The sequence below is a fragment of the Peromyscus californicus genome, unplaced genomic scaffold (genome assembly GCF_007827085.1).
Source record: "Peromyscus californicus insignis strain IS unplaced genomic scaffold, ASM782708v3 Scaffold_18__1_contigs__length_77618521, whole genome shotgun sequence".
Taxonomy (NCBI): domain Eukaryota; kingdom Metazoa; phylum Chordata; class Mammalia; order Rodentia; family Cricetidae; genus Peromyscus; species Peromyscus californicus.
In genome coordinates this window covers 48,183,000-48,327,178 of record NW_026294480.1, presented here as the reverse complement: position 1 = coordinate 48,327,178, position 144,179 = coordinate 48,183,000, and the positions used below count along the sequence as shown (strand labels likewise).

General features: G+C 36.9%; 1 protein-coding gene and 1 long non-coding RNA gene across 2 annotated transcripts; one reads left to right on the top strand and one right to left on the bottom strand.

Moving 5' to 3' along the window:
• Nucleotides 1–35,423: 35,423 nt before the first annotated feature.
• On the bottom strand, nt 35,424–111,551 carry Fgf10 (fibroblast growth factor 10). The gene is made up of 3 exons (XM_052742831.1): nt 110,369–111,551; nt 42,805–42,908; nt 35,424–36,081 (listed from the first exon to the last, which is right to left on the bottom strand). Exons 1-3 carry the CDS (start codon nt 110,712–110,714, stop codon nt 35,884–35,886), a joined length of 648 nt encoding a protein of 215 aa, XP_052598791.1. The 5' UTR covers nt 110,715–111,551; the 3' UTR covers nt 35,424–35,883.
• Nucleotides 111,552–117,384: 5,833 nt separating this feature from the next.
• On the top strand, nt 117,385–123,391 carry LOC128113256 (uncharacterized). The gene is made up of 4 exons (XR_008219398.1): nt 117,385–117,487; nt 118,066–118,255; nt 119,255–119,338; nt 119,410–123,391. It is a non-coding gene; the product is annotated as an uncharacterized LOC128113256 (long non-coding RNA).
• Nucleotides 123,392–144,179: the final 20,788 nt, after the last annotated feature.

Below are 144,179 nucleotides of genomic sequence, written 5' to 3'. Positions count from 1 at the left end.
TAAGCAATGAATCCAGTATTGGAGGAAATGCTATAGATTTCATTTTTGTAATGGAGCAGCATTCTTACCATTGTTTCTACACTGACCATAGATGAAAAAAATAAAGTAATTTTAGATCTTTTATTTGAATTAAACTATTTGGCTTAAGAACAAAGTAGTTCTATCTACAACAGACATATTTTAAAAAATTTTACTTTGCTTTTGGCTTCAACCATCTCTATCATGTTCCCTAACCCCACCCACAATATCAATCATTTTAGGAACTGTCACTCCCTTTTTATTTATGATATTATAAAAGGTAAAATAAATTTGGGACAAATTATGTTTTATTATTACGGAAGTAGTCTAACAGTTCCCTTGGGTACCATAGAGAGACTCTGAAAGTATGTTCGGGAAGGTTTATCTCATCCTTTGTGTTGTAAATTGGAATTCTTAAATTATTGTTGTGATTTAAAAACTGTATTCAAAAGTACTCTGTGGTCCTCAACTTTAATGTGCACACTTTTTCTCCCATCTCTACATCCTTACCCCAGAGCTAACCCTGAGTTCAAGTGGAGGGATGCACTTTGCCTTTGCTGTTTCTGCCAGTTTGCCTCTCATCACATGGTAAGCCTGGCTTTGCAACTGTTCACAACACTGTAGCTGCTACCTTTACCTGGAGATGTTAGTGAAGTGATCTCATGCAACTTAGACTCAGGAAAGGCCCCAGCATTAGCCACTCCTCTGTCAGGATTTCTCTTAAATATAGCAAAACTTACTGACAGGGGAAAAAAAAAACATGGACATGGAGACTTTGATTTCTCCTAAATATTTATTGCAACATTGTAGACATATAGCTCATCCACATTCAGTGAAGACACTTTCAAGATTTATTTCACCTTCTTTTTTATAGTGCTTTTGGAATTGTGTCTCATGTAGTTCAGGGTCCTTTCCTTAAGCCCTCTATGAAGCTGAGAATGACTTTGGATTTATGTTCTTCTTAATTCCACCTCCTGAGGGCTGGGATCATAGGTGAACACCTCCATATCAATTTTTATGGGGTACTATGGATCAAATTCATATATATTCATATATATCAAATTCATATATATATATATATATATATGGTAATTAGGAAAGCAGAATATAAAGAGATTTGTTTTTTTTCCTCAAAAGAGACTTTAGATTATTTGCCAAATTATTTCTAGAAGGATATTATACTATTAATAGTCAAATTCAGTGACAAATCTCAAAACTGATAGAAGGCATTAATTTATGCTGATTCCAACATATAAATTCTTAGTTATTTGACTAGGACTCTGACTACATGCTGATTTGTCTAGTCTTTTGAAAATGTGCTTTCTTGTTTGGCGTTTGTGTATAAGAACATTGGTATTAAACAGAAAACTAGTGAACAGTAACTTCAACTGGTCCGAGTCCTATGCTCTGTTTTCCACAGACATATAAAATTAGCTACCAATAGCCAATATTCTAGCCTGCAGTGAGGTCTGGGTTTGTTTCCTCAGCCTCCATTACTACATTCCGTCTGCAAACCAGGTGTACACAAAGTTGCAAGGAAGTAAAGTCTAGTTACCAATAATTAATGGGGTTGTTTAGTGAATGAAAGCCAAAGCAGTGGCAATATATTCTCCTGGAGAGTGTGAGCCAAAGTTTCCTGAAGCTAAAACAAGGACTTGCAAAGGAAAGCTTATAATTCCTTGTGAACAAGGATATTTTTTACACTCATTAAACCTCAGCATCTAACCATCAACCCCTTCTTAAAGAAAGGAGGAGGAAAACAATTTTTACAGAGTGGATAAAATGTTCCTAATAAAGAAAACAAGGTCAAGCTAGCCATGCTGATGAGCTGTGAAAATAACGGCCCACTAAACATCTTCCCCAGCTTAAGTGCTAAAACTAAGGCCACATCACATCCTTACTCACTGAATATATGTCCTATGAATAAATTCAGCTTATGTATGATTGGTGGTAGAATTTATGTTTTCTGCTCTAAAGTATTTGAAATAACTTTGTCTACATTCAACTATGATTGAATCACATTTAATGATGAATATGTGAGCACTTATTTGGCAAAAAAATGGACAGAAGCTCTTGAACCAGTGCTTATCAATTACTTGATACATAAGTTGAATTACTAGGATTAAGTCATTTTACTGTCATAAATGGGCATATATTAAAGACCAGTCAGTTTTTAAAAGACTGTATACTTGTATATAAGTCTCTGTTAAAATGAATGTTGAAGGATAGTATCAATTTAATCAGTTTATTCTAGTTAGATCTGAACTCACCTAATTTTTATTGAAAATAGATGCTTTTCATACAGCATATTCTTATAAACAACTCAATTGAGTAAGAAATTAAATAAAAATAAAACATCAGCCTTTCCCAGATTTAGACCTTGTACACTACAATATGGACTTGCCAAATAAGATGTGTCTGTGATACATATGTTATGGTTGTGACTGGATCTGAGGTCTACTACACAGTAGGGAGTTCATGCCCTTTGATCACAGACTTGGTCAAAAGCCTGTGATTCGGGGAGGTCATAGACAATAGAAATGAACCTACTGCTCTGTTCTGCTAAATGGACACATTATCAATCTGCTTTCTAAATATTTTTGTTGAATACCCACAAACTAGTGCTGCTCTTAGCCTTGATGAAAGAAGTGTCTCTCCGCAGAAAATGATGATGAGTAAGGTAGAGACTCACGACTGGTCAGTGGGACAAGAAAAAGTGAATGTTGAAGTTTCAGCCTTAAACTGGACACATATCTCATACCCTCCAAGGCTCAGAGAACATTGCAGAAGAGGAGACAGAAATAACAAAAACCAATGGATGGTGGAGAGAAGATTCACAATATATTGTCTATGCACATGACAAGCCCACAACACTCATGAACTCATGGAAGATGCAATTCTTCACATGGAGTCTTCACAGTATTGAGTCCCTAAACATCCAGTCATAGATCTGGGAATAACTCAAGGGGCCACAACCCACCCAAGGGAATTAATGGCAACTGAAAATTACTAATGAGTTACCCACGTCCCAGTGGATAGCGCTACACCCAAGTCCACTTGAATGATACTGGTTTAGACCAATGGATCACAAAGTTAAGACAATCGCAAAGCACAAACACATGAAAGTGCCTTGCAGTGGGAAGATCGGAGCTGATGAGTATGAGAAGGGGATTTAAAGAGGGTAAGAGGTGAGTGTTAACTAGACTGTATTATAGAGATATATGGAACTCTTAAAGAACTTTTAAAAAAGAATTCCATCACCTATTGAAAACTGTCGCCTTTATATGTGCATTGATTTTGAAGTGAAATTTCTAGGTAGTTTAGACAAGAAAAATACAATCAATTCACAAGTGACTATCAACACCTGTGGGGCATTTAATATTGACTTCTTTTCAACTTTTCAGCTTTATTAATGAGTTTAATTTAGCCCCATGTTATCTTATTTTTTAAATACATTATTTTTTGTTTTTTGGACAGGGTTTCTCTATGTAACAGCCCTGGCTGTCCTGAAACTCACAGAGATCTGCCTGCATTTGGGTTTAAAGGTGTGTGCTACCACACCCTGCTTAAATACATTTTTAATCAAAAGAGAATGACATCACTTTATCCCTTCCCTTTCCTCCCTACAGCTCTTCCCATGTCCTTTCCCATGTCCCTGTACTCTCGAATTAATAAACTTTTTATTATTATCTTTACACATGCACACACAAACACACACACATATTTAAATACAAGATTTTTAAGAGAATCATCTGGGAAACATGTAAGTGAAGACAGCTGGGCTAGAATTCTAGAACTTGCTGCAAAAAGAGTTTCAGGGTTTTGTTCTGGAGGGAGTTATCACCTATGCGAAATACCCAAGTCTTTCCTCAGTGTGGGGAGTGAGATGGGCAATCTTCCTAAAGAGTTTATAAAATTATAAAGATTGAAAGCAGTAACTGATGACAAATTTTCTTCTGACTACAGATGCTACTTGTTAAATCATAAACTAACTATTAACATTCAGTCAAACAAGACATGTCACAGGCCTTTCTTATGCTAGCTTATACTGAATGTTTTCTTTCTGGTAGCTCCCTTATTAATCTTATCAAATCTTTTTCAATAATGCATATTAAAATGATTGTATTGTACATCTAAAAAGAAAAGCAATCAGTCCATAATAAGTGAGGTCACATATACAATATATAATACAAATTGTATAATACTGCTTTTAATTATATTTTGGTGAAAATGGAGTTTGAGGAGGAATAAAATGAATGTTAAGGAGGAATAGATTTCTACTCACTGATGGGTGATAAATCACATGACTAAAGGGTTTGTTTAAAGAAAGGCATTGTTAGTTGAGCTCATCACTGTGGGGATGTCATTGAGTGTACATACACATTTAGATTCAGAGGATCAACCACTCCACATGATCTTGTTGTGAACCATAGATGAGATAACATGAGATATATGATATGCATATTTTCGCACAGTTAACATTTTACTATAACTAGGAAGAATGCAGTACAAAATAAAAATTGAATGTGTATTATCAGGGCTAGAGAGATGGATTACTAATTAAAATCACCCAATGAGGACCCGAGTTTGATTTCTAGTACCCATGTTGGTCAGCTCATAAACATCTGTAATTCTAGCTCTAAGGGATCCAACAACCTCTTCTGACATTCTCAGGCACTCACACATGTGTGCACACACACTCAGGAAGAAACATATACCTAGATAGTAAAAGTATATCTGTAAAATTTTTATTATGTATAGATGCTTTCAGGACTGGCACTAGATAACCAATTAGAGGGCTTTTCCCTGGGGAAGACTATTTTTTCCTACTCTCAGCTTTCCTTAGTTGTTTGTAGTTTTTGTGTAGGGTTGAAGCCTTGGAGCTCTCTGTCACCCATGCTCCTAGTCATCTTTGTTCTGGTCATGCTTAGGCAGCTATAGACTGAGTAGGTTCTATTTATATATTTACTAATATTTATATACATATATAATATGCATTTAGGAGTATATATAATATGTAATATTATATATATACACATATATAACAATGAAAGAAAAACAGGTCATAAATTTGAAAGTGAGCAGAGAAGGTACATGGAAGAGTTTGGAGGAAGGAAATCATGTCATGATGTCATAATCTCATAAAAATATTATTTAAAATGTATGTGATATACTCTACATAATAGTGTGTTTTATATAATGTCGGACTAGTAAGGCTATTCATACTAACCTTATCTCAAACTCATTGTGTTATGATACTATGATAATTACAATATCACCGTGTGATAGAAAAATTTTAGCTTTGCCATACACAGACGTTTCCAACTCTATCTGTGGTTCATTGTTGACTGGAACATCCCTATATAGTAGATGGCTCTGTGAATGAACTCTCATTTTTTATCTCTAAAACATGAGAAATCATATAGTTGGTATAAGGCAAAGGAAATGTACACAAAACCTGTATGTGATATAGCAAAATAACGAAATGACTTCACTTAAACCAAATTCACCCTGGGCCCATCTCTTCTTCTCTTGCCCACCCCTCATGCCTTATTCTCCCCATAACCAATGGACTACATGGTGTATATCATTACTTTGTTATAAAAATAGTTTCTATTACATGTGAATCATTAAGTAATTGAAAAATATTTCAGTTTCACTGTTTTGCAATTATGAAGTAATAGATGCTTTGAATATTCTTGTATTTTTGATGTACCTATTCTGGTAAAACATGTGAAAATATTCTCTGTGGGTCTAATTGATCAGTTTATATAATGTAATATCTATTGCTTTCCAAAATGGACATATGGATTTACTTTCTCACAGCACTGTATAATTGCCACATTAAAATCTAATATTTGATAACATCAGGCTTAATTTTTGTCAATGTACTTAAATACATGCACTTGCAAAATGGCTCAGCCCTTAAGAACATTGGCTGTTCTTTCAAGAAGAGCAAGGATTGATGTCCAGCACTCACGTCGTGGCTCACAGTCATCTGTAACTCTATTATCTGGTCTCCACAGGAACTACACACATGTGGTGCATAGATCCACATACAGGCAAACTCATGTACACATAAAAATATTTTTAAAACATACACTTATTAAGAATATGGAAGTAGAGTGGGTATTTCTTGATTTTTTTATTCAAATCAGCATTATCCTTTTAATGAAACTAGAGACAGGACAAGAAAATAAACTATACATATTTTATGAACATAGAGGAATATAGATGCAAAAACCGTTAGTAAATCATTGTTAAAATAAATTCAGCAGTGTTTAACGTGTTATGGCAACAATCAGCAAAATCTGACATGAGAAAGGCTGGTTCATTGTTCACAAATCAGTATAATTTAAGAAGCCAATAAAGGAGAAAAACTGTATTCTATCACTTATAGAGTTACACGTTTATTTGACAGAATTTGATATTGATTCATGAATGAAAATAACTATTTAAAAAAATAACTCTTGACAAACAGGAAACAAGAAGAAACTTTTAGATGCAGAAAACTAGAAAAAACAACACAAACACAAAAGCAGCTAGCATTTTAAAGTAATTAGCATATGCCTAATTGTGAAAAATCTGAATTATCTACTCCTAAAGGTAGGAAAGGTAACTTTTGTTTGTTTGTTTTTTGAGACAGGGTTTCTCTGTGTAGTTTTGGTGCCTGTCCTGGATCTCACTCTGTAGACCAGGTTGGCCTCAAACTCACAGAGATCTGCCTGGCTCTGCCTCATGAATGCTGGGATTAAAGGCGTTTGCCACCACCACCCATCTAGAAGGGTCACTCTTACTACCACCTTTAACATTAAACTACGGGCCCTATTCAGAGCAACACCAAATAAAGAAGTAGTGACTTATTAATTTACACAGATTTGAGAGAAAGGAGTCAGTAGTCTCTAAAGATAAGTGTAATTCCTAATTGATTATGAAGAGTCTACAAAGAAAGATATTAGACTTGGAATTTAATTTAGCAAAATCACAGAAATTATATAAAATAGCAAAGCAGTTACATCTTAAAAGCCTAAAAAGGAATGTAAGTATAGAGTACTTACTCATTAAATTCAATTAAGTTAGTTTTTGTTGTATGGGATATGATTAAGAAACTTGCTGAGAGCCTCACTTAGATTTTCAATGATGCTGGGCAGTGGTGGCACACACCTTTAATCCCAGCACTCGCGAGGCAGAGCCAGGCAGATCTCTGTGAGTTCGAGGCCAGCCTGGTCTACAGAAGGAGATCCAAAACTACACGAAGAAACCTTGTCTTGAAAAATAAAAAAAAAAAGATTTTCAATGATATTTAAAGAGAATAGTTTATCTGTAGAGTAGGATTTTTATTGAACTAGTTTATTCTCTTTCAATCTCAATTAGAAGACCACAATGTAGTCAGAGTTCATTAGCTACTGTATGTTACACAAGTTGATGAGGATTCTTACTTTCAACAATGGGATGAAATAGCTTTGTTGGACTTAAAATAATTTATGGACAGAGAAGACATCTGATTTGCATCATAGCATCTCATCACTCAATAGCACATAGCTAATGCATTATAGGGAAGACAAAGAAAATTAAAGATGTTCATAACAGTACTGTTAAGTGTGACAGTTAAAAAGACCTTCAGATCTTTTAGTACCTAACTTGTCAACATTGATTTGACAAAAAATACTTGTCTTTCTAGATTATTCATGAGGTACACTTATGAACAGATAATAAGCCAAGTATTCAGTGGTCTGGGTGTGAGTCAACTTTTTTTTTTTTAGTTTTAACTAAAATATATTTTTAAAATTGTCAACTTGAAACATAGTAAAGTGTGTCTTTTTGATATATATGTATACTAACATAACATGATACTTATAATTCTTTATGAATTCAAGCTATATTTTGCAATTGTGTACTATACAATTTGGTATGACCACATTCATAAACTGACAAGTGTTTTCCACAAGATGCCTTCATGATAAATGTATCGCTACATATCTTCTATCTATCTATCTATCTATCTATCTATCTATCTATCTATTATCATTGTTAGAGCTATAAAACATTGAAATTATTTCTAGGTACATACAAGTACTCAAGTTTCTCAAAACAAGGAAGTAATTTTTCAAATCAACATAATGAGCTAAGTAAAAACATCCTCTACTTCTATACTTACTACTATAGGAGAAAACTAGTCACATTACAGACTATCTAGTTGCTGTTAAAATGGTCATTTTATAGGACCATTATATATTAACAATGATATATCTTGATTTTTTTTTAATAAATTTCCCTAAATATTATGTTACTAATCTTCTTAAATCATGATGATTTTGTATATTTCAAGCAATGAACCAAGATAAATAAATAATGAGGAAGGAAAATACTTGAAAATTGCATAGAAATCTCTTCTAAGAAGTAGTCAATGTAGAAGAAACAAAAGACTCAAAGCCATAGGTGGTGAAGTACTTAGAATTTTCAAATTCACTTCTTGAATCTCCAATGAAAGTTACCTCATCTTTTTGCTATCTGCTGGAGATACAGTGGAGAGCCAGTTGCCACATGGACTAAGACTATTGCAGCTCTAATCTAGGGCTTTGAATGTCATGCCCAATTTTATTTCTTCTTGATTTCAGAGAAAAATGATAGATCAAATTAATAAAATATTTGCAATATAAAATGATACTAAGTCAGTAAAAGGAGCTGCACCCTCCTATTGGTTCTCAAAAGAGCTTGAAAATGTAGCTAAGGAGGAAGAGTTTGACCTTGTATATTTCATGAGTCTATTGGTCTGTTCCCTAGAGAAGTTCCAGCTCAGAAACAAGGAGAAAGGGGATTCAGTAGGCAAAATCTAAGCAGTTGTCGGCAATGGTTGGTATTCATGTCCTGGAATTCTGTTTACCCAAAGGAAATACAAGGTCAAATAACCCAGAAACATTTCTTGGGCAGCTTGTGTAGTTCAAAACCAGTTTATTTGCTCTGGTGGCTAACTCTTTTTAAGTAAAATCTCATGTTTTTCCAGCCACAGTAGCCACACCATTGTTCAGGATAGTAGGATACTCTCGGTTTTCTTATATTAATAAATAAGAGTGAATAGTTACCACAAATGTGGAAAAGAGAAAAAAGAAACAAAACAAACACATTTCTTTTATATGAATGATGCCATTGGAAAAAGAATTTTATAAAATTAGGGACAGGACAGTACACATAAATGGCATGTATTAGGTTTTACAAGGTTGTTTTGAACTCACAGTTTAAATCTTGGGATCTAGTTAGCAGAGGACATTGTTGAAGGCCTGCTATCCAATCCAGTGATCTCAGCTCACATAAAGCCAATAGAAATACATGTGAATCATTAATAGAATTTTAGAGTTGAATTTATATATTTAAACTGTCCTGGTATATGTGAAGAATAAAAGACCTTTTTGATGTTGTTACTCAATAGCAAAGGCTCTTATGTGACCAATAGAGATGTATTTAAACTCCAAGAAGTCTTTCATATCCAGTCAAAAGACTGCTTGAATTAGCTTCAATTGTGTCCTAAACCTTTTACAATGCAACAGGCATTTTTTATTTGTTAAAACACATGAGGTCACAATATCAAATTTTAGATATGGTTGACTATAAGAAGAAATTTTAAGGATATTAGAAAAATAAAAACATTCATATTGAAGTTTAGGGGTTTATGTGTTTCTGATTCCCAGAGCTTAGAGGCAGAGGGAAAGAAAATTTGGGACTGACAGACTAGGTAGCATCGTGTGCCACAGAAAGACTAATGGAGTTAGAGTTACAGAATTCCATATTGTAATATACAGTAATCAGACAATGAAGTGTGGATTACACCAGTGCAAGTTCTTGCTTTAAGAAGATTAAACTGCCTCTGTAAATATAGAATGCTTAGGTTTAAAATGCTAATAGAACCTACTTTGGGAGCTATAGAGAGCACTACCATAAGATTGATCCTCAACTTGGGCTGCAGTGGGTCCTAGATATGGTTTGTGTACTGAAGGGTGGCCTCCAAAGTCTAAAGCATTGAAAAGTTAGTTGTTTGGTTTCTCAGCTTTGCTGGAGAATGGTCAATAGCAGGGGAGCAGGGGAGGTTGGTCCGTCTTTGGAAGTCCGGTATTTTTGTCCCCTTGCCACCCTCTCTGTCTCTGTTCTTCTCTCTCTGCCCTCTCTATAGCTCTGTCTCTCTCTCTCCTCATTTCCTTTCCATTACGAGTAGAATTTCCATTGATACTGCCTTCTTCAACCATGGTGTTCTTCCTAAGTACCTTTGCCCAAAAACCTACGGAATGAATCCTCTGAAAATGTGCTCCAAGATAAACTCTTCTAAGTTTTCTATGTCAGTCACGTGTTCACAGTGATAAAAAGCAAGCAACAACTCCCACAAAAGCGTGCCCCTTTACCTGTTGCTCACCATGCAATTATAGTGCAAGCATAGTGAACTGTGCCGTCATTGACATGTGAACTATGACTCATTTGTGTTTATATTTTCAGCTCTCATCACATGACGCATGATATTGGAGCTCAAATTAGTAAATAAGAGTGCCAGTATTGTTGGTGTATAGGGAGATTATGAGAAATATTTCATATCAATAAATATGTTGAACACTATTTGAACATTAGTGGCTATTACTATGGTAATGCTACTTGAGAAAGAATCAGAATTTAAGATGAAATGAGATTTGAGAGCCAGTAGTACTGTTGGAAAGAATTGTGTACGGATAAAAACAAATTCATTAGCTTCAGAAGCCCTGAAAGAATCAAAATTATGCTGCATGTTTGAGTCTTGCTTGTTCCTGGAAGTCCTCTTGATCTCTTGAGGTCAAATGAGTGGTCCTCTTCTAATTTGCTGTCATCTATACAATACATCTAATTATTGTGGTAAATGAATGTCCAGTAGAAACAGATATTGTTGCTATAAAGTTTGAACCTCTCTCTTATGCCAGGGGGACAGAGGAGAATAGGAAAAACTAGGTCTCAGTTTCTGTGGAGCTTAGATTGTAATTGGCTTTCTAATTCTACTCTGAGGTCTGGTTGATACCTAGTTCTGTACTTCTTGTGTATAACTCCTGTCTTCGTGATTTCTCTTCACATTAAGACAAATGGTTACACTGAAAAAAAGGAAGTTAGGTTTTCTCAGTGGGAAAAGGCACTTGCAGTGAAAATAGGAAAACCTGAGCTAAAATCTTCAGCATCCATGTAAAAGCTGGGCATGGCCATATGTGCCCATATCTCCATCATTGGGGAGAGTGGTGAAGACAGGTGGGTCCTCGGCAGCTCTCTTGCCTTCCAACCTAACCAAACAGCTGAGCTTCATGTTCCGTGAGGGACTCTATATCAAAAAATATAAGATAGAGAGAGTGACAGGACTCCTGATGTGTTCAAGAACCACACCCACACCCACACACGCCACAAAGAGAGAGACACAGACAGAGACAGAGACAAAGACATACAGAGAAAATTATGTATTTCTTCCATGCACTTATCCCTTGCTAATATTAAAAAAAGTATGAAGACAAAGTTAAAAAAGAAACTGGTGCCTTGGATAAAAATGTAGATTTTTCAATTTATTATTTCAGCCTTAACACATTACTGTTGGCTTACTCACACTGATTTCAGTAGAAGTAGATCAGATAGACATATTCATCAAAAGGAGTGGTTGGGGAAACTCTCAAGGGAGAAGTTGGCTAATAATAAGAATAAAATACAGTATCAAGTACCCATGGTTTATTTCACTTTCATACCCACCAAAATAGTGGGCTCACTTAATTTTGGGTCATATTTGTTTCCACATACCATAATGTGAGAAAAATGACACCATTGAACTGTAACTTGCCATTGGGATGGGTCCAGTGAAATTTGAACGCCTCAAGTGTCCCTCATTATATATCTAGCTAGTGAGATAAAGCTGAATTCTTCACCCCCAGATCTACTTGTTAACATTATGACTAGTTGATTTATAGTTGAGAGATTTCAGAACTACTTACCAGCTATCAGTGCACAATAAATGATCCAAAATATATTTGCTAATTGGAAAAGTTAGTTATAAAATTCCTTAACAATATAACAAAAATAAAAATAAAATATGACAAACCAATAAAACTGCAAGAAATAATTAAAACCCTTTATGAGTAAAACTTACTAAAAAAGAAATCATATTGCTTAACATGAAGATTAGACTTTTTTCTAAACAGTATTGATGAACAGTGATTTATATATTTAAAGATCAAATAATAACAAAACATATTTTCTAGTATCTTGTACTAATATAAATAGGATAAAACAATAAAGAATGCATTTTTAAATAATTTTATCTGTTTTTTAAAAAATAGCATCAAATCAGTCAATAATTAAGTATCCACTATCAATTAGTAGTTTATGTAATTATGTAATGGTAGGCAAAACACTAAATTTTAGAAATTGTAAAAAGTACCTTCTAATGAAGAATGCTAAAATTAGATTGAAACTATTGCTTCACTAAAATAAACCTGAAGACAATTTCTGAGTAGCATTTTTTCCCTGAAACTAGGAGCATGGTTACCTTACAGAATCTATGATTTTACCCCAGATTGAAGAGTTGTGTTTCTACTGAGTTTTATGGAGAGGAAGAGCTCATTTCCCAAGAAGATTTCTTTGGCCTCAGAAGGGACGATTCATTTGTTTGTAAAGACTGATGTGGTCATACTTGGACTAGTAAAAATACTTAATTTGGTGCCGTATAATTGTATTGACTTTATTTTTAAGTTCCTTTTTGGAAGTTACTGTTTGCTTATATTACCTGCATTGGAACAGTGTGGTGAAACCTATTCTCCTCTTAGATATAAAACAAATATATTAAGTATTATATAAAATTTCATGAAATTAGACTTCCTTTAAAATATAAAAGTTGCACTGGTAAGAATATAATTCTTTCCAAATGTTAAAGGTGTCAAGAACAAACAAAAGATTTGGATGACTCTGCTATTGACATGATTTTAATATGTCTTTAATTAGAAAACTATCCACTGATGTCCTAGACTCTGTGATTATGTTAAAATATGAAGATCATGCTTAAAATCTTAGTTGCAAAATGTAGGGTTTTTTTTTAATAAATTTTGTCTACTCAAAGAATAATTAGGATTAGATGACAAAATAAAATATGATTTTGGGGAAAAGGGAAGGGGAAATAATTGTAATAGTCTACCTCAATTGTTTAATATTTATATTGAAGTTTTGATGTGTAGAGTCCACAAAAATCACACATCCAAACTAATCATAAGTCAGGAAATTTGCACATTTAAAGAATTTCAGACAAAACAAAGACACATTCAGGAACCTGGAATAAATAAAATATGGTTGAATGCAGATTTGACTTAATAAAATATTCATCATGCTTCTAGAATGGATATAGAGTAGGTAATTACAATGTACATGCTGTCATTGTAAATATTCATGTGAATATATATTCATACCTCTTAATGATCAGTAAATTTAATGCTAGTTTGCTTACTGAATAGTTTTTAAAAATTTAAAAGCAAGTCAATAATATTTATTCTAACTGAAAGAAAATATTTTTATAAATTCAGTTCAATTGATAAGAGAAAGATAGGTTAAAAATAACATGCAAGTAGTTTGTTTTAACTAAACCAATTGCCACGAAATGTATTTTTTCTTATCATCATCTTTTTCCTTCTAATAGAAGTTGTATACTATGGTAATTTTATGAGAAATGGTCATCATAGTGTCATGTGTTTGAACATCTAGTCTCCAGTTGATGCTGTTTGGAGAGATTGTAGAATCTTTATGAGCTAGAACCTTGCTAGAGGAAATATCTCAGTAGGGGCAGGTTTTGAGGTTTTATGGATTAGCTCCTCTTCATGTCCCCTGTCTCTACCTCCTGTATGTGTATGAAAAAGGGATTGTTTCCATGCCTCCCCATTATCACTTATTTTATCTTTCTAGAACCATAAGACAAAAAGAACTCTTTCCTCTCTAAGTTGGTTTTAGTCAGGTTATTTTATAACAACAAAAAGTAAACTAGAAGATAAATTGGTACCACAAGTGAGGTACTCATGTGATAAGGTGACCACGTGTCTTTTATGTCCTTGGAGTATTTGGTGGAATAATTTGGAAGTGTGAGTGGAAAAGACACTGAATGCTGGAAACAGATTAATGGGCCTCTCTAATGGGAACTGGGAAGATAAGAATGCCGAGAGAAAAGCAAACAGTAGAGTCCCAGCTCATGAAGTGTCAGAGCGGAGTAAGAACTCTATCTGCAACTAGTCTAGAGGCTACTCATGAACTATTTTGGTAAAGAATTTGGCTGTGTTCTGTCATTGTCCTGAGAATTTAAATGAGGCTAAATTTAAAAGTAACGAATAATTCATCTGATGGAGAAAATTTCAAGACAGCAAAATACTGAATTTATGGAATAGTTATTATTGATTACTGTTATGCAGATATACATTGATAATAGCCCCAAATGGGACAGATTGAAAATTTAAAATGTGAAGTTTGAAGAGGAAAAGAGCATTTAAAAACCTTAAGTCATATACTGAAAAGAGTTTGTAGTTGCTAAAGATAATAAAATCATTAAAAAGAAGCTTCTAGTGGCACTGGAACAATAGGAAATGTGTTCTGAGAGCAAAGGCTTACACTCCTGAATCTCCAATTCAAAAAAGGTCTAAGAGGTATTCTGCTCCTAGAGAACGGGGAATATTTTCACCAGTATCAGTATATAGAAGCTGCTGTAACTATGGTTCCTGAAGACAAACTTCATCCCAAGCTGGCAGTTAAATTGTGTGGTGTTTATCCACATAATACTGGATTTAGAGACAGGAAATATGTAAGACTGAGGGGTCATGATTTCATTCTCTATGTTTTCAGAGAACCCTCAAGGCCAAGAAATATGTGACGGGGTTAAGTTCCTTTCAAGGAGGACCTGAGAGGCCCTTGTGGGAAGCTATGATGGTAAATCTTGGAATGTTTGGGAACCACATGATATTGGATGTGAAACATCTGCCAATGAGCTCTGCATAAACTGAGTAGAATCAACCTAAAATATAGCTGTATGTTGTAGGCAGCAATGATGGCAGTATTGAGCCATTTTAGCCCCTTGAAACTGAATCCCTAGGCAATGGACATCAATTTACAGGATTTGGTGGTTGCCTACTGGGCTTTGGTCCAATATTTCTTTACTATAACTTCAAGTCTTCCTTTCTGAATAAGAAGGTATATCCATGTCATTGTATGATAGAGAAATGTGATTTGTTTATTGATTTCATATGACATCATAGTCAAGAAATTGCCTTGAGTTTTCAAATGATGGATTGTTGAACAATTTTTTTTTTTTTGGTTTTTCGAGACAGGGTTTCTCTGTGTAGCTTTGCGCCTCTCCTGGAACTCACTTGGTAGCCCAGACTGGCCTCGAACTCACAGAGATCCGCCTGGCTCTGCCTCCCGAGTGCTGGGATTAAAGGCGTGCGCCACCACCGCCCGGCCATGGATTGTTGAACAATTTTAAGACTAATTAATACTATGGTGACTTTTAAAGTTTACTAAATGTATTTTTTAATCATGAGATGGTCAAGAGCCTATGATGTGAATATACTAGTTTGAATGAGAAGTATCTCCCAAAGTCCATGTAATAGTACCATTTTACTCTTTTGTAAATAATAAAAAAATTCATTTGAATGGGCATCCACGGAAAGATAATTGAGGGTCCAGAACTTATCACAACAGGATTTTTCCACATAGGATAACCCTTTTCTATAATTTCTTCATTTAACTCCGTGTCTCCTCCTTCCACCTCTTAAAGCATCAAATAATTTTTTAGAATCCACAGATTTCAGCTGTCTTCATACACATGGATGAATTGTATGACCAGAGACAAGAATTAGAAATTGTTTTGATAGACTTTTGAGACAATCAGCAAACCATAACTAGTATATCAAACTAGATTTGAGTTTAGATCAGGCTATCTGTTGTATTGTTCCTAAAGTAAGTCTTTTGAGCTAGTTGACCTCTGGGACCCCTTCCAACTTGACCATCCTATAATAAATATGTTTCTGAAGATTTTTAGGGGACAAATCAATTTTTCATTAAAAATAGAATTATTTTTACAACCTTTCAGATATATATTCTAAGTACAACTTGCTTTGCACTTATTAGGCATTTTCTATGTCTACAATTGTGATGGGAACCTTATACACAATGTTTCAAAGGTTTACAGAATCCTTTAAGAACAAATAATAATTATAATCATAGTATTTAACATGTCAACTGAACTTCAATTTAGTTATGAAATGACTAAGTCAGATTTGAATAAAGAATGACTCCAATGTCCTTTATTTTCACAATGACATGGCTTCTAATAGGCCTGCAATATAAATTATGGAAATGTACTGTGTAACTTTAAGTAGGATACAGGACACTTATTTTAAAAGGTAAAAGATGCTTGTGATTTTTGTTGATTCATCAGACTCCTGGCCAAGGCCATGAGACAAGTAACATGTAAAACATTTCCTATAAGTCTTTGATTTTTTTGCTTTTTTGGGTGTTTAAAATCCTCTGTGTGTGTACACGCCATCATGCATATTTACTCTCAAATCTGTCATTCTATCTAGGTGGCAATAAACCTGTTACATATTTCATGCTCAATTAAAAAGAAATCTTACAAGATTCCCATGTATTATGGAAAGATCGCCATCTGTCCCACTCTATAATTAGGACCATCCTGATTATGTTAAATGTGTCCTGGCTCCCGTTAAAATTCTCTAAATACACACGAAGGAGAAATTGTTAAAAATGAGTTGTCAGCAAGAAACAGGAGAGATTTAAACAAAGAAAGAAACCCCCAAAGAAAGTAAAACAAAGAGAAATACCTCAAACCTTGGGGCTTAGATTGAATTGAATAATAACCCTTCCCCTTCGCCTCTCATGACTAATCCATACCAAGACTCAAATGCAACTTGAAACGAATCATTCTGGAAGCTTCGGGAGTTTGGTTAATTTTTTCTTCCTGTTCCTTTTTTTTGCTTGAAACACCTTTAGGCCTTGGGATCTGATTGGAGCCAGGAGAGGGAAATGCCGGAATCCTATAGGGAAAGCTTACTCTTAGGGTAATTTAGACCTGATTTGGGGGGAACAAAATGTTTCTGTATGTTTTGCGTTACAAGATTTCTGCTTGTGAAATTTCGGCTGGGTTGAAAAGATAGAAGAATCTCAGATAACAAAGCACACTCGAGATAGCAATGGAGAAGAAGGCCACTGTGGAATCCTTTGTCGTCAAAGGACTGAGTCGGCCTAGGTTCTCACCTTTATCTTGCTCTCAGCTATGTGAGTATTTTGAAATGTTCCAGCCTTTTCTGTGTTAAAACATATCACAGCAAGGTCTAGCTGTCTCTGATCACTAGAGAAACGAAAACATTCCTTTTTTTTTTTTTAATGTACTTACTCATCCACTCAACAAATACTTGCTTGACAATAACTGTGCCAGGATGAACTCTGACCACATAACAGTCAGCAGAACTACCTGCCTTTATGGACCTTACATTTCAGACGTAAACACAGACTGTGTTAGATTTTAAGTAATGTGTGGAAAAATGAACCCATGTGAGAATTTTTTTAAAACAGTAAATTTATGACTGGCTTACCTAAAATTAGCATTTAGGATATCCAGGGGGAAAGTAGCCCAAGGCAGGACCAGAAACTCCTGAAATGCTTTCTGCTAGGAGGTGAGAAAAGCCATGGAAATTGTATGGCTGCAGGGGAATCGACATGGAGATGGCTTAACACACAAGCACAGGAGATGAGCAGGGGGCAAACACAGTCTCAAGTATAAATACATGTTCATATGTGAATAAAAAAGTAAGAGCATGTTCCCCCAAACAGCTGCTTTCTACCATGATTGAAGAATACAACCGAAAAGAAAGACATTGCCACCTGAGTTTGCAATTTATCTTTCACCTAATTCGTCAAGGCAATGGGTAGATAAAACTTTAGGAACATAAAATCCATGACTACAAGGAACAGTTTAAAAAGCTTATTTAAATGAGAGGAGTTAGTTTGAAAAAATTAACTCTTTTAATCAATCTGTGCATTTCAAACGAATCCATTAAAATCTCAAAATGAGGATTCCTATGCCTTGTTTCCACTTTCCTCATCCTGCCTTCATGTCCCCCTCTTTTTTCTTTTTTCCCTTCTTTTTAACCCCCTTTCCTTCCTTTCTTCGCCTCTGTCCTTTCCTCCCTACAGGTTACATGCCATGTCACTTCATTTGCGTAGTATTCTTGAAATGACAAGACTATACAAATAGATAAGAAATTAGTGGTTTCCCGGTATAATGGGGGTGAGTTGGGCATGGGCTGAGGTGGCTATGGCAGTATAAGGAATTCTTGTGACTATGAAGACATTTTATATCATGGTGATTATTTTTATGTTCTTGGATGCCATACAATTGCTTCTTAGGGTGACGCCATTGGGGAAAATCAGTTGGAGGTACACAAGATCTCTCTATATTACTTTTTACAATAGTATATGAGTTTTAAAGTACATTAAAATGAAGGTTTGTTTTAAAATAGTAAGTCATCTTTGAGGACACAATTAAGAATCTGATCCCTTCCCTTACAACATATTTTACCTGTCATCTTTCATTGATTAGGCTATTTTTGATACCAAAAAAATTCTCTGCTGTGTTTATTCCTGGTGTAATAAAGCAATATTAACAATAATTATTGTTTTTCTTAAACAAGCAAACTGCGATATTGTGATGAATGACCTTTGTGTATTGAAACTGATGAGTGTGGCCAGTTGACAGCGAAGATCCTGGTGAACGGAAACAGTTTTCAGAGAAAGAAGGTAAGTTCTGAGCTCAGAACAGGTACATGGTAATGTCTGGAGGGAAGAAAGGGAAGGAAGAAAGTTATATAGTTCTATTTTAATTAAAATGTATTAAATTTGCCTTACAGAAGCCTCTCAGTTTCAAGAGGTCCCATTTATTAATTGTTGCTCTCAGTGTCTGTGCTACTGGTGTTATATTTAGGAAGTAATCTCGTGTGCCAGTGTGTTCAAGACTACTTCCTACTTTCTTTTCCATCAAGTTCAGTGTAACTGATTTTATATAGAGGTCTTTGATCCACTTGGACTTGAGTTTTGTGCATGGTGATAGATATGGATCTATTTGCAATCTTCTACATGTTGACATCCAGTTATGCCAGCACCATTTGTTGAAGATGCTTTCTTTTCTCCATTGTACAGTTGCTGTGGGATGGTCTGTATGTTAAATGCTCTGATTGATCAATAAATAAAACACTGATTGGCCAGAGGCCAGGCAGGAAGTATAGGCGGGACAAGGAGAGAGGAGAATTCTGGGAAGTGGAAGACTGAGGCAGGGAGACACTGTCAGCTGCCACCATGACAAGCAGCATGTAAAGACGCTGGTAAGCCACGAGTCACGTGGCAAGGTATAGATTTATGGAAATGGATTAATTTAAGATGTAAGAATTAGATAGCTAGAAGCCTGAGCCATTAGGCCAAACAGTTTAAATAATATAAGCATCTGTGTGTTTATTTTATAAGTGGGTTGTCGGATGACTGGGGCCAGGCAGGACTGGAGGAAAACTCTAGCTACATACAGTTTTGGCTTCTTTGTCAAAAATTAGGTGTTCATAGGTTTGTGGGTTAATGTCAGGATCTTCAATTCAATTCCATTGGTACACATGTCAGTTTTTATGCCAACACCAATCTGTTTTTATTACTATAGCTCTATAGTAGAGCTTGACATCAGGGATGGTGATGCTTCCAGAGGTGGCTTTATTGTACAGAGTTGTTTTAGCTATGCTGTTTTTTTTTTTTTTTTGTTTTTCCATATAAAGTTGCATACCAGGCCAAGCTAGTGGGAACTCATGAAATTTAGACCAACACCTGTGAAGTCTCCACAGGACTGGACGAGGCCCTCTGCATAAGCAAGGCAGTTGTGTGGCTTGATCTGCTTGGGGGACCCCCTGGGCAGTGGGATCAGGATCCATCTCTGGTGCATGAGCAGGCTTTTTGGAGCCCACTACCTATGCTGGGACACCTTGCACAGCCTTGAGGCAGGGGAAGGGACTTGGACCTGCCTCTATTGAGTGTACCATGCTCTGCTGACTCCCCATGTGAAGCCTTACCTTCTTGTAGGAAGAAATTGGGGGTTGTGGGGGGAAGGCTGGAGTGGTGGGGGAAGGGAAGAGGTGGATCTGTGATTGGTATATAAAATGAAAAAAAATTCATAATAAAAAATGTATTTAAAATAAAAGGCTTATATAAACATGGTCATTTAGAATGGTTTTTGGGTGATGAAGAAGTGAAATTGACAGTGATTATTAGTATAGACTGTCAGCTTGATTGGAATCTGTTATCAACAATGGTACATGCCTCTGAGCAGGACTGGGAAGGTATTTCCTGGAAGGATTAACTAAAGAAGATCTATCGTTCTCCACAGGGGTTGGTGCCTTCTGGTCAGCCAGATATGAGGATATCTGAAAGGAAAGAAGTGAGGCTTGCCATCTGTCTGCTTTACTTTTTTTTTTTTTTTTCGGGACAGGGTTTCTCTGTGTAGTTTTGGTGTCTGTCCTGGATCTCCCTCTGTAGACCAGGCTGGCCTCGAACTCACAGAGATCTGCTTGGCTCTGCTTCCCGAGTGCTGGGATTAAAGGCGTGTGCCACCGCTGTCCGGCTGTCCGCCTTACTCTTGCTTTCAAGTGCATCTGTTATGTCGTTGTTGTTGCTGCTGCTGTTGCTACTGTCCTTCACTGACATTGCAAACCAGAGTCTTTGGCCTTCTTCCATGGACCCATGGCTCTCCAGGAATCCTTCTAGTCTTTCATCATCATATTGGGACTGCTGAGGCTTGGGGCCTCATGTACCAAATAGTTACCATATTCTCTGCCTCTCTAGTGTAAGACAGCCATGGTGGGACTACACAGACCAAATTGTGCAAGCCCATCTATTAAAAACACTTTGTAAAGTATGTTTATTCTGTTGGTTTTGTTCCTCTAGAGAACCCTAAGACTCTTATTGATCTTTGTGCTCCAGACACGAGATTTTCCATTTCACCAAGTTTTCCAGTACTTAGTATTATAATTTCTAAACTTTTCACACCTGATAGATATGCAACAGTTTGTCCTAACTTTTCTTATTTTCTGGTAATTTATAGGCTTTAGAATATCTGGTAAAGCATTTGTTCTCAAGAATATGTACTGAAAATATAATTTCTCAGTGTAAGAATTTAATGAGTTTCTATTATATATGGCTTGTTTTAATTAAAATGTGTTTAAATCCCTGGCATTTTCTAGCCTTTCATCAATAATCTTGTATGCACAGCAGTAGAAGCACATAGAAGATTTAATGGAAGAGACAAGAGCAGCAAAACACAGTTTTGAATGCATATAGACCATGATTTAAGAAAAACAACTTGGTCCTCATTTCCTGGGACTAGTCCTATTGTTCAAACACAATTATTAACTACGTGCCCATTCAACATAAAAGGATTTGAAAAAATTCACGTTATTTTTTTCTTTTTATTATTAAGAAATTTTCTATTCGTTTTACATACCAACCACAGATCCCCCTCTTCTCCCTTCTCCCACCCCCCAGTCTTCCCTCCCAACCCACCCCCCATGCCCACCTCCTCCAAGGCAAGGTCTCCCAAAGGGAGTCAGCAGAGCCTGGTGCATTCAGCTGAGGCAGGTCCAAGCCCCTCCCCACTGCACTAAGGCTATGCAAGGTGTCTTACCATAGGCACTGGGCTCCAAAAAGCCTGCTCATGCACCAGCGATGAATCCTGATCCCACTGCCTGGGGACCCGCTAACCAGTTCAACCTAAACAACTGTCTCCCCTATCCAGAGGGCATAGTTCAGTCCCATGGGGCTCCACAGCTATTGGTCCACAGTTCATGCATTTTCACTAGTTTGGCTGGCCGTCTCTGTACATTTTCCCATCATGATCTTGATGTGCCTTGCTCATGGAATCCCTCTTCTCTCTCACCGATTGGATTCCTGGGGAGCTCAGCCTGGCACCTGGCCGTGGATCTCTACATCTGCTTCCATCATTCACTGAATAAAGGCTCTATGCTGACAGGTAGGGTATTCACTAATCTGATTACTGGAGTAAGCCAGTTCAGGCACCCTCTTGACTATTGCTAGTAGTCTAAGGTGGGGTCATCCTTGTAGATTCCTGGGAACTTCCCTAGCACCATGTTACATGTTATTTTATACATGGATGAAACTGAAAGTAGAAACATACAGGAATTCCATCTTCTATCTATACTCAAAGGAATAAATATCAGTCCTATACTCTGCACCACGAAAAAGGAAGTAAATTCCTAATGAGTAGAAAACTGTGGGAGCCCATTTGGGTTTCCTAGTGGCTTTACCCAGTCGGTCTGCATAGAAAGGATGATTGGACCACAGGCCTGAGTGTAGGTGTCTGAGATGGTCTGCGCTTGGCTGTGCTGGGGAGAGGTATTTTGCTCCGCCCCTTGGCATTCCTTTCTATACCCTAGGGCAGAGACAGTCAGGCCCGATGGATTAGGATCCAGGCCCTCTCAAGGCTACCCTGTATTTTCTATCTGTTTCTCTCACCTCTATCCTTCTAACTAACATTTCCTGCTGCTCCTACTCAAGAGCACTCTGGGGGAAATGTGGGGGTGGTGCGTAGCCCCTCCACAAAACTCTAAATATGAAAATTATTTTTTAAATCTTTCAGGAGTAATTATAAAAGAAAAATCTTACAATAATAAGATGCAATTTTTAAAACTTGTATTGGTTCTTTGAGGATTTCACATCATGCATCCTGATCCCACTTAAGATGCGAAATTGTTATAATGACGTGAAAAAAGAAAGCATGTTAAAAATTAACATTTCTATTCTGGATGTGCTTTGAAAATAAGTTTAGGGGTATATAGAAGATATTTTAAAAAGTTAAAATTCTAAAATTTTTCTTTAGTTGAACACTTAATAGAGCTTTTGATTTTGCTCAACCTGGTGCTTATATAAGCTATTACCTACCTTAGCATTCATAAAAACTTAGAAAAGGCCTTTCTATGTATCAGTTTGAGGGAGAAGAAGTAAATCTCTGTAACATTTACATAAAGTGTAATGTAATTTAATAATTAATTAAATGGACCTTAAATAAAGTTTACACAAATCATAGGAAGGCAGATCTTTGCTGTTTTCTCTCCAATGTGACTGGGTGGTCTATTCCCTATGTTTTGCATGCCAAGGGTGCTGAAGGCATATTCACATTTAATAAAAAAAAAATAAGCTGGAAAGTGAAGAGAGAAGCATAGATATTTTTATATTTTAAGATGTCTCACCAAATTCAGAATTAAAAATATATTCTGTGCTATGGCTTGAATCTGAAATGCCCCATGTAGGCTCAGGTGTTTAAACACCTGGTCCACAGCTGGCTGAACTGTTTGGGAATATTGTATAATCCTTAAGAGATGCAGCCTTATGGGTTGAGGAAGGCTTGAATGGAGGCTGGCTTTGACAGCTTGAACCTAGCCTTCTCTCTGTTTCTGTTCTTAGCTTCCCAGTGGCTGTCATGATGTGGCAGCTGCTTCATGCTCTCCCTCTATGTCTTTCTTGGTGGAAATCCCCTAAAACTGTCACCCAAAATATGTACTTTAACATAAGTTGCTTCTACCGGTTATTTTATAACAGTAAGAAAAGTATCTAATCCATCCCTCCAAGAGGTTAGATATTGTCATGTCTTGAGCACTGCGTGTGGTCAGGGAAGAAAAACTCAGACACATTTGAGAACTTAAAACACTTAAAGTTGTCATCTTGTTCTATATTAAACCTATACATGCTACTTCAAAAATTTACACGTTCCCAAGGAGCTTTAAAACTCCCAGAAAAGAGAGATTACACCTGTAAGGGGAATTAAATATATTATTTTTAGTTTGTTTGGGTCAAACTATTATGTACAGTCCACAGCCAACTCTCTCTAACACTTGTTTTAATCTAAATTTTCTTTTATTTCCAATGCATTTTTGCATCCTTGCTTCTATTTACAGATTTTGGTTGCTGAAATGTTTTCTTTGACTCACTCACTCAACTATCTTCGTTTCAATGAAACTAAGGCATCTCCATTGAGCTTAATAAACATTTCTGCTTTCAACTTTTGTTTCATTCTGGACCATGACTTTCCCATAGTGTTAAAGTGGATATTAAAAATGAAAGATGGATGCCTATCCTCTAATTCATTATTGACTCTCTCCAATTGGCCATGTGATTTTTTTTATGCTGAGGAATCCAGTCATGAACTGAGACTTAGATCTATGTCATAAATAGACTCAGTAGGTTGTATATTCATGTATGTATGTATTGTCACATGTATATACATGTTATAATAATTTTAAAAGAGACCATAGATTTAGGAGGGGAGACAAAAGAGTTCAAGTGTGGAGAAACCACTGGGAAAGATATAGATGCAGTGTTCATGTATGAAGTTCTCAAACTAAAATTAAATTAAAAAACCCACAAAAATAAAACAAAGCATAGTAACCATAGTTCAAGAACGGTTGCATTTTGGGGTATCTTGCTATATTTTAGTGGCAGAATATTCTCCTAGCTTGTCCAAGATTCTGGGTTCAACCTCCAGACTGTAGAAACTATTATCTTTCAAAGAAGCAATGGTATTTAACAATTTATTCTTGGTTTCTCCAGAGGCATCCAGGCTGTGTTCGTTAGAACAAAAACTGGCAAACATTAACACACAAAATAACAACATGGAGTGTCACTTGAGTCGTGAGATGTGTGGCACTTCATTTGTTTGACTGGGTTTTGCTGTGTGGTGATTGTTAGGGAGGCATCTGGTTAATGTCACATACTTTAGTATCCGATCTCATTGCATGACATTTTGTTCTGTGACATTTAGTTCCCACTTGGGACTTAGAGTTGGAAACCTAAAACTAAGTTCCATTCCCAGCTTAATAATAGAGGATTGTCTTCAATAATGATGCTTGGGGTTCTTGGTAAGACATTTCAACATAGCACATTGGAAAACAATAGTAGGAAATGGTTATCAGTGACTTTCTTTACAGAAATGTGGGTACATGGACAAGTCTCAGCAACTATGTTGGGGGATAGAAGGAGACTTGTCAGTTTGGGTAATGCTACTCTTTGTGTTTTGTTTCTCTCATATTGAGGTTCATGTACCTCCTCCACACCTCTCATTTTCCTTTTATAGGACATACATGTTTTGTAAGGCTATGCTGGAGAATGTGGTTTTCAAGAACGTCCAAACATACATTTGGAAACTTGAGGTTTCTGCAACTCAACTGTGCTTCTGACAGATCCTCTCTGACAGTTCCTCAATAAAATAAAGAAGAAAGGAACTTGGAGGACCCTTATTTTTCCTTTTTCTAATGTCAGCCCATGTGCTTAAAACACCCATATGTCTCCAGTTCATTCCTGAAGCTAGGCTGGCAAATCCTTTTAATCTTTATTCTTATGTTCCTATTTATTTCCAAGTTAATCCTAAAAACTATACTCCTTATCATTTGGCTCCAAGAAAGTGTTGAATATCCCCAGTAGACTTATTAAACTCACAGGCTATGCAAGTGATAATGGAGACTATGATTCAGATGAGAAGGTAACTAGTTCTTTGCTACAGTTTTCTCTAATAGTCTCTGGTGTAGTTTGAAACTGTCCATCTAAAATTCATGTGTCAGAAACTTAATCCCCATTGCAACAGGACTGTGAGGTCAGGCTGAGCAGAAGCCATTTGTGCCTCGAAGGGTCTGCTTTCATGAAAAACAATTCAAATTATAATCAGTCTTGAGGTTGCGAGTTAAAACTCTTGCTATCTGATAGTCTCCCTTCTGCCTTCCATCACGGAATGACAGAATAAGAAGGCTCTCATCTGGTACATGCCCTTGACCTTGACTTTTCTACTTTCCTGAGCAACACAAATTATTTCCTTTTCTTTATAAACTACCTAGCTTTACGTACGTTCTTGTAACTGCATGAAACAGGCTCGCTCTCCACCTTAAAAACAAACTTTTCTTACAGGATGTCTTAGGGCTATTTCCACAGGAAACCAACTGTGATGAAGAGGCACATGTAGGAGCTTTGTGGGAAGTGCCCTTAAGAACATGTGTGACTCAGTAAAGGAAGCAATGTTGACAAGCAGGAAAAGTTGGTCTGATACCAAGTGTCAGTAACTGTCTCAGCTGATCCCAAAGGTGATAACCCTGTTGAGGTGTTCTCAGTTTTGCACACTTCACATGGAGCCTTCATTGGATTTGACTGCCAAAGTGATTTTACAAGGTGTTGGCAGATTTGGATCAATGGTCAGCAATTCTGGCAAGAGAATGCATGTGTCTTTTCTAGAACCCTTTGCACTTTCCCTGTATAACCTTCTCTTAAGGAAAACTTTGAGGGAGGATTACTCATTATTTTACCACATCAGGACAATTTCCATAAATGTTCTTATTTTGGATAAGATGATATCACAATCATCAGGAACCTTGGCTTAAAGGAACCTAGAATATGGGGAACTGTGGCATGTATTGGCCATTTACTGCCATGCAGCTTTATACAAAACTCTTAACAAATATTTTATTTAATCCTATCACTGATCCAAGTCTTAGTAATTATTACAACATTTATAGTTATTCACGTTTACCTTATGTGGAGTGCCTTTCCCAATGTACTACTAGAAACAGTCAGAATAAAAATACTTGTTTCTTTAATTAAAAAACACATGACATTCCCAGCAAAACAGTGTCAAGAAAGAGGTATGTTATTAAAATGGAATAGCTTGATTGTCTTTAAAATTGTATTTCTGAAACATGGAAAGCAGGACATAGTGCTAACTTTTTCTATTAGAGAATACATATATGAGGATCAGAGAGAGGTTTTGGAGTAAGGAGATCTTCTTCATTACATAACAGTGTTTGAATGATAGTAATGTCCCACTAACTGTGACAGCCAAAAATGCCTATAATAAAAAATTATGCCCAATGACCCTAAACAGGGTTTCAGAATTTAGTGTTCATCAAAGAGAATGGTGAACTAAAAAAAATCTGTGAAACACCGAGTTATAATTTTAAAACTGCGGTGTGGCCTTTATACTTAAGTTTCTGCTAAATTTTCAGGAACATAGAAGAAAAATTTCAAGATGGTCTCTGAACTCATAATTCTCCTACCTCATCCTCTATAGAATATTTTATTGGCATGTTGGCCAATGAGGTCACATAGAGTCGAGGAATTATAGGCTATTACCAACATTCATGTCTATCCTTAAGAAGTAGATGGCAAAACCATTTGCTGAATATATTGTATACTTGAGTTGTAAAACGTGGAGAAATTAAACTGGTGTTACCTGGAAGCTTTATCCCTACCACCTAGATTTCATGGTGGTGGAAGATGCTATGTACACTGTAGGGGAGAAAGGTAACTCTCAAGCCCACTTGGTTGTGAACCCTGCAACAACTGGCCTTAAAGGATATGATGCAATTGTGGCAAAATGATATGGAAGTAAACAACCACTCTACAAGTGTATCTTAGGCCCACTTTGTGATATGGAATCCATATATGACACTGTTAAAGAGGCTGAGAACCTGTGGCTGGCTAGGTCGTGGGCCCTAAGGGATAGGTTCTGCTAAATGAACCTAACATTAAAAGGACACCTAATGGCTTATTGCTATATCTATAGATCAGAACATCTCTTAGCTGTCATGAGAGAAGCTTTTTCTTGCAGTAGATGGCAACTAACACAAAGACTTCCAACTGGGTAGTGTGTATAGAATAAAAGATGTTGGAGTTCTGAGTCCTAAATGGGACATACATATCATACTCCTTCCTACAGGTCTAAGGAATCTTCAAGAAAGAGAGAAAAAATTGTAAGAGCTAAAGGTTGGTTGATAACATCAAGGACACAATATTTTCCATACACAATAGGACATTTGTACATATGAATTCATATCAATTGTGATAACATGCAAATGACCTGCACATGATCCAGTCAAAAAATACCCAACGTAGGGAGAGTATGGTGGGTCCAAAGTTCTACCCCTAGCTGAGGAGCGGTTATCAATTGATGTCTGCTAAGGGAAGGAGAGTTAGTTTTATTTAATGAGTGATCCCTGTTAGGCTAACTGCATACAAGGGTGGGCCCCACTCCCAAGATAAGTTGGGAAACTCAACTTATGGACACAATGGGGAAAAGGCAAAAAAAAAGGGGAAAAATCTTAAAGTTTGATGGAAAGGGATGAGAGAGTATAGAGGGATGTTATACGAGGAGTTTGGGGAGGGTGTGAATATGTTCATTATATAAAACTTTATAATTATATGTAATTCTCAAAGAATTAGTAAAAAATATTGATGAATAAATTAGGAAAGATGCTAGGTAGATTTTTTTTTCTTTTTTTTTTTTTAATTTATTTTGCAATACAATTCAGTTCTACATATCAGCCACGGATTCCCTTGTTCTCCCCCCTCCCGTCCCCCTCACCTTCCCCCCAACCCCCCCCCCCCCATTCCCATCTCCTCCAGGGCAAAGCCTTCCCAACAGACTGAGTGTTGTTTGTTTGTTTGTGTTTTTTGGAAAAGATCCTCTTGTTTGGAGGACACTACCACAAGTATTTTTTTTTTATACATTGTTGTCTCAAGACAGATTCACAAAACTTTAGAAAATGAAGCATTATTATTAATTCATAAGTCTAAAAGAGGAAGAAATTAATTAGAAGATGATGAATTATCTAAAACCAAGGTGCTTATCCCTAGTTCAAATAGCTGTGCATAGGATGTGAAGTCTCCTTTGAGGAGGGAAAATTTGATAGCATGTGTTATATAATTGCTTCCTTCAAACAGAAACATTCCCTCTCTAAGGAAGTAGTGGGGTTCATGGGACTCAGGAAAGTGATGTGTACAAGGCTCAGGAAGCACCTGAAATTTACAGGTTTTAAAAGGCCAGTCCCTAAGGTTACATAAGTATTGAGCGTTTGCTGAGAGACAGGAAACTCTCTGGCGGAACTGCTCACAGGTTGGATAGGTGCTCTGGGGTTCAGCTTTCGTGCTGAGGTAGGCTTTTCAGTAACACTGCAGCCTCTGAGACATTAGATCGTTTATAGACAACTCTAAAAAAACTCAGTGGTTCATCAAAATAGACTTGAGTAGAATGGCTTTTTTGGCTTTGTCATTGGTTTCCTATCTGGGATGAATAGATGTTTCTTCACATCTCCCCAAGCAGTCACCCAACAGCATCTAATTCCTGTGATGAAGTCTATTAACATAAGTACAATTTTCTGATGTTGTATTTGAAATGGGCAATATTCACTAGAATACATAAATTGTATTAGGCAACTCTATTTTATAATCATGTTCTTTTGAATATGTACTTTAAAATATGATTATTAAAAGATGTATTCTGTTCATTTGTCTATAGAATCTACACAGGTTGTGATGTTTTGTTACAGCAGCCTGAAGATACTAAGGTGGTTTCGGGGTGTGTATGTCTGGGTCTAAATTTCTCCTATTCATACCCACGAAATGACCTTGTTTCTAAATATGAACGCATTCTAGGAACTGTGGTCGGGAGGCAGAGCCAGGCGGATCTCTGTGAGTTCGAGGCCAGTCTGGGCTACCAAGTGAGTTCCAGGAAAAGGTGCAAAGCTACGCAGAGAAACGCTGTCTCGAAAAACCAAAAAAAAAAAAAAAAAAAAAAAAAAAAAAAAAGAATTTAACCAATAGTGTAGTCCTTGTGTTTAAAATCTGTTTTGTTGCTGGGCAGTGGTGGTGCATGCCTTTAGTCCCAGCACTCGGGAAGCAGAGCCAGGTGGATCTCTGTGAATTCAAGGCCAGTCTGGTCTACAGAGCGAGATCCAGGACAGGCTCAGAAGCTACACAGAGAAACCCTGTCTCAAAAAAAAAAAAAAAAAATGATTTGTTTTCCCATTAGTACTGAATTATGTAAATGTTTGAAAAACCATTACTTTAATAAGGTAAATAATCCAAAAATAAGGAAAAATAGAAGAAGAATAATTCAGGTTCCTTGTGCTAATTGCCCTTAACAATCTCTACTAGCAACAGTGTAGAGTTACTATTCATTGGAAGGAAGTGGAGTAGATTATTGGCTCCAATCAAAACCATCATTTTCTTGTGAGTCTAATAAGGAAACACATGGTGGAAAGCTATTTAATATCATGTTGCTTTAAAACAGAGGAGAAGTAGAAAGATAAATGCAGCGTTCCTGTGGAAAGGGGCTGGCTTGACTATCTCCTCGGGGAAGTAGAAGGTGGAATACACAACATTTCTGCATGAGATGAGGAGGAACGGCTGCAGACATCAATTTGAAGCTACAGTTTAGTTTCATTTGATTTCTACATGAGCATCAGCTTGAAATGAAAAATGCATTTTGCATCCAGAACTCAAATTATCTGGAAAAGTCCATAAGGTAGCAGCATTACTCACAACCAGGGCCATCATCCTTCAGTATTTCTCATTTGGAGAACTCTATAGTAATACATCCAGTTCTCATACAACTTGTATAGATGTTGGCTTAAATACCATTGATGTCTGAACATATTGATTTGTGTCAAAGAAAAACAGGTCTGTTAAGGATTCTGGCTTAAATACCATATATTAAAATATTTTAATGTTGAATTGAATTAATAATTGACCCCTAACCCTGAAGCTTCCCATAACCATAAAACACAGTCCTTTCAAAATGTATAATACCTCACAGAAAACTGGTTTTAATTTACTTCTCCTTGAAAGACCTCTTTGAGGGTATTTGCATTGTCAGCAGCTTAAATTGACCACAGAAATGATAACTAAATAATTTAGAAAATTGTAAGATGATTTAGGCATTTAAGATGTGTATAAGGTAATTAAAACCAAACCTTAGGCGGGTTAAGGCCACACTGCAGTTGGTTATTCTGCAGCTGGGGTCACTGCCTACGTTGTACAAAGGCATATGTTCAATTTACAGATGTAATGAGGAACATGGGGTGTTTTGATTCTTCATTTGCCATGCTCATCTCTAGAGGATGCAATTGCCTGCGTTAAAAAAAAAATGTATAGAGGCTCTTTTGTGGAGGGTAATAAATTGAGTCAAATAATACATGTCACATGCATGTACAGTTGGCATATGGCTTTTTTCAGAGTTTGGAATTGTTGCCTTTAGCTGCTATCATGATGGAGACTCATGGAAATGTTCGTTATTATCCACTTAGAAATAAGACCAGCTCCTTTGATCCTGCTAGTTTGATCATGATTATTCCATTTTAACTAATGCATGGTGTTTATAAATGTGTTTCAGTAGATTGTTTACTTACAAGGGAAATTTCTGATGTTTTCCCCTAATCCACAAAAGGGAAGAGGAATGCAGGTTGTAAAGTTTTCTTTTGTCTCTTGTTGAATGTATACATGATACATTAAAAGATGTAACGTAAGTTTTTTTCCATTTTATTCTACAATTAAAACAATAAATGATATTGTGTATTCAACTTTTTTGTACACTGACTTCTCAAAAACCCTAGCACATCTTCATGGGAGAAGTTTAAAGTAGTATTTACAGCATCAATATGATACAATTTGATATTTATTATAAGGACCCGGCTTCTTTTCATTGCAAATTTGTAATCCATTCCACTGATTCTTCTCTAAGGTGTGTAAAATGACAGAGTGCCTGGCTATATTCAGGACCCTATTCTTGGCTTAAAACAGAACAACATATTACTTTCATTTAAAAACTGCACAAAAGAGAAAGATCTTTACATCTTTGTCATTTGGAAAAATAAATGGCAGATGATTGGAATTAATTAAAAATATATGGGAACAAGATATAGTTTATTTTAAGCACATTTAACTAGAAATTATCCAGTTTCTGTACCTACCTACCTCTGAATTTTATTTTCCTTTTTTATTATTCTCCTTCCTCTCTTCCTCCTCAGTTTAGCAGCTAGTTCTTCATTCCTGTGTGTGAACATCTAAAAACTGTACCCTGTCTCTTTATGGTCACATGAATAAAGACTGGCACTTCACAATGCCTAAATCCCTTGACATGCTAGTAGAGTGCTCCTGAAGTTAATTGATAACTTATTCAAAATAGAGCAGTAAGATTCATACATATGATGCTTCAGTTTTCCATCTTGAGAAGAGAAAATTTGAGGTTTTGGAGTTGGAAAGAAACAACTTGGAAGCAAGCAGTCCTCGACTATCTCCAGTCAATCAGCTGAGAGGAATGAGGGAGAAGAATAAGTGCTTAGAGCTTTGTTTTCCAATTCTGGAAGGGTTCTGAAGTTTTTCCCTCAGCACCCTTCCAAGATAAATCATTTTTATACCTTAGTTTAAATTGCAAAGGTCTCATCTGTCAAGTAGACAGACCTCTTATCGCAGGATTTGTTCGCATCCATACGTGCTGTTCTGAAGTGCAGGTCATTATCTCTTAAATATTTCCAACTTCCTATATATATCTTTATTTAAACAAACAAAGGGCTAGCAACTTCCTGATGTGAAAAATGTTGTTTACGTTATTGAATACTCAAACAAATAATTAACAGCATTCTAATTATTAGAACTGTGTTACACAAAACTCATCTACTGGAAATATGTCCACAAACTTGCTTGGGCCCTGGAATCAACTTGCATCATTATTATTTTTTTTTCTGCCTACTTCTCAAATCAAATTCATTGGTCTGTTCCATCCCCTGGAAGTCTGATTTTGCAGCTCCTGGCTTGCCTCCAAAAGCCTTTCATTGTTGCACAAGCCATGCTTGTTTTCAATTCATTCTTCTTTATCCACTGTGTAAACTAGGTGGACCTGAATAGTTAGGAAAACCGAAAGCATTTGGTTGTTATTAGGGTAAGGATAGCCGACTCACACATGTAAAACATTAAAGAAACCTTACAAATGTTTGAGTAATTTTTTTTTCTGTTGTTGTTGTTTGGGGCTGTGGGGCATTTAACCACATCCTGCCATGCACACAACCCCAGAGATTCTCTCATTACCAGGTAGAGTTTTAGGCTAATAAAATAAAAGAGAGAGAGAGAGAGAGAGAGAGAGAGAGAGAGAGAGAAAACAAAGACAATATTTTTATTTTCTTTCCCCAGCATTTTATTGCCTTTATTTAAATGTAACATAATATACACTGTTCAGCCTCTTAGGGGGTAGGAGGAGGGAGTGATTCTATATCTTTCAGGAGTCTCAGTGCCAGCCAGCGCTCACACGGCCTGGTATCTGTGGCTGGCACACTTTAGCATGGTGGGGCCAGCATCCACACTTCCCAGAGGCAGAGCTCCCCATTTTTTTTTAAACACACAACATTTAGGACTGGACTCCTTTTCTTTCAGTAGTAGTAAAAGGGGCTATCAATATCAAACAAAGATGCAATTTTTTTAATGCAGTAAAATCCTCACTATCAAAAGGTTTCTGTATTTATCTCTGTTAGGATGTATACAGGGAAAGATGTAGAGTGGGGGAGGGGGAAAGATGTTTTCTATTTTTGGACTCTGCAAGCTTTGATATATTTTGCTAGAAGCTGTTTAATGTCTTGAGTACTATAATGATGACTGTTTACACGTAGTCTCTTTAGTAATCTAAATGGCAATGTGAAATAAGAATCCAGCGTCTGCCCTATTTGCTGTTACTCTGGTCATTGAATACCATAGTTTGTCTCCCCAAACATTTAATTTTGGTTGTGGGTGGTCTGTGTTCATGTGTCAGGTATAATTATTATTTTAAAATAAAAGAAAAAAAAGAGATACCTAGTTTTTCTAGAGATGCATCACATTAGAGGTCTTAGACTCAGTTACCAATTCAATTTCAACGTACAGAATCCAACCACAAAAGTATACATGTTTAAAATCCCATTTGTCACAAAACAAGTTGAAAGAAAAATACCATGAAATGCAACTATACCCATAAACCAAAGCACTGTGCCTCTGTGCATTTCTCTTGAAATAATAGGTTTTCAAAGAATCATAAAATATGATCTTTGTTGGATTACCCTGTGGAAACATTCTCAAAAAGCTGATTTTTAAATAACTGATTAACCTTTAACTTAATATTTTAAATAATTGATTTGCACTGGCTAAGCATCAGCACAAATAAGTTAGAAGAGGTCCACAAATCACCAGTCTTTGTAGAGGTTAAATTTTTAGTAAAAAGAACGTTTGGTGAGTCTTTTGTTTGTACCAAAATACTGTATCCAAACAATAAAAATAAAAAAGACTTTTCCAAACAAGAAATAAAAAGATAAACTGCAGCATCAATATAGTCTTAGAATTATCCCTTAAAATATTTAGAACAAATAATATTTTTTTTACATTTTTAAATCACTACAGACACTGCAAATAAGGCTTATGTGTTTATTTAGTGAAATACACATGACAGTGAGTGGTACACTTATGTTCTGCTTTCTATACCTGCTCTAAGAAAATGAATTTTGATGTGCTTATATTATGGAACCTTCTAGAAGACTTTAAATGTACAGAAAACAAGCTTTATTTGGTTTTGTAAAGACTAGATCATACAGCTTGAATGGATTTCAGTATGTGGTTACACATATACCAGGATATATTTACTCAGTTTTAGCCCCTGGGAGAGTTGCACTTCATATGAAATTCCTATTTTGGTTCCTTTTCGGGGGGGGGGGGGGGGGGGGGGGGGGGGAGGGAAGCATTCTGTGGGACTTACAAAGGGATCTTGTATATGCAGATAACCTTTCCATCATTTGCCACTGTGAGCTATAGAGAGCCATCATCAGTCAAAAACAAAAACAAACAAACAAACAAACAAACAAAAAATGAACAAAACAAAAACAAAACAAGGTTAGGCTAAAATCTAACAATTCATTTTCCTTCTTTTTGTATATTCATGGAGATGAAATAAGGCAATGGAAGAGACTTTGGCCTTATATGTTTTTAGGTAAGGAAGCCTCAGGACTGATGTGTGTGTGTGTTGGCAAATGATGACAGATATCTGTTCCTTAAGCTATAGCAGAACCCCGCCATAGACATCACTGACAGTTCTTCTTGCAGAAGTGCACATTGAATCAACTGATAGCACATGGGGCACTTGTACTGCTCCCTGGATCTCATCTCTTATTTCTGAAGTGTTCGCCAAGTTTTTAAAACACTTTGTCATGAACATGCATAGGGTGCCAAAAAAAAAAAAAAAATGAGAAGGCAAATCAGAGGGCAGCGCTGAGGATACTCTTTAAAACCCCAAAAGATATTTAACATCCTATTAAATAAATAACTTAGAAAGAAATAGTAAAGGATGAAGGCAGAATGCACAAGCATACCATACTATTTGTATTGTTAGAACAGTTTCACACTAATATGTTTATATTTGTAAATCTGATCCAATTCTTCCATGGTGCCACACCCAAATCTCCTTTGGTTGTGCATATGATATGACCCAAGTGCTTTCCAGTAAATGCTTGCGTGTCTTACTGCTCATTGAATCATCAGGCTTGAATGAGCAATGAAAGTCTTTGATATGTGTTCATATTCCATAAATAACTTTCCCAAAGATCATTCAACAGATTGTTCCATGTCCTTTAAGTTCTATCTCAGAAGTTCAAAAACAAAAACTTAAACAAACAAACAAACAAACACACACAAAAAAACCCAGCCACAACATTGTTCACTTGGGGATAACTTCCATCCCACTTGATTTGCCTCTGTCTTGGGTATAAGGCATGACACAGAGCTAATGAAAAGAACTTCATATGTCAGGAGTGAGTACAAAAGCCTCCAAAGCCTTCCTTCCTTTAAGCAAGCTGAGCTCTGTGATAGGTCTTTGCCTTTCACACTACAGTCTTCTGTGAGGATACCAACTCCAACTCTTCCTGGCCAAAGAGTCTTTGGTTGTACTGTGTCCACCAACAGTGCCTTCTTCTATGAGTGGACCACCATCGGGAGGAAGTGAGCAGAGGTATTTTTCCTCCGTGTTTTTTGTCCTCTCCGGGGAGCTCCTTTTCCATTCAATGCCACATACATTTGCCTGCCATTGTGTTGCCAGTTAAAGGATGCATAGGTGTTGTATCCATTTTCCTCTATCCTCTCTTTCAGCTTACAGTCATTGTTAAATTCTTTCTGCAAAGGAAAAACATAGTTATTTATTTGTATGGTGATGATACTGGATTCCATATGATATAAACCATCTAATGAGCTACAGTCCATTGTCTTGTTTATAGCTGCCATTTTTACATAAATTGCTCACTTCATATGCAATGCCAACAACAGAAGAGTCGAAATTCCTAACCACAAAACAGATTCTGTGTTTGAAAACACATGACTCATCTTTGATTAATCACCACAGCATCGTTTTTCTGGCCCTTTCAAAAGTTGACAGACTTTGACTATAACATGGTTTAAGTGCCTAGAGTGATTGTCAGGAAGTAGATATCATAATAACAATATTTACAATGGACCAGCTATAGGGGACAGGGTTATAATCGTGTCTTTCATAGTGTGCAATATAGATTCTATAGGAAAAATAGAATCACCAGAAGTGTGGGCTCATCACATTTATAAACATTATCTACCTAAAGATCAACTCAAGGAATGTTTTAAAGTTAAGATAAAGAAAATGCCTTTTTTGGAGATTGGGAATGTGGTTCACTTGGTAAAGTTCTTACATATAATGTATGAGACCATGGGTTCTATGGCTAGTACTCCATATACTAGGCATGGTGGCTATACGTATAATCTTGTAGAGGCAATTGGATCAGAAGTAAAGCTACATGGTGAGTTCCAAGTCAGACTTTGCTATGTGAGACTTTCAAGGAAAAAAAATATTTTGTCTATCATCATGTCAAAGTAATTATGAACCTAGTAATTGAAAATGCATTCAGATTCTCTCACAGGGATAGCCATCTATACCTTACAGCATTTTGACATTGTCTCAAGTGGCCAAATGGTTTTAAGTAGTTTTGATGAGTCAAGAATTTTCTCTCATCTGCTTCCCAAATTTAGTATCTTATTCTGAACTTAATAACACACACACACACACACACACACACACACACACACACACACACACACACACACAAACCCTAAAGAAATGTCCCTCAGCTTTTGATGCAAACTAGAGCAGCCCAGGAACTAGGGACCCAAGGCTTCTGGGGTTCTACTCTCTCCATCTACCAGAAAGGCACCGTGGGAATATTTTGATGGAGGCTTCAATGGGCAATTTCTTTCACCTCAGGAATCTTTGTATTTTTTTTTTTACTTTCAATTTTCAAAGGTTTTGTTTTCTTTTGAAATCTATGTATAGATATGCGAATTGGCATGATTTTGAGTGTACTGCATTCCAGCAGGAACCCACTAAGGTCAGAAGAGGGCATCTGGTCCTCTAAAACTTGAGTTACAGGCTGTTGAGAACCACCATGTGGCTGCTGGTAACTGAACCTGCATTCTCTAGAAAGCCGGAAGTACTCTTAATCATTGAGCCATTGATCTAGGCCCCAAAGTTCAATTCTGGATTATAAATTTTCAGGTTTCCATGGTATAGATAATAATTCAGAGCATAATAATGAATCATTACATATTTACAGTGACATTATCAGTTTATTTTTCCAGCCCTGAAATTGAGTAGTACTGTGTGTTTCTCATCTGTAAAGTACTATCTATTAAATGCAACATTTGCGGGGTGATATGATTGAAATTAAGAAGAAAAGATAAATTATCTAAGATAATTCTTATAATAAAATGAAAGATTCTGTATTGGAAAAAAATCTTTCATGAACTTACTTAATTTTTATTCTTATTCCTCTGTCTGTCTAAAACTATATGGATTTTAAACAATATAGTTGTTTTTCACACTTATTAAAAGGGTATGTAGTTTAAAGAGTAAAGGAAGAGGCCAGTAAGAGAGTTCTTTGGTTAAGAAACTTGCCTTAAAGACTAAATGACCTGGGTTCCATCCCCAGGAACCATAGGTGGAAAGAGAGAACCAACTCTTTCAAGTTGTCCTTTGACCTATACATTGTGTTGTGGTATGTGACTGTCCTCTCATGTACACATATGCATAGAGACTAAACAAATATAACAATTCTGTTAAAAAGGAAGATTGGGACTATTTCAGGAAATTTTATATTGGAGATTCCACACTGGATGCTTATTTTTCCTCTCCAAAATTAATTTAAAAAATAGTATTTTTTTTTTTTAAAGAAGAGTGCCTGAGTCAGCTTTCTCTCATCAGGTGTTTGGACACTTGGGATGTAACTAAGATGTGCCATAGCTACAATCTCTGGAGGATGGCCTAGACATTCATGAGATGCAGGCAAAATGTAAGTACTAATGTTTAAGAAATCTGGGTTGTACTAACTGGGGGCATTTCTCCATGCTGGCTAGCTTTCATACTGAAAGGTGCTATGCAGGCTGCTGGGGAAATCCATCAATAGTCTTACTGGCCTGTGAACCCTGTGAATTGCAATAATGATTGGTATGGCAAGAAATGCCCATGGGTGAAATAGTGATACAAATATGGGAGCAACCATCACTTTCTGATTAGATATAAGGCCCATTCTGCAGGAGGAAACACATGCCTGGTGCTATAAATCTAGCCAAGAATTCATGGTTGGGGAGCTCACAGGCCCTGGGAGCTAACCTACTGCTATTATTTTTATAAATAAAGAATATCAAACTTCCCTCTAAATCTCTGTCTCTTTACTGGTAGATTAGCACACCTTTTAGAACTCGTCAGAGAAGTTTCTTTTTGTAGTGGAGGGTGATTAGTGCAGAAACTCACAACTGGTCAAAGTGTGGAGAACAAATGTCTGTAGACTATAATTTACACCCATCTCCCTAAGGTTTAGGGATGATTATGTAAGAGTGGGGGAGAAAGATCATAAGACCCGGAGGTAAGAGAGCTGGAGGAAACAGTGACTGCAGGACACGACAGGACCACCATGGCACCCAAGAAGCCACAGCAACTGTGGCTGTCTGTAGAACTGCACAAGGTCAAGACAGCCAACATTCTAGCACAAGGTAGGGAAGAGTCGTGGGCCCCGCCTCTGAGGCACTACGGGAGGCGATGGCTTCAAGGAAAAGTGCCAGTTTTCTTTAAGGGGATAGGTCCCAGTCAATCTACCATGTCCCATTGGATGACTCCACATCTAGGAATGTGTAAACAGCACAAATTTGACTCCATGGTTATTTTCAAAACAGATGGCAGCAAATTGGAGGGAGAAGGTAAGGAGGTGGAGGTGTGTCTTGAAGGAGACAGGGTAAGAATCTGGTCTTGAATATGATAAAAATCCATTGTATGAAATTCTTAAAGAGTTAATAAAAATATCTTAAAAACAAATATCTAAACAGGATTCCAAAGTGAATTGGGGGGATTAAAGAAAGTTTTAGGTTTTCCATGCTTACCTGGGACATTTGATTTTTAAGTCGTGGTGTTTGAGGACCATACTAATTGATCTTCAAGACTTGCTCAGTTCTATCATTTGAGAGGGAACTTGGAATATAGGATGCTCGAAGAATGGCTACTGAAATTGAGCTTATACTAGGTATCGAATCAGGATCTCTAACAGCATACTTTTTAGATACTTAGCTGCTGCTGAACGGGCAAGAAGCAGGGAGCATGTTTTCTAATGGGGAGCTGTGGAAACTGAGCGGATCTAGATGCTATGTGTAGAGTAGGAGAGATGGCTCACATCACCTTCCTGAAGGTCACGACCTGTTCGTAGAAGGCTCGCTGGCAACCAACACTTCGATGATAAAAATATCAGATGAAGGTCATTTCAGATAGTGAGCTTAAGGTAATATGGCAGAGGTACACCGGCAGTGAGTCCAGACAGAGTGAATGAAGAAGACTCACAGAGGAGATACTCGAGAGGAGGCATCTGCACAGCACACGAGGTGTGTCAGCACAGAAGGGAATGGGGGAGAGGATAAGACAATATCGCACATTTTAATGTCACAGTTCATTTGGGAGTGGGCTGTTACTCTCTTCATACCCCATTTTAAAATGAGCACGTTTTATCAATAAAATTGGTTTAATCTTCCCTCACAATTTGAATTGCATGCATTTAGTCTTAAGCTAAATTACATTAGCTGGCTCTACCTCTGAATTATATTGACTTTGCCTATGTGTATATTCAAGTACCTCTTCAAAGAATATGTAAATACACACAAGTCTCTTATGTACTGACTCTGAAACAGTGGATCAAAAAGGAACCTGGACAAGTTTAGTTGATATTTTTAAAAGACCAAGATATTTTGCTTTGTTGGTCAAAATAGCTTTGAGCTCGTGGGGTGTGGGCTCAAGTTTTTTTCCTCTCTGTCTTCAGTAGCTGGGAATGAATATTCAGGCCACTGCCTGGATTCAGACATATTTTTGATTTTTTTAAACTTTAAAACAAGATTTGTCTTATGTGTATGGATGTTTTGTCTGTGCGTTTTTCTGTATAGTTCCTCCATGTCTAGCGGAGTATTATATCCCCTGGGACAGTTGTGAGCCATCATATGGGTGCTGGGAACTGAACTTGGGTCCTCTGCAAGAGCAGCAAGTTCTCTTAACCACTGAGCCCCCACCTCTCTATGCCTATGACATTTTTAAAAGAAAAATTATAAGCAGATTTTTTTGTTTGTTGTTGTTGGTGGTGGTGGTGATGGTTTTGGGTTTTTTTTTGTTTGTTTGTTTCTTTGGGGATTTTTTTCTTTTTCCTTTCTCTCTCTCTCTCTCTCTCTCTCTCTCTCTCTCTCTCTCTCTCTCTCTCTTTTAAATGTGTGTGTGTGTGTGTGTGTGTGTGTGTGTGTGTATGTGTGTGTGCGCGCATGTGTGTACTGGGGCATGCATGCAGAAACCAGAGAATAACTTGTGGGAGTCATCTCTCTCTCCTACCATTTGAGTTCCAGAGAGTGAACACAAGCTGGCAGATAGAGGGGCATGAACGTTAACTTGCTGAGCTGTCCAGCAGGCCCTCAAACATGTTTAATGAAAACAAAAGAAAAAACAGTATTTTCAAAAAAGTGGTAAGAATTTAAAGCCCTAAGTGGAGCTATTTTTAAAAATGTTCTATTGCTTTTTTAGGCTCCTTGGTGGAATAATATGCAATGAAGAAATTGAATTAAGATTCCTGTGGACCTCATACTTCAAGTATTTATCCTGGTCTGACTAGCTTGTCACTTAACAGCAGACCTGATATGAATAAAAGACAAAAGGAGGCCATTGCTAGACTGCCGGTTCCCAGTTCTCAGCAGCTGAACCAGCAGCATGGACAGCACTTGAAACCATGCTAAATGTGTAAATTCTTGCACCCTAACTTAGACTCTGAATCAGACAAGCTGAGCCTACCTGGGTCCCATCGTTATGTCTTTGAACAATGCCTCTCATTGATGTTGCGGCTTACTCAGCTTTAAGAACTACCGATCACCCATACGCTAGCCAAGAAAGTAAATTTATTTACATGTTTAAAGTCAAATTATTTTTGATGCTATGAAAAATGTAAAAGTGCACCATTCTAGATTGGAATTCAGAAAAATTTAAATTTATGTAGTAGTTCTTTGGTACAGTTTTTGGATTAAAACTATGAAACAATTGAGCAGCTTGTATTAGCCTTCAAATGGCAATTAAGTGATTGAAGTAGACTGCTAATGTCATCACAAGGCTATTATACTATTAATAATCTTCTTTTATAGTAATTAATTGTTCTATAGCTATTTCATATTTGTTGACATTTTCCTTATATATTATAAAATGCTTGAAGTCAAAGCTCTGTCTATCTATCTATCTATCTATCTATCTATCTATCTATCTATCTATCTATCTATCTATCTACATGCTTGTGTATTTAGAAGTTGGTTTGCTTTGTTTGGGGACAGGTTCTCCTACACATTTTAGGCTAGTATGGACCTTGTGATCCTTCTACCTCAGCCTTTCAAGTGCTGTGATCATAGTTGTGCAGCACCATGTGTGACTCTATCCTTCTTCCTTGCGCATCTTTGTGAGGTAGGACAAACAGTATCTGGCACGTAGCAGACAACCATATGTTTAACTAACATGTCTTCTAAAAATCTAAATAACATAATTGATATACTGCATATAATTCTGTTTCAGTTATGATTGTGGTTTTAATTATAAATAACTTATTTTATGTGAGACTTTAGTCTAAGAGATGGTCTAAATGAATTCAACTTGAGTTTGAATAGGTGATATTCAAAGTACTTAACACTTGTAGGTATTGGTCTATCCAAGGTCTCATGAGGACCATACTGAAAGAGTGTCCTATTCTTGTTACCTATACTTTTGTAGATAGTATACCCTACTGTGAAGATACTCCTTTGTCTTTACATAATGTCTATAATGTTCATGCATAACTATAATTAATGACTATTACCTAGGTAAGTACAATTCTAGGGTTCATTGAATAACCTGGAAAAACATCAATCTCTTGATGTTTCTCTGTTTATGATTTTCACAAAAACATGCAATATCTGAGCCCTAGTTTTCTCTTCACCTATGAAAGATACCCATAATATATGAGGTTCCATTCCATCCAAGTTTTTGTTTTGATTAATTCTCCAGGTTGTCACCAGTTCCCACGCTACGTCATCTAGATGCTTTGGTGAAAGTCTGATTGGCTGTGTAGTAGACTCATGGGCAAACAGCTCAGTAGATTATAGAGTTGATCAAGCTGCTTTGCTGGCCCTGGAGATGCTGGTGACTAGACCCCCCTCCCCACTGTGAATCCTCTTAGTAGTGACCAAATGACAACAAAGCCACTCAGTGTCTGCTCTAAGAAACCATCCAAGTCTCTGGGACTATCTTAGTGCCAAGTGTTTTGAAAACAAAAGCTGGCTACTTACTGAGCCATAGAGTTTCCCCTTCTTGTTCATGGCTAAGTAATAGTTGCTGTTAATGGCTTTGACGGCAACAACTCCGATTTCCACTGATGTTATCTCTAGGATACCTAAAACACAAAATTACAAAGAAAGTTGTAAATAGTCATCTGTGCTTAGCTGGGAGAAGGTAAAAATCAAAAGAAATAATAAAGTACATTTTGTAATATCTTTAAAGCAAAAAGCAAATAATGGGGTAGCCAGACTAAGTCAAAATTGTGTGAGTATGTTGAAAATCCTAGTGAGTATAGCAAACCAGTAGTAAGGCTTTGGGAGGTTTCACTCCATTTTTACTCTGCTCATATCCAGGCAAATGTTGTTTTAATTAAAATGCTTCCTTTGCAACCTCTGCATTTTCAACCCCATAAATATTGAAACTACTCTACTCATCTTAGCCTAGATTTCACAAAAACTTATCAGAGTGCACATCTGTACTGTGGTATTAAATTAAATCCACAGCATATGTCAATGATATGTCAGATTTACCTCAATCTGTAAAAACAATGGTAAACTATTTTTTCTTTGTAGCACATTTAGATAAACTAAATCCTTCGGCTGCATTTAACTGATAAATTCATTTTTGACCAATGTGTTGACATGCTGAGGCATAGAGAGACTTGTCTAGCATCCACACTGCCTTACAACAGCAGATACAATACTCCACATTAAGGGATTTTCTTTTTCTCGAAAGAAAGGGAAGTGGAGGGGAGTAGTGACTGTTAAACAAGACTATTTTCTCCAGTAAAGGGTGTTTAGTTTGACATATATAAAGATATTTTCAGAAAAGTTCATAAGCAGCTATGGGAAAGGCATCTGGTATAGAATGCAAAAAGCCCACCCATTTCCACCAAAGACTACCAGAAACTAAACTTATTTCACTATTTTTAATAGAGCTTTCTTGGGCTGGATGAACAACATGGTGAGGAGAACGTGGCATTGGGAGCTGGGGTATATGTATTTGACTCCCGGCTCTGCATTTATTGGGAAATGACCACAGACGTTGTCAAGCTGCTCCATGTCCCAGTGCCGTTTGAAAAGTGGGCAACATAACAATATTTCTCTCAGTATCTTGCTGTGAAGACAAGCAAGACTATAGACACAAAATGATTAGAATTTGCCTAGAGGTCAAGACTTCAGTTATTATTAGAGGCAATTTTTTTCTCTGAATTTTGAAACTTCTTCAAGAGGCTGTGGAAGTTTTCCATAGATCAGACCAACCTCCATTGTCTTAGCCAGCTGATTTGGAAGGAAATCCTAAGTGACCACATATTGTGTGTCACCTAAGATGACAAGCACCATCTTCAATGTGGTATATAAGGTGCGTTCTCAGATTTTTTTCATTCTCTAAGGGAAAAGTGGCTTATATTCAGGATATAAATCATTTTTCTCCTTTTCTTTCCCAGGTTAGTTTACTGAAAGTTGGTAGAAATGCTAGACTTTTCTGACAGAGAAGTTGACATAAAGAGAGACTTGTGCTAGATAACATGAAACAAAACCTCTATCCATATGTCAAGGAAGTGTTTGACTTCACACAGCACAATCCTCATTAACACAGCATCTCATTGTGTTTGCAAACCCAAACCAAGGACAGATTGGGAGGTGTATTTGGGACAATGTTTAGGTCATCAGTATCTCTCACTCTATGCTGACTGTTGTCCTTGGGATACAACACACACACACACACACACACACACACACACACACACACACACACACAAAGTAATTTGCATATTTAAAAAGTACTCTCTTGCAGTTTGTTACTTTAATTTATAACTGTTCCTTAAGGAGGCATTATTATTCTCATTGTCAGTTATAGATTAGAAAATGGAAGATAAAGTTATATAGGTCGCATACAAGGTGATTGTTAGGTCAATCATGGCTGTATACACCCAGTCCTGGGGCTTTCACACTTCCTTTCCCCCCCTCTGAATATTTTCATTTTTCCCTCTTTCTTTTTCCTACAGGGGGATTCTGTAGGAACCATTTAGCAATATGATTCACTAAAGCTCTTATTAAATGACAACATGCTATTCTCCCAAGGATGTTGGTGTGCCACATGGGAAGACATCTGAGTTTCAGAGGGTGAAAAAGCAAATCTAATAACCTTTGTGACAAGGAGAAAATACCAACTAGACAGGAAGTAGTATTCCTATGTAATGTAAAAATATTGAAGCTGCTTTGCCTGCAGAAGAGGGGGTGCACAGTTTTAGTAAACTATGAGATAGTCCACACGCATTCTACTGAGACAGGAAACTGATAGAAAAGAGAGACAGGAAGAATGATTTTATTATTACTGTTATTATTCTTCACAAATAGTAAAACAGAGATTCTGATGGAGAAGCGATAGGGGAGAGCTATAGTAATAAGACTACACTGAACAAAGTAAACAACATGATATTTATATCACCAAATCCTTCGCTGGTTGTTTTGGAGACTTTATGGCACACAACAGGTTCACTAAAATACACTTAAATTCTTTGTGCTTTACCTCAAATGGGAACTCAGTATGTAAATGGCTAATCAAACATCCTTTTTACTTTACATCTAGCTTGGATAAGCATGTAAAATATTTACTTTTAATCATTTTTAAGTTGAGATATTAAAATGTATATATTTAAAGGTCATCACATGATGCTCTACCGTATCTGTGTATTGCTTTATGTTCGTATCAGAATAAGTTTGCCTATCTCTTTAAAAGAGGTTTACTATATTTTCAAAATAGAAAAAGGAAAGCCTTAGGTCACAGTAATGACTGCATTTATTGCAAGCATCTGTGATTATGGATGCTTCTTTGCGAAGAACCAAGCCTGTAGGCATCTCTGCTTTTTCATATGTAATTTCTATAGTTTCCTGTTTTGGTTAAAATTATTATTATCAAGTTTGCCTTATTCCAATTATTTTTGTAAAGAAAGTCCAGAATTTTTTGAGATTCATTAGATCAACAGCTATTAAATTTGTATGTGTCCACTTTGACATAAAATGCAATGCCAGTTGAAAGACCTCCTGACAAAGAGTGAGTAAAGGGTATATGGGACCTCTCTGCATTTCTTGCAACTTATATGATGCTACAATTAACTCAAAAATTAAAAGCTGCCAAAATCTTTTGAGAGCCAAAGAGATGGCTCAAAAAGACATCTACTGCCAAATCTGAGGGCAATTATAATACAAGGTGCTTTGATAGTCTTAATCAATACATTGGAATATATCATATTTAGCATAATGGTATTAAAATTTTAACCTTTTAAAGTTAAATCTCTCCCTCTTTCTCATGAGTTGTAGAGTCCCAATCTGATCTACTATATGCTAACATGGAAAGACAACTTGGGTAGCCATCACTTTTAAACTATCTACATCAGGGCTTAGGTAGACCCACTCAGCAGTGTGAGACACTCTGCATGGCTATGCATTTCATCTCCTAAGAATTCCCACTTTGGGTCTCATCTCTTTCATAATTCATCTTCATTAAAGAATCATAATAACCACAGTGATGCTCATTCTGTATACTTGATACATGGTCTTTAAATGACACAAAAGAATCAATGACTGTGCAAGGCAAAATGGGACATTTCTGAAATAAAATTTTGTTCGGTTTTGATAGTAGTTATACTTGTGAAATAATAAATTAGTAAGTTCATATTTAAATATAATGAAAATAAAATTAAAAGAAAACATCAAAATGAATTCAAAGGAAATGTTAGTGAATTATAAGATGTGTTTGGTATCAGGTATAGATAAATTATTGTAAATGTGAAAAATTTTAAAGCTTTTAAATAATCTTCAACTATTGGTTAATATAAGTAGAAGAATTTTGAAATGATATTGAAAGTTATTTTTGGTGTAGATTCCTTGATTTAAGCAATATTGATTTTTGGTCAACAGAAGACAACAAAATAATATATTTGTATTCAATCATTGAACCATCTCTCCAGCTCCCTTAAATTCATTAAAAAACAGTGTAGCACAGATAAGACTGTTATAAAGGACCCTCTTATGTCATACACTTTTATATATGACTAAAATTCCCAATTAACTTAACAAAATATAGCAGAGTTAAACATTATGCCTTTTACATACAAAAATAGCTTTGGAGAAATTACTAATTATAAATTAGTGAACATATATTGTTTTGAATATGGTTGATTTGATGTTTGGACCCAAAGCCTCTTCTCTTTCTACACTGTTTGGCTTTACTGAATAGAACTTCTATTGGTAATACACCAAAGCTTTAGATAGAGTCATGAGGCTGAGGTATTCATGGCTAAATAAGCAAAGAGGCCTGAGCTTAGTCATGTAAAACTGTCTGTCGTGTTGATGCCACAAGGAGGCTTTACCCGATGTCCACATCTTGATCATGAGCGTTCTCTCTTCTGGAATGGTGAGTCAGATAACCCTGTACTCCTTATATGGTATGCAGTTGCATTTGTCTTAGAGCTGAGCTCAGTTTCTATCATGCTTCTCTCCTTAGGGTGACTAACAGAACATCTGAAGTCAGGATCTAGTGTTGTTTTCTTTCTACCTGTTGTGTTTATTTTCTCTTTGATAATCACATGATACTAAAAGATCAGAGACTATAGAGTAAAAAACCGTTACCCAAAACACGGGTGTTACAGGTCACCAAAATACTCCATAAATGTTTGATAGAAAAGAAAATGAGATCAAAAGGATTATTGTAGTCTACTTAAGGAGGGGAGCTAGGTATATTAGTGTCTGTTAGTGTACAACCAGTTTAAACCTGTCTGGGTTTTAATGGTAACAAAATGTCATTTATCTTGGAGTCATATCTGTAATACTAGAGTGCGGGCCCTCTAAAATTTATCTCCCATCAACAACAATGAGAACACATTTTTGACCTGTCTGAGATAGTACATTTGGTTAATTCTACAGTTTAGCTTGGCTTCTTTTGAAAGAATGTCTATCTAAGTAATCGCTACATTAAGTATAACTAGAATAATATAATATGTGTGATATTAATTAATTAATTAATTAATTTTTTGTTAGCTTCTCCTTCCCTTAATTCACTTTTCCACTCACCCCTTGTTTTAAAGAGAATTGCAAGGTCCCATTTTCGGTCATGTAGTTTGGAAGAATGCTTAGGGTAAAGGAGTGAATTAGCAGTAGCTGTGAAAGCGCAAAAGAGCTCAGCTTTCCATCTCGGATACTGGATAGCTAAGTGATTCAGGTAAGTCTTGGGTTTTTTGGTTTTTTTTGTTTTTTTTTTTAAATTTGGGACAAACTGCTCCTAGTTCACGAGGTTCTATGGTGTTTTAGGGAGAGGGGGACATTAAATCTGTGTCCTGTCAGCTCAGTTGTAGTGGCACCACGCTAACTAACCTACCCTAGTGGTTCCCAAACCCAAACCTACCTAGCAACCATCTGGAAGATGTGTTGAAACACAGGTTGGTTAGATTTTTTTACTCTGTAGGTCTAGGCTGGGACCCCGGAATTAGATTTTCCAGCATGTTGATTTTCAGTCGGTGTTGGCTCTGCTAGCTCAAGGACCACCCACTGCTCTATACATTACAACTTGGAGGCGGGGAACAGCTTTGATGCAGGAAAGCCATAGCAGAAACATGTGTAGGGAAGCTGAACCACAACAGGAAGAGATGCAAATAAGAGAAGCAGTTAACATCCCCTGCAAAAGCTTTTGATAGATGTGGATAGAAGAGGATTTTCTTCTGCATAACAGGTGTGGGATTCTTGACATCCACATAACTGTCAAAACATGAATTGGGGATGGATGTGCTACATATGTATTATTTCCTTTCTCAGCTTTTTAAAGATTTGAAATAGTATTATTATCAGAGGGGGTTGAGAACAGTTCAGTGGTTAAAAGCATGGACTGCTCTTGCAGAGGGCCAGAGGGTTCAAATTCCTTCTTCTAGTCTCCATGGGCACCACACATATGCATAGTGTGCCTATATTCATGCATAAGAAACATACATACACATAAAATAAAAATAAATATTTTATTAAAGATATTATTGCTAGATTTTTTTTTACTTCTAACTATGCCTGTAGAAATGTAAAAAGGGAATTTAGGAGACTATAACATCTTTTATAACATTCTGAAGTGATTATTTATATCGACAGTCTAAGGATGAAAGGCCTGTATGTTGCCCTTAAAGCTTTGCTCATGGCTATAAAGCTGACTCATTGCAATGGGGATTCATTTTATCACTAGCCTTTCAACCCAGGGTTGAAGGAATATGCTTTTCCTAGAGTGATCTTGTCTTTCAAAGAAGGACAGAACAGGCCTAATGATTAGTCTAATTCAGGGCTATCTGACACAGTTATAGACGGGCCTCTTGTTCAGCAAATGCAGGACAGCTATTTAGTTTATTGGCTACAGTCCCTTCAGAGATCCTTGAAATTCACTTAGAATTACAGATAGAAATTAATCTCAAATGAGAAAATCATTACCAGTGTTCCATCAGGAGACATGTATTTCTTAATTTGGTAAAGACCAAATGACCTTTCACATTCTCACTTAGTAATTCAAGACATAGGATAAACTCAGCAATCAGCTTGGTCTTACTGGTGAGAATGAAGACCAATCTTAGAACAATTATTACTTTAAGAGTGCATTTAGTAACTGGTAATTTAAAGAAAAAGTGAAGTATTTGGTCTGGGGATATAGTTCAGTGGTAGACAGTTTACCTAGTATGCACAAGGCCAGGTTTGTTCCATACCCAGCATCAAATACACACACATAACTTTAAATAGTTAACCCATTGGTACCAACCTAATATTTTCAAATATCAGAAATTTACAGTGGAATCCAAGCACAATTTTTAAAAATTTTACTGAGCTCTTGAATACTGTTTAAGACATTTCTTACTGCGTTTTATTACAAACCAAATGTGACTCCAGGTCTTTGACACCTATCAGTAGTCAACAAATACTTGGAGTTAGTGGTCTAATGTGTCTTTTCAATATCAGCTTGATACTTTTTAGCTGTTTTCTCTCACTAGTTGTTCTAATTTCCTTTCTGTGGCCGTGATAAATACACTGATAGAGAGCAACTTGTGATTCCGAGTCATAGGCTATGGTTTCGGGGACGTCAAGGCAGGAACTCATGCAGATAGTCATATCACACACATCCACAGTCAAGAGCAAAGAAAGTAAATAAATGCATCCTTGCTTGCCTTCTCTCATCTCACCCTTTCTTCTCTTTTACCGTTCAGGATGCTTCGTCTAGGGAATGATAACGTTCACAAGAGCATAATAGTTGAGTCTTCCTACATCAATTAATCTCCCATATACTTGTCCATAAGACAGTATGATCTAGGTAATTATTAATTAAGTCTCTCTCCCTAGTAAAGATAGAAACAAAACAAAAACTAACTTTATCTGAATATGCTAGGAAACACAGTTTATCAACTTTGCAAGTGTTACATTTTTAAACATTACCTTCTGTTAGCATATATTCCCAGAAAGACATAAATGGTATGTTTCAGGACCAAAGATTTTCTGAGGGCTCTTCATAATCATCCAAGTAAGTTCTGATACCAATTTGCCTCACAAACTAGAAGACGACTTGATGGCTAGCTAGAGTAAAGAACGTACCTAGACGTGCTTGTGTATGATTGACAGCTGGTCCCAGTTTGAAATGGGATCACATGGGGTAGGGGGTGGGGGTTGGGCTGGTATTCAAAACACAGGTGTTTAGAGCTGCAGGTACTTCCAGAGGGGCCCATTCAAACGGTGTCAGTCAAAGCTATGAACAAGGAAGTGAGTAATATTTTTCCTAGATAAGTTTTACCAGAAGTCGTATTTGTATAAAGTTAAATAAATCCATTAATCCTCTCATTGTATTAGACAAATATCTGTTCAAATAATTCTACAAAGTCAGAAATCTTGATTCTTTGTTTTTTCAAACCAGAGTATCCTAGACACATCTCACAAGTGACTATACCTCCTATTATTGTATTTCACATTGTGGGAAAAAAGCCTGAGTGAGTTCATATGTACTGCAGGTCTGTACTGAACATTGAAGGAAGAAAAAGTCTGCTCTTCCGGGGAGGAAGTGCTTTCCCCACCAGCAATCACCATAACATTATTGCTTCCAGAGAAATCAATAAGTGACTTATGATCTTATAGCCGTGTTATACATTAGTAGAAGCCAAAGGACTCCTTAAATTAGATCTACTGCAGTAAGGAGGTGTTGGCAAACATTAATTTTCATGTATTTTTATGTCCTAAAATTAAGTTATAAATTATTTCAGAAGTCTGTATGCAATCAAAGCCTGTGATCAGTCTAATTTAAGGCATGAACTTCACAGTGCCAAAATGAGTAAAACACCACTAAATAAAAAAAAGACTATATTTTTATTTTTTAAAGTGAAAAAAACTGAGAGTATTTAAACCTTAAGGAAGGCTATGGTTTAACACATTGTAAATTCAGAGAAGAGCTTGAAGAAATGTAGAGAATGTCTGCTTCATATCTCTTCTCTTCCACAAGAGATGACACCAGGGGATCCAGAGAGATTGGAGAGCTTAGCCAAGCACCTGTAGAAAGGTCACTGAGGACAAGAAGTAAATCCTGAGTCTATATCCTTCCTGAGCTCCTGTAAACATTTAGAAACAGTTTGCAGCCAGGCAAAGACTTTATATCGACTTTATGTTTTATAGACTAATTCATCTTGTGCATTACACAGAAACAATTCAGTCTATTTGACTCGGACCATTGCTTTTTATTTATAAATAGAGAAAAAAATTAAAGTTAACACAAAGGGTTAGATGAATTACTACATGGACTATTCCAATAAATTATTGTTATGTTGTTATAGATATTTTGTCTTAAAGATAGTCCAATAAAATATCTACCATATTTAGTAATTTTTAAAGTAAATTTTTCCTATGTACCTAAACACAATGTAATATTTTTCTTCTTCTCGACTTAAAAGACAAATGAGTCACTGGAGCACATGTTGATGTTATTGTTTTCCACAAGAAAGTCTTACTTGATTTGTCAAAGAGTTCATAAGCCAGGTAAAGCATGGATGGCTCTAAGTAGTAAAATACTTAACATGGAACAAATTTTAAGGGTTCAAGCACATGGCTCAAACACATATTCTCACAATGATAGAAATTAGCATTCAACTTTTCCCCTTACCTACTTAGAAATCTGAATTTTGACTTGACTGTGAAATTTACTAACATAAAATTTTCAAATTATAGCTAGAATTTGACAAACTATATTTAATTGTCCTTATAATTAAATACTATATTTTGGTAATTCATGGCAACTGGCCATGAGAAATTATATTCCTAATACTTAGGAAGTTCATGTCTTGCTAGTAGAGACGGGCAGGAGTGGGTTAGCTCGAGAGTAGAAGTGATGTTCCCAAAGCCCACGAAAATGCTCTGTATTAGCACAACGGGCACATCCAAGAAAACAGGGCTTTCTGGACCGAACCAAGGATTCATTTCTGATCACTACCAGAGTGTAGCCAGTAAATTTGGCTAGAGCCTTGGGTACTTTCATATAAATTAATGTAAAGTGCTTCCTTGGTGTGATAGTTTGAAACTGTATAAAGACAAAAGCTAAAGCACTGTGAGTCAGATGTTCTAGTCTGGACAGAGCAGGAGAGTGGCACTGAGCTGGGAAAAGTTCGAGGAATAAGCGCTCTTCCCTTAACCACCCAGGAGGAGGGAGGGAGGGAGGACTGCTCCTTCAAGTAGAAGACTGGGGAACAATGCAAACTTACGGTCCAGTCCTGTAACTATATATGGGGTAGAGAGTGGTCAGTAACAGTGTTAAAGTTCTAATTGAACATACTTTTGTGTCATTAAAGCTTGGGTTAACAGTCTGTAAAGGAATTCCTGGAAAGAATGAATCCTACCTGACACACTATGAGCTCCTCATGTGGACAAAGAAAATAAATTATGTCAGTATCGCAATTTATCAGAAAACCAATGCTGACATTGATTGAAAACTTTATGTTCTCAGTAAAAAGAGTTGCTTTTTCAGAAAAATCCAAGATTTCAAATAAAAACTAGTGAATGAATAAGAGGAAGGGTTTATGACATGTTGGTTACAAATGATCAGTAGGAGTGCTTAGGAAGGATTTCAAAATGCAAAGAGGTTAAATCATATCTGTACATTGGCTGTGCTTACACACACTAAGATCCACAATACTACAGCTTAAAGAAATGTTGTATACATACACACATTCAAGAATGTTAAAACTTAAAACCAATTCTCAGCTGTGTGTGTTTAATAACCTACAGCACTGGCTTGAGCTGTAGCTCCATGCTTGAGCACCCATCTAGCATGTGCAAGGTTCTGGGTTCAATTATTAGTATGTATGTGCTTAAAGACATACATGGAAAAAACTACAATACTAGATCATGAAAAAAGGTTTCAATTTACATTTAGTTGTACAGTTCCTAATGCCTTTATCTGAGAAAACTTATTAATATTACATACTGATCATAGTACACTGCAATGAGGGATTTGGGTTGATTTACTCAGTCTCGACTGGCTGAAGTATTGCCAGGCAGTTACAAATTCAACAAGAAGCATCAGTCTATTGTGATATGTGTGATTAACAGTTCCATCACTAGCTGAGAAGACCAAAAATGTTTGAAAAGTCTCACCAAATTTTAATAAAATGCCAACACACATTTCTGGGTAAAATGCCTGCCTTTTGAGGCTAGGTTACAAATTATTGAAAATATCTATAAAGAAGAATGAGTTGTTCAGAGTGTCAAACAACCACCCTGGAAACATATATACAAGTACCATTATATAGACTGAACAGGTTAGATTTAGGAACATATGTGTATTTACATATGCATGCAATAACAATTTTTTTAAGAGGTCATGAATTAGAAGGAAAATGAGGAGGGATACATGGAATGATTTAGAGGAAGAAAAGGGAAGGAAGAAATATTATAATTATATTATCATCTTGAAAGTACAGAAAAAGAGAGAAAGAATTAGCAGACACCAACAGTCCCATAATGCTTGATTTCTGTTTCAATTGTTTCCACTTCTTTTGTTAATTCCAGATCAGTTTAAACACTGGTGAGCAGCTACTCAATCTAGTACAAATACTGAGGTATCTCAGTAGGGATTGTTCTTGGATAAGAGTCAAAGTAATTATGTTTTCACACAAGTAGCTAACAAATGATATTTACATGGATGAGAAGTGAGGGTCCTAATCTACATTTTAGAAGGAGATACATCTGCAGTTTTCATATTTTATTAAAATAGGCTAAAAATTAGGACCAGCAGCATGGCATTATTTGCAAAGTTGCTGTGATTATTCAATGGATGGATAGGTAGGTTGATGAATAGATACACACACATCTGTCTTACACAAAAGAACAACTAGAAAGCAACTTCAAATTAAAATTAAAAATGACTTAACCAAAACAGAATTAGTTAAAAATAGAGCTGCCCTCTAAAAAGTTAAAAATTTAAAGCATGGCTGATAATAAATATAGAAAGAACAATCAATTAAGGAATTTTTACCATGGGTAGTTTACAGCTATTTTGTAACTAAACATCTTTCTTTTAGGATTATACTATCATGGAGAAATGTTTAGCACGTAAGTTTCAAACTATTTTCAATTCTCGGATCTCTGACCACAGAGCAGAGGCCAGAGCTAATACAGAAAGAAAATAGAATTAGACTAAGGGGTAGAATGAGATCTACCTTGCTTTTGAAAGAACAGCCCTGTATGTCTCCCTCTGGGCCTCATCTGTCACCCTTACTTTACGCTGGAATAGCAGGGCAGGCTCATGGTGGATGCTCAGATACAGCCATGGTAGAAATTCATTATATGAAAAATGTTCATGGGAAATGCATCTGTTTGTGAAACTCATTTTCCTTTAGGAAGAAGAAAGGAGAGAAGTAGGAGCTCTTGGTGTCTGCCCTCCATTTTTCAGCTCTGAAGTTCCATGGTGACACTATGTCAAAGGGAAGCTAGATTTTCCTTCTTTAAATTTCTGCAACTCTATCTAAGCTTGGTGCTCAAGGAGGCTGAAATCAGAAGACCCGTGTCTGTTTTCTACACTCACCACAGTCTCTGGCCTGTGGATCAAATCCTCACATGCCTTTACGTATGTGTATTTTATTCAAAAGCAGCAAGCTGCTACCCTGAAGAACTGATGGCCCAGTGCAACTCTAAGAAAACCATGTTGACGATCTTTGATGGTTAGTGCTTAAGACCCTTGCAGGGAACAAAAGAGTTACTGTGGACTTCATGCTCTAGGAAAATAAAAGATAAAAAAGAACTCCAAACCTAAATGAGAGGTATTGTACTTAGGTTTCTCTTACTTAATCCACTTGTTTCACTCACAGGAGCCAAGGACCACTTCGCTCTTTTTTTTTGTGGCATAGTGTGTCGTCATGGGAACCTTTATAAAAAGGAATTCTTAAAGAAGTCGCCTAAGCACAAAAGGTCAGTATCCCAGCCCTAGCCCTGGCTGTTCTTTGTCTAAGCAGCCAAGGATGTGAAGGTAAGGAGGTCTGGTGCAAATATCCAAATATAAACAACTGTTTGTTGACTCTAAAACCCTGATGAGTGTTTTCATCTAGAGTGCTTAACAGCTTTCTGACATGGTGGCAGATCCTATCTTTCTTCCTTTAGTGAACAAACAGCCTCCCCATCCCTCTCTGCCTTCACAGTCATTCAACACTTTAACTCTGAAGAGGATGACAAAGTCTTTCCTTTAGATAGACTTAAAAGACACGAGGAAAAAATAGAGCCATTTAAAACCCTCACTTCTTTCATTATCACTATCTCCTCTTTTTATTGTTTCTTCAACTTGCCAGTCCACAAAGACAGCCGCTAATGATTACATTTGTGGTCCTGGGCTCTGTGATCTAATTGTGCCGGCTTCTGAAGCCACATGTCTTGGCCAGTTACACAAACTTGATTTGTAGAAAGAGGGTTTGAGAGACATTTTCCTTAGAGTCTTCCTACTCAGTCTTCGAGGGTTGTGTATGCTATACTGTTAGATTTGTTCTCACCTTCAGCTAACCTCCTCCAAGAATCCTGGCCTACACATGGAATGAGGAGGGTCCTGCTTGTGGAATCTGTTAGTTTTTCCTTTTCATTTGTCTTTGCCAGCTGAATACTACATAAGACAATCGCACTGGAAAGTCAGAGATATACTGACACCAAAACTCATGCTAGCAAATTCTGCTAGCAAATTTATAGGAGTAAAAATATAATCAGTTATTTTCTAATAACGTAACTCTCTCAGACAAATTTTATGTATTTCCCTTAGCACTTACCATATTCCCATCTGTGAGAAACTAACCCTTACTGACAACCTCACCTATAAAATACTTACAAATTGAAGAAGAGGATGCCAAAAAGGAGTATTATTCAAGTAGATTCTTCTGTAAAATAACTGGTTGACATATTTGAAGATTTATGGATGCAGACTCTGGTCTATTAGCAAAAAGATGCAAGTCATTGATTCCTTTTGGCTTTTTCCACTCTAGTTTTTATTATATCTGTCAAAGTAGATTTATCTCTAATTTGGTTGACATGTTTGATGCTAGCTTTTAAAGTTTACACCATTGTTTTATACCTCAACCAGAACCCATATTTACATGATAATCTGAATGAAAATATCAACAAATGAATATGCTTCTAGTACCAAAAACATTTGGTTTAAAATGTATGGATTAGACTTAAGTGCTTCAGTAAAATTTACCAGTCTCCAATATAAAACAGCTGTTTTCAGTGGCACAACAAGTGCCCAAGTCTAAAGAACTGATAGACAGAAGATCCTTGTTCCAGTTCCTCTTTAGCTCTACTGAACCTAGGAGTTTGCACAGTCTCTCTTCCTACAATAGACAGCTTGCTTCCCCCTTGAGACATAGAGTTTTCAGAACCATCCCCCGCCCAGAGTATGCTGCTCTGCAAAGCTTGTTGGTAGTAGTTTCCTTTTGTGATTCCTAAACTGGCCTTTTCTATGTATGAACTTACCCATGAGTTAAACAGTTTAAACATAATTTCGCTGCTTCACTCTTCATCTGGTAGTTGTTTCAGAACTACTCATTGTTTAATATGTCAGTAAATAACCATTCACAATCTCTAACAGTGTTGCATTCTCAAAAGCAGGTTAGTTAGAGGAGTAATATAAACAAGGTTGTTAGGAGACACTGGCAGGCCATGCTCTCCTTTCTCAGCAGCAGGCTTATGTTACAGTTAAGAAAGCCTCTTCCTTTTGTCTCTGTGGCTTCAGCTGCTCATAGGTTCTACTGTCTAATTAATCCTTACTTAAAATTCATCTAAGTAAGTTTAGCATGGGTAGGAAGTTGGTTTCTGTTAGCTGTTCCACCTTTAACCCTACTGCACATCTGGGAAATATTCAGTTTTAGAACAGGTCCAAGCCTTTTGGCATTAACTACCTTAAAACATTAAAATATCACCAGGAATTTGCCTCTGTTTCAGAAAATGAAAAGCATATTTGAAGTATAAACACTAGTGTGCCACTAACATTACTGGTAGTGATTGTAAGACACATTCCTTTATTATAAGAGGGTCAGAGTAAAGAAACAATTAGATGAAACTTGTAGAATCAGCCTTAATTGTTTGTTCTCCTAAAATATCTTTGTATGTCTGTGAATTCTGCAAGCAACACACTGTGAATGCTACTATTTTACTTCAAGGTTATTGTACTTTTAAGAGAATAATGCATGCCTTCTGTAATGGTATAAAAATCCCATCTAACTCTTGAGAAATATCTAAGTTATAATTTAAACTGCTAAAATTTTATAATCTGTTAAAATTAAAAATAGGAATTATTAACTTGATCAGTTTTAATTCTTTGTGAGTTTTTTTTTCTTTAAATTTTTAAAATCCTTATTTGGGTGTTTTCTTCAGTCTCCAATCAACCATAGTAATTAGATTTTACATTCTTGTTGTTGACAATTAAAAGTGAACTTGAGGAAAAACACATTGTATAATCACTTCTTGGTCAAATTATGAGAGTTGTAACTTCATTCATACGCTAGAATCAATGGTAGAAGGAGAAATGGACAAATGGTGTTTGTAATGTCTGTTTGTTTAATTTGAAGAAAAAAACTTAAAGATTTATCTGGGAACTGAATTTGTGTCTTTGGACAGACCGCTTCCCTTCATAAGGATAGAAACTCGGGTAGACCAGATAGCCCTTCAGATTTTCAGGCACTTCATTGAAGAGTTTATTTGTTGCTGGGATCACTCTGTACTTTTCTCTACTGTAGTTTTCATGTTGGATCCTTACTCAAAAATCTAGATATTCAAAAACTGTTTGTAAAATTCCTACTAACATCCAAGTGACTATGCTCAAACATATTACACAATTTAAACATCTTTTGAAAAAAAAAACAAGAGGAAAAGGGCATTAAAATGTGTTTCTATGTGCTTTTAATCCAGTTATTGTTTTTTTTTCTCAAGCAATTTCCATTTTTGCTTCATTTATTTATTTTTTCTAAAAAGCACTGACATTTAAAAAACATTCTTTTAAAAGGTCACTTTGAAGACACATACGTTGTACTGGGAGTGTTATATGTGCAATTAGGGCTCTTTTCTTTGTGAAACCTTGCCAGTTTCTCAGATGAATGAACATCTACTAGCCCAGTTTTCAACACCTTTTGTATCTGTGGGTCTGACACAGTGTTATTGATCCCATCTTGCTTGCAAAAACCATGTGGAATGCAGGATGAGAGGTGGTTACTAGCCAAGATACACAGAACCAAGGACCACCAATAACCACAGTCACGGATGTATCATGTTGAAAGGAATGTAAAAGAGTGCCATATTATGGTTACCCAATACTTAGTGATTGGTTGATATTTACATGTAGACACACTTGATCTGGAGACATCCAAGCTGTGTTCTGAATGTAGTGCAGATGAAAATAAATAACTCAAGAAAGAAAAAAAAGAAAGAAAAAATTACAAATTCCTCTGCAGCTTCACACTCCTCAAGAACAGCTACTGGAATTATGCCCATGACAGATGTCCATCCTAGGTGTGAACCACATTTTACCAATGGAATAAAACAAAGAGCAGTTTAACATATTTTAGTCTTTCTTTTTCTTTTAATTGGAACTCAATTGACAATAGTTTCAGCTTTGTCTTAGCAAACTGTAAACTGTAGTTTTGGAAAAGCCAGCTAACTTCTCATGACCCTCCTTCTCATCTGTAAAAGAAGGAGGTTGCTCCAGAGGTGAGTATCAAAGCTTTTTCCATCTTTACAGTTCTGTGATCTATGGACATGTGCTGAAGTTACAATTTAGGATTTGGCATCTGATTTTATACTGCTAGTGCCATGGTATTGCTTATTTCATTAACTTCACATGTTGTATTTCCCCTTGTCAGCCTAGTTTGACTTCATTGTTTTTATTTTCAAGTAACTATACTTAAACCCCATTGGCAACAATAGGTGATTTTTACAAGAATTTTTAACCCTACTTTGGAAATAAAGCCAGTACTAGGTGGTACCTGTGTCCTATGGCCCTCTAGTGGGTGAAACCATGTATTGCTTAGATTATCCATGAGCTTGATTGGGTAGTTCCTCTCAAATTTTTTCAGATTATCTGAAATAAAGCCTCAATTTCTGCAATTCACAGTCCCAGATGTTTTAAAAATCATTCTCAGGCCGGGCGGTGGTGGCGCACGCCTTTAATCCCAGCACTCGGGAGGCAGAGCCAGGCGGATCTTTGTGAGTTCGAGGCCAGCCTGGTCTCCAAAGCGAGTTCCAGGAAAGGCGCAAAGCTACACAGAGAAACCCTGTCTCGAAAAACCAAAAAAAAAAAAAAAAAAAATCATTCTCCATGAGTCATTCAGGTGTTCAGACATCTTATCTTAATGATACAAAGCAAGAGCTACTCCCATTTCCCTAAAAGTCCACATAGACTGGAAAAGCCCTTTAGATTTTTCTGTCAGGTTAAGATACAATTTTAATTGTGTTTCCAGTCCTATTCATAGCCAGTGTCCTATTTAGCACTAATCTGAGAATTACATCCTAAAAAACCCCTCATTTTAATAAGGATAGTTTATAAAGAGAAAAGAAAATTCAACTTTAAGTCTTCCTGGGAATTGTATGATCACCAAACTCCATGTCAAATATAATTATAATTATGTCATCCTAAAATAGTCATTGATTTATGACTGGAACATTGTTCATGAAGATGAAAATTTCCATCTATTTAGGTTATCATTTTGTTATTATTTTTCTTCTTCTCTTTTTTTTTTTTACTGCAATAAGCTGATCATGAAAAGCTAGTCATCCCACACTAACGTAATTTATAGTATATGTGTTTGCTGGTCTGGATTTAATTTACTGGGTTTTCCCCATCAACAGCATATTATATATTTGTGAAAGAAACTATTCTGTAACTAACTTGGTAGACTATGGTATTTAATATAAGTACAGTCATCTTATTAACCTTATAATTATTCAAACTCTTGAATATGGGAAAATCAAAATGTAATTGTGACTGCTAATTATGAAAATGACTTTATCAGAGACTGGAAAAACAAGAACTCTTCTATGACTTCATATCCTACAGACTAGAAAATGCAAACAAGATGGTAAAATGTGCATCATTTCTCTGGATATTCGATAAAATTGTAGAAAACTTATCTTTTCATCTTACTGTACCCATATGCTTTCCAACATTTTTAAAAGCAATTGTCTTCAGTATTTATTTCATTAATGTTTTTGCAAAGCTGTGATCTCATTGCTCCCGATTATTATGTCTTGTGATTATGAATTGAGTTCCTTATACCTTTCATTTATTATTTGTAGTTCAATTAACAATTTAACCCTCTCTTTATATATGTATACATTTATAATATATGTGCACATATACATATATAATATATGTGTATATACATATGTATGTGTACATGTATAGGTATATTAGGTATATTAACCCATACTCATACCTAGTATTTTAGTATTCCTCATATACATTTTTCGAAGATTATTTTATATACTGTTCTTAGTATGCCTATGCTTTGACAGAATTCTGTCACTTGAAATCAGGTATGTGGTGATATATTGTGTCCCCCAATATATTGTGCCCCCTAATAAAGCTTATCTAAGGATCAGAGGAAAAAGCCAGCCACTATATTAAGCATAGAAGTCAGGCAATGGTAGCACATGCCTTTAATCCTAGCATTTGGGAGTAAAAGATCCATCTGGATCACTGTGAGTTCAAGGCCACACTGGGAAACAGAGCTAGGCATGATGACACACACCTTTAATCCTAGCACTAACCACAAAGATCTGGAGGTCTGTACAGACAAACAGGAAGTGATGTAGGTGGGCAGAAAGAGGAAGTGAGATGCAGAACAGAAAGGCATATAGGCATGGGTATACAGGAAGTAGGTCTCTTTGGCTGAGGATTTCCAAGTGATAAGAATGTGGCTGGCTTCTTTCTGCTTTTCTGATCTCTCAGTTTTTACCCCAATATCTGGCTCCAGGTTTTGTTTTTGTTTTTTTCTTTTAATAATAAGACTGTTTAGCAATTTGTGTTACACAAGTATGAAATTTTCTACTTCTAGTATTGTGTTAGTATCTAAGAGTCCATATTTTACAGCACTTTATGTTTCTGGTCTTCACATTAGGCATACTCAACTTATATGTCTTTTATTTACTTTGATTCAATAATATTGAAAAACAATTAGTATAAAATACTTAACAAGATAAAAATAACACAGAGTACTAGATTCTTTCATTTGTTGTGAACCATATCACTTCACCTCCTGAGGTTATCTCCCTCTAAAGAAAGGTGGCAGAGGACTTCCTCCTGAGTTATGGAATTGAGGAAGACTCTATGGAGCAATGCTTACGAGTCTTGGCTTTAAAAGTTTCTAATTAGTTGGATTAAATCCTGCTTTCACCATGGACTGTCCCTGTGACTTTGTGTGGATTGTGTAATCTTGATAAACCTGGGTCATTCCACTGTTATCTGAGATAATAATAGGATTTAGAACTCTGCCGGAAATTAAATGCCATGATACCTTCAAAGCATTTGGAATGATGATAATACTCATGTGGCAAAAATGTTGTTAATTAATCTATTTTACTTATCCCAGGAGACAAAGTTTTCATTTGAGTTATGTTCCATCTAACCTGAAGCCCAGAGAGAAAAAGTATTATAAGGGAAAAACAAGGAAACACAAAACAAAAGCAAAAATGACAAAAACAAGTGCTTACCAACCTGTTTGTTAGGAAGAGGGCAAAGCAGGTTGGAACATTTGGGGAATAATCATGGTGACCCCCAGATTTTCTCCCCTACTGTGTTCCTCAGCACTTAACTCAAACAAGAAACATGACTGTCACAGACAAACTGTAGACACATCCTTAAGACCACACCACTGCAAAAAAGTTTTTTTTGAATCTCTACCAATGATAGAATTGTCTGGTGATTTTGTTCATAAATGTTATTGAAGTTTCTAAAACTGATAAATCTATGCTCTATCAGTGATCTCAACTAATTTTAAAATATCACACAGCTGTTATACTGAAATATAATAAAGATAATACTCAAGGAACAATATTGTCAAGCCCTAAATAAAAGGGTAATCAATTGAACGGAACAGAATTGTGGAGGATAATCACAATAAGAAATAAGGTTTAGGCTAAAAAATTACAATAGAGTTTACAATTAGATAAGCCATGTCAACTGACACATATAGTTTTTAACATTAAGCAAAAGTTCAGGCCTGCGCAATGCAATAGCAAAGAAAATTGTGGAGTGTCAGGGCTAAGGAGAGGAAGCAACACAACCATTAGCATGAGGTGACAGGACAACTCAACTAAAACACAGAGTGACCTACCTACTTTAATCATTAAGAGTTCTTAAGTTTTGTTCAGTACAAGTTATTTTAAACCAGGAGTTTTATTATGGGTGCCAAACACTATTGGGAAATAAAATGGTAGGTGATTAAAAACAATAGAATTATTTATTAAGTAATGTTGAAATCATTGTAAATGGTGATACAAACTGAGAAAATCTAAGTGTCCAACTAAGGACATATGTTGGATTAATTGTTAATCCAATGTATGGTCAGTGCATTTTGACTGGTGGTCACAATAATGGTAAAAAGGATGGTAAATGGCATTAATGATTGCTCATAATGTAAACTTTAAATACACTGCTAGATATCAATAATTCTATAAAAGATACAATCTAATTTATGTGATACATGTAGTTTTGACATACTAGAGAGGAGGAAGATGATCCAAAATAATAGTGACTCCTGTGAGGGATGACATTATTTCTGTTTTATTTTGTGTGTGTGTGTGTGTGTGTGTGTTCTTCAGTGTTTTCTAGAGCTAGTATTCATAACTACTTGATTCTGAGAAAAGAGGACTTGATAATCAAAGTTGACAAACACCAAAACAAAGATGTAGACCTTCTGGTTTTGAGTCCCTGTAGTGAGCAAAGCTCCTTTCTACTATTCATAAGAGATAAATGGTTTTCTACACTGAAAGATGCCTCCCAGCTCCCATTCATGGTGATAAAAGCATCACTCTAGCTTGGGTTTTGATGTGTTTTAAAGATCATCAGAGCTTTCCCTTGCTCTTTCCTCTCTGCACACAAAATCAAAGAGACTTTTATTATGAAGGGGTACAACTGTAACAAAAGCCTCTTCCTTGCTTTTATTTTACAATGTAAAGTTTCTCCATAACTCTATTGGAAATTCACCAATTATTGACGTACTCTGTCAATTTTCATTGGCTGTTGTTATTAATGGCTTCTGCTTCTAGTATCAGAGACAGGAGAACAGAGACATCGTTATTTGGTGAAAGGATTAGTGTAGAAAATCAAGTAATATCCACATGAAGATTATTCAACCAGGTACTTACTAATGAATTTGAAGCATGTTAAAAATGTCAGTCAGAATGTGGATAGATGTTCCTGCAAAGCCAAAACAATGAATCTAATTTCCTGTTTATTTAGAATGAACTCTGTTTAATTTAAAAAAAGAAACCCTTTCCTCTTATTATTTTTCTTACTAAAAATGATCTAAGCACATAATGAATACGATTTAAAGAAAATAAGCTACGAAAATATTCAAAGCATCTAATCTTTCCAGAGAACATTTTTGAATGAGTTTAATGATTTTTATTTGTATATCTTAGCTCCCCGGTGTTATAAAATGACCAGAATGAATTATTTTAGAATGTGTAACATTACTTTTAAGTAATATTAATGTTTAATCTATTGACACAAGATTAATCTACCACCCAAAGATATTACTCATATTATAACTTAATTTATTTTAACTGTTAAGTGGACACTGGTGGGCTTTTTTTTTTTTTGATACTACATTAAATAGTGTTCAGGACTAGGAAGATTTAAAAAACGCACACACATACACACACACACACACACACACACACACACACACACACACACAAAATTTAAAATCTTGATAGTAAGGCAGTCAGTCTATCAGGGAAATTTTCTTTGTGTGAGTCAGCTTCCTTCTGTTCTGCCAAGACAATTTTGCTGTGTGTTTGCAAATTATCTGACCCACAATGACAACCTCCCACCAGCACTCTGTATGTGAGAACAGTAACCTATTAGGCCCATGCTGAGAACTGTCCACTTACTTCTTTCTCCACTTGGAGAGTCTTTGAATGGTGTCTCCTTATCTCACAGGTTTCCTCTGGACATTTGACCCCTATCTGTAATGTCAGGCTTCCTGCTCTTTGCTCTTCAGCTCCTCACCTTGCCACTTCGGGTTATATTCACCCTCCCTTTCAGGCTCCTTGTTATCTCAAACAAAGGGTCATCACTTTAGGCCATCTGCCTTCATTCTTTTTATGTCCTATCAACACCAGTCTCTCACATCTGAATAGAGACTTAGGTCTCTATTCTTACACACAGCTCTCAAATAGAGTACTGTCTTACACATTTCTCTTGCCTTCTGATTACTTTCTCTACTATTTGGTTAGTGGTAGGGAAAAAGGTAAGACATTAGTATTTATAGGAAACGAAGAAGGAGGAATTTAGGGGTGCAGCTGTGTCTTTTGCTCTATCACTACTATTGTGTTTTATATATCTGTGTATCTACAATTGTGGACAGTTAGTTGAAGGGTGGTATTGAAGAAGAGAGGAGTATGTTAAAAGGGCACGAATGGGTAAGAAAAAAGTAGTGAGTGCAGACAGAAATGCAAATATTTGAATTATCAGAATTTGGAAGGTGAAATGAACAAGAGTAATAATGTTTTTTGGGCTTGCTTCTTTCTCAGTCTCCAAGAATACAAGAGTTACCCAGGTGTGGTGGCACATGGCTGTAATCACAGTACCCCTCAGTATGAGGCAGGGGAGTAGCCATGAATTCAAGGCCAGTCTGGGCTATATAGTCACTTAGAAGTCAATCTGGGTTAACTAGTTAATAAGAAGCTGATCTGGACTACTAAGTAAGACTCTGTCCCCAGGAAAAACAAAACAAGTCAAAGAATGGGAGAGTTGTAAACTCAAGTGAGAATCAAAAACCTTTGTCTCTTCCCTGTATCCCTAAGGTGACAAGTCCTGGGTATTTGATGCTGTCCTTAGACTTTTTAAAAACACTCAACAGTGACAAGAGAAAATCATATGCAGTATAATAAAGTATGGAAATTTAAGAATAGGATATGAGCACATGTATTTAAACACTGAAAAGGGTTCATCAAGATTAAAGCATAGTTCCAGGCTTTCTTGTCATAATGTGAAATATTACTTTTCATTATTTTGTTAGTATTGACATAACTAATTTATAGTTCATATCTGTCACTTTGAACTACACAGCATACACTAGGCATGAACTTCTAAAAGAAAATGCCTCTTAAGAATTGATCCAGGGGGGAGGGGCCTTGGTCCAGCCTCGGTTTGGTGTGCCAGTTTTAGCTGACTCCCCAGAGGAGGCCTTACCCTCTCTGAGGAGTGAACGGGGGTGAGGGGGTGGGGGGGGGGGTAGGCTGGGGAGAGCGGGAGGAGGAGAGGAGGGGAAACTGTGGTTGGTATGTAAAATGAAAACATTTAAAATGAAAAGAATGATAACAACAAAAAAGAAAAAAGAGGTAAATAAAAAAGAATTTAGACTACAACACACAACAAACTCAATGGTATTTTTGGAGATTTTTTTTTTCTCATATTGCTTTGTTTGGGTATTTGTTACCTTACTAGTCTTCTGTTTATATTATGGTTTCTGATTTTGTGTTTTATAGGTGTTGTGTGTATGTATGTGTTTCTTTGCTTCTTTGTTTTTGTTTGTTTATTTTGTTTCATTCTGGTGTTTTTGTCTTTTTATTTGCCTGTTTGTTTCTAAAGAGAGAGAGAAGGGAGCCTTCAAATTGGAAGGGTGGGGAGATGGGTGGGATCTGGAAGAAGACGGGAAGGGGAAACCATGATCAGAATATATTGTATAAAAATATTTTCAATGAAAAGAAAAAAAGCTTATGTTACATTGGAGTAGGTTTATTTGATTTTGTTTTATTTTTCTGTCACAGATTCCTTTCTAGGATTTAGAGTGTGTTCTTGGATTCAGTCATAAATATAGAGAAGAAATGAAAAATGATTTATTCTACTTTGCCTAAGAGGAAAACAATGTCAGGCAAAGAAGAAAGTAAATATATATCTGAGAAATTAATGTTAAAAGTACTCTAAGAGCCAAGCAGTGGTGATGCAAATCTTTAATCCCAGCACTCAAGAGGCAGAGGCAGGTGGATCTCTGTGAGTTCGAGGCCAGCCTTACAGAGCAAGTTCCAGGACAGCTAGAGCTGTTACACAGAGAAACCCTTCTTGAAAACCCAAAAAAGCAAAGAGAAAAAAACAAACAAATCCTCTAAGAATTTGGTTTATACTTTGCTTTGAAATACGTTTTCTAACTAATCAGAAAAAAATATTCTAATCAGGTCTTCATTTGCTACTATTTTTCTAAGTCTCTGGGTGTATCTAATCTTGGGCTCTAAAACAAAAGTTTGCATGGGAGGTCAAAGAAAAATAAACAGCAAGAAAAGTGTGTTCATCAGGTAACTGTCCTACCATGGCAGTCTGTCGTGAGTTTGGTTTCTTTCCCACTTACGTTTTACAGATTTAGTGACTATGTCTTCCTGGACATTTAATATAGAAATACATATTCAGTTTAATCAAAATGGTTAGACTGAACATTTAAAGACTTAGCAAAAAACAAGAATTAAAAATAAAAATTCAAAAACAACACCATCCAGTTCTACTTTGTTGGGACATCGGGTTCGATTTACTGAATACAAATGCTAGACACACACAGATATCCAAACATCAATATAGATATCATACATTTGAACACAAATAAATGCTAGTTTTGATGTCACAGATATGTAAATATGAATTGCCAAACAGCTTGTATAAATAGCAACTTGAATAGCAATTCAAAGGAATTTTAGGTAATGAAGTTTATGGAAGGCTTGATAGAAAAAACAAAATCCATTATTCAAAATATTTATTGATTATCAGTCATAGATCGAGCCCTACAATAAATCCCAAGCAGAAATCCTTACCATAGTCAGATGAAAACATACAAGAGACTCTTGTAGGGAAGTGAGGGGCTGACAGGTCTCACATAGCCCATGCTAGACTAGAACTCCCTTTGTATCTGATGATGACCCATGAGCTCTTGATCTTCCCTCTTGCTTCTGTTTCTCAAGTGATTGTCTCATAGAAGTGCACCATCACACGTGGCTTCAGGTTACTTACAACATTAAAGCCTACTACTAAAACAAAGAGTCATGAATCTAACAGGGACTGGTAGGGGAAGAGAAGAGTTTGGTAAGTTGAGAGACAAAAAAAAATGTGGTGAGGGGAGTAACTAGAATACATTGTATACATGTACGAAATTGTGAACTTTTAAAAGTTAAAAAAAAACACAGTTCGTCAATGCTACGCTTTGGGGTTTTTCGGTAACTTGAGCAAAGGGATTAAACGATAACACCTCCAAATTTGAGAATTTCAATTTATCTTTAAAATTACTAGATGGAATCTATAACATTAAAACAGTGATAATGAAAGACTTTATAGCATTATTAGCCCCACAGAATGATTCTTCTTTTCAAATTCCATCACAACATTTGGAAAGATCTCATCAGGTTTTATTATCTATTTTTTTTGAAGAATTTTATACAAGAGTATTATATTTAAATCATTTCAACACCTCTTTCTACCACCTCTAACTCCTCCTCCCATGTGCCTCCACCTCCTTTCAAGTTCACGACCTCTTCCTCTATAATTATTATTCATATGTGCCTCCCCCACAAACACAGACAGACATAAACACTGACCCCATTTAATGTTGCTCTTACGTACACGTGTTTAGGGCTGACCATTTGGGACAGGAAAACTTACTAGGGGACACATCCCTGGAGAAGACCGATTCTCTGTTTATCAGCATCGTTACGACAATCTACCCATCATTCTATCAGTTTCCAAACTGCAGGGAAGAAATAACTGTAAGATTGGTGCAGATGTGTGTGTGTGTGTGTGTGTGTGTGTGTGTGTGTGTGTGTGTGTGTGTGCGCGCGCGCACATGTGCACTTGTGCTCTCACCCACATGTGTGTAAATGGTGAGGTGTGCACTTACACAAACAAATACAAGTAATCTGATCATTATATGTAATCGCATAATTATTCACTACTAGAAGATTTTGTTTTTCATTTAATGGCTTTATTTGCAATGGACTTCTCCATTTAAAGCTTCCTTTGATAGCCAAATTCAGTGTAAATATTAATTCTATATGGAAACAGTTTTGTCAATTGACAAGGGCAGGAGGAATCATTACAGTCATAACTTACACTAGATTCTCAAAGTCTAAATGTCTTTCAAACCTTGTGCTAATGTTATAACTCAAAAGTAGAAAATGCGGTTAAAGATCATGAATTAGTCAAAGGTGTAGCCAGTTATATTATTGTTTAGAACAAGTTATCTGGTAGTTTCATACTTAGTCACAATCTACTAAGGTGTGACATACATAACTTTCTAGTTGTCAAATAACATGTCAAGGAAACATGAGATATTTCTGAAGTGACATAGACATGATATGAAATAGTACAGAATCATAAAATGACACACAGCTTTCCACTCCTTGAGATATGTCAAGCAGAATCTCAGTTTAGAAACAATGTCTTTAGTATCTCTGGAATGCTTATTAATATCTCTCATTTTAACAGATGAAATCTTTACTTCAAAACTTAGATTATTCTGCAAAACACATCATGTAAGGATGACTTAATATATAATTTTCTTCATATTATTTATTGTTTTTTTGTTTATGGCAATAGATATTAGCTTTCCTTTATGAGAGTAATATGAGAGATGATTTCTTTTTAAAGACGTGTTATGTTAGTACACACAACAAATCAATTTAAAGGAAATATTTAGCAAATAATAAGGTAGAGGTCTAACAGACATAGCCAAGTTTCTAGCAGTACTATTTGAAATAGCTGTTGAAGAAGCAATACTAATAATGGCATAACAACCCAGCAATGGACTAAACTGACTGCTATATACTGACACCCACTAACAAACCAGACAGGTAAATGGAGATGATGCCACACACAGAGATGGAGATGACAAGCCATGCTGAATGACCAGAAGTCTGCTTAGAAGGGTAAACAAAATGTGTCCACAGTGACAATGAGCCAGTCTTGAGACTACCTGAAAGGACAGACATCAGCTTCAAGACTGAGGCTCACTGCATTTCTTACCCAAAGTTGAAGGAATCCCATTGCCATCATTCAGTTTTAGAGAATACTGAAACCCATCGTACCATAGGGGTAAATTCAGGCATATGGTGGAACCAAGTTTCCTTAGAGACAAGCAAATAGGTTGACAGCAGCACTGGAGTTCTTGCACTTGTCGGTAGATTTCTGTAAACCCGTACAAAATATAATTTTCAAGTGTTTTAAATGTCACATGAATGCTTGAATTTTTCTCCTAAATTTCAATCAGTAAAATTGTCAGCTTGAAGCTGAGTTTAGTGTAGGAAAAGTTTTAAATTGTTTTGTTGTGCCCCCCCCCCCCCCCCCCCCCCCCCCGCAGCTGCCTGGCCCATGTCTGTTTTGAGGGACAAATACTTTGTGTTTCCAGTATTCGAGATGGAGAGAGTGCTCTTCCCTTCAAGAGGATTTTCTGTGGCCTAATGCTAATAATAACAGTGTTTGAACATTGTTCTGATTTTATGGTATGCACTGGGTCAGTGATTTCTATGGGTCAGTAAAGGAAAGGAAGTTTTTGGACTTTCAAAGGATTTCACTTGAAAAAAATAACTCTGAATTTGGATAATACTCATTTGTCTATTCCTAGTAACATCTCCAATTTAGACTACATATGATAGGCATTTCTTTGGGTTTTGTTTTCTTTTTATTGTGTGTGGACCGTTGATCTTTGGCTTTGAGTGCCAAAAGTTTCAGCTAATTTAATTCATAGTTAGACTATACATTGTCTAGCTTCAAAACAAGCCTGTTGTATGCGTATGCACCATTTTTCATCCAATTTGTTGTTCCTAGCCATGAAGTAATAAATTTATTTTAAAGCACAGAAACTAACTTTTCATCATAATACAAGTTTAATAATTCTAAGGAGGGGCTCAAAAATACCTCTATGTTAAATGATACCTTTGCTAAGCATGGTGGTGCATGACTTTAATCTCGGTACTTGGGAGGTGGAGACATGGAAATCGGGAGTTCTAGGTTGTGCTTCACTTCATAGCGATTTCCAGGCCTGACTCTATCTCAAAAAAAGTCTTCAAATGCTAAAAGCTGAGGATTAATGATAAATTTTTATATTGTAAAATAATGCATGGTAGAATGAAAAAAATAGGACGATCTGATTTGAGCAAACACTGAAGAGAAATATAAGCTTAAAAACCCGAAAATGCTATTTCTAAGATGTATCAGAGTCCATCAAATTTGTATTAGTCTGTTCACAAGAATATTAATGCAATAAAAGTTTCCTTTGTTACCCAACTTCTAACCATTTTTCTTGAGAAAACAATTATTTCCATCATTAATATGTGTCTGTACGTGGGGCTGTGACAGCAGCATGTCTGAATCTCTATCATATTAAAAACATCCTTTCTTTGACTGACCAAGGGTTTTCTGCATTTCTCTCCATTTTTTTTTCTGTCCCCTTTCTCAGGACAACATGGGGTTTTCTGTAGGTTCACACTTCATTGTTTTACCCTCCCCCTCTCCTCATCAGCTCAGTTGGGTCTCTACTTGCTCTCATCACCATCTGTGGTACCCACATCATTCCAGAGGTCTTATCTCAAGCCTTCCATGGAAACAGTTTTCTAACCTGTGGTCTGTGATAACACTCTTGACTGTTGAAGTATTCTTTGACACCACTTCTTTCTTTCTCTATCTTTTCCAATTCCCTACTCATCGTGGAAATGCTATGTTGACTTTGGACTCAGGCCCAGATGCTCTATGCTGTTTCCACAGGGATCTGTTTCATGAGTTTAAATCCCAAACACATGTCAATGACGCCCAGACAGACATCTTTAACTGTGACATCTTTTGTAAGTCCATAAACCTCTACTTAACAGCCCTTGAAATTTTAATGGTGATCTTAATATCTCTGAAATTAACTGAGTGGTCCTCTTGAAGTTGTTCCTTGACCCACAGTCCTTCTCGGTACAAAGGAACACAAAGTCACTCTTCATGTGCCTGTACCTCCACTCCCATTTGCAGTAAAATCAAAGACTGATGTGTTCTACCTCCAATGTGTTTCAAGATGTCATCACTTTCTTAAAACTTGTTATTATCTAAAGCTATTTTCTCATTTACTTCAGACTTTCATTTTTCTTTCCTAGTTTCTCATTTCCAAAGGAGCATCATTCACCTCCATGAATTCCTTCACTAGCTTCCTCCTATTAGGATAGATGTTAAACACTTTAACTGACTATGCAATCACAATCTGCTCCTTAACTTCTTTGTTTTTGCTTTCACAAGTCATCATTCTTAATTTTTATTCTTGATTTTCTTAAGCTCAATGATTTTATCAAGGCTTCTGAGAATCATTTCCCTGATGTTGATATGGTATCATATTTGCTTCTCTGTTGCTGTGATAAAGACACTGACGAAAAACAACTTGGAGAGGAAAGGGTTTGTTTCATTTTACACTTTCATACCCTAATAGTCCAACACTTATGGGAGCCAAGGCAGGAACTGAAGCAGGAACCTGGAGGCAAGAACTGAAGCCAAAATCATGGAGGACCACTGCTGACTGGCTTGCTCCTTATAGCTTGCTCAACCTGCTTTCTTGTACGACCCAGGGTTACCTGACACATCAGTATTAATCCAAAAAATATCTCAAAGACCAAAGGCAGTACTTCAACTGAAGCTCTTTTTCCCAGGTGACTCTAGTTTGTGTCAAGTTGACAAAAGGAACCAGCACAGGCTTGCTTTCTCCCATCATCCATATCTCAATGAAAACCCTATTCCCTCATATATGGAAACTGGTATCAACAATACCTTCCAGTAGCTCTATCTAGAACTTTTTACAATAATACTAATTTTTGATGACCTATGCTATCTCATAAGTGACTTTTAAACATTTAAATTGTATCTAGTTACATTGGGAGAATTGAATAGTTCTATTAAACTTCTTCATTAAGTTAATTAATTTAAATTTTAAATAACTACATATGACTAGTGGCTTTCATTTTTGAATAGGATAGTTCTAGTTCTTTAGTGTCTCCCATTTTTTAAATAAATTGAAAATCATTCATTTTCATTTTATATTTATTTACCTACTTTTGAAAGAATTCTTTTACTTCTGTATGGTGTACATGAGAAGGCTTACTATGTAAAGACTCCAGCCATCAATCCTGATGGCCTGAGTTCCATCTCGGTGATCACATGCACACAAAATAAATAAATAAAATATTGAAAACTAAAAAGCTCAATGTGTTGGGTGGTTTTGTTGGATCAAGTCTCAACTCTTGCTTAGGCTAGTACCAGCAATATTTCCTTTTATGCTTGGGTGAGTTATATTCATCCTTCCTAAAGAAACCTAGAGGTCTCCTTTATGTGGCATTCTTTCCTGCCTAGCCTTCAGTACCTTACAAAGAATCATTTGGTGTGTCTCTGTGTAGAGACTTGTCATACTTTGGCCATGCACTGATTGTTATGTGAATAAATCACATGGAATACAGAGATAGGAGCTTCTTTCAGGACCTTAGCGCAGAGCAAAGGGTCTGGATAGAGCACATGGTAGATGCTGAAAGAGTAGCTGCTCATTCAATACAGCTCACATTCACATAGCAGGAGTCCTGCACTAGTGGTTGTCACCTAGGAACTTTGTATTAAAGTTTATATTACTATGATAGAAATTTTTTTTTTATTTTTTTTGAGATAGAATCTCACATTGTAGCACAGGTTTGCCTACTACCCATTTCATTCCTTAGTCCTGACTGGCCTTGAATTCTTAAAAATCCTCTTGCCTCAGCCTTTCAAGAGCTATGATTTCAGGCTTGAACCAATGTGGCTGGTTCTCTCATTTATGTAATAAAGGAAAATATTTTTGTTTTGGTAATATAATTTTATGTTTGGATAATGATGTGTTTCTATTTAATTTAGAAGGCAAATATAGGATCATTCCAGAAAAACATTCTGCAGTGTAATATTTTTCTTAAGGATCTCATAATTTGGCATACACATGAATAGAAAATGTTTGAATGAAAAAATTTTGACAAATACGATACTGGTCCAAAGAAGCCCCACAAAGACTCTGTCTGCCTTCTAGCTATACTATAGATGAAGTGGATGATGGTGCAACATTTCTTTAAAAAAGAGTTACACATTTCATGGAGGGCCAGCAGTGAATTATTAAAAATGCATTTTTGAAACCACTGACAATAATAGAATAAAATAATCTATAAGTATTAAACAAAGTTAACGCTAATAAAACTTACTAATGGAATCGTCTTGCCATAAATGGAAGCAGATCCAGGGACAGAAGAAAGGGCACTTGACTTGGGATCTGGATTTCATAATCATTCTGACACTAATTGTGCATATTTGTGCTCACTCAACCCTTGGAGCTGCAGCAGAAGTTCAGTGCAATTTTCCACCACTCCCACTCCAGATAAGATGAAACCTGTGACCCTTCTCATTATCTCTTCACTGGAGCAAGTTGCTGGGCTTAGTGAACACAGTGTGGACTATCCAGTTAAAGCTGAACTTTACGTAAACAGCATAGGAATCTTTACTCACTGTATGGGTATTCCACATGATGTTTTGCACATGTCTGTTTACAGTGAAAGTCACTTGTAGTTTAACTGAAATCTTGGAATAGAGCATTTCTTAAAGGAAAGGTGTTAATGGATGAAAATCTGGTAATTTTATGTGGGGAAGGTACTGGCAGGTCGTTCATCATCTTATCCTTTCCAGTAAAATCTCACTCCCAGTTTTCATTCCTTAGGCAATGTATCAGTTGCTTTGAGAAGCAGGGCTTGTTTTCTGTAGAGTTTCCCACAAACGCATTCAAGATAGTTGTATATGAAGCTGACTTAGACAAACATCTGTGAGTAGGGATGGGCACATACATTATGCCAATGTAAACAAAATTAATTAATTAATTAACCAATGGTGTGCTTTTTTTCCCACAGTACATGGGTCTTACTCATTGCTCCTCTTTTTCCTATAATCAGTAAACTTTTTATTGTTTACTTGCCTCTATAGTCTTTTACTGTGAATATTTAAACCACTGATCACTGATAAATTTATCCCTTATCCCCACTGGTTCAGGCCCTCTGAATGGGTGAGACAGTTGATTGGCTTGATCTGTTTGGGAGGCATCCAGGCAGTGGGACCGGGTCCTGTGCTCATTGCATGAGTTGGCTGTTTGAAACCTGGGGCCTATGCAGGATTGTTTGGCTCGGCCTGGGAGGAGGGGACTAGACCTACCTGGACTGAGTCTACCAGGTTGACCTCAGTCTGTGGGGAAGGCTTTGCCCTGGAGGAGATGGGAACGGGGGGGGGGGGGGGGGGGGGGGGGGGGGGGGGGGGGGGGGGGGGTTGGGGGGAAGGTGAGGGGGACGGGAGGGGGGAGAACAAGGGAATCTGTGGCTGATATGTAGAACTGAATTGTATTGCAAAATAAATTAAAATAAAAAAATAAAGATAAAAAAAATTTATCCCTTATGTATAAATCTATGGTATACATTAATGGCTAGGTAAGCTACATACTGGTCAGAATTTTTAAGTGTCAAACTAATACATGGACATTTTAATGATAAGGAAAAGTAGCCACGAGTAAACACAATTATAACTACTATAGAATACACAATGTACAGTATAATATTACTCAGAGTATCCATTTATTGTGCAGCTACATGATCACATGTAAGTGAAAGCTACATTGAGATTCCATCTCTAATAAGAAAGGCTACCATTAAGAAAACAAACAACAGCAAATGCTGTTGAGGATGCATGGAAAAGAGAATACTTACATATCACTGGTGGTAGTAATATAAGTTAGTTTGGCCACTGTGGAAATCAGTAAGAAAATCACTCACAAACTAAGAATGAAACTACTATGTAGTCAAGGTAAACTCTTCCTGAAAATGTGCCCAAAGAAATCAAAGTCAACATGCTACAGATATCAGGGCTCATCCATGTTTGCTGTAGCTGTAATGATAGCCAAGTTACATAATCAGCTTAGGTGTCTGTCAACAGATGAATGGGTGATAAATACACACAAGGAGGGTTTATTGAGCCATAAAAGGACAAAATTATGTCACTTGTAGAAAAATAGATGAAATAGAAGATTATTGTACTGAGTAAAATAAGTCAAACTCAGAAATACAAATAGACAAATATTGCATATTTCTCTCTCTCTCTCTCTCTCTCTCTCTCTCTCTCTCTCTCTCACACACACACACACACACACACACACACACACACACACACAAACATCATATTTTTAAAATACATATACTTGTACATATGGCATGAAGTCAAGTAAGAGACTATTTGGAGAGAGTAAGGAGACGAGGAGGTGCAGGGAATGTGGGGCTAGATTGGGTGTAAGAGTTTAATATGGTCAAAGTACATTATATATTTGAATAAAATATCACTACGAAGCTCTTCATTTTGTGCAATGAATATATGAGAATTAAAACTATTAATTACATAATCATAGATACCAAGAAAAAAGTAAAGATATTTTCAGCAAAATACAAAAGCAGATCTCTGTGTAGTAGAATTATGAGTAATTATTATTGTAGCACCACTTTTATCTTAAACACTTGTCATAATGAACATGAATTGAAATTATTAATAAGAAAATAATGCTTATATGTATATACATAAGCATACAAATAGCATACACATCACCTATGGATAAATTTACAATATATGCTCTTCAGTTGTATAGAATATATAGTTCATGTGTAAAATTTAAGAAATGTATACAGTTTTAAAGTTCCATAGGAACTTTTAGAAATGATATTTTTACTTTATCTGCAATTGAATTCATGAAAAAAATCATTATTTGATGTTAGAAATAACCTCATCAAATTACTGTGGTTCATTATTGATTTCTGTCTCATGTATTTCATGGCTCCATAGTTTGGATTTATTTTATGCTTTAGAATATGATTTTTAATAACTTTTGGTTGAGTTTTTTTTTTTTTAAGATTCTTTTTTTTTTCTTTTTGGTTTTTCGAGACAGGGTTTCTCTGTGTAGCTTTGCGCCTTTTCCTGGAACTCACTTGGTAGCCCAGGCTGGCCTCGAACTCACAGAGATCTGCCTGGCTCTGCCTCCCGAGTGCTGGGATTAAAGGCGTGCGCCACCACTGCCCGGCTTGGTTGAGTTTTAAAGTTGGAAAAAAACTCACATTTTTATTTGCTATCTTAGTAAATATGTCCCAACCAAAACCATTTTACTGTTATTATACATGTCTAAGAAGTTTAAAGAGTACCTAAAATTAACCCTCTTAAGTCAGTTTGCTTTTTCTGTAAGTGTTAAGTAAATAAAATTAGCTTACTCTGTTCAGCACACTCTGAAACTTAGGTCTTCATGACTCTAAGTTTCTTCTTTTCTACTTCTTAAGGGAGAAGATGATAATACAATGTAAAAATTTCTATTACTCACATTCAAAGTGATGCATAATTTACTATGTTAAACACAGTTATGAGAGGCCTGCACATTTCCTCACAGAAAGGAGGGGCTGTATCATCCCATGATAAACAATAATTTTAAAATGTGTAAGGGAGTCATTCTTAGAGTCTTCCTAAATGTTGTCCTAAGATGCTCTGTTGTTGATATAGGCTAGACCACGTTTTCTAATATGTTCTTTTGGAAAGGATCTAACTTCATTTTTATCCAAAAAAAAAAAAAAATCCTGAGGAGTTCAGAACTATACATGAAGCTTCATTCAAATGACTGTTCACTGGGGCTAGAGAAGTGGCTCAATGGTTAAGTGCACTGGATGCTCTTTCTGAGGACCTGGGTTCAATTCTCAGTACCCACATGGCAACTCACACCTACCTGTAACTCCAGTTCCAGGGCTTCTGACACCCATACACATTCATACATGCAGGTAAAACATCCGTGAACATAAAATAAAAATAAATTAAAACATTAAATAAATGACTGCTCACAGACACCATTTGTTTAATTAAAATAAAGAAGCATCTACAGTAGAAACTTTCTTTCTATAGCCAAGAGGAGCAGGTTTCCCAAGACAGCTTCAACATTAGGATTTAAACTCTGCCAAGGAGGAAGACTTCCAGGTTACCTATCACTAGTTTCTTTTTCTGTTTACTATTGTTTCTAGTTTGACATTTGGAAGCACTATAGCAAGTCATAGAAATTTCCATTTTTGCACAATGAAGTTGGAGAAATATAGTCAATCATATGAGTTAAGGTAACAATTTGGATTAAAAGATGTGCATCATAGATGTTCCTTTCTTTGAGTTAAATATACATGCACATACATACATTCAAAATTAGAATTAAATATTTATATTTATAGTTGGAATTTCTACTTTAAAGTCTACATTTTATCACCAACTGGGAAATGTTTAAGTTGAATATATTACTAAAAGTTTCTAAGTAGTAGAATCATAGAGTAAATCAGTTATTTTACTACTGATGATTCCATCTCAGACAAAAGTGAGCCAATGTTTAATTAGGAACGTAGCTCATAAAACAGGGACACTTTGGGCATTATAAATAATACTGTCTCTCACACAAGGTGTGAGAAAGTATACTTATATCTATAAGTTCTTTTTAAAATCATAAAATATGAAATAATCCACATAGAAATATATATATATATATATAATGGTTTTTCAAGTCAGGGTTTCTCTGTGTAGTTTTGCGCCTTTCCTGGAACTAGCTTTGTAGCCCAGGCTGGCCTCGAACTCATAGAGATCAGCCTGCCTCTGCCTCCCGAGTGCTGGGATTAAAGTCGTGCACCACCACCGCCTGGCAGAATTATATTTTATATTACCTTGCATCTTTCCTGACTCTAGCTACTATGTAACAAAGGAAAATTATGATGTATTTTTAAGACAAATAATTAGCTCTTAAATTTAAATACATGCAAAGTTGATGTAGAACCCAGTCCCAACTGAAACATGAACGACACAATCCCTCCACCTAAGGCTTAGGCATCATTTGGGAATGGGAGATTCAAAGACTGTAAGAGGCAAAGGAAAAGGGAGTTTGCTGTGTCTCCTTGAAATGTCAGAGAAGCTACACCCACGAAGTCACATGGCTGTCTAAACAAGGCCCGAACAAGGACACTAATGTGAAAAGGGGCTCATGAGGCCTCAACCCTACACAAAAAACTAGAGGCAACTAAAGAATGTTGAGAGTTGGAGAAACAGACTTCCTCAAGAAAGAGCATAACAATTTATTATCCAATACCAAATGGTCAGCCCTGAAGAAGCACATACAAGTAATACCATATTGACTGAACAGATTATATTTAGAAATATATATGCATATCCATCTATGCATGTAACAACAATTTAATAAAACAGAGGACATGGATTTGAAAGAAAGCAAGGAAGGGGTATACATGGGAAGGGTTATTAGGTGGAAAGGGAAGGGGAGATGGTGTTATATTATAACTTCAAGAAATAAAAAAATAATAATAAATTAGTTGCATATGAAGACCTTGGGACTCTCAAATTTTGTTTATTGCTACAGTATAGTTACAAATTATCCTTACAGATATGTTCAAATTTCCATTCTATTAGAGAACCTAGACATCAGTCCTCACATATATGTTACAAATGTCTGAATGTGGTGTAATGTCAGGCTGTAGTGGCAGGTCACATGTGGGAATTTGGTCCATTAGAAAGCTGTAATGCAGCTGGAGTTTTAATACTAAATCTGTGATGGATAAAACCCAGAGCTACCAGTTCAGCTACTGCCTGCCCTGAGTCACTCTATCTCCTCTCCAAAACATATGTAACATATTAACAATCCGATAATTAGTGCACATTCCTGCCTGCTCCTTAAATCCTCACTCCCAGATGCTGCTTTGGTGAGATCTTGGTTTTATTAGCTTGCATGATTCACTACCACTCTAACACCATTTCTTTTCAACTCATTAGAATTTCTACCCAACAGAGCGGTGTTGATGTAAGTTCAGGCCTTTGCAAATCAGTCATTTTCACTCTCTTTGCATAGAACCAGTCTCTAAATGATGTGTCCTTACAATTAGAACTGTGATCTAAATGGCATCAATGAGGAAGAGCACATAAAAGAATATTTATTTTACTTACACCTACAGTTAGGAAAACTATGTAGAAAAACAAACAAGCAGTTCACCAAGCAAGGCCATTATCTCCTGGCCTACACAGTATGTGTAAAAGCTTCATCTTACCAAAGCCCTCTGAGAAAAGTGGCCCCATCTAACATTTACAGAGGCTGTGCGAAATCCAAGCACACTATCTATCTTTTATGACATAATGTGCTTTTTGTAGACATGATGAATGATAGCTAGAACCGAAAAGGAAAATTACTTATGAAGTTCTGATATGAAAAGACTAAAAGACAGGAAATAAAAATATAAATGCACATATTCATTAGATATATGACTATGCAATTTATTTTTAGTGTGATAGTGTTAACTAAGAAGACAGAGAATAAGAAATCAATCACTTCATATTTCTTAATGTAAAGCAAAGGCAGACTGATCAGGTGTTAGTGAACATGAGATATAGAAACTAGGAGAATAGAATGAATGTCCATATTTTTCACAATACTTTTGCAAAAATAAATCATAACAATGAAAGCATACCACAGAATAGAAAGTTCAGCTATCTGACTGCTGGCTATTTTGAGGATAAGATGCATTATTTATACTTCAAGCATCATGATTCATTTTTCCTATTCTGTATTTGATAAGTAGCATAAAGTGAAATAAACTATCTTAAGTGGAACTATAGGCCAGATATTTGAAGCACAGCATTGCCTTTCCCACGAGACTTGACTCATTAATGCTTAAACAATAGAATGCTGATCATAAAACTCCCCATGGCAGGAAAGGGAGAGAGGTGAGATTGCTAAAATTTCCCCTAGGAAATCAATGATGGGAATAGAAGGATTTAATATCAGTTCCATTCCTAAACTTTAACCAACTCCATCCCAGCTTACAAGTCCATAGTCAGCCAAAAAGACAGTACAAGGTATTCTTTGCCAACTATACTTTAACAAATTTGGGAATCAAGATCAATTAGATGACCATTAGCAATACTATTAATAAGGGCCAACTTCTTAACTGAAAGGGAGTGGTTTCCCATGGGCAAAGTCTAGATAAAAGAGCATACTCCTTATTTACAACAAAATGTTGGGTATGTTTCAGTTTATCACAAAATCAACTCTCTTTGTCCCTGATGGTGAATTAAACCTAAATTCAACTTAGATTGAAGTCCAAAATAAGTAATTTTATTAGCTGATCTACCTAACACTTTATTACACAATGAATTCGATGTCGTAAACATGCTTTTTGGCAATCTGTTACTTTAGCTCACGAACTGACTTGGAAAACCCTAGACAACATTTGGATAATGACAATCTCATCTTGTCTGCTTTGGAGAGTAATAATGTAAACAAAATGAAATCTGTACTGGCAGCCAAATGCAATGGACTTTGTGTCTGTTCTTTCCAATATCTACGTCCCAGGCTCTTTCATGAGTATATTTCTGGAGGTAGGAAAGACTCTGTATCTATAGTCAAGGCAAGGATCTTTTACAGCACTATCAACTGTTTTCCACAGTGAGACATTTTCTATGAAGAGTGTTACCCAAGAAAGTCATCAATTTATCTGCTATTTTTAAAAGCAATTCTAAAGTTCTCTGAACTTTAATGGAGGGAGTGTCCATGAAAAGGTGTCTCGGATGGTTTTAGTTGTTGGGAGGGGCAAAGCAGCCTTATCAAACTGATGCAGTATTACCCAACTGCCATTCTGGAGGAGCAGGAATGAGGTGAGAGAGAAAAGAATTATACACTTTAGTCTAACCGGGTGACCTTGTATCCCAATATATTTTGCTCTAAAAAAAATCTAATGTTTCACTTCTTCCTGTTTTGACTGCCAAAAACTGTTAGTAAAAAAAGATAGTTAGACAGAAAAAATATATCTGTGCAGGTAGCAGATGCTGCTTAGGTCACTGACACCACCTGAAGTTTCCATGGATTGAAAAAAACAATCTGGAATCATGACAACTTATTTTGGCACAAGCACAACAAAGCTTGAAAGCTGAAGAAATTGGATGCTATACCCAAAAGGCACCATACAAGTAATCTCCAATCTCACTTTACAGCTGAGGAGACTGGAACCCCAAAAGTTCAGGGAATTGTGCAAAGCCACACCTTGCTAGTACTGGGATCATGGCAAATTATCTCTTGTCAGTTTGCATTTTTATTTTCTTATGACTTTGCAGCTTCAAAACCTGTTTTACATACACATACTACCAGTGAAGTTGTTATTAGAGAACTGAGTGCAACTGAGAATTCTCAGATGGGATGCTGTTTAAAACTTGCCAGGTGCCACTTATCCAGTCACTGTAGTAACCCTGAGCAGAATTCTACAGGCATTTCCATTCTATTACAAGGAGGCAGACATGTGATATTCAGTAACTTACTTCATAAGTGGTACAGCTGGGGTGATTAATCATCAGCTCTAGAATCTTTGTGTTCTAACCAATATGCCAATGTATGCCTAAATTCTCCTGTTTTGTTTGTTTTTTCTTCAACATTTCAGCGAATATAGATTTTCCTGTATAGTTAGTAAGTACCTTATTGCAAGTTTATTAGGACCCCAAAATCTTCCTGAGTATTTTTGTCCTGGAAGTCATAGGATACCTGCACTAATTATATCTTCCTAACTCTCTAACATGGACTGTACTGAAGACAGAGAAACAGAACTTCCATGAGGAAAGATAGACCTTGTATAACCTTGGAATTAGTGACATCAGATAGGGAAGCTTCATGGAAGGAAAGGTCTTCTTAGATCATCCTAGATTATCTAGCTTCCATCTTCGTCTTTTATTGTTTAAGAACAGAAAAAGCACTACAAACAAGAAGATTATGGCTTGTGGAGAATAAGGAAGATTTTACATGGTGGAACATTTAATAGACATTCAAGAGGCTCAGTCTTTAATTTAAGCTTATTGGGTAATTTCTTTATGCACTTTTTGCAGATTACCCTGTTTTCCAAGGATATACCATATACTTTGAAATTTGGAGTGAAGACTGCCATGCTTTTCTCGAGGTGCAATGGCGGGGGGGGGGGGGGGGGGGGGCTATACTGGCATATATCATCTCCAACTAAGAACTCTTCCTACATTTATCTTGTTTAAATTCAAGATTTGATCTTATTTGCAATGAATTGTTTGGTATTACAAGCATACATTTTATTAACTATGCTTAAATAAAACAGAATGACTATTTGAGTCAGAGGTTCTAAAAAACAAAAGGACATTATAGAGCACAGACAGCTAGCTGCTTTCTTGCTCTGCTAATAAAGGTCTCGCTCCAGACTGTTTATGTAGTATGCACCGAGTGTCAACTGATGTAGATTGTACTGGAAACTTTCAGACATAATTAACCTCAGTAGCCTTGTAATGCAGTTTCACCTATAATACACAGCCCAGCTCAAACCCAAAAGAATCTAACAGCTAACTCACCCGAGGATTGCGACATTTCATGAAGAATCAGTGATTAAATCCAGACATATAGACAGTAAGGAAGCATGTGGTGTGTATTATCTCCACACATCAGTTTTAATGGTACATGCTCTACCCATGACAACACTAAAAGTCAGTATGTTGTATCTTAAATTGAGATATCTATTTTAAAAGCCAAGAAAAAAATGGAAATTACATAATTAATAGGATTAGCCTCCCAAAGTAAAAATCACAGCATAACAGTCTCTAAGACCAGTTCTGTTTCTGTGCTGTGTTTGTTCCCTATATGATGGAACACACACATATGCTCAAATCCTCGTAAATACAAAGACTCAAGTCTTCCAGGAGTAGATTCTATACAGTCTTATATCTCTCTGAGAGTCTTCTAACAAGACTATGAGTCCCATAGGGCAGGGCACCATTTGGTCATTGTTTTTGAACCATCCATAGCACCTTTGTAGAGGACTGAAGGTGATAATGAAGGTTTGAGAGTTTTCTTCCTGCTCTTAGCTATGCTCTGAACCCTCGCCTTTTTGTATGCAGAAGGTTAGTAAGAAAAAATAATATCGATACACACTGACTGGATACAGCATGCGAAAATTAGTGATTAGGCAGATGATGAGATGATATATCTCTCACAGAGAACACAGTTGCTAATTTCTCTACCAGCCATTTGTTGTGACGTTTTTAAAGGGAAATTAGTGTATCATAAAACCATCCATATTGCCTGGGAGATGCCTGGGATACATACATCCTTTTCAGGTCAATCCTGTAGATTGAATCAGAGAGAGAGCGTTATGTGTTGGATTTCTCAAAGAGACTGGGCTCATGGCTTAAACTGATTAGTTTGGAGACTTCAGCAAGCTGATGAAGCATCTTAAAGCCATAGATTTTCTGTTGGCAAAGTGGTAATGATGACACTCATCCACAGTTATCCAATTATTCATTTGGATAATTTTGAAAGCCAAATGAGATACAGTCCTATAGCAGCCATCTTTAAATAAAACAGAAAGTATTTAATTGTTTAAAATCTATTCCATCAAGAAAAGTAATTTTTAAAGAGCAAGACAATGTGCCAACTGAACTCTATTTGTCCTGTGTTTGAGATCTTATGATAGATTTCTATAGGTCTATCAAAATATGAGTTCACCAATGACTGCAAACACTTCTTCCCTGGTTCCATTATTCCTTCAGTCACATGCTTTGAGTGCTTAATCCATGTACAAACTACATTTCCAATTAGGACAAAGCTATTACTTCGAATTTCCTTCTGTCTCTTCTCTAGAATGTGTGCTTCCGTCAAAGAGCATCTCTCATGTTTCCACCTCCAAGACTTTATCATACCAACCACTATATTGGCTGTACAACCATTTGCACTAAAAAATTATAGGTATTTATAGATCACATTATATTAACTTCCTTAGATTTTAATTAGATGATTGTAGGAGTTTAAAGTATAGGACTGAAGTCTTCTGCTTCCTTGTTATTATAAATACTATTATTTTGAGACAATGTCTTTTTATGTAGGTTAAATTAGTCTGAAACTTATTATTCTCTTACCTCAACATCATTAGTTAAATATTGGGATTATAGGAATTACTACACAGGCACCCATATCTTTATTTTATGACAACAAGTACTCAATGAATATTTTTATAGTATAATGAAAGCCACTATTATTATTCTATTAAAAAGAGCAAGATGTTTTTTATCAATACAATTATGAATTGAATTATTGTCAACAATAGTAATGTCATTATGTTGTCAATAATATATTCTGTCTCAGTGGTATTTCAAGACCTGAATCTTTTAAGAAGGCCTATGGTGGGAAAAATCATGTATGACTTCCTCATGTTTCCTAACTTAAACTTTTAATATTTGTGAATGAATGCTATTTTAATCATCTCTTTGATTCCATGTAGAATACAAACAGAAGTATCCAGAAATATCTGCATTAAAAGCTACTCTGGATCCTCAGAAGCAATAATCAATTTTAAATGAAAAGAGTGGCTTGCAGCAGCAAGTCTATGTCAAGATCATTCTCCCGCCTTGAGATCTTGACCTGAATGGTGACATTCGAAGGGCTGTTAGTTCCACTGAAAGCAGCTTCTGCTGCTCTATGGAAGCTCCCTAGGTCTTCTTAGCTGATAGCTTATTACTTTCTAAAAAAAAATAATGCTGGAGAAATAACAGCTGAGATTTTTCAGACACTCATGGGAGCCTTCTCTGCAGAGGCACGTGAAGGCCACTTCAGGGATACTCTTGTCTTTTCCTCAGGAGCAATGTTACAGATTTGAGAAGATGACATTTCAATCTGTAAGAACTACTGGGACATGGGATGACCCACTGTGTTAATGAGGAGAGCAAGCCTCGGTGTGTCACCCTGAAAACTCAATGGGGAGTAAGAGCCCCACTCCAGATGACTGATCATCAAAGAAGAATTTGGAAGGGGTCAGAACATCTGGAATTATCTCTACAGATAAAAGCTATGTTTAGGAGATGAGCCAGGAAGGCAAGAGAAATCTGCCTTGCATAGTCTGGCAAAGCTTAGACACATTGGACTTCCACAGACTCCTTGTGCCTAACAAACTCATTATTACATTGCACTTAATAAATCTGAATTTGATGTTGTATATAGGTTGCCTTGAGATTTTTTTTATCCAATTTTATTTTGTCTGCTCAGCACTTTTGTAGTCAAAATTTTCATAGCACCTAGATACCATTACTTTTTCCATTTGTCTGCATTTGTGAAGCCTCTTAAACATACACCTACATAATGCCACTCTCTCACATCTTTCCCCATTGCCACTTTTCTTGGAAAGGCAGTCTTAATTTTTTTGCCAAACTACATACACCACATTTCTTCTTTCTACTTCAACTCTGAAGGTCTTTCGAAGAGACCATGAACTCTAAAAAGCCATACCAAATTCAATAAACACATAGAAATGATATGCTATTCTGCAATGATTGGATTCAATACACCTAGCCTGGGACCATTGTTCTGCTAATTATTTTACTCACCAACTAGTTTAAGTTACCTTTAGTTTTCCTCAAAATTGGAAATACCATTCCTTGCTGCACAATATTTTTGATTGAATTGATTAGGGTGTATAGACAGCTCCTATAATCTGGCATGTAGCACACAGTATTTCTTTACATTTCCCCACAATTGACAGAACTAATATTCTTCAGAGTGTATCATGCTATGAGTCATATGTGTACTTTGGCAGTCTACCATATACAGAGATCTCATGTAGTATAAGCTATTATCTGTTAAATAGCAAACACTTACATTTGTTATGTTGCCCCACCATGACCAATTGTTTTAATTATTTCTGCTATAATATGTGCCACTACACTGTCTTCACAATTTCCCTAATGTCTTGAAGATAGCATATATATATCCTTTATTCCCTGATAAAGAGAAGTCCTCCTTGGAGAAATTTGAGCTGGTATTATTCATCTCAGAGGGTTTTTAACCCAAATGTTTAGACCTTGTTAGGGTTACATTTTACTCTTTTTTGTTCTTGGCTTATCTATTATTCAGACATTTACTCTCCTGTGTGACTACATATGCCTTTCTCTGCTTCCACGTTGTGAGCAGCATGTAGGAGATAACAACTACTCATCTTGTTGTCCTAAACTACTTCACAAAGGATGGAGTATGGTAAGCACTTAGTGTGTATTTGCTGAATGATGAACACACTTCTGAATGAGAGGCACTGTGACTTTTCCAATATTCCATAACATTATTTTCATTTGTAGTTTAATTTGGGCTAAACAGTAGAGTCTATTTAAAACAAAAGCTCTTTAGGAGAAAATTCACATTTAAGGAATTGGTAAATATCAAGTGATGCTCTCTTAATGACTATCTGTGAATGTCACCTGGGCATTTTGATCAACAGAAGTAATGAAATGGAGATTTTAAAGCTTCATAAAAATAAGATAATACCAGCAGGGAATCAGCAAGATTCAGCTGTTTGATATTCTTGAAGGCAATAGCAATTTAAAAAATACGAATTGAGGGAGTGGGGGTTTGGAGAGATGGCTCCACAGTTAAGAGCACTGGCTGCTCTTCCAGAGGACCTGGGTTCAATTGCCAGCACCCACATGGTACCTCACATTGGTCTGCAACTCCAGTCCCGTATACAGACATATTTGCAGGCAATGTGTATAAATAAAAAAATAATTTATATATATATATATATATATATATATATATATATATATATATATATATATATATATATATATATATATATATATATAAACATTCACATGATGTTTGTTCTAAGATTTCTGTGGGTTCTTTGAACCAAGCAAGTGTCACAGTTTGTGATTTCACATGAATACCTTATGAACCCCAAGGAAATAAAATAGATGTTCAGTGTTGTCAAATGTGTGTTGAAAAGTAGAATCCGAGAATGAAATATTCAACCACTATTAATTAGACTTTTCAGTTAGGTTTTTGACAGCATCTTTTCCCATTGAAAGGTTTTCCTTACCATGTGAACAAAACATTCTTAGCAATCTTATATTTGTACTGTGTCATTAGGAAAATTATGTTTAAGTTAGTGGGCTGCCACTGATCCTATCCTGTACTTGAAATCATTTATAGTTTTATATATACTTTTAGCCTATGGAAATCTTCATTATTTCTTTTCTCTAGCTATTATTTACCCAAGACACATTTTTCTTTAGATTTTACGTCTCTTATATAACATCAACTATACAAATAAGATTACCCATGTAGTAAGGCAGCAAACTAATAACTACAGTATACATGAGGTTTTACATTTAATGTATATCATGTAATTAAAAATGTATTTCAGAAGATTCTAACTCGAGGAAATATACTAAAACTTCTGGATTCAGATCCTAGCTACAGACCAAGGCTTAGTGGCTCAGGGACTCTCAAAACCATCTAAATTATTTATTTTCTTTTGCAATTTAAATTGTGTGCATATGTGTGATGCATGTATATGTGTTCATGTATGTGTGGGTCTGTAGTTGTACAAAGGTGTGTATGTGCCGCAAAGAGCAGTGGTCAACATCATTTGTCCTTATTGGTTACTCTCCACTTTAGTTTTTGAGATAATGTCTGTCACTGAACCTGGAGCTCAGAAATTCTGCTGGAATGGGGGGCCAGTGAGCTCAAAAGGTCTGCCTGCCTCCACCTTGCCCACTCCACACCTACCCTTTTTTGATATGGGTGCTGGAAATCTGAACTCAGGTCCAGTCTATGTGCACTTTACAAATTGAGCTGTCATCCCAGTCTCCTCAATTTACATTAAAAAGTAAACATAATTTCTACCTAGACTCATCATGTGCATATGTATGTATATGGGTGTGTGATTTGACATGAACTGCCTTATTTACCCCAAGAAGGCAAAATGGACATGCATGCTGAAAAGTGAAAATAGGTAATGCAATATGTATGGATAATGAATATATTCATTAATATGTATCTATGTATATCTAAATATTTAACCAAATACTAGATCTAGCTATTAATGAACACAGTAGAATCTCCAATTGTGATTATTATTGTTAAGAATGGACAGGAGATGTCTAGAATGATGGGTATGGTTTTCAGAATGACTGAGGTGACCTAAATGACCTCTGGATGATCCTCCCATACCTCAAAACCTACATTCTGACTTTGTACTCCAAAATTAGCTATCAACCCACTTTAGGGGGTATCTTGTAGGATTTCAGACATTGCCACATTCAAAAGTTCTTTCATCAATGTCTCTTCAGTTCTCATCATTCCCTATTCCTGATAGTCAACTTCATCCTCAAGTCATTTGACAACAACAACAAAAAACTTTCTCTTTTACTGTTCCCTCATTCATAGATTTTGTAATGTTATTTAAAAAATACATTTGGAAGGAAATTTAAAACCTTCTTGCACCTCCCCCTTCTTACTCCATAAAATTCCTACTCCACTTTGAGCCATGACTAACATGTACAGTATGCGTGCCATGAAAAAATTTCCCTCCTAAATGTCCTAACTCCAGATATTCACTCTTATGACTCTAAGCTTTGATTAAGACATACATTGAAAGCGCAAATCTGTTCTCATCCCAGACCCATATTTCTCCTTTTGTCTTTAAGAATGTGATCTAACTCAAGTATATTTAGTAGTCACAAATAGCTAATGTTACTAAAAAGGAAAAAAAAAAAACACACACACAAAGCCCGAAAGTAGAGATCCAACTGCAGACATAGTTAGCCACAAGGGTTAGAACACTTGGCATGTCTTTCAAAGTACAAAAAAAAATGTAAATATGAGCAGCATTAAAAATAATATAGCCTGGGCACAGTACATGAAAGTTAGATAATATCTGAGTTCCAACAATAAAGATAAGTTATTTCCCTTCCTCCTTTTAGGATTACGCATATTATCATTTAATCTCTTGTAACTTCTTATCATTATGGTTTTTAAAGTCCTGGATTTTGGCTAAGCTAAGCTAAGTTTACTACCTCAACTTTGCATTGACTAATTCCCACTTTGTGAAATTTTATTTTTCCCACCCTCTCTCTGATGGAAACCAATTAGAATAATGAGGGCAAAGGTTATATATACATCTGGCCCAGCATTTAACATCCTGGTTTATCTTTTATGCTTTGTGGAGAACAATGGTGAAAGGTGGGCAGGAGAACCCTTCTATTCACTTCTGATGCTAGAAAAACATAAAACTTACTTTTTTTTCTTTTAACATATGTGACATCTGAAAGGATTCAGGCATGGCAACATTAAGGAGATCATTGTGTCTTAATTCCATGTTTAATTGTCAGAGCCAGGAAGGAGGAGGTGAAGAGAGAAGGCAGTACTTCCAAGGGCTGATGCTTTCTGAGGGGCTGGGCTGAACAGGCATGGCTTTCATTATATGTAAGTGAATTAGTCTGTTTCCTTTAAACAGGGGAGATTAACAAGCCACCAAGGGCCCGCTGTGGGATTCTGACACTTTTAGTGGCTTGTGACATATGATTTGTGAATATCAATTCTCCTTCAAAAGCAAAAAGCAAATCTATCATTAGCATGAAGTATGCCAAAAACTGATTTTGGGTTAGTTTGGTTGAAATTCATTAGAAAATCCATTTCCTAAAATAGGGGAATAAATCTCTCATTTGATCCAGTGTTCTGATAATTTTTCAATTATCCTTGGGATTTTGGAATGACTACATGTAGATTTGGGGATTAAGTAAGAATTAATTTTCTTTTTATAAAAAGAATGGTTGGGGTATTGAACTAGAGAACTATGGAAGAGTTAAATTAGAGGGAGTCTATGAGCAATACCTAAAGGATCTCTTCAATATTTTTTTTTGACACTGGGTCTTACTATGTACCTCTGGTTGTTTTGCTGGAACTCGCTGTAGACCAGGCTGGCCTCAGACACACAGAGATCTGTCTGCCTCTATCTTTCAAGTGCTAAGATTAAAGGTGTGTGCCACTACTGCTGGTCATAAAATTTTCCTTTTAAAGAATATGTCCTCAGCAGTCTGTCATCAAGGCAAAAATTTCTTAACTGAAAATGACAAAATAAATATTTTCCTCTTATGTGACTAAGGGAAATAAACTTTGATATTAGAGGAATGAAATAAAAATTTCAAGCTGAAAGGACTGATATAGGAAAAAGAATTCACACTATAAAAGCATCTTTTAAAATACCACCTTTATCATGTTTTGAAAAAGACACTGTGAAAAATATATAGATTTTTTTCTATTCTGTTTCTTTTTTTTTGAGAATATACAGATAAAAACAGGAGCCAGATTTTTGTAGCTACAGGTAAAAATATATATACATAGTGAGAGGAGATATTCTGGGGTCTCTATGTAGGAAAAATTTAATCAGGAAAATCTAGTACGCCTATGTGCCATTAGCTATAGTATTTAATTTATGGATGTACCATAGAATATTTGGCTGGTGTTTGCATAAAGGGTTTTAAAACACACTAGTTGTATCTTATTGTGGATAGCAGAGTGATTAAGTATATAAGAACCATGCTAACCGGGCTCAAATCCTAGGGACTCCAAGGATTAACTATAGAACTTCAGTGACATTAATCAGTGATCATGAATGTTCCCATCTATAAAATGGTATTTCTGGACATCTACACCATTTAGTTGTTTTTTTTTAAAAATGAAATGAGTACAAATGAGAAATAAGTGAAACTGAGTATCAAATATTAATGCCTATTATTATCCAAGTCTATAAACTATTTTATCTGTCTATAAACAGCTGATAGAATATTTAAAACTGGGAGAGAGATATCAATACTCAAAATCCTTCAGCCAGTTTGCATCCATTCAGTGCTACCTAATAAAAGTCATATATACTGCTGGGCAGTGGTGGCTCAGGCCTTTAATCCCAGCACTTGGGAGGCAGAGGCAGGTGGATCTCTGTGAGTTCAAAGCCAGCTTGGTCTAGAGAGCGAGATCCAGGACAGGCACCAAAACTACACAGAGAAACCCTGTCTCGAAAAAAGAATCATATACTCATAAGTTCTCAAAACTGACCTTCTTGAAAAATTGATACTGCAAATAACCACAGAGATAAAAGTTATAATGACACATAAAGAATCCATGTGCTGATTAAGACTGAAGTAATAGAGCCTGCACATTGTTCCATGACATCCTTTGGGAAGCCACAATTACCTATCAAATCTAAGTGAACACAGGTGTATTATTGAGGTCTTCATTTGTTTTGACTACAAAATAAGAGTTTAGTAATTTATTCCAAGGTCTCTATGTATCTCTTATTCCACTCCATTAAAAAGTCAATATTTTTCCCAGCACTTGGGAGGCAGAGGCAGGCAGATCTCTGTGAGTTCAAGGCCAGCCTGGTCTACAGAGCAAGTTCTAGAACAGCCAGGGCTACACAGTGAAACTCTGTCTCAAGAAAAAAAAGGTTTTATTGATTGTTATTATAATTGTGTGTGTGTAAGTGTGCAAATGATGGGAGGGACATGTGTGCCACAGAACATGTGTGTAGGTCAGAGGGCAACTTTGTGGAGATGGTACTCTTCTGCCTTTTCTTGATGGACCATCTTACTGGCTGCCCCTTTTAAAATGTAACTTGATTAAATGTATTATTATTATTGTGCAGGCTTGCGTGGCTGTGGGTGTACACCCGTGGAGGTCAGAAGACAGAAGACAACATTCAGAGGTGGATTGTCTCCTTTAGCTTTTATATGTTGTGCCATTTCTTCAGCCAAAGCATCACCATTGCTGGTAAGGATTCAACTGGTAGAGCACTAATCTAACATACAGGAAGCTCTGGCTTTGATTCCAAACACTGTGTATGTTCATCTTGGTAATAGATGCTTGTAATCTCATCACTTTTGGCCAAGTGTCTTGTAAGACAACACAACAAGTTATAACGAATAATGACTCCTCCATGCAGTCTGTGGGGACTGTGAAAAACCCAAGCCTTCTCCTTTAGGTTTGTGAGACTAATGAATTATGGTCAACGTCAGTAGCTATGGTGCTCAGCTGAATGAATTCTGATTATCCTTATTAAATAACTTTACTGCCTATAGTACAGAGAAAAAATGTAAATACATAAAGGAAAATAAAGAGATGCATCTGAGGTGTGCCACCTGTTGTTAATTCTTTATTAGTAATCTTGGATTCATATTCTTTGTGACTTTACAGAAGTTATTCCCAGGAGGAACACAGGCTCTAAGTCTTGTATGAGGTCAACTTTGTCAGCATAAAGAAATGTCATATATATTAGAAGTGAAGATATCATTTATATACTCACGAAACACCCCAGATGAACAGATGAACAGAGTAACCTTTTTTTGTTTGTTTTTCTGACTATGGTGCTGATCCTATTTATTTGAGGAAAAAGTTGTATACAGGAAATAAACTTCCATTCTCACAATGAAAAGAAAGGATTTCTCACAGCACAGAGGTGGTCTCCAAATAGTCCACAAGACTAAGGAATGACTAAGTTTCAAAGACAGCACACAGAGAAGCTGCAGCCTCTGGCTGGTATTCCTTCTTACTACTTCTAGCTTTTGGAAGTTGTCCTTCAATCTCAAATGGTCACTTGGAGAGCTAAGGTGCTAGAAGAAGTTTCAGGGTCAGAGGAACATGCGCAGAAATTCCTGTGGCTTCAAAATCGAAGTTGGGAAAATCCCCAAACCTCTAAAGTTTGTTTACACAGTGTCATCTGTGGCAGCATCTCCAGTTCTTACTCATAAACAGCGGTGGCAGAGCACGCTGACATGGTGAGGATACAGACAGTTCAAGAAGAGGGTCACGTTTTCTTCTCCCTCCTCCCAGCTCTAGCACACACACACTTAGACTAGAGTGCACTGAAAACTGACCTAATCTCAGCTCTATCAGAAAACCTCTTTCAGTAAGCAAGGAGCCTCGGAACGCCAGCATCTGTTTTAACTTACGTTAAGAATTACTTCCCTTTTTATAGAACATACTGGCACTTTCTCTCTCTCTCCAGAATATACACAAAAATGGAAAGTGTGCCAACATGGGAAGTGTGCATGAAGATTTTTCTGCCAGTTTTTCAAGTTATCCTAAACTCCAAACAACTTAGCCACTCCTGGGGTTACCTTTCTTATGGGTTGGTTGGCATAATGAAATCAGGTGAGACTGTTTATTGAAGTTCAGATGACTGTGTGTGAATCTGTTTTGTCCCCCACTCCACCCATGAATTAAGATTCATAATTTGCCTTTGCAAACTTCCACTAATTCATTTTGGTCATGTGGTCTACTCTATGAACATAAGTTTGAGAAATGCCAATTATTACCCTTTATTACTATAACATAGTTCCAATTTGGCTTTCCTGCTTTAAAACACTTTTGTTAAATGTGTATTAGAAGGAATCTTATAGATTATTAAGAGTAATGAGTAAGGACAAGATCTAAATGAGAATACTCAACTGACTTTTGTAGCCATTTTACTGCTGAGAAAAATCTAGAAACTGTCCTAGAAATTTGAACTACCTTATCCTGTATGACTGTTTTTAGAGCATAAAACTGAAATGATGCATTAAAAGTAATTCTGGGTTGTATCTCTTACCTAGCTCTTTTGTAACACAATGTTATTCATAAATGTATTCACCCCTTCCAACTCTCTCCACCATTATCTCTCTTCTCAAATTTCTATAAGAAACCCTACCTAATAAGGAGTGGTAAAGAGGAAAGGTAGGAGCTGTGGAGTCAGCCTCAGTTTGGGGAAGATTCTGCTGTCTTAAGACTGGATAATAAAATGATTATTTTCTGTCTGTGAATTCTATAGCTTCTACTGTAATGAGAGAAACTAATTTCTTTAAGAGCGAATGTTGTAGAATCATACTGCTTTTCTAGACCCTACAAGTTCAAGTAATATGAGCATGAATGATAAACTTCAGAAGAAATGTAGCATTATGAAAGCATCTTGAGATAGGGCAGGTTTAAATGTAGTTTTATGTATTTTTGGCATATTGAGAAGAAGAAATGATATAGTTAATTTTAAAAAGAACAAATGCATAGTAACTTCAGCTATCTCTTTTTAACATTGAGGACATTCTTCAAAAAGTACTACTTACTGGCATTTTAATTGCATTAATTGTGTAATTTAAAACATTTTTCTTTTATTTTATGTGAATGAGTAATTTGCCTGCCTGTATGTCTGTGTACCAGGTACATACCTGGAGGTACACAGGAGGCCATAAGACATTATACAGCCCTCTGGAGTTATAGATGGTTGTATGCCACCATGTCAGTGCTGGGATTTTCAGGGCAGAGAGGACTCTGGGAAGAAGAAGTTCAGAGATGTGGAGAGTCACCAGCCAGGCACAAAGGAAGCAGGAAAGCAGCATGGGCAGTACAGGATAAAGATAATAAAGCCACAAGGCCGAAAGCAAATTAAAGAAATGGGTTAATATAAGTTATAAGAGCTAGCTATAAACAAGCCTAAGCTATCAGCCAAGCTTTCATAATTAATAAGAAGTGTGCATGTGGTTATTTGGGAACTGGCAGGCTGGCAGGTGGGACAGAAAACTCAGCCTACATCTTCCAGTTACAAATAGGACTTTTTCAACAGGAAGGGTTTCAATAGAGTTAGCAAGCATCTTAAGAGAACTGATCTTGGAATCATTCAAGAGAATCCCTTCAACCCAGCCAACCTGAGTTTACTGTGCTGCAAAAACAGACCACCTTGGGTATTCAAATTCTGCATTGAACGAGCAAAGCTTTGTAAAACTGTAGCAACATAAAGACTACAAGAGCATAAACAAACAACAACAACAAAAACTCACAGTATTTTAAACAATGTCTTAGAAACATGTAATCATTTGGCAGATCTAAGGTACCATTCTGAGCCCTGTGTTTGCTCGGTATTTTTACAAATATTATTCTAACTGAATCTTTACAGAAAGGCTGAGGAAGCAGAAACATCCAGGTATCTCACTCATCCAGTTAAGAAGTAGATGAACTATTGTAATACATATGTATTTGACTCCATGCTCAGTGCTGTCTGCCGTAAGATACAACTTTGTTTGTTTGTTCTTAATTTGGTCCATATAAGGCTGCCATAGTTGACTGTAACAAATTGTCATACACTTGGTAGCTTAAAACAGCTGCAATTTGTTATCTCACAGTTTTGGGGACTGTAAATCCAGTATCAGAGTATCAGTTTCCCAGGGCTAAAATGAAGGTGCTGGCAGCTACACTCCTGCTCAAAGCCCTCCAGAGGAGCTTCTATCCAATGCCTCCTGTAGCTTCTGGATCCACAATTATTTTTCCCTCCTGGCCCATCTGCTGTATTCAAAGGCAACAACGCAGAATCTTCAAATCTCCACATTCTGCCTTGCATATATGAATCTAATCTCCTTCAGCCTTCTCTTCTCAGGTTATTTCTGGTGACACCTGGGGTCTACCTGAATAACCTTAATAATGTCATCTTAATATTTTTAATCATGTGAACAAAACTTTATCATATAAGGTAACTTTCACACCTGTCAGAGACTACAACCCGTTATCTAACCTTTTAAAGACTCTGGTCCCCACCCTCCCCACTCCAAAAAAAATACCAATTACATGTATTCTATATGTATACTTGCAAGAGATAATCATCTCTCCAAAGTTTCCATCAGTTATAGCATAATATCTTCAAACTCAAATGCTAGTCATTCAAATATCTCCAATTTCATACTTTAAACAACATGATTCATCCCAAGACAAAATTATTCTCTACCAATGTTTCTATATAATCAGAACATAAGTAACTCATTCTCAAATGCAATGGTAAAAAGGGCATAGGACAGTGGCTATAGACAGGACAATTCCCCAAAGAGGATAATGCAGGAGGAAAGGGGTCCTCCACAGTCCCAAGCAATTTCAGGCCCAGCAGGGCTTTATTTTTATTTTATTTTTTTAGTTTGAAAACAATTCTCTTTGGTTTGCAGGTCCAGATTCTAGCCCCACAGTTAGAGGATTCTTTCCCGTGAACTCGAAGAGTTGAGTTTGTACACAAGACTCTGTGATCACAGTGACCTTTCTTGTAAATTTTTAAGATGGTATGCGAAAAACTTTTATTCAGTTTATTGCCCCTTCCTGTCCACAGAATTTGTGGGGCACTTGACAATCTTACTTCATCTTGCCTATTTTTATCCTATCTTAATACAAAGTGGCAGTTTCTGATGATTTAACATTCGCAAAATCTTTGTGGGCCTTTCACAGGAATCATGGAGAATCCTCATTAACATACCTCAGGCAATCTCATTACTAAGCCTAGCTACTATTGGAATGGCACAAATGTCACCTCTAAGAATACCCTAAAGTTGTTCAGCAGCCCCTTGGTCCTGCTCTTTCTAAGAGTGAGTCTCCTAGTTTAAGATATTTGCAACTGAATACATTGAGATTTTCCTAAGTCATCAAACACTTTCTCTACTGAGTAGGCTTTCTCTTCACTTTATCCTCTTTCTCTTGAATTTTATCATAGCAGCAAGAAAGCAGGCTGCCCTTCAACATTAGCCTTTGGGATGCCCCTGAATAATCAAATTTACCACCTACAAATTGAACCGCCTCCACTCAACAATAACCTGTCCCTGGTTTCCAATAATACACCCCTTACTGGTTTTTTTTTTCCAAGCTTTCACAAGAAGCACTGGTAACACTCCTGTTTTCATCTATACAAGTTTATTAAGGGATGGATATTCATTCCCAGGTTATTTAGGCTTTACTGTATCCTTGTCTTCCACATTTGAACCAGAATGTCTCTAATGCTCATGTTTCTACCAGGCATCTGTTTCAAAACAATCTAGGCATTTTTTAAATACATGTCTGAAAATTCTTCCATTTTATGCCCAGTGTCCAATTCCAAAGTCAGTTTTACATTTCTAGTCATTTCTTGTAGCAGCCTTCTATTTTGCATGTCAAAAACTTACGGTTTCTGTAACAAAAGACTATAGTGATGACTTTTTTAGTGTAAATGTATTCTTTCACTGCCCTTGGGAGCAGATGTCTGATATCAGTATCAGTTTCAGAGGATCTACATCATGGGATCAGAGGGATCAAGTTCTTTTGTGGCTTCCAGAAGGGAAATCTGCTCTTCCCCTAGTCCAGCTACAGGATCTTCTGCATTTCCTCATTAGAACATTGGTGACAGCATATAGGGTCCATATGGCTAAAGAGAAGTAATGTCCCATCTTCTGTAAAAATTTTACTGAAACTCTACAATAAAAAGTTGCATCCACAGAACTTAAGGATTAGGACCTGATGTCTATGAATGACTACTGTTTAACATGTTTCTCTGCTATATTCCAGTACATGTATGCTTCTGAAATCTGTTCCTTAATCCATGAGATGAGTGTAGCAAGCTAAAATAGTTTAATGATGATTTAGCTCAATTCGGTGGCACTCGTTTTATAGATAAGTCTCTGAGGCCAAGATAAAGTAAATGACCTGTTTAAGATCTCACAGTAAATGTTTTGACACAGCCAAGACTACATGCCACATCCTGTTACTTCCACTGTTTTTAGGACATTACTCTTTTCCTCCAAAGGAATTACTAAGAATTTCTCATTTCTTAATATCCACCATATTATCCAAGAATAAAAATAAATAGCTTGAAATCAGAAACAACTCTTATCAGCAGCAAGAATTTTAAAGGGGAGGAAATTCATTATTAATATCCATAGAATATAATAAGAAGATCTTATAAAAGTGAGGAATTATGAAAAAATGATTAATTTCATACTAACACAATTTTAATTCACAGATTGGGATGAAATTAAGTATTGCAGAGTCAAATAACTAACAATGACCCTTCTAAGGTATTTTCCTATTTCTCAGAATTGGAAAATAGCCGAATGGAAGTGTATGAGATCTTTTGCATCAATCCCTTCTTTGCAAAGTACAAAGTGCAAAGAATATCAATCATGCTTTCCATAACATATGGCCTACCCCAAAAAGTCTCAATGCCTTGACTAAGGTTATAAAGTTAGAATGATTAATTTGTTTAATAACAAATGTGGAGAAAACTGATTATATATGCCAGGTACTGAATTAAGAGCTTACATCAAAGGTCAGTGAGACAGTGTGCACCCACAACAACTTTCTCAATCAGAATGAAACCGGAAGTAAACAATGAATAATCAGGTGTAAAATTGTATTATGACACATGGAATAGGGTTCTGTAGGCATCGGAGTGGTCAGAAAAGCATCTAGAGACGGCACCCTGACTAAAATCTGGCAGGAAGGAGAGTTAGTAATGAGGGTAAGGGACACCATTCCAGGGACATCTCATACCTTCTTAAAGTATGAACACAGAGATTAGGAACTTCAGGAGCCAAATCAACCTGAGATGTCTGTAATGGGGGCGTAGAAATAAATACACCCGGGGTGAATGGGGAGAAAAGAACACGAAATGCTGAGACAAGGACACTGGAAAGCAATCAAAATATCAGTTAGGTAACTGGCTTTTGTGGATGTGCACCTTCCATAGCCCAAAACTAACAGACATGGGGAGTACTCTGTAACAGAATAATTTAAAATAGAACAAGGTACTGTTAACAAGCAGTCCAGAAGAAAAGGTCAATAGTGGGATTGCTTCAGGAAAACCAATATTGTTCAGGTAGACTACCCTATCTGGTGAAATTTGATAGTGACTCATGCTAACTCATGTATCTTCAAGCTGGACACAACTTTCAGGTTTAATTTTTCTCATCCTGGAATAGTCCTGGGTAACAAAGACTACCTTACTTTTATATGATTATTACTATTTTGAGGATCAGCTGATGAAAACAGTGAAATGTTTTGTAAAATATAAAATGAAGTTAGATAGTGTACTACCAATGTTATGCCTAATTTAAGAATCTTACCTGACTCAGGGATCTTCCTAGATAATGGATAATTAGTAATAATACAAGTTAGCCATCTCATCGAACACTGCTGAGAGCCAACACCTCTGAGCTCTGTGCAGGATCCTATGTTTACAATTTATATTTTCAGCCACCTTTGTAAATCTATGAACAGACCTTTGTATCAATGATGAGGTTGATTATTAGTAACGTATTTTGCATAGGTGCACAAATGAAGCCTTGGGTAGTAACTTGGCCAAGATCACACTGCCAGGAAATTTCAGAATTCAGATTCTTTACCCAAAAGTCTGACTCCAAAGCACACAGTTTCTTTGCTGCATGTCATTCAATATAAGGACCCATCTCCTTGTTTGTTTAAAAAATACTGCAGTATTTCATTTGCAGGAGAATAAACTGTAGGCTGATTTGTTTCTTTCTCTGATCACCTATATCAAGTAAGTCTAAGACAATTTGGGAGAATAACAAGTGCTCAACCTGGCAGTGTAGAGTGACATCCATTAGTTTTACTGTGGAATCTGCTGCTAAGGACACAACCCCTTCTCAGCTTTCCACAGATTAAGAACTTTTAAAGCTGCTCCTATTTTAAATTTTAAGCTCATGACCACCTGATGTATCAAGATCTACTTCATGTCCCCAGTTAAAAGAAATTGTTTTGTTTTTTCCCCTTTTAAATCCAGCTAGAATTTTTTTCTATTAACTATATTTTCATTATGTCAATTATAATTCTGCATAAGGATTTTTTTCAAATGTTTTTCAGCTTTCTTTCTGTGTTTTTCTTTACTTTGTAGAGTAAATGAGGGGGCTGGAGAGATGGCTTCGTGGTTAACAGCACTTGTTGATCTTGCAGAGAACCTGGCTTCAATTCCTAGCACTCACATGGTGGCTCATCATGACTCCAGTTCCAAGAAATCCAACAGCTTCTTCTGATCTCTTTGGGCACCAGGCATGCACATGGTGCACATACATACTATATGCAAGCAAGACATCCACATACATCAAATAAACCTAAAAAAATAAAATTAACTGGGGATGGTGTTAAAAGTGAAGAAAGTCAGTTTTAAACCAAAAGCATGTTCAGGTGATATTTTGATAGAAAAACTGAGACCCTAAAATGTAGGGATATTTCACACTTGCTTCTTCTGTGACAAGTTCTAATGTTTTCTGCACCAACTAGCCTGTACACCATTCCACTCTGTTGCTATGCTGCTTCCTGAACACCTTGTTTTTGGTTGTGGATACGCATGCTCCAGTGTCATCTTTTAGGGGATTCTACTCTTGTCTGTTCTTCTGTGTCATGCCCTGCTGGAGTCCCTTCTTAACTGTGATCTAATGTCATCATTCTCTCTTTGAGGTAGTGTTTGCTACTCTCGCCATTCTGCACCACTTCTTGGCTCTGAGTTTAAATTGTGTTCTATCATCTTTCAGCCCCCTGGGATGAGCTCTTGTCTCCAGAATGAAAACTTGTAAGGAAGGAGCCCAAGAGGTTGAAGTAAAAGGGGCAACAAATGAAAGCCAGAGCACAATATCTGTGATAATCCTATACAAAACCGGATCCAAACGACATATGATGTGGCTTAAAACATTGAATGTCAGAAGAAATTGTTACTTTTCTCTTCCTGACTTTCATCCCATAGTCTTTCTTCATTTCTCCATGTGACCTGTTTTGGGCCAATGGTTTTTCTCCTTTTGTAAAATCTGCTGTAGCTTGAGTCCTTCAAGACATTTATTATCCTTTAATCATTATTCTTAGCTCTCCTCCCAAGCCATCTTTTTATGTTCAAATACCAGCTAAGAATCTCTTGAAAGGCCCCTACTCTCTGCTCAAATTTAAGAATACTATGAGTATCACAATTCAAATCAAATTTCAGATGATTCTCATGGTGCCTCAAATCATCTTTTTTCAATGTTAGTGTGGCTAATTTCCATTTTGAGAAATAATAATCAGTTTTTTTTTCTTGAAAAAGATGGAAGTATCATATTCATTTTTAAAATATTATATCCACTTGATGAAGACTTAATATATACCACATAATATTAAGCTGTGTCCCTGTATCAGCTTCCATTTCTATGACTTTTGGTCAAGCCCAGCCTCACTGTATCTTCACCTAGCTTCCTGCACTTTCCTTACCCCCACCTCTCCAGGTCCTTCCATAGCCAGGAGGATCAGAAGAGTCCCTGTGTTTTCTATTCAGGTTCCTACTCATCGATCTTAGCTCTCACTCTAGCGTTCTCAATGTCTTCATTTAGTCGTCCGCTTGACCCCGTCAGTACAGCGTTAGCTCCATGAGAGCAGAATCATTTCTTGACATTCTCGAACATGGCATCTTCTCAGTACTGGACACAATACCTGACACAAAATAATGAGTTCCTATTTCTGTTAAGCAAGTTAAATAATGAGGGGATTCTCTATTTTCATCTTTATCAGGCAGGAAAAAAAAAGGTCAATTAATATCCTTGTTTTTTCTGATGACACCTTGCACAGAGCTGCACACTCTTGTCTTGCAATATGCACCCAAGCCTGTGACTCCTCAGTCTGCTCTCGCTCTAGACCCATATTTAACTACTTTGAGTCAAAGGCTGTGCTTTTCTCATTCCTTCATTAAGGTCTAGTTTCTTTAGCAAGACTTGGGTCTACGCTTTCTTTCTGCTGATACACAGACTATTAATGACCTCAGTGGGATTCTTCTTAGGTCACAGGTTCTCATTTCAGCTAATTTAACATCCAGTTGAATGCCAGGAGTTGGGTTATAGTTTCTTGTCAGGTCAGCCCTTTTGCAGTTCAGTGCTACTCATTGGCCTGAACTCTATCCTGGGAGTTAAAACTCTTGTCTTCATCACTCCAGGAAACCCCCTACCCACTTCTCGGAGTGTATATCTACGTACTCTGTGTCCTCTTATCCTTTTCTTCCAGCTTCTAGAATTTTCATTACACATTTTGCATTGGCTTTCTGACTGGTTGGATGCCTGCTTTATAAATGTAAAGCTCTCCTGTATTTTTGTTCATCAGGCTTTTATATTGTAATCTGATTGTCCTCTTCATCACACCCTCCACATCTATGCCATCATATAATTCTAGAGATACAGTCTAAATATGCCCAGGAAATCTAATAAGTATTGCTTCTAATATTGTTACAAAAATTTCTACCTTTAGATGTATATAGGTCATGGGTTGCCACATTTGCCTTATTATAGATTATTAACTGTTCCTTTAATTTTACTGGTAAATTGGTACCTTCAAATTTGGGAAACAATTGAAAAAAGAAGATCAACCTTTAGTTATTAGTACAGTAACAGATACATTTAATGCAAATAAATAGATTCTGTTTATAAAACAAATAACTCTAATTTAGCAGGTAGTCACCAAAGGTGCTCTCTTAGAAGAATATAAACAGACTTACATATTGTTGGAGATTCTAACCATTGTCTGCATTTTAAAATATTGCTCATAGAGATCTATATGTCTGTATTTGGTTAAGCAGAAGTACAAGTGTGTGTGTGTGTGTGTGTGTGTGTGTGTGTGTGTGTGTGTGTGTGTGTTCCCCTTCGCAATAACCAGAATTAACAGAGACATGGACTTTGTTTTTAAAAGCATATATGTTTGCCAAAGCTATACAAAAAAGTGTGATAATCTTTGTGACATTTTGAAAGTTGAAATTATGAAATAGCTCTGAACCAGTATTGATCCTCACCTACAATATAGGAAAAGACCATTTATTCCTAAATTATCTTTGCTTTCACTTATACAAGCTTAGGACAAGAAATGAAGGCAGGAAAGGTAGTAAAGTAGCTAGGGAGTACTGCAAATTCAAATGAAGTTAAAAAAATCATAAAACAAAACCACAGAAATGGGTATAGGTACAGAGTGTAAGCTGGAAATTAAATATAGAATGATATCCTTCTAGGACTTTGCCCTTTTCAGTACAGGCAGAGCTTAAAACACCTGGCCTGGTGGCTGGGACAGAAGGAGGAGCTGATGATTCAGTAGAATGAGGCTCCTGGTACAGTGTGTCCAATTTAAATTGATGAATTTCTTGTGTGTTGAATACAAACTATCTACGCCGGAAACTATGCGTCGGTGCTTCTGGCCCTGAATATCACCTGGAGTGCTAAGTGATGATTTATTTGGCTTCAGAGATATGCATTAGGTTAAATACCTGGGAAAAATAAATTAAAAACAAACAAACAAAAATGGAAGAGAAAATAATAGGAGAGGCGATAAACCAATTAGGGTTCACGATGTTTCAAAAACAGAGCTGTCATAGCGCACACCGCAAAACAGAACTACTGGAATGTAATTGAGCCTTGAGTTGAGTTGTGATGCTTCAGATGGCAAGTTATTCTCAACATAAGAGTGAGACCTCAAGAAAAATTAAGACTAAAACAACAATTATGCCTATCAAGACAGTGAGCATTCTAAAAGGTACCTGAAAGAGAGTCATAACTTAATCTGAAGTATAAGATGGTTTTTAAACAAGTCCTTTATCTTTCAGTTAACCCAAACTGAAGAATTAGGTTATAGTTATTGTGGAATTATTAGGTTTGCCTAGTTAATTCAATTATTTAGAGTTTAGGCTACTTCCGTTTAATCAAGACATTCCCTTCTATTAGGCTTAGTTGGGTAATAAATTAACATGTTCATCATATCATGCATGGCAGGAAGCATGCCAAATGTCTGAAAGTTCTTCATTATTGGTAATCCACATACTGACAGGTTAGGTATAGGTAAAGGTAGACAGATTTGGGCAGAAGAATTATTAGGTGAACTATACAATGAGGTAATGCTGTACTGCCAGCACTATGAATCTATCAAATGGTAATTGGATGCACGTGTTAGCAGCAGTAAAAAGTCACTGTCCAGTTATCCACCTTACATGGGAATCTACTCTGAGTGTCTTCTTTGATTTATTGTTCCAATTAGAACACAATGTTCAAAGAAAGAACACTAGTGGCCTGATTTAAAGGCAAAGAACCTTGACAGCCATTATTTTGTGGGTGACCTGGTAGATACTGTGACCGTTTCTATTAATAAAAAAAAAAATCTGTTAAAATTAAGGTCTTACTTTTAAAATATTCTATATAATATTAAAATTTTGAATTCATCAATTCAGTATCAGATGTAACTGATGGATCCTAAGATTCAACTATATTTCCTTCTTCTGACTTTGAAGACACATCTTTATATTATTCTTTGTTGTACCCATTGTCTGTTAGAGGTAAAAGGCACTTTGGGAGAAAATGTGCTGATATTAGAAAGTAGATATCTTAAATCTGGAAAAAAAACAAGTTTGAAAAAATTGTCAAATGGTAAATATAGAAGATCTTAAGTAATTGTGATATACCTTGTAAGGTTAAGATAAATCTGTATAAAGGACTTGAAATAAAATGAAGATTGTTATAACTCTAAACTGTTAGAAAACTGTATGAAAATGCATGAACAGGAATCTGTATTACATCCCACTGTAAAACTACAAGAGGTTTTTAACTTCTTCAAGGGAAATGCTAATATTTTACTTACTTATATAAAGCAAACCTCAACTATTAATGTTGACAAATGTTGGAACAGTCATAGTAAAACTGCCATCTGAATAACTATTCGTTACAAAGTTCAGAGAATTAATGTTAAAATAGATTAAAATCACTTTGAACACACATATATTCTCTTCCTTTGGAAGGATAATAAATATCATTTGCACCATAATTTTTGATAAGCATATGGACATTAAGGGTTGGAAAAGATGTGGATAGATATCCATAGGCAGCTCATAAATGTGAGGAACGCTAGTTCCATTTTAAATGAGCTGTCAACCCTTTTCCCAGCATTTTAGTTTGTAGAAAGGTAGACATTTGGATAATAAATGGGGTTTCCCTCTGAACATTAAAGTAATTGTATAGGAATTTAAAGAATCTATTCATGTTCTTTGCGAGCTATTTAATTTCTAAGGAAACATACTAGATAGAATAAGAGTTTATGTTATAAGCTGTTAGTGACAATGTAGAAGAAAATGTGCAGACAATAGACTTTGATTTAGTAGGACCCTTCTTTTTAAAAAAATATGTGTTTAAATACCATTTTGGAGACACACGCTTTTAAAGAATGATCTGTACCTTCAGGTACCAGGTTACTGGCATTCCCAAGACCTAGAGTTTGGTGTCTAAATTCTCCTCCTCCAATACTAGCATGTTATTCCAGCCAACTGGTTTGTTGAGTTCTTCTAGGGGGTGGTTATAAATCAGGTTTATGAAGAGGGAACTCTCCAATTGTGCATTTTAGTGGATTTATGATAAAGCCATCAAAGCGGCGGGTCCACATGGTGCAAATGCAGTGAAGGTAACAAAACGGTGTCATGTAAACTAAATACAGTGCCTTCCACCTTCATAAATCCTCTCTGTTGATGAGTCAACGCTTCTGGTTATAAATTTTTCAAGCAAATTCTAGATAGAACCACAATTGTAAATAAGACACCAGCGGAAGCCATAAATTGCCCATAGGATTCCCCCCACACACTAGAAAACTCTCGAGTGTTCATTAGAAGACAATACTATAGTTTCTTCTTCCCCCAACAACTATTTTTTTTAACTTCCTTCAATAATAAACTGAATTCCTGATTAAAAAGTAATAATGCAATCCTTTATTGCTATGTTTAGCATTACAATCTATGACTTTTATGTGGCAAAATATCGTTTTGATTTACAGATTTATCTAGCTTTAGGTCTCTATAACATCACTTTTTTTAGAGTCATGTGTTAGAAGTTCCTGCAACAGCCTAAGCTCCCATAGGTATTTACAATCAAATTATTTTATTGCACGTGGGAACAGTTAAGCATTTGGCCCTCAGCTGTAAACCATTACTATATACAATGACATTCATGGATTTTCTTAAATAGTCATGTATTCCTAATGACCTCTGTTAACATAAGTGAGATTGATGTATGTGTACCTTGTGTGTGTCCATGAGCAATTATATTTCCAAACATAATATCAAGAGAGAGCCCTGACCTGGATGAGATGCTGATATAGTCTGATACCATGTGGCCACCTGCACCAATTATCTCTAATATTTTCTTTTCTTCTCACAGTCATTTTACTTCTCTTCCAATTAAGACTGAAATCTCTTAGCGTTCACAGCAAAAGGCAACATGAGTTTTAAATGACTCGTTTTTAGGATGTTAGGAGTGTCTTGCTCTAATACACTGGTATTCATGTTCAGATTAGCAGAGAGCTACATCATACAAGGAGAGATAACCAGATAAGGTCAGATTTGCAATATGCTTTTGTCACTTTCCAGTTGAGTGATTGGAAACTACTTCTTCCAACCTTGATTTTTGTATTTTAAAATGTATATAGCTTTATCAAAGCTATGCAACTATTATGAGGACTAAATTGGATGCATATTTAAAGAGATGGATTACATGCTCTATATTCCTTGTCTCTCATACTCTGGGACCCTGTATTGGGAACATCCGTTTAGCTGTCTTTAGTTTGGGGTACACACTTTCCTTTCACTAGATTCTTCTTTTCTTCAAGTGACAGCCATGGGAGAGAGAAGCTCACAGCTGTTTTACTCATGTCCAGAAATAAGTCAACCAGTCCCATTTGCAAGGGGACCTAACAGCTGTATCCAGCCTTTCTAGGAGGTCAGAATCAGAGCTGAGTGGTAATGTTTCAAGGGCAAAGCTCTAGATGTAAGGAATGATAAAACAAAACCTAAATGAGCCTGCACATATCTAGTGACAGATATGCCATAGCTAGTCTCAATTATTCAAGCTTCCTTAGTCTTCTAGCAGAAGAAACATAATTCACCCCTACTCTCTTGATTCTACTCCCATATAATAGCAAAGAGCAAAGAAAACACACACCCCTGCCTCACCCCACCCCACCCTCCCCCCTTCTAAAGAAAAAAGCTTTAGTAATCACTCAAGTTGAGAAGAGTTTCTTCAACACATGTCGCACTTTCAGATCTGTTCAAAACAGGGTGTTAGCTTTGCAGGATGAAGTTAAAAAAATCATTTTGCAATAATTATGAGTGAGTTCCTTTCTTCCCTTTTGTTGGCATTTGGCTGGGAATGAGCCAGTGAAACAGCTGTTTAATTACCCAAGGCATAACAAACATATAACCCCTTAGGTAAGCTGTGATGATATTCCAGCAGCAATAATACCAGGGTCAAACATAACAAAGAAAATCAGTCTTCAAATAAGCAAATCTCAACAGAACATCTTTGTGTATTGAGACTAATTAATATCTTGTTTAGGAAAATGGTCCCCAAATGTGGCTTTTGGATAAGGAACTGGCACTCTTCAGAGGCTAGAGATCCTAATATTTAACAGGCTACTATTTGGTGGGCTGACTGGATGGTTATCCTGTGGGTGTGGCAAATGTTTCTTATGTGCCATTAGGCAACATTTAAACAGTATCTAAATGATACCATGTATTTCAGCTGAATCAGTCCAGCTGGAAATGATAGCTGCATTCAGATTACTGGGCCACATGTGAAATTAAGGCCTTTTCAATCTGTACTTTTCACTTGCTATGTTTTGATATACATGTTCTTGGAAAGCTTAAATTAGTTATGGTTTGACAATATTTAGCAATATAACCACCCCCTTCCCTTTTAAACCATTAATTAAGACAGTCTTCTTATATTATATATTTAGCTTTTAATTTCAAAAGAGACTATTAGTAATTACCATATTTTATCCCACAAAAGAGATAATGTCTATTTTTTAATGTTAGGATGGAAATTTGCTGTACTTGTTTATGCAATAAAAGTTGCATAATTTTCTCATTTGGGATAGTTCATATTGTAAAAATAAAACTCAATGTGTTCCCTGGGAGTCATTTTACTAAGTAGTTCATGGCACAGGGATCATTATTTTACAAAATAGTCATCTGAGTATCATAAACTAAAATATCTGCAGGTTGATCACTACATCACATTAAAAAAAAGACACTTAAAAAGGAGTAACAGCAAGATCGAGTTATTATCAAAATGTTAAAAAGAAGAAAGTAAGCCCAAGGTTCAGACTCAGACATTTCGTTCAATTTCTTCATGTTTTCCATATGAACTAAAGAAATTCAGCCCACGGGAATTTAAAAAGAGAAAACGCTGCAGCCCAGTGTGGAGGTATGTTCTTCTTTTAACTGGGCACCACTATTGGATTTTATTTTAGAGGTAGGCAAAAATATTAAATGAGGATCCTCAAACCATAACAGCTCTCTATAGGACAGCATCTATGGCACTCAAGTGGCAAGAGACTTTTAAGGAAAAGAAATCATCATTAAAAACACCGTTTCGGCTACTTTCTAAGCACCAGAATGAAATATATTCACATATCTAATAAGGTATTTAATATTTCCAATACTAAACCTAACATAGATTACTTCACATGCTTCTGCAGAGGTATTGCTTATAAACATACTGCTAATTTTAATGAGCAACTAAGATGAAGGCAGCTGAAGACACACAAAAGTTAATGTTGGATGTTTGTGAATCCCCCAAGAAGAAAACTGAGTTTTTCTTCATGTAATCTTTATTGAAAAATAAAATGCTAAACTCCGGTCAGTTACCATTTTCATCAATACCTGATATACTCTGAGTAAAAAAAAAAAAAAAAAAAATTCTGAAATGTGTGACTCACACATTTCAGTGTGCTGGCCAGTGTATGCTTGGAATTCCCAAAGAACTAACACAAAACGTTCCCCTTGAAAGGTGACTTGGAATTTACCAAAGAGATAAAGCCAAGCATACAGTCATTAAAGATGTTTAAATGTCATTGTCTACTGTCTTCAGTGTGCCATTACAGAGCCTTGGGAATCCCTTCAAATAACAATCAATAGAGGATGAATAAGTCTCAGCACATGAAAGTAACCAGGAAAGGAAGCCAACAGAATAATCTGACTTGCCTGGGTTGGTTCAAGGAGAGACATGGTATCCACCTCTTCCCTCCTCATTCTTCCTCCCCTTATTCAGCCCCCCCACCCCTACACACACACACACACACACACACACACAAGACAGGACGATGGAAAGAAAGACCAGAGAGAAAGGAAGAAGGAGAGAAAAAGATACAAGGATCCCCTGCAGAATGTGCGGGGGAGACAAACCGCGCCCTATGGGATGGAGTCTTGGAAACAGAACTTAGGCTTTTACTTTGAAAAATAGAAGAATGACAATGAAATTTGTGTGAGGTCTGTGTGACTCCAGTCCCAGATGTTTACAATGCTGTAGTACTATGCCTCTGCAATATGAGAGGTTTCAGAAGAAACAGTCCAACAAGACACCACAAAGCAGAGCGCATATGCTATTGACAATGCAGACATGAGCGTCATGTTACCAAGAGAGCAGGCAGGAGACAAACATCAGCGGTGCTGCCCGACGAGCTAACTTCACGGACTGCCATCACTCAAACCAAACGGAGGGACCCAAAAGGAGAAAAAAAATTTCAAAACTTGGAAAACAAAAACAAAAACAACTCTTTCGGCTTCTATCTAGAAGTGGTGGGGCAAAAGATGGGGGCGGGAAGATGGTGGAAGTGACTCTTCTTCCTTAAACTTCCCATAAAGCCCCTATAATTGACAGTGGATAATTATTTTCAGCTTTAGGAGCCGGTCCCAAAACTCGTAAGATTGCCAGCGAAAAGAAACAAAATGTGTTTACTTGAGCCATTTCCAGAAGGGAGGGAAAGGAGACCTTTGGATGAGATGGGGGCGGGGGGGGGGGAGGTATTGGAGACAGAATGGAGCATCTCCTAGAAGTAACAACTCTAGGGCATCAGGAGTGGTCGGTCCTGTGAGTGACAAACTCGAGAAACGGAGAATAGGGTGGCGAGGGATGTGTATGGTGGAAGGAACCGAGCGGCACAATGTATGCTCGGGAGGGGGCTGATTTAGTGTGAAAGTATTCCACTTCATCATTTTACAGGGGTTGGGGACATAAATATTTAGCTGGCCACATCTGGAACAGATTCTGCTCCCCCCCCCCCACGTCCCCGCGTGGGGTGGGGGTGGATAATTGGAAAGAGAGGAGCACGCATTTGTTACTTACTGTACGGACAGTTTTCCTTCTTGGTACCGCTGACCTTTCCATTCTTCTCAATCTTGAGAAAGTACTTGGTGAAGGAGAACAGTTTTCTCCAGCGGACATCTCCTTGGAGGTGATTGTAGCTCCGCACATGCCTCCCCGCACTGGAAGGAGAGGACAAGGAGGAGGAGGAGGAGGAGGAAGAAGAGGAGGAGGAAGAGGAGTTGGTGGCCTCCGGTGACACCATGTCCTGACCAGCTTGGCAGGTGACAGGGACGGAAGACACCAAGAAGAGCAACAAGAAGCAGCAACAGCGGCTCGGCAGGTGGGGAAAGGCTGAGGCACAATGTGTCAGTATCCATTTCCACATTGTACTGAAACTCTCGGCTCTGGAAATTGTCTCATCAGAAGGAACATACTGGAAGGGTAAGACCTGGTGCGAGGCAAAGAGACAGCTGGAGGTGGTGGCTACTGGTTAGCTCCCTCCGGGTACGGATCTGGCCAGAAGCGAATACACCAACATCCATAACTCCTCGGAAGGGCCGGCTGCCTGTCCTCGCTCCGTTCTCAGATCCGCTGCCTGTGTCTCTCCAGTCTGCGGGTGTACAGTGGACGTGGGTGGCCGCAGCAGTGGGAACTGGTGGTGTCGGTCACCAGCGCTCTCCGCTCCCCACCCCGGGGGTTACTTTGTTCTCTTCTTCACTCCTTTCTTCACCATGTTAGATGCAAAAGAGGTCTGAAAAACAGATGACAGCCCGGTGAACAAAACCCAAAGTGGGTGGGGTGGGGGTGCGGGAAGACATCTGCGCCCCTCTGCGGTTGGCACCTTCTGGTCCTTCTCTGCAGAGTCCCAGCCTGCTGGCCACTTAAAAAGTGTGTCTCTTTGGAGTTGTCAGAACTGGAGGCAGCTGCCCAGGCGCTGTTGTTTCCTTCTCCTTCTTCCTTTCTCTTTTTGGTGGTGCCTGTTGATGAGAAGTCTCCCGAAAGCCACTTCTTGTTTGGGGGGCGGCTGGCGGCTGGCGGCTGGTGTTTTGTTTGGCTCTAACCCTCCACCTCCATGTCCCTTGGAAAGCCGCTTGTAAACAGGTTGAAGCCTGGAGTCTAAATGTCAGTGCTTTTCAGCCAGAGGTGGGCTCTAACTCTGCTGGTCAAACCTCATTTGCAGGGGTGGAGAAGGCGGGGGAGGGGGTCAAACGGCGGTGGGACATCTGAAACCCTAAGCTGCTGGGAAAGCCAGGGAAAAGGGGGGGGGGGGGAAGGGGCCGAGGGAGGCGCGCGCGCGCGCGGGGGGGGGGGGGGGTGGGGGGGCGGTGGGGGGGTGCCTGGGCGCGAGGAGGAGTGTGCGATGCCTTTGCTCTGAGCTGGGGGCTGCGGGTCCCTTCCTCGCAGGCTCTGTGGGCGCAGCCGCCCCGCAGCCTGCAGCTCCAGCTAATTGCTGCTCCAGCGTCCTGTGCTAGCAGCGCTGGCCACCACCAGCGCGAGCTGTCCGCGTGCGTTCCGAATTTTGCTGCCCTCCGGCGGGAACCACTCCCCTCCCGGGAACCCCTTGCTCATTTGTTTTCCAGTGTAGTTTTCTTTTTCTTTCTTTCTCCCCCCGCGCACCCCACCCCCCGCACCCCACCCCGGGCCGTGAAAATAGAGTTTGGAGCCTGGCTTTTGTGTGTGTGTGTGTGTGTGTGTGTGTGTATGAGATTCTCCGCTCCAGGTCCCAGAAGCAGGGAAGAGGGCTGGGGAAAGAGCAGTAGAGGATGCTCAGGGCAAACTCTCCCCAACAGTAGATTATAAACTGATAGGAGCTAGAGAAAAGGGAGACATAATGAGCTGCTTCGTTTCCTCCTCTCCTGCCAGCTTCCAAGGAGGTCTCGGGTTTTAATGAATCATTGATTTCTCGCTTCCGTTGCTGAAGTAAAAAGTTCACACTTTGGCCCTCTCTGTCTTTTTAAGCTCAGGGAGATTTATCGTCACCCTTAAACATCGCCTCTCTCCTGGTGTAAATGAAATCAGGGACCCAAGTTACTGATTTCTAATTGCTAACACGAGTCCTTTACAGAATCAGGCACGGACTTCAAAGCCTACGCACTTTCCTGCGATCGCAGATTTTATCACAAAGTTTGACCAAATCCCCTGCTGCCTGTTTTCTTCTCTACTCAATTTCCTTTGCATTTTACCATAAAGAGGAGGGTCCCTCCCCCCAACTTCACATTTAATGTTTAAAGGGCTCTACTTTACAATGCAGCTTCACTACCTACAAATCTTCCACTCACACTCTAGTACACCCCAACCCCCAACTCTACCAAGGCTCACACAACCTAGCTCTCAACCCAGAAGCAGACATAAGTCAGTCCAAGACTAGGAAACTGTTGTCCAGAATCAGAAGGTTCACACACAGAAGGAAACACTGTGATTTAAGCCATTCCTACCTGAGTGTGATAGAGTTCTGAGTCCCAGAGGATCACTTCTTTAAGAAAATAGCTAAACTAGGGAAGGACTGCCTGGAAGGGATGCATGAACATATATTACTCTGTTCCATGAGGCAGTTGGACATCTGTGTTCTGTCTAAGCAAAACAAATTGTCAATACCTTACAGCTTTCCACTTAGGGAAGTGGCAGTATCACATGGTTCAACCTAATAGGCTGCACGAGATGCAGACATTTCAAGGTGAACCTGAGAGTTAGACAACTTGCAACAGTGATTCAGAAAGAATTTACAAAAGGAGCTTGCACACACAAGTCAGAAACACTGTCCGGTGAGCATTCGGCTTCAGTCTTCATTTGGGACCTGGGGGAAAAAAAAAATTAAAATTTAAAAGTTCTAGAGATGAGCGTTGTTAATGATTGGCCAAATACAAGTGAGTGGCTTGAATGTATGCGCTTATATTTTCCTGTGTGTTTAGTGCCTTTGAAATGGAACTATTTAATACCAGAATCAGGGTTTTAATTGCATTATTTATAACTCATTGCAATGTTTATTCAAAAGATTTCAGCAATGTGACGAACATCACAGCAGATTTCTAACTTTAATGTAATTAACTGATTTCTGTAGCTATTAATTGAAAAGTTAAGCAAATAAAGAGCATGCGTCAAAGAAGTCTTGCTTCTTTAATTAAAGTATGGATATTGAAAAATGAGCCCACAGTGCTAATTTCAATTTCCGATTTCACAGTTTTATACCTGAACAGACAAATGTGTGAAAGAGCAGATCATTTCTAAGGGATTTAAGTTTCATCCTCATAGAAAGAAGAATTCAAATGTTTGAATTGACAACTAATTGAAACTACATTTAAAAAATGTTTGATGGAACCATACAATAAAGATTCTTTTGTGAAAAATTATGAAACACAGGAAGTAATTAGTTTGGGGTTTCTTTACACTGGGCACCAACACTATTGATGCCAACTTGAGTGGTTTTTTTTTTTAATTCACACCAGACACTCATTCAACCCAATATACCTCTCTTTCTCTCTCTCCTACACACACACACACACACACACACACACACACACACACACACACACACACACAACCTTTCTGTTCCAGTAGAAGCTACTCAGATCTTCTAGCTAAAAGTTTTACTTGAATTCTATCTAAAATGAGGAGAAAGTCATTCTCAAAACTGTCCTGTGAAAACTTGCCTGCAGAAGGTGTAGTGTTTGAGAACTTGGGAGTCCCTTTGCCTCTCCTCTGCAGAGCATTGCTGACAGGGGGCATTTACTAAACTGCCCAAAGGAGAAGCTGACATGGCTTTTTAGATTGTATCTCATTCTTCTTTTTCTTTTCCGTACTGCCTTTCTTTTACAGCACAGTAGAACCCCTAAGCCCCCCCCCCCCCACTTTGTATTGTAAAGTCACCTCTCAACTTAGCCCCAGAAAGCCTGAGAAAAGTTCCACAGGAGAGATGCACTATTTAACGGAATCCAATCTCTCCCAACAGATTTGAATCACTAACATAAATGTATGAATGTAGATTATATCTCTGTAATGAGGCCTGAATCATTCTCAGTTACTTCAAAGGACTGAAATTCTACCTTCCTTTTTTTAGCTGCAATAATCAGGTCTTAATGGGTTCCTTTATTAATTGTTTCTCTGCTCAGATTGAAAGGACAGTACAAGCTTCAGATTAGAGTGGTACCTGCTTTTCTAAAGGGCTGCCTGTCTCTTTCATCCGATCTTTGGCAGGCATGCTCTGTTTCTATGGCCTAAGCATATCCAGTGATATTAGACTCAATCTTTATTGAAAGAAAAGGGAGGTAAACTTTTGTTAAATGTGATGATTTGAAAAATTACAGACCTTTAAAAGCAAGATCGTGAGAAGAAAGTTAAAGACTTGGAAACTGTGGCACTTTCATGTAAAGGAGGCACCATGAGGGCCTTTTCCCAGACCCTTCAGTCGCTATTCTCTTTGAGCAGTTTACATTTGAAACATGTATTTCCGAGATTTTTTGTGTTGCTCAGCGCTGTCTGTGGTTCAGTGACAAGATGTGTCTTCTGTTATGTGAGATGTTATTGGCAGTGTCCGTAAGCTGCTTCAAATAATGCTAAACCCGGTCAAAAGTCAGCCAGGCTGTTTGACAATTACGACATGTGTAGGCCTCCCTTTTTTTTTTTTTAAGCCTGTCATGCAGACATTAGGAGCATGGGACTGTTTTCCTATTTGCATATGGGAAATGCTAGTAGGAAGGCTCCCCCACCACCTCCCCGTTTGTTTCCTTCCAAAGTTACAGCTAGAAATGATGGCCACAGTCAATGATGTTTGAGCAAGTACAGACTTGATAGTTTATAATTAATAATTTCAAAGTAAGAGCTTCAGGTGGAATAAAAAAACATTTTTACCTTATACAGTGTAGGAGTGCAGCACTTAAAAACTGGTAGGAGGCATGGTCTGAGGGATTGATCATCCCTCATTGAAATGAACAAGGACAGAAGGGCTTCAGAATTCAGATCTGTTGAAGTTTTTAAACATTTGCATATACACTGAGGGGTAGCTTCCGGGCTGAATGTAAGTCAAGGAGTGAAATTCGAGTTTCAATTATATTCCATACATATAGTCTAAAGGTACACTCATTTGATATTTTAGGGACCTGGGGAAGTGGCTCAGCATCTAACAGCTCTTGTCATGTAAGCACGAGGACCCGAGTTTGACTCCCTGGCACCAACACACACAGGAAAAGGCAAGCCTTGCTCTGTACACCTGTAATCCTCATGCTGTGGCTGTGGTAAAAGGAGCATCACCGAGGCTTGCTGGCCAAGGGAATCAGGTAGAGAGAGTTTGAGAGAACAGCACAAAGCCCTTCCCCGGCCTACATACAGCTCGCTCTACGCTACATATACACAGCCCACTTACGTAGTCAGACACAAACACACGCATACCAGATTTATTTATTTATTTAGTTTAGTTGTGATTCTGCTTCGATTGCAACATAGATTTTGAGGTCAGACGTGGAATTTTCCTTTGGTGGTGTCATGGTGACTCTCACAAAGTTTGGATGATTGAAATATCTGTTTGGACTTTTGGTTTCTGAAGTAAAGATGGTCAGCCTGAAACTGAATTACAGCCCTTGCATTTTACAGACTGATTGAAATCACTCCGTGATAGATTAGTTAGGAGTGACAGCAACAGGGGTTCCATGTGACCCTCGGTTTCGCCACACCCACCTACCTGTTTTCTTTTCCTTCCTCCTCTCTCTGTTTTTCTCCTTATCATCCTTTACTCACTCTAATATGTCTGAGTTGCCAGAATGGACGAGATAAGAAAGCTTAGAAGGCTTTAGTTATGGAAAACCAGCATATCTTTGTTGCAATTGATTAGCCAGAGAAAAGCAGTAAAATGGCTTAGTGTTGAATTATTAACTATCAGTTGATTAGACAAAACAAAATAAGTGTTTTTGTGGTTTGGGTAAAGCAGACTCTTAAATGAAATGAACACATTTGAATGTAACCTATACTACAAATTTTCAGGATATTCACGAACTATTTGGAATTTAATAAGCATTTTTAAGTTGCTTCCCCAAGCAATTGATATCATTTAGAAAAGTAATCTATTAATTTGATTCAATTCTCTATGCCATCATGTTAAATTTTCCTGAAACAATATGGTACTTTAAAGCATAGATATTTATATAAACATTTTTTTTTAAAGTTTGACACTAAGGTGACTGTTCTGTTCCCTTATTTTCAAAGATCCAATAATCTCCTATTGAAAATGAAATAAGGCTAAGATAGAAACATAAAGGATCTTTTGTAAGAAAAATATCTATATTGGAATGTTTGAAATGTACTCACACTAAATCAGCACAATTCCAGAAAGCTGAACTCTGCATCTTGAAACCAAACACAGGGAACATATTTTCACAAAGCTGCTGTTCGTCCCCTCCCTGCTTCTGGCAGACAGAGCCTTTCCTTGACAAAGTTGTGAAGTCTCCGAAGAGCTCTGCTTGGTGCTTCCAGCTGCCCCTGTGCAGATCTGTGTCTCCTGCCAAGTCAAGCCCTCTGGTTTCTTAGTTGTGTGACATTTGTCCATATTTTGTTTGGAAATTACAATATTTCCCTTATAATTTTGGTTCTTCGGCATGGGAATATTTACAACGTGGTCTTTTTTTTCATACATTTTCTTATTTTTTTTCAATTAATTCAAGTGATGTTTATTGAGTATCTACTCTGTGCTAGTAGTCCATTGTCAGTATTTTGGGTCTAATGAAGATAAGGCAGTTTAAGTCTTAAAGAGTATGCATGCATGCATACAGGAGCAAACCTATCTATGACTTCTGTCTTTGTCATTAGGGATAGGAAAGCTTGGGTTGTCTCAGACCTAGAAAGCATTTGAAGAGATTTTAATCCTGACAATCATTTATGTTGTCGTTCTCTTCAAAAGAGCTAAAGGAAACTGTGGCTTCTGCTCACTGGCTTCATGAAGGATTAAGGTTTGGTCATCTCCTCTGTGGTTATGGGACAACCCTTTGCTCTAGATTTCTCCTACAAGCTTAGGATGTGGAAAAAAAATCTCTGCCAGCTAACCCTGATGTTCTCTCTTTTGTTTCTTTTTCCAGAATCGTGGATGGATAGTATATGTGTTGTAAATGATTATGTTAACTATTTTCTGATAAAAAAAAAAATTCCCTAACCCATCTGCTGTACTTTCTAATTTTGGTGAGATTTATTTATTATTCTTTATTTATTTGTGTTGCATGAGAAAGCATCTTCCTTGAATATACATGTGTGCAGGAACCAATGAAGGCCAGAAGAGTATTCCCTGGAGATGGAGTTACAGACAGTTGTGAGTGGCCGTGAGAGGGCTGAAAACTGAACCGAACCCTCTGTAAGAGCAATAGGTGTTCTGAACCACTGAGCCATCTCTCCAGTCCCATGTGCCTACTATTAAAACATACATCTTATCAAATTCAGTTTGACTTAGTACCCATTCCAAATTGGACAAGTTTTTCCCCTGTTCAATAGAATCAGAAACAGAAAAATGTGCACTCTGTGAATTAGTGATAACCAAATAGTTCTTGTGTTGTAGCAAATGCAATCCTCTTGTGCTCAGTTTTCTTGGATTATCCCTGGGAATCCATTCTCTTCCCTTCTCTGCCCAGCTCTGGGCTGACATCTGTACCTCTCCAGTGTTCCTCGGACAGGTGACTTGCATTTGGTTTTGTCAGTAGGTAGACAAGCACACACACAGAAAAGCTCATGGTATTTCTTCCCATATTTGTTTTGTTTTGTTTCAGTGCCGTGATTCCGACAGAATTTACACCTTCTCTTCAAAGGACTCTTCCTCAAGATCTCCAGCAATTCCTGGAGTCCCTCGGATACTATTTCCGCCTCTTGCTATTCAAGCTCAAGGAGTTGTATGGTTACCCTTCATTTCTGGCTTGTCAGGATCATCCTTTGTTGTTCCTTCAATTGTGCTACACCTCTGTGAGTAAACTAAACTCGGTTTAAAGGTCTCTTCCTGTGAGTTGTCTGAGATAACTTTGGTCTTTGTTAGGACAAAGCAGACTGTAGACTGGAATACACATCTTCCACAGACAGTAATCAGTCTGTGATAATGTGTTTTTGTGTTTATATGAGATTATAAGGAAGCGCAATTTAACACAAAGCCCATTGTAAAACATCTAGTGTTTGCTTGGGGATGTGCTAAATTCTTTGTAGAGAAAGATAATGATACATGACATTTGCTCTACTGAAATATATAGGATGGACTTACATTTAGATTGAGGACTACCAACCTTTTTATTTAGCTATTGAATTTTGAGGTTCAGAGAATCAATTATTTGATTGTTACAGGTTTGATAAAATACTTTCATATAAATGAACGGAGCTTAGTAAAGGTGAAATTACATCTGTAAACAAAATGCATTTCTAGAAAGCTGTGGTTAAAACTCCACATTAAAACTACTTTTTCTATGGTAATAGGGGGTGAAAAGAATTACAATTCAGTCTATACATGTATGAAACTGTCAAAGAATAAAAAATATTCAAAAATTAGTTTCCTTTCCAGTTAACTACGGAAATTTTAAATATTTCCTAGTGTGAATATTTAACACATCTTTAAAATAATTATTTTTGCAATTAAAAGTATTTTGTTAGCCTATAGTCATAGTCATATAATCCATTGTAGAAAACAAGGATTGGAATTAATTACGTCATTTTCTGGGATACTTAGAGTTATTGTTTGAATATTTTCTTTTCAACTAAAGACAACTATTTCAAGATGGAGAAATAGTCACATCTAAATATCAAGGATAGACATAAAGCTGTTCCACATGGAGAAATATCAAGAAGAAATACATGTGTAGATAATTGCTGTTGGTCATTGTCCTTTTAGGAGTTCCATAAACCATTGACTTCTGTAGAAATTGCTACAACTCAGAGCAGACAGTGCTTCTTATTTGAGCTTTCACTTTATGGTCCTAGGCCAAGATTCAACTGCAAGTTGTACGCTTGAAAAGACAGGACTTCCTGTTGTCCTCCAGCCCCTACTTTACAGGTTAAACAAAGGTGGGTCTGGGAAAGGTGCGGGCATTGTCTTAGGCAGTCAAGTTGGTGACAATCTTCTTCGTGTCTTCCAGACAAGCAAACAGAAAGGATTTCAGCTTCCACAAAACCAAGGACAGAATCCACTTCTGGGATAGCAGAAGGTCTTTCCAGCCTCTGAAGCAGTCAGGAAGGAAAGGTACATTTCAGAATTCAGGGTCTTGAGCATGTGAGGATTGGACACTTCCCAGGGTTTACTGCTACCAGTTTGGAAGATCCTGCCTTTAGAAGATCATGCTTTGTGACTGAGAATGTGGGAAAACCATCTCTAAATAAGAGAGTATCTTGATGAGTCCCTTGAATCCCAACCAAGTCCAACAATTCAAAATTGTGTGTTTTACAACCTGTTTCTGCTGAAGAATCTACACAGTGGTTCCTTGTTGCCCTCACCACTAGGAACAAAATCCTTGTTCTCATTCCCACTGAAGTTAGTGGAGGCTTGGATAGCCTGAGAGTAAATTTTTTATAAATCCTGGCTTGTATGCTCCCATTGCAATTAGTGAGGATTAGGATGCTATACTAGCTTTCTGTTGGTAGAGAGAAAGTAACCTTAGTTCCTTTGGCTAATTTGTGACAAAGAAGCATTCTTGGCTTTAACCAATGAAATCATGCTCATTTGTAAATGGATTAGTGCAGAATTTGCCTAGCTTTTTCCCCTTCCTACTTCAACTATACTTGCTATGGGTTTTAAAAAAATGCATGAGAACTATTTTATTCCTACTTTTTCATACTAAAAAGTTATTGTGGGAATTTCTCTTATTCCAGTTATCAATACACTAATGTGCACACACAGACACCCATACACACATGCAATCTTTTAATGCTATCTAGTTAGACAACTAGTCTTACTCTGAATCCTGTAAATATATGGGCTTTTAAATCTGGATCTGATATCATTGCTCTGTAATTCCAGTTGATAGGAATAGACAATGGCTTATGTGGCCTTCATAACAAGTTTAAAGTCAGCCTGTGCAAGTTAACAAGATCCTGTCTCAATTTATATGAACAGATAAATTAAACGCAGTGACGGAGTGTATGCCTAGCATGTACAAGACCCTAGGTTCAACCTCTGGTATTGCACAAAGCAAACAAACCCACTAGTAGAAAGCAGCCTTATAGATCAGTAGGAATTGATAGAAAAATAATAAGAGATGAAGGTACAGGTCAAGGATAGAACACTTACCTAGCATGGACAAGGCCCTGATTCAACCTTTATAACACGAATTCCTAAGTGATCTTAATAATAATAATAAAAAAAACCCAGAGCCAGATAGTAGGATAAATGCTGAAAGATCAGAGAGACAAAGGAACAAGCCACTGCCACGTCTCACCTCTAGGACCCCTTAGCCTGAAAAGCCTCAACCAATAGACCTCCAGCTGAATGAGCTTCCCCAGCTGAAAAGGTTTCAGCCAAAAAAGCCTCTAGCTGAAAGGAACGTTTCTGCTGAAAAGCCTTTAATTCCTGTCTCCTTACGACTTATATATCTTTCTCTGCCCAGCCATCACTTCCTGGAATTAAAGGCATGTGTGCTTCCCAGTACTGGGATTCAAGGCGTGTGCCACCACTGCATGGCTCTGCTTCTTGCCTAGACTGAATCAATCTCATGTAGTCCAGGGCAGCTTTGAACTCATAGAGATCCAGACAGATCTCTGCCTCCCAAGTGCTAGGATTAAAGCTGTGTGCCACCACTTCCTGGCATCTATGTTTAATCTTGTGGCTTATTTTATTAGGGTCTTCAGGCAAATTTTATTAGGGTACACAATATATGACCACAAACCTTCAGCAACACACACACACACACACACACACACACACACACACACACACACACTCAAGACTTAGACAACTTACTTTTGTACTAGCCAATATTAATATATGCCACATATAGCAAACTGAGAATGACATAGACTTTTGATACCACAAAGTCCAAACCCAGAAACACACTTCCAGTGACAAAGCTCTGTCTCTCTAATCTATCCAATCATTTCCACCAACTGGGGCCTAAATATTCAAATAATCAGCCTATGGGAGGCATTGTCATTCAAACCATCACAGATACATATGCATGTATATATCCATATTCTTAGAGAATTTATAGTGTGAATTCCTGTGTTTTTTTTTTAAGACAGGGTATCATGTTTTCCAGGTTGCCCTTGAACTAATCTATAGCCAAGAATGACCTTGAACTTCTTATCCTCTTCCATTTACCTTCAGGGTGCTGTGTTCACAGACCTGTGCCATCAGGCCTGGTTAATGTGGTATTGGCAAGCTCTCTATCAAATGAGCTATATCCTTAGCCTTACACTTTCTGAATTCTTCAGCAACACTGCTCCTATCCCTCTTTAAGTGGTTCCACCATTAGATGGGATTAAAACTGATGGATCACTTCATAAATTTCTCCACTTTTATAAAATTATCTAGTAATTAATTTTAGCAGCACCATGTTTCACAATTGTCGGGCCCACAATTCCTGTGCTAGTCTGTGTGAAAAGCATCTCCTGGAATTTTGCAATGCAGAAATTTCTGTAGCAGAAACAATTGGCTGTCTATCTCAGACCCATTACTAGCTTTTTCCTTTGTGGTAGGGCCACTGACTTATTTGGAAAGCCCACTCTCTTCCTCATGAATAGAACTCACTAAGCCAAACATAACACACAGTTGTTTGTCTTTGCTGGTGATTGGTTTTAGGGTGGACATATGACAAAGGTCTGGCATAAGGGAAGGTCTCTGGCAACCTCACTGATAAATAAAAAGACATGTCTGCTTTCTTATGCCAGCCATTGTCATGTGCAGAGATGTGATCCATGAAGCTGGGGAGAGTTTGTGCCTATAAAGAGAGAAGCCTGAGGGCAGGCTACAGTTAGTGGCCATGTGGCATGGCAAATCTGTGATGAAATACCACAGCTTTCTGGTCTACAACACACAATGACAGAATGACAACTCAGAACACTTAAAGTCAGGGACTCTCCAGCCAGAAGACAGCCAGAGCGTGAGTTCTCCGGTATCTCCCCACGCACTCTGGACAGTTTTCTGGCTGAGCACTGAGACACGTATGTGGGGAGAAGACCTCAGCTGCAGAAAAGGACTGAGATGAGATCTGAGCTAATGCAAAGCTGATGGTGGGGGTTCAGTCAAATTAACCAGACAGAGGACGACAATAGAATACAACGTGCCACTTACAAGGTCCAGAATGTGGTTGAAATTCTCTGAACATAGAGAGAATAAGAAAAGGGTAGCAGTCAACATACACCAGCATCAATATGTCCCCATTATCATAGTGAGCATTGGGAGACTTAAAGAAGCTGGGCTCAGTGAGATATACGAAGGTAAAGGAAAATGTGTTCATACTGTCTTCATAGCAGGGACGGAACTAATCAAAAGGAAGACAAACTAACATTAAAAAAATACAGTGTTCTAAAATTTTTTTACTTAATAGAATGAAGAGCTCAAAGGAGTCTATAAACTGAACTTAACTCAATGGTAGTTGTATATCTTAAAAATAGAGATAATAAGGTTTTGATAATAAAAAGAAACTTAAAGACCTGTGGCATAGTTGTATGCTTCATAATGTCCAAGAGGAAAAAATGCCAGCCTGTGGCAATAGCAAGAAGAACTGGCCAAAATTTACCTAACAAGGTGATAGACAAAATTTATAGACATGTATAAGTGTAATGACTCCTAAACTTGTGTAAATAACCGTCCTACATCTCTGAAAGCAATCCAAGTTGCTGTAGGAAATTTCACCAAAAGAAAACTGTGGTTCCCATTTGTGTCACTGGTGAATTCTAATGTTGATGAAGAAAAGACCCCAGTGTTGTGTATTTCAATAGGAAGAAGTTGAAGATTTCCAATTTATGTTATGGAATGAAGAGAAAATGTGAAAAAGACATTGAAAATATTAAACACAATATTAAAGCATTAAAGACCAATATCTTTTCTGAGAACAAAATAGCTCAAGAATTGCCTTATGAAGCCAAAACAATATATTAAAAAATCACATTAAATCTATTCAGTCTGACTAAGCATATTGTATCCCAGAAATATCTTTGCATTTTTTTCTTCCCCCCCCCTCCCTTCATTCCTCTTTTCTTCTTTTCCCCACCCCCTCACTCCCCCCCCCCTTTTTTTTGTCTGAGAATCAAAACTCAGGATCTCCTGTAGGTGAAGCATTTCTTCTACCACTGCCTGAGGGAAGGGTGCAGGTAGTGATCAGGCAACATAGTGCTGATAATGCAAAAATCATGACTTTTGGGCCTCAAGCACAAAACAACCCAGCAATTTCTGTGACTTTTGGGAAATGGAAGATCATCTTAGAAAAGAGACAATTAGAGAACAGGAGTTCCAATTTCCATTTGTAAGTTCAAGATCATTATGTGGCTAACCACTGAAACATGTATGTGTGGAAGAGACTTCAGTTCTGTCCTCCTCATTCTCATGCCAATGCTATTTTTAATTCTGATAACACAGAGAGATAAAATTTTTATAGCTTGTGCATAGTGAAAAATAAAAACATATTAATTTTTTGTAAGTATTAGGTGCACATATTAGAAAAAAGGCCTAGAATCATCTATCTCAAGACAGTTGGATTCAGAGTGAGCACAGAGAAAGAATTGCCAGCAGAAAATTGATAAAATCAAAGTCAGAAAATCAATAAACAATAAAATCTAGAGATAGTTCTTTGAAAAGTTGATGAAAGTGATAAACCTCTAAATGCTAAGGAAAAAGAAAACTATTTTATTAACAGCAGAAATTAAAAAAAGAATCATTAAAGATCCTATGACTATCGCAGCAATAACAAAGAAACATTGAGAGAATTCTTCACTCATAACTTTGATAACCTATATAAAATGTCAATTTTTTGAGTGATGCTACCTGTTGAAACTCATTCAAAAACAAGTAGAACAATATGAATTGACCTACATCTATTACAGAAAGTTATAAATAACTAGTAACATTCCAAATGTTCTCCTTTAAAAGATAAAAACATTAGGGATGCTTCATAAGTCATTCTACAATGTCATCACCAATCACACAACAAAACCAGATAATGATATTAAAAGCAATCAAAACTATAGACTGATACACTCATTAACATGCACATAAATATCCTCAATAAATTTTGCATATTGAATCTAACAATGCGCAAGTAAATTTATACAAAATGACCAAATGGGAACTATCCCAGGCTTTCAAGGCTGGTCAGTATTCACGTGATTAAATCAATAGATACTGACACAGAACTGGTTTGAGTTCCAAACACATTCATAATAAATAAATACTCAATGAAACTAGGAATAGAGATGAACTGTGACCTTGATAAAACCAGTTTTACATAAAACAACTACAGGTGTCATAACGCACTCTGGAAACATTTGAAGTTTTCCCAGTAGGACTAGAAACAAGATATGTGTGTATTCTTTCACCACTGCTTTTAAACACTGTACTGTAAGTCCAAACTCAGACAAAAATAAAGTAAAATTGCAAACACACACACACACACACACACACACACACACACACACACACACACACACTGAAGTAGATAAACTGTCTTTGCAGATGATATGACCATCCATGTAGACACTAAGAAACTGACAAATGCACTAATAGGTGAATGCAACAAATGTTAGCCTACAGAATTAATCAAATCCCTATATAGGAACAACAGAAAGAAGAAGTTGACTTGCAGGGTATTCAAAAGTCAAGGACGTGGAGACTCTGAATTATCAAGATGACAGTTCTTGTCAGCCTAATGTATATTTTCAAAGCAATCTAATCAAAATCCCCTCCAAAATACTTCCTTCAATATTCTCAACTTGAATCTTTAGGTTTTTTAATAGAGAAGCAAAACAAACATGCAAAGAAAAACTCAAAAGTTCCTATAAAGTTATGATAATTAAAACAGTATGGTATTGGGAAAAGAGCTGACAAAAGCCTCCATATAATAGAATAGAGAATCCGGAAATAGACTCACACCCTTTTTTACAACTGTACTTTCATGAGGAACAACACATTGTGGCAAGAAAAAAGAGTCTTTTGCTCACTGGTAGGAATAGAAAATAAGTCACTTTGGAAGAGTTTGACAGTTTCTTACAAAAGTAAACACTACTCCCAGCATATAATCCAGCAATCACTTCTTGGAAGTTTCCCAAATCAACAGGAAAGCCATGCTCCCTCAAAAGTTTCCACATAAATGTTTACAGCAACTTTATTCATAATTGCCCAAACTTGGAAGGAACTTAGATGCCCTTCAGTAGGTGAGTGGATAAATAAACTGTTGCATTCAGACACTGGAATACTAATCAGTGCTGAAACGAAGTGAGCTAGTAAGCTGTGGTGAGCATGGGAAAGACATAATGAATATGAGTAATTGAATGAAACAATCCTGAAAGGAGGAGGCCATGCATGATTCCAAGTATGTGGCATTCCAGAAAAGGCACAACCATGGAGACATTAACAATCAGTGGTTGCCAGGGCTTAGGAAGAAATGTAGGCGCTAAATAGGAAGAGCATAGGAGATTTTTAGGGCAGTGAGCTAGTGTACGTAAGAGTAGAACAGTCATTACATGTCATTATTCATTTGTAATCACTCACAGAAGAGAAAACACTGAAAGTAGCCATTATGTAGATACTGGGATTGGGTGATGATACATCAATACAGGTTGACTGATGATTACAGATGTGGTTATCTGGTGCAGGATATGGTAGTGGGCAAAGGTGTATGTGTTGGAGATGGGAGATGTATGGGAACTCTGAGTTTTCTTCTCAGATCATTTATGAATCAAAAATTTTTCTAAAAATGAAATTTATGAATGAACAAAGGGAATTTCGGACATTAAAAACTAGTAACAGTATAATATGTATAATCACATAAAATAAGTTTTACAACTTAGGCAAAATGAGTGAACTTATAAAGAAAATGCTACCCCCCAGTAGAAAATTTGGAAGTCCTTATATTAAAGAAATTGTATTTTACTTAATAAACCTTACCTTCAAAGAAGACTGTAAGCCCAATGTCCTTAATGGTGAGTTGTTTCAAGTATTTCAAGCATTATCAGACAAAGATATTCTGATAATCCTTTACAAATTCTGTCACAAAGTAGTGTACAAAGAACCACATTTCAACTGACTATCTACCTGTCACTAGTCACACTAAGTAACTCATGATGAATCATAGATTTAAATGTAAAAGCTCAAATCATGAAATGTTTTGTAAAAACCATGGAAGGGCTTACTCATGATGCTCAAAAAAAAAAAACCTGTTTCTTAGGTTCATAAATAATAACTATGAAAGTGATCATTTCTAGTTTTTTTCTAAACTAAAACTTTAAGCTTATCAAGACACTAATTAAAGAAATGAAAAGGCTGGTCACAGATATGAAGTAAAGATACATAAGCTATGCATCTGGAAAAAAATTGTTACCTAGGTATGTGAAGGAGCCCTGTGTCTTAATAAGCACAAGACAAACTGGTCAAAATTATTAAATTGTTGTGAAAAAGATTAAAAGTATTTAAGGGCAGTAAATGCATGAAAAGGTGTTCAGCATTATCAGACATTAGAAAAATGTGAATTTCACCTGATATCTCCTGTCAGCAAAACTAACGGGATTTTTGGGCAGACGAGTGACTGCATCCATTTTAAGGTAAACAGAATCATTGTAGCTATTGTATGAAAGCTAGACTTTTCAGAGAGATCATTTTTGACAACTTGAGCCACATTCAAGAAAAAAGGTGGAATGACAGCCTTAAAGGTGTTGTATCCTTGATACACGTAAAAGTATTAAGAGCATGGTGTGCCGATGAGCTGTGTGTGTACCAGAATTAGAGATGGAACAGCACTGGGTTTTGTCTTGGAGAAAGGTAAAAACTGAATTAATTTAAGATACTGAGAAAGGCCGGGCGGTGGTGGCACAAGCCTTTAATCCCAGCACTCGGGAGGCAGAGCCAGGCAGATCTCCATGAGTTCGAGGCCAGCCTGGGCTACAGAGTGAGTTCCAGGAAAGGCGCAAAGCTACACAGAGAAACCAGAAAAACCAGAACCCCTCCCCCCCTCAAAAAAAATTAAAAAAAAAGCCAAAAACAACAACAACAAAAAGATACTGAGAAAGAATAGGAAAAAGCTGAAATTGAAATGTTCCTGAATATATTAGATATAGAGATATATTAGAGAGATAGAGATATTGGATCAGGAGAAAAAATTATAATGGGCAAGGGGCCATTATAGAGTGCAGATTCTGGAAAATGCATGGTGATTTTGTCTATGGAAGCTTTTAAAACTTGATGCTTATTGCTCCTGTTTATGCAATGAAATAGAAAACTGGGCCATCGGCTGAATTTCTTTTTACCTTCTTAAAATTTAAAAATTTATACATTTATCCCAGAAGCTCAACTTCTAGGAACCTATCCTTTATAAACAAAACATTGACATTAAGGGGTGGTTGCTTATACCTGCCTTCCCAGCACTTAGAAAATTGAGGCAGGAAGATAGTCATAAGTTTCAGGACAGTTTGTGTTGAGACTCTCTCCCTGGTTAATAAAAAATGTACTAAAGGAGGAAAGAAATAAAACACTGAAATATAAGGGTATAAATATATATTTTAATATCAAATATAAATATTTTAGTATATTATTTATGTAAAATGTTTATAAAATATGAATAAAGATATTAAAAATAAAAACTAGCAACTTTAAATTGTTTATTTGAAAGTATAGACAAGAAAGAAATTTATTTTCCAGGAGGAATAATTTTCTTTTCTTTCTTTTTCCTTTTATCATATTATATTGTTTAGTTGTGGAAAGAAACACATATTGCTTTTGAATACTCACCTAAAGAAAACCGATTTTTAGGCTGGGCAGTGGTGACACATGCCTTTAATCCCAGCACTCGGGAGGCAGAGCCAGGAGGATCTCTGTGAGTTTGAGGCCAGCCTGGTCTACCAAGTGAGTCCCAGGAAAGGTGCAAAGCTACACAGAGAAACCCTGTCTCGAAAAACCAAAAAAAAAAAAAAACAAAACAAAAAACAAAAAACTGATTTTTAAAGTCCTGGTCTGAATAGTCTCTGTGTTTAGATCTTACGTGTATATCTGCCATTATACTTTAGTAATATTACTTGATCTCATTATATTTCTACTTAATTTCTATTTAGTTCTAGCAGCAATTGTGTCTATTTGGTTATAGACACAATTACATTTACTGTAAATGTAAATGTAATTGCTCTTTATAGGTCTTGTCTATTTAATACCTCTTGAAAGTCTTCCAAGTTTTGTATCATGTTTTAAATTATCAATAGTCTTTATGAATTTTTTCATTAATGTGCCATGTTATAATAATGTACTTTATCACTATATTTCGTGTCAATTTTTCTTTCAATTGTTATTTTAATCTACTTCATGTCACTATTTCCCAATGGGGATTGATGAGTTTGCATCCTTTTCATCTATTATTACTGTAAGGACACTCAATGACCATTACAGATCTTTTTTGTTGCTGTTTTTGTTGTTGTACTTTTCTTTCATTATAGTTGCAGATGGATGATAGTTTTGATTACAATTAAGAATCAAAATCTCTGATTTCTAATTTTTGTTGTGATTGACTAGTATTTTCTCATAATAGATTTTCTTTAAAGGCATTTTTAATATTTATTTATTTTATTATTTTTAATGTATATGAGTTTTTTGCTTGCATGTATGTATGTGTCTGGTACCTGTGAAGGTCAGAAAAGGGTGTTAGATCCTCTGGGACTGGAGTTATAGACAACTGTGAGCTTCCAAGTGGGTGCTGGTAATCTAATCCAGGTCTTCTGCAAAAGCAACAAGTACTCTTAACCACTGAGCCATTGCTCCAGAAACCCATAATAGTTTTTTTTTTTTTTTTGCTTCAGCATCATTATCGTACAAAAGACTATTTGATCACATTAAAAGATTTTACTTTAATAGAACAGAGTTCATATGCTGAAGTTGAGGTCTTTCCAAAGTTTGTATATTGGTTCCTAAAACTCACTATAATAGTATTTCAATGTATTTTAAGTGAGTAAGTAAGCCATGAAATTTCCACCCTAATGGAGGAGATTTAGACTCTTACAAGACTCGGGGAAACTCTCTGTCCACTTTTCCTTGCAAGCATGCAGTCAGGAGGGGTCATCTATGAAGCCAAGTGAATTTACTGACTTTGTTGATGACTCAGTCTTGGATGTCCCAGATTTTAGAAGTGTTATCAATATATCCCCACTGTTTAGAAATTACCCACTCTACAATATTTTGTTATAAATGTCCTATGGATTTTGATATATGAATAATATTATCCCCAGAACCACCAGAATTATTAGCCTTCTTCCCAGATAGCTAACAATACATTTTCCTGATTCACAGAGACCTCAGCCAAGATTTGTTGCATTTTTGCTTCTATCAACCTGTATGCTAGGGCAGGACCTGTACTCTAGAGAACTCTAAAGAAGTCATGTTGCGTCTAGTTTTCAGAACAAAGGGCTTTGCCTGAAATTGCATCTCATTTGGTTTATTCCCCTCCCTCCTTGCTTCTGCATCCCTATTTTTCCCTGAGAACATTTTCCTTGGACATCACATGCACAGGGATTCTTGTGTTTGAGTCTGTTTCAGGGAAACTCAGTCTAAGAATACTATGTTAAACATCCTGGCTTGGTTTATCTTCTGCTTCACCTAGAACAATGACAGCCCAAGGTACGACATCCTGCTCACTACCTCCCAGTTCCAAGTTCTGACCCTTTGTTTCTCCGTGTGCTTTCCTGGACTAGGGCTGGCTTGGCTTTGGTTCTCAGGCTTTTTTGACTTGACATAACATATAACACATATGTATGAAATATGTACTTTTACTTTATTCCTAAACCTTCACTCTGGTTTCTGTTTTGGAGGGAGGTTTCTGAGTAACAAACAACTAAGGTATTTTAAAAAGAAATTATGAAATTTGTATCTTATTAAAACCATAAAATTGTATACAAATTTTGGCAATAATTTATTAATCTATAGGAAATATATTATTGACTAAAATTCAACTCTATTTGAATCATTAAGATTATAGTTAGGAGGAGCCAAGATCTGTCAACTTTTTCTAATCAAGTTGCATTTGCTTTTGCTGATTTTACATTCCTAGAAATCTTCTCTAGTAGGATTACTTTCTATCCAGGCTAAATTGTAAAAGCCAATTTGTTTGCTGTCTACCGATCCTCAGTCCTTTAAACATCCTGGCTTGGTTTATCTTCTGCTTTACCTAGAACAATGACAGCCTAAGGCATGAATGACGTCCTGCTTACTACCTCCCAGTTCCACATTCTGACCTGTTGTTTCTCTGTGTGCTTTCCTGGATTAGGGCCGGCTTGGGTTTGGTTCTCAGGCTTCTTTGATTTGACAGCACATTTGGACACATTTCTGCAAATTGACCCTTGGCATTTCTCTTTGGAACATAGCTTTGTCTTTAAACTCTGACAGTGTGAATTATAGATGCAAGCAAGAAGTACTTCTACCTTGTGAGACCGCCTTCAAACTCCAGCCATTGAGGCCAGACACTCCAGCTCTCCTTCAGAGCAGAGGATTGGAGAGCTGCTTCCTGGCTTTCTCAAATGTCATTACTTACCTACTATTTTGAAGACAAGCTTTATGAACACTGGATTATTTCCAGCAGTAAAAGCCCTTTATTATTTTTTTCCATGCGATATATTTTGATCATTTTTCTCCCTCTCCCGACTTCTCCCGGATCCTCTCCATCTCCCTACCCAACTCACTTTTCTCTCCCTACCCTCTTTTCTCTCTGCTCCCAAATAAACCCCCAAAACAAGAAAAAAAGAAGCCCACCAAAATAAAACTACCCCTCCCCCCAAAAAATCAAGAGTTCATTTTGTGTTGGCACCTATTTCTGGGCATGGGACTTGCTCTTGAGTGTGGTTTGATACACCCAGTAACACTCCACTAGAGAAAACTACTTTTCTGTCTCCTGGGAGATATCAATTGCAAATCGCTTCTTGGCTAGGGCTGGGGCTTTGTTTTCACATTCCATTTTCAGTGCCTGGATTCTGTCTGGCTTGAACCCATGCAGGTCTTACACACCTTTGCACACTCTCTGTGAGTTCTTACGTCCATTGATCCTGTTGTGTCTGGAAGACACTGTTTCTTTGGAGTCATCCATAACTTCTGGCTCTTAGAGTCTTTCCCCCTCCTATTCTGCCTAGATTATTGAGCCTTGAGGAGAGGGTGTTGATAAAGACATCCCTAAAATCTTTTACTCTCTGTGAACTGACCAGTTACAGGTCTCCGTGCTCTTCCTTATCTGTTCTTAAATATATTCTTCTTCTCAGCCTTACTTTAGTTGCTTCTTTCCTGACATTTAAAAATACCCATGGGGGCCAGCAAGGTGCCTCAGTGGGTGAAGGTACCTGTCACCAAGTGTGGCAACCTGAGTTTAATTCCCTGGAATCAAGCCATGGAAGGAAAGAACTGACTCCTGCAGATTGGCCTCTGACCTCCACCCACAAGCCATGATACACACACACACACACACACACACACACACACACACACACACACACATACACACACGTGTGCGCGCGCACACACAAGCCATGATACACACTCACACACACATACACAGAGAGACAGAGACAGAGACAGAGAATAAAATAAAATATAATTTATAAAGAAGAAAATGCTCGCCGGGCAGTGGTAGCTCACACCTTTAATCCCAGCACTCAGGAGGCAGAGGCAGGCTGATCTCTGTGAGTTTGAGGCTAGCCTGGTCTACAGAGCGAAATCCAGAGCAGGTACCAAAACTACACAGAGAAATCCTGTCTCGAAAAACAAAACAAAACAAAACAAAAAAAAAGAAAAAGAAAAAGAAAGTGCTCATGATTTATTTCACTCGTTCTAATGTAACCTGTGACCTATTTTAAGAGATTTTCATTAATATAATCAGGATATGAAGTCTCCAAGTATTAATTTTGAACTTGAGAAATGTGTTAAAGTTTAATTAACTGGTTGGGAATTTAGCTCAGTGGTAGAGTGCTTGCCTAGCAAGTGCAAGGCCTTGGGTTCGGTCCTCAGCCCTCTCCTCCCCCAAAAAAAAGAAAAGAAAAAAAAAGTTTAATTAGCTAAGATTTGTAATCATTCTAAGCAAGATCACTAAAAGACCAAACAGTCTTTATAAGATAATATAATTGATATAAAGAATGTTGTAACTGGTTCATAACTCAGAAAGTCATATTTTTTTGCTGAATCTAAGTTTTATATGTGTGTGTATTTGTGCATGTGTATGATGAGTGAATTAGCTCATCATTGTTTTTGTTCCAATTTTACCTTGCTGAAATTCTTTTTGTTTTTCTGTATAGCTAACATAAATTACAAATAATATCCTGGCTCATCTCCAATTCCTAACAAGGATCCCAGAATGGTTTGAGATTAAGCATCAGGGTGACTGACAGGTGATTTAAGGGACAACATTGTTATTGGGAAGTATATTTTCTCCCAGCAATCTTTTTTAAATGTGTAGCCCAGGCTGGCCTCGAACTCATGACCCTCCTTCCTCCGCCTCCTTCAGGAAATCCTACTGGTGTGCGCCACCACAACCAGCACGATTTTTTTTTTTAGTTGAGTTTCCATGGTGATATAAGACAACTCCTCAGCTGAAATGCAACAGATGTTCTAATTGAGCCACAAATAGGAGAGTGGAGAATTCGTTCACAAGTTTGCAGATTCAGCAACACTGATTGATGATAGAGCAGAATGGGAATTCAAGGCATGGTGAGTGATAATGGGATGGAATGGGAATCCTGGGCATGGTGTAGTGCCAAGTCCCAAAACTTGTTCAAATACGTATTTTCTAGAAACATGTGAAGATCTGGGGACACAATGTCTATACAGACCTATTAAATAAATATCAGAGCATGATGATAGTATCATCACCAACCTGCAGGCCTTTTTAGAGATTTAATTCTATGGCAGCCTCTATTATACATTGGCTTTGTTCTTTTTTGCTCACACATTTAATTCAAGATAAAAAAAATTTGTCTTGACTAACACTTGGTCTAATTTTCCTTGGATCAGCTGTCTCCAAACTGACTATATTAAAATAATAACAGTTTTACTATATTGCATAGGTTCAGTGGGTGAGAAATTCAAGCTGAACTAAAATATTCTCTTCATGGTATGGAGTAGATCATTCATGCAACAGAATGTTTTAAAGTCATTAGTTTAAATAATAATAAAGTATAGGCAGATGGGAGTTTTAATTGTTAAATAGGAGAATAAAATTTTGTTTTATAAATGGCAAATGGCTCATCCATCCTTCATTTGGGTTGTAGCTAATACAGTGAATATTAATTATATGTATCATCTTTGCTAGATCATCATACTTAAATAATTAACATGACAGCCTAAACATTGCTGTATTTTGTTAAATATAACTTTCATTATAAAGAACTTGCATATAAAATCATTACTCGCAAGATTAGTCAGAATCAAAGTCTACACATATAAATGAACTTCTAAACAGTTAGAATAACCATGCTGATATTGCAGTATTTTTTTAAAATAATTAAGATTTACTACCATTTCCTATTTTCTTAAATGATATCAACCAATCTAGGAATGCATTACAGATTTAACTAATAAGTCTAAAGGGACCAAACAGTTGGCTTCTGAATACTCTCCCTATATTTTCTCAAATCCTGATGAGACAGAAAAAAAATGTGCATAATCATAAACTTACATTGTGAAGGTAATACACCTTCAATTCCAAAGACCAGCATTGAAGAAATTACCCAATGGAAAAAAATGGGACAGGCTAGCACCATCTAGAGCCAGAACACTTAGCTGCTCTACACTGTGTTCTATCAGGATAACCTTGATCCTTCTGTACTTGGAATTTTACTGCCCTCCTAAGACAAGTAGATGGAGTCTAACAGAGTCTTCTGAGTCGGAAAAGCTGTTGCCCCATGATCTGCTGTCAACATGGTACTAACTCATGTACCCATGGTACTAACCTTTCTGACCCAGGCTCTCTCTTCCTTGTTTCTGAGAGCCTCACCACAGAAAAGTGAGAAATAAATTGGATACTTCCTTGTAACCTTAGCCAAAAATCCAAGAACTTGCATTTCAGAATAGGATCTTGGACCCTACAAGAATTGCCTGATGATACTTCAAGTAATTTTGCTATGCCAAATTTCTGGTGAAGAATTTCCTGGGCTCCCCATAGACGAAGTGCTCCTTACCATCATATATTTCCACTATGTTCAGAAATTCTCACATGCTTTTCACAGAGACACAGCTTCCCTCTATGAATATGATACCTAGAAGAACTATCAAGAAGTTGTTTCTAGGCCTTCTCTGGTTAGTAGTCATCCCACCATCATAGGTGAGGGCAGTGAGTTTGATAAATCAGTAAGAGTTGCTTACAGAATCATTTTCCTTTATATCAATGGCATCCCCAAAGGTCAAGAGGCATTGTCTCATATAGTCTTCTGTGACAAGTATGGACATTTTCCCTTTTATAATGGACTTCTCCATTCTACAGTTGAGGATCAGGAGATTCGCCTAGTAAATCATCTTTTGATGACTTCCCTCTTCTTTCTGACTGCTGTATTCTTCATCTAACTTTCTATGGACATGAAATGGACGAACTTCATCTAACATGAAGTGGATGAATAATAGCTCTGAGAACCCTAGGAAATGATCCACATTACTGCAACAGGTACCCTTTCCTCATTTGGACTGCCATAAGAACAAATAAATAGGCATTTACCCCTGTATTTCTATATTTTTTAAGGCCAGATTTAAATTTAAATCAACAGACACTCATTAAACTCTTAATATTATGAATGACAATAATCCAATCAGCTGAAGAATTTAAGAGAAGAAAGAAGAAAGTCTCTTGGGAAGGAGGAAATTCTGCCTCCAGACAGATGTTAGACTCAAACTAAAATGTTACTCTTAGGTCTTCAGCATGCTGGTCTACCTTGGAGCATCTGAACATGCCATCTCTCACTGTCACAAATCTCCCTCTCTGAATAGACATACACATATGCACATACCACACACACACACACACACACACACACACACACACACACACACACACACACACACATACACACACACACACTGCTGATTTTGTTATTGACTTTTTTAAATCACTAAATTTGACTATATAAATAAACATGTTATGCTCTAAAATGAACTTGTATCCCTAACCTTTCCTCACAAATAAATGTGTGATCCAAAGTAGTGCAAGCACTTGAAAACATGCTAGGTGAATTGCCTTTGAGATGTCTTCCAGTTAGTAGCCTGTTCTTGACCATTAGCAATTAGCTTTTAATAGGGAAAACAAATGGTTTGCATGTGACATACTCATATCTATTTCTTTATTTCAGAGGTTTTTCAACTTTGACAGTAATATTACCTAAAGAACTAGTTTAAAAAATATTCATTCCACGAGAACTACCCCAGATCATTTTACACACCTTTCTGTGAGAGAACTCTGAGTTGTACAATTGTATTTTGCTTTTATTTATATAGTCAATCAACGGTGTAACTAGTGGTCAGAAGCAGTGATGGAGACTGAAAGTTATAACATGGCAGCCACTGAACCAAATGAAGCTGCTTGACTGGTAACATATCATGTGGGTTTGGTGCTGCAGTTTCATTTTCAGTAATTTGGAGTATTTAGGGTCGGTAGCTACTTGTGATTTCACCATAGTACTTGCTTCTTTCTGTTCTTGCTCTGCTGCCTTTTACAAATTAGCATTCTCCTATCTGTCTCTGATAGTCCTTGAGATAATGATCTTTGAATTCTAGACTGTAAAATACTATCATTAAACATGCGTTACGACTCCAGGTGGAGAGGATAAGGGTAAAGACATGAACATTGGAGAATACACTTGGCAGTTCAGGCATTGCACATCCCAATCTGCCAAGTGTTTAGGAAAACATTGATTCTAAGAATTTCAGAAGAATATGAAACAATTTCATTTTTTTTTCTTCTCCTCCTCCTCTTTCTCCCTCTCCTCAAGGGTTAAAAGAGGAGACAGAATAATGTAATGGTTTAACTGTGTTCAAATGTATATGCTGAAAGAATATTCCTGCCAATATGTATGTACTGTATTAGTTTATAATATCTTAGCTTCTTATTTGATGTTTCTAAGTTATTATAAAGTTCTGAAATCCTGTCCCCACTTCAAATATATCTATGTTCACCGTTTTTGAAATTTAATGAGAAAGAATAGTTTTGACTCTATAGTCCTAATATCATCTTTAAATGCTCTCTAGTAACAATGACCAGAGAACTTAGATAATTATTTGATTTGAGTAATGATGTCATTTACATTTTATTGCTAAGGTTTTGTTTAAATAACTTTTAGCTTTGAGTCTTACATTTTGTTGAGATAATAGAAGTATAAAAGATGGAAAACCCATCTCCAGTTTCAGTTTGCAAACTTCAAAAGAATTACTACCACATCAAGAATTTGAGAAATTAAGGGCTGTGTGGGTATCTCTGCTGCACTGAACACTTGTCACAGATTTTCTTTTCTAGGCTTAAGTTGATTCAAGCAATAAAATTTGTTATGGATTGCTACTTAATGACCTATTTTATTAGTTCATCTTTCTATCTCATGGGCCATCCATTTCCATCCAACTGTCATTTCCCTGCGGCAAGAGGAGGAGAAATCTATGATTTAAAACACCATTATCTTACAAGTAAGTATTTCAAGTGAATTTAATTAAAATGTAAGAGATTAAATATAATTTAATCTTATTCAGGGCAAACATTTTCAGTGGTGTTCTACTTTATTTCATTTATTATTCCTTGAGAATTTAATACATGTATACAATGTATTTTGATCATATATACCCCCTACTTCCCAAGCAAAATAAATGCTTAAATGAATACAAGAAAGATCATGGTTTTATGATGAAGGAGGGAACATTGAGTGTTCCAAAACAAGACTGTGTCTGTTACTAGTTTATTCCCAATCCATTATGTAAATTAAGTCTAACTCAGTTGTGTTTAAATAAAATTGCCTTTGTTAATTCTATTGTCTAAGCAAAAATACACTTTTTAGACATATATGATTATAAGTCTTTCTGCTTAAAGTTTAATGGGGCCGAGGAACACTGATAAAATGGCTTAATGCGAAAAATATAAAATCTTGGATATTTAAAAAGCTCGTGGTTTCTTCATTTGAGCATTTGCTGCCATTTAGTAGTAAATTCTACGGGGGAAAAAAAAAAACAAAACCTTCCTAGCTTCAAAAAGGACTGGATCCCCTGCAGCTGGAGCTACAGGCGGTTGTGAGCCATCCGACATGGGTGCTGTGAACAGAACTTGGGTCTTATGTTAGAGAAGTATGCTATCTTACTCCCTGAGCTGTTACACTAGCCTTTAGATTATACCTTTTAACTAAGCATTGTTTGCAGAGGATTTGTGTATCACACCTAGCCCTGAGACAGACTGATACTTGTTTGTTGCAATGTTTGTAATATTGAAACAAGTTTGTAGTAACTTGGTACTACCAGCTATCTTTATAGCAACAGTTTATTTTGATGATAGCCGTGGTTATTCGCAGAGGCTCATCCTTGTTTGTGATGGTATTAGAAGTGTTTATCAACTTTTAGAAACATATTTTGATGGTAACTTCAAGTAATCCACGATGTACTGTGTTAAATTCTTTTACATCTGAGGTATATACCTCATTTAGTGCAGGGAGAAGGGCCAAACAGACCAGTCTTCCTTTGGAAATATTTAAATTGTCCTGGAATTTGATGAGCTGGGCATCTGAGCTCAGTGAAGAGCAGTCCGAACTTTGCTTTGTGTTGCTAATGGAACCGAGTGTTGTGGCTGCAGTTCTTAATATCTGGTTCGTTCCTAGAACTATTGTTGGCAAAAGTCCTATTGATGGTGTTTCATTCCAAACCAAAAGTGCAGGGAATTTCTCAAGGGTTCGTTTTCTGCTGTTGTTTGATAATCCATGTAGAAGGAGTCATTTCAGTTCCGGGGCATGTTGCTTGGCTCTGCATTAAATGCATGCTGTTTCGCTTTGTAACCAGTGCCTTCCTTTCATGGTTAAGAGTCTCTTAAACGCTATCATCAGGTTCTGGAACTTCTTCATTCTCTTGGCCTCCACAGCTATTATACCCCTTTCAAAACAACAACAACAAAAATACATAATTCATTAACTGGCAAATAGATCCATGCAAAATTTAGTTATTTACTTACGTTTGAATATATTATTAGCAATAAGTAGACTACATTCCATTTTAGGGTATCATTATGTGGTATATATTAATGTATAAGATATGACTCAGTCACAGTTATTAGAGTTGAAGGTACAACTTATATATGAAATGATGTTCCCCTACTAAGATTCTTCTGAATGACTCCAAACTACATCAGATTTATCTGTTTAATCATGATGCACACTGATTAGCAATTTTTTGAGTTTTGTTAATGTTAAAATGGATAATTGAAGGCTCACAGTAGAGTGTCTTCTGTCCAGCACATTATCTAAAATGTATTCAATCTGTTTGGGATTACAAAAACATATCTAAAGTACATCTATATATATTTGAATTTCCTTAAGCTGGAAGTTATTTTTAAAGTATATGAATAAACACTGACCATTACAATCTAAATGAATACACCTTTTAATGTAAATGAATACACTTTTTCATCTCATTCCAAGTTATTACTAATAATTAAGCTCATTTACATAATGTGTCCCTGTATTGGCTGTCCATTTTCACCAAGCAGAATTCATAGAAAAACAAGCAACCAAACACCTGGCGGGTAAAGCACTCTAACTCAAAGGATACAGTGTATCAGATTCCCAGCATGGCAACAGTGCTCTTCAGTAGACAACAAGGCTTTCCTCAGGCATATTTCCAGTTACAAAGTGATGTGCCAGAATATAAAGAAATAAGATTGCCACGTGTTCATTTCTGACTATGATCTTTATTGTGTTTGTAAACTCATTTCAGTATTTTGAAGCTATAATAAAGCAAAAGTATATTAATAGAAATGTGAATTGTTTTTCATTAGAATGAAGTGAGAAGAATCTCACACATGACCATCAGACTATCTTACAAAGCTTATTTAAAACATAGTTTCAAGTTTCCAATCATAAAATATTCTATTCCTTTTTTTTTTTTTTTTTTTTTTTGGAGAGTGAGATGGGATAACTATGTTTCTAAATGCTGCAGAGCCAAGGTTGAGAGCTCCTGTTCAAATTATATAGGGCATGGACAACTAAAAAAGAGGTAAAAGTAGCATTCTGTTACATATATATGCTAATGTATGCTACTGTATATATCTATATATATCTATATATCTCTCTAGAGAGAGAGAGAGAAAGAGAGAGATAGGAATATTTCCTTTTATTTTTTTTCTTTATTTTTCTTTCTTACCCTCTTTTCTTTAATTCTCTTATAGGCAAGATCTCCTTATGTAGTCCAGGCTGGACCACATGGAACTTGTATTCCTTCTGCCTCAGTCTCCCTAGTGCTGACATTCTAGGAAGTGTGTGCCTCTATATTAGTCCCTAGATTTAATTTAATTTGTGTGTGTGTGTGTGTGTGTGTGTGTGTGTGTGTGTGTGTGTGTGATGCTGAGGGATAGGATTGAAAATTGGAGCTTAATTCATGTTATACTAGTGCTCTACTGCTGAACTACAGCCCCGGTGCAGAAACTATTTTCTTAGCACTGGAAAAAGATATTTTAAAAGTTAATGAAAAAGTAAAATGTTTTAAAAGTTAACAAAAAGTTAATGGATGGAACTAGAAAAGATCATCCTGAGTGAGGTAACCCAGACCCAGAAAGACAAACACAGTATGTGTACTCACTTATAGGTGGATATTAGTCATTAGTAAAGGATAACCATGACACAATCCACAGATTCATAGAAACTAAGTAACAAGGTGGGAGGGGGACATGTGAATATCATTGTGAAGGGGAAATAGAATAGACATCACAGGAGGAAGGGGGCGGTTCCGGATGGGGGAAGTGGGCGTGGGAAGAGGAAGGATCAGGTTGGGAGAGGATGGAGGGAAAGAGTGTTGGGAAAGACAACTAGAAACAGGGGCATCTCTGGGATGAGACAGAAACTTGCTGCAATGGAAACTCCCAGAATCTATGAGGGTGACCCCTGGCTAAGACTCCTAGCAATTGGGGGTATGGAGCCTGAACTGGCCATCTTCCATAACTAGGCAAGACTTCCAGTGGAGGGCTTGGAATAGAAAACCACCCACATAACCTTTGACCTACAATTTATTCTGCCTACAACATATGCTGGAGTAAAGATGGTGCAGAAATTATAAGAATGGCCAACCAATGATTACTCCAGCTTGAAACCCATACCATCAGTGGGAGCCCACCCAGGGAGGGTCAGGACCCAGAAGCTGGATAGCCCAGAGACCTAAGATAGAACCAAACATAACTGGCAAAAAAGAAAAAAGTCAATGAAATGATTCCTAATGATATTCTGCTATATTAATATTTTGGTGCCTAGCCAATTGCTATCACAGAGGTTTCACCCAACATCAGATCAAAACAGATGCAGAGACCCACAGCCAAACCTTTGGTGGACCTCAGGGAATCCTACAGAAGAGATGAAGGAAGAATTATGAGAGCCAGAGGGGCCAAGGATACCACAAGAAAACCACAGAGTCAGCTAACCTGGCCCCATAGGGGCTCACAGAGGTTGAACTGCCAAGGAGAGTGTTTGTGTGGGACTGACCTAGATCCTCTGTATATGTGTTACATTTGCCTAGCTTGGTCTTCTTGTGGGATTCCTAATGGTTTGAACAGGGGCTGGCTCTGACTCTGTTACCTGCTTTTGGGACCCTTTCTAGCTACTGGGTTGCCTTATCCAGCCTTAATAGGCAAGGTGGTGCCTAGTCTCCTTGCAACCAGGTATATCATGGTTGGCTGATGTACATGGGAGGCCTGCCCTTTTCTGAAGAGAGAGGAGGAGGAGTGGATTGGTCGAGGGAGAGTGGAGGTTGTGGGGAGGAACTGAGGGTAGAGGAGGGAGGGAGAGGAAACTGTGGTCAGGCTAGAAAAAATAATTAATTAATTAATTAAAATCAGTTAAAAATGAAAATTTTAAAAACGTTAGTGAAAGGCATTTATTATGCATTGCAACATGCTGAAGGATAAATGAATTGAGTAAAATTGGTGAATTATGCATGGCTCACTGTCCTTGGATTCCAAGATGCAGCAAGGAGATTATGATTTCTGAAAGGTATTGGAGATGATTTCATCAGAAACTTATGTTGCCAAATCAAGAAAGTTCAGTGGAAGTAATACAGTGGCTTTAACAGGAAGATGAGATTGGGGAGATGGCAGTAGACAGTGGGTAGATCAGTAGGTAAAGTGCTTGATATGCATACTCAAAGACCTAAATTTGAAAGTCCAAAACCACATAAAAGCCACACAAAGTAGCACTTGTCCATAACCCAAGCACTCCTGTGGTAAGATGAATACAGGAGAATCTCTGTATCCCGGCCAGCTAGACTGGCACATGCAGGAGCAGAAGGATGTCAAAGACTAAGATGAGGTTGTCCTATGAGCTTCATATACAGACCTTTGCATTCATGTACCCCATACTCTAGACTAGAACACACACACACACACACACACACACACACACACACACACAAAATGACAAATAAAAACAAAAAATAAAACCATTATAGAAGATGATTCAGGATGGCAATTATGGAAATATTAGGAACAAGATCATATCACATCATTTTGTGCCAACTAAAATTATTTAACACAGTTCTGGTCTAAGGCAACTGAGAGCTATTATACATGTATAAAGAACTTATTACACTGAGTATTCAAAGCTACAGCTACTTACTAAACATATAATATGTGCCTATCAGTTAAAGCTATTTAAACAACAAATGTTAGGGAAGCCTAACATAACCATTAAATGGTGAATTTATTACCAAGCACGGCGTTCTGTGTTGGCTAGACCTGGTTTGTCAAAGGCAGGTTGCAGAGCAATTCTCCATTTTTAACTGATGGAATTTGATTAAAAGCAACGATGTCAATAATGTCACAATCGACTTTTAGAATGAGAGGGGGAAACTGGGGACCCGTCTTAGAGTTAAACAGAGTATTACTATTCAAATTTAGGTCAGGCTTCTAAGGAAGCCAGAGGGAGAGGAAAGTAAAGAAACGGACATGGGAGCTGGAGGTTTTCCTTTTTGAGTGGGTGTTTTAGACTGGGCCCAGAAAGGGTAATGATTCTTTAGAAGAGTAAAAGCAGTTCTTCCAGCTCAAGCCTTGGCCTTTGACTGAAGTAATAACTAGGAAAACGAGAATATGGCAGCATGAAACGTTCACTGTGAAAATGCCACCGTGATGAATGCTACTTCTGGTGATGACCAAGGTGATGACTTCAAGGAACTTCTCTACGTAAAGTCAGTCTTCATGAGAGCACCATAGCTTAGGGATCTTGTTATGCCCATTCCACAGATTAAGGAGGACTTAATAATGGTCCAGGCACCAGGGTTCCATTAAGCTATTAGTTTAATACTTATTGAGAAGGTAGGAGAGACTGGAAAACTACCAAATGAGAAGTAGAATACAGAAGATAGAAAAGACAGTGATACTCTAATTTGTGATTCATTTGGGATAAAATTTAGTTATTCTACAAATACTTGAAAAATTACTATATAGTAAAATGAACAATTTAGTTAATAACCCCAGAGTTGATGATTTCATTAAAGATATTTGCAATTTTGTACCAACATTTTTCTTATAAATTGCTAAATTGAGTCTCAGAATATGAGTGACATCTACTTAAAAGGATTGCTTAGTATGAGAAATTTACAGCTAGCTAGTCTTCAGTGAAAGCGAGTGAAATCCTGCTAGATGTTCTGAATAGATAGTATTTGACTTTGTATGTAGTAATTCTTGTCAGACTCTGCTGTGAAATCCAAAGTGTAAGGCCATGCCTACAACCAGTTACAAAAACACACACCCTGTGACCTCCAAAGGGAGAAGGACAAATTATAGAAAACACTTAAAAGCTGCTTGAAGATTTATCCCAAAATACACCCACGTACACACATGCAGGGGGAGGTTATAACACCTCTGTGTCTAGCATAATATTTAAAAGCCAACTGTCTTTTGTCTTTATCCCTTCAGATAGATAATTTTTCAATTATAATTTTTAGTCTTTATCGCTTTAGATAGATAATTTTTGAGTTACACTTTTTAAACATACACAATGTGATTTCTCTATACCTATAAATGTAAACTTGGAAGAAAATGTATTTCTTCCTTATTAGTAATACTAGTGATAAATACTCATAAATTTCACTTAAATTTTCATTCCAGTTTTTTTTCTTTACTATGTTTTAGAGTTACTAGATAAAATACCAGATGGGTAGCTACATTTGAAATCCAGATGAGTTATACACATGTATGAAACTCAAAATGTGGAGGGAGAAAGGCATCGTTCTTTTTATGGAAAACTGAAGTGATTTCATGAGTTAGCCTTCATGTTCAATCTCTACTACTTGGTAATTCATTCACTATTTATTCATTTATTTAGCCTTTGCTTACTGAGCTCCAGTTATAAAATTGTATTTAGGCTAGATCCATCAGGCACATTAAAAGCATGTTGAGTTAGAGAACCCCCATTTTCAGGTGGGAGAATATGATCACGTTCTTTAAAAGTTATTTTGATCTCCATTAAAGTATTCTCACACACTCATTTTGATGGTAAACAATAACTTACTGTTAGATCAGGAACTTACAATTACTTTTGGCCATGT

Excerpts from the sequence above, each read along its gene's own strand:
- Fgf10 (XM_052742831.1), bottom strand. The coding sequence starts at position 110,714 with ATGTGGAAATGGATACTGACACATTGTGCCTCAGCCTTTCCCCACCTG. Across the intron at positions 42,909-110,368 it reads GAAGGAAAACTGTCCGTACA|GTATCCTAGAGATAACATCA; the intron begins GTAAGTAACAAA and ends TTTGTGTTTTAG. Across the intron at positions 36,082-42,804 it reads AGGGGAAACTCTATGGCTCA|AAAGAATTTAACAATGACTG; the intron begins GTAAGTAGCCAG and ends TTTCCTTTGCAG.